Raw genomic sequence first — 144,179 nt, forward strand, 5'->3', positions numbered from 1 at the left:
CCTATAGTCTTGTCTTTGGTCTGGACTATCTATATAGTTTATAGTCGGAACTATAGTCTTGTCTATAGTCTGGACTATAGCCTAGTCTATAGTCTTGTCTATAGTCTTGTCTATAGTTTGTCATCTGAAAGTCCAATCGGTCGGCTTTAAAATAAAGTGTGTGTTAACCTTTGTTATATCTTTTCTCTTTGAGATATTCTAAAATTTGGATTCAGCCCAGAAATCTATTTACTCTGAGTACCAAAACGATTCTGATGTTCAAAATGTTTAGAAAAAGATTGACGAAACATTGACTGATCTGATCTGATTGATGAATTGACAATTTCCCAGTTTCATTTGTTTATTTTCTTCTCTTCTGTTAGAGACAGATGTAATTTGTACCCAATCAAATAATAGACGCCAATAATCAAGAATTTTCATTTTAGGGTCGGAAACTAACAGTGAAAGTATTGAATGCTGAACACGCGGTATGTAATCTAGGGTAGGAAATCTGAGTCAATCAAGGGTATCGATCTCCAATACCATTATTGAAGCTTCTGTCCTGTCAGGAAATTCGGAAAATATTATCAGGTATCTATAGATGATTTAGTATCGGTTAGAGTTCCAGTTCGAGAAATTACACCATCTTTTGAGGATGTCCGTCATTTTATGACCAGATTGGATGTCATATAAACATCCTTGATAGCTCATTAGACAGCATACATTCGAATATTAGTATCCATGGGTATGATAGACTCATTTCTTTTCCATTTGGAGATATAAATATGCATAAATCCTTTCTTATATATTAGATAGAATGGATACATTGTAAGTTATTCGAAAACACCGGACTTGCACGATCACATACCCCAAACAAAGACTTTCGGGAGAAATTGATAAAAGATAGTAGATCAGTGAGTAAACACCAGATGTGCACGATCACATACTTTAAACAAAAACTTTCGGGAACTGAGAGAGAGTTTGATCCAAGATAAGATCATTGTCAAGCGGAACAAATAAAACTGAAAAAATCTTTTATTACATGGATGTTTATAAACTGAGAGATAAAACTGGATTGGGGATCTTTATTGATCTTTATCACACGCTTGGTCTTTTTGGCACTAACAGCGATTCACACATTTTTCAACAGCCGAAAGGCAACTACGATGATGTCAGATATACGTAAGTACATAATTTCCTATACAATTATAACTTAATTTCATTTAGCATTTCAAGTAAAAACAGCTCAATAATATTTTCTTTAAGCCTCTAAAATTCTATACATACTCACTGTATTAATACATTAATCCTCATAACTATGTGGTTGATTATTATAATTTGTATAATTATTTACAAACAAATTTGTTTACAGCAAACAACGAAAAAAAAAACACACAACCAAACAAGAAAAATAAACAAATTCATCAATTTGTTCTACTACCTTCTTCCTTAACGACTTCCTTAAAGCTTTAAATTAAAAGAAAGAACTTAATGGTCTCAATGCCAGTGTTTTGTTTATTAATTGTGTTTTCACCAATACATGCAACTTTCTATTTCCTAACACTTCCTGCAAGAAACCTCACATACATACATGGAAAACTCCATAGATGATTGATTTCTATGTGAACATATTTCTTACATTCATAGTTTTTCTCATACGTTCTCTTTATCTCTTGGTGTCGTTTTGTTATACCCTCCACCACCATCAGTGGTGATAGAGGGTATATATAACTTTGTCATTCCGTGTGTAACACCAAGAAATATTCATCTGAGACCCAACAAAGTATATATATTCTGGGTCCTTATCAAATTCTGAGTCGATTTAGCTATGTCCGTCTGTCCGTCTGTCCGTCTGTCTGTGTAAAACACGCTCACGATAAAACGAAGCAATAGAGTTTAACCAAATTCACCCAAAATGTTCTTCATTTTCCTAAGTTGTTTGGTATTGCAAATGGGCAAAATCGGTTCACACCGGGAAAAGTTATGAATCAAAATTTAAAACAACCTCGGAAAAAAATAAGCATTTTTTACACATTATGATATTATTTTCTCGAAAACTATGCAAGATAATTTCATGGAAATCACCATATATTCGTTTCTGCACAAGATCTTGATCCCTGCTGAAAATTGCCAGAATCGGTCCACAATTTCATATACCTCCCATACAAAAGTACAAATTCCCGGAAAATGGGTTTTTTGTTAATAACTTCCGCTACAGTGTCGATATCTTCACAAAATTTCACAAATTAAAATCTTATGTCAATAGAATTCTTCGAGAGGAAAAATTTTATGGATCGGTCCATAATTGGACATAGGTCCCATACAAGGTCCCCTCCCGAAAATCACTTAAACGCGCATAACTCATTACTAAATTAAGATATCTATATAAAATTTGGTACAAGTATTGCCCACATGCATAGAAATATTACCGTGAAATTTTTTTCCGATCGGTCCATAATTGGTCATAGCTCCCATACAAGGTCCCCTCCCGAAAATCACTTAAACGCGCATAACTCATAACTAAATTAAGATATCCATATAAAATTTGGTATAAGTATTGCCCACATGCATAGAAATATTACCGTGAAATTTTTTTCCGATCGGTCCATAATTGGTCATAGCTCCCATACAAGGTCCCCTCCCGAAAATCACTTAAACGCGCATAACTCATAACTAAATTAAGATATCCATATAAAATTTGGTACAAGTTTTGCCCACATGCATAGAAATATTACCGTGAAATTTTTTTCCGATCGGTCCATAATTGGTCATAGCTCCCATACAAGGTCCCCTCCCGAAAATCACTTAAACGCGCATAACTCATAACTAAATTAAGATATCCATATAAAATTTAGTATAAGTATTGCCCATATGCATAGAAATATTGCTGTGAAATTTGTTTCCGATCGGTCCATAATTGGTCATAGCTCCCATACAAGGTGCCCTCCCGAAAATCACTTAAACGCTCATAACTCATTACTAAATTAAGATATCCATATAAAATTTGGTATAAGTATTGTCCATATGCACAGAAATATTACTGTGAAATTTTTTTCCGATCGGTCCATAATTGGTCATAGCTCCCATACAAGGTCCCCTCCCGAAAATCACTTAAACGCGCATAACTCATTACTAAATTAAGATATCCATATAAAGTTTGGCAGAAATATTGCTCATATACAGAGAAATATTACTGTGAAATTGTTTTCCTATCGATCCATAATTGATCATAGCTCCCATACAAGGTCCCTTTCAGAAAAACACTTAAAGGCACATCCTTAAATCTTTCACACACATGCAAATACTAGATATCGCTAAAGCATATCTTAGGGCGCTATAAAAATTTAAAAGGAAGTGGCGTTTCTAATGTTCAATAAATCTTGGAATTGTAGTAGATTTAAGATGTTTAAATCTTGGGTTTTTTCTATTTATGACATGAGAAAACTTATTTCTACAAATATTTTATTAATTAGAAATGTATTAATACAAAAGTTGCTGGTGGAGGGTATTTAAGATTCGGCTCAGCCGAATATAGCACTCTAACTTGTTTTTTTTTTTTTTTTTTTCTTCTTCAAGTTTTTCTTTATTATTTTAGTTGTTTTGTTATTGGTGTATGTGTGTGTGTGTGTGTATGAGTGTGTTCTCTATCATCTTGATTAATTGTTTTTGTTCTTTTCTTCGCAAAAAAAATATACATACATAAATATTAGGGTCGGGTTTTTGCTCTTCAAATATAAAGAGGTTAAGGACTCGGATAATACTCTTCTAAATTATAGTCTCGTCTATAAACTGGACTATATATGTACATAAGTCCAGACTATAGTCACGTCTACAGTCTGGACTTAAGACTCGTCTATAGTCTGGACTATAGCCTCGTCTATAGTCTGGACTATAGCCTCGTCTATAGTCTGGACTATAGTCTCGTATATAGTCTGGAATATAGTCTCGTCTACAGTCTGGACTATAGTCTCGTCTATAATCTGGACTTTAGTCGCAAGTATAGTCTGGACTACAGTCTCTAGTCTGGACTATAATCTCGTCTATAGTCTGGACTATAGTCTCGTCTATAGTCTGGACTATAGTCTCGTCTATAGTCTGGACTATAGTCTCGTCTATAATCTGGACTATAGTCTCGTGTACAGTTTGGACTATTGTGTCGTCAATAGTATGGACTATAGTTTGGACTATATTTTCATATATAGTCTGAACTATAGTCTCGCCTACAGTTTGGACTATAGTCTTGACTATATTCTCGTCTATATTCTGTACTATAGTCTCGTCTATAGTCTGGACTATATTCTCGTCTATAGTCTGGACTATAGTCTAGTCTATAGTCTGGACTATAGTCACGTCTAAAGTATGGACTATAGTCTCGTCTATATACTGTTCTATAGTCTGGACTACTTTCTTGTCTATAGTCTGGACTATAGTCTCGTCTATAGTCTGGACTATAGTCTCGTCTATAGTCTGGACTATTGCCTCGACTATAGTGTAGACTATAGTATCGTATATAGTCTGGACTATAGTCTCGTCTATAGTCTGGACTATAGTCTCGTCTATAGTATGGAATATACTCTCTCTAGTTTATAGTCAGGACTATAGTCTAGTTTATCGTCAGGATTATGGTCACGTCTATAGTATAGACTATAGTCTTGTCTAAGGTCCGGACTATAGTCTCGTCTATAATGAAGACTATAGTCTCGTCTATAGTCTGGACTTAAGTCTCGTCTATAGTCTGGACTATAGTCTCGTCTGTAGTCTGGACTATAGTCTCGTATATAGTCTGGACTATGTGGCCACCGGTGGGTTAGTGGTTAGTGTTCTAGTCTGGTAGACCGGAGGTGGTGGGCGGAGGTAGTCTCGTCTATAGTCTGGACTATATTCTCGTCTATAGTCTGGACTATAGTCTTGTTTATAGTTTGGACTATATTTTCATCTATAGTCTGAACTATAGTCTCGCCTACAGTTTGGACTATAGTCTTGACTATATTCTCGTCTATATTCTGTACAATAGTCTCGTCTATAGTCTGGACTATATAGTCCCGTCTATATACTGTTTTATAGTCTGGACTACTTTCTTGTCTATAGTCTGGACTATAGTCTCGTCTATAGTCTGGACTATAGTCTCGTCTATAGTCTGGACTATAGCCTCGTCTATAGTGTAGACTATAGTATCGTATATAGTCTGGACTATAGTCTCGTGTATAGTCTGGACTATAGTCTCGTCTATAGTATGGAATATACTCTCTCTAGTTTATAGTCAGGACTATAGTCTAGTTTATCGTCAGGATTATGGTCACGTCTATAGTATAGACTATAGTCTTGTCTAAGGTCTGGACTATAGTCTTGTCTATAGTCTGGACTATAGTCTCGTCTATAATGAAGACTATAGTCTCGTCTATAGTCTGGACTTAAGTATCGTCTATAGTCTGGACTATAGTCTCGTCTGTAGTCTGGACTATAGTCTCGTATATAGTCTGGACTATGTGGCCTCCGGTGGGTTAGTGGTTAGTGTTCTAGTCTGGTAGACCGGAGGTGGTGGGCGGAGGTAGTCTCGTCTATAGTCTCGTCTGTAGTCTGGACTAGAGTCTCGTCTATAGTCTGGACTATAGTCTCGTCTATAGTCTGGAGTATAGTCTCGTCTATAGTCTGGAATATATTTTCGTCTATAGTCTGGACTATAGTCTCGTCTATTGCCTGGACTATAGTCTCGTCTATTGTCTGGACTATAGTCTCGTCTATTGTCTGGACTATAGTCTCGTCTATAGTCTGGACTATAGTCTTTTCTATAGTCTTGTCTATAGTCTGGACTATAGTCTCGTCTATAGTCTGGACTATAGTCTCGTCTATAGTCTGGACTATAGTCTCGCCTATAGTCTGGACTATAGTCTCGCCTATAGTCTGGACTATAGTCTCGTCTATAGTCTGGACTATAGTCTCGTCTATAGTCTGGACTGTAGTCTCGTCTATAGCCCAGACTATAGTCTCGTCTATAGTCTGGGCTATAGTCTCGTATATAGTCTGGACTATAGTCTCGTCTATAGTCTGGACTATAGTCTCGTCTATAGTATGGAATATACTCTCTCTAGTTTATAGTCAGGACTATAGTCTAGTTTATCGTCAGGATTATGGTCACGTCTATAGTATAGACTATAGTCTTGTCTAAGGTCCGGACTATAGTCTCGTCTATAATGAAGACTATAGTCTCGTCTATAGTCTGGACTTAAGTCTCGTCTATAGTCTGGACTATAGTCTCGTCTGTAGTCTGGACTATAGTCTCGTATATAGTCTGGACTATGTGGCCACCGGTGGGTTAGTGGTTAGTGTTCTAGTCTGGTAGACCGGAGGTGGTGGGCGGAGGTAGTCTCGTCTATAGTCTGGACTATATTCTCGTCTATAGTCTGGACTATAGTCTTGTTTATAGTTTGGACTATATTTTCATCTATAGTCTGAACTATAGTCTCGCCTACAGTTTGGACTATAGTCTTGACTATATTCTCGTCTATATTCTGTACAATAGTCTCGTCTATAGTCTGGACTATATAGTCCCGTCTATATACTGTTTTATAGTCTGGACTACTTTCTTGTCTATAGTCTGGACTATAGTCTCGTCTATAGTCTGGACTATAGTCTCGTCTATAGTCTGGACTATAGCCTCGTCTATAGTGTAGACTATAGTATCGTATATAGTCTGGACTATAGTCTCGTGTATAGTCTGGACTATAGTCTCGTCTATAGTATGGAATATACTCTCTCTAGTTTATAGTCAGGACTATAGTCTAGTTTATCGTCAGGATTATGGTCACGTCTATAGTATAGACTATAGTCTTGTCTAAGGTCTGGACTATAGTCTTGTCTATAGTCTGGACTATAGTCTCGTCTATAATGAAGACTATAGTCTCGTCTATAGTCTGGACTTAAGTATCGTCTATAGTCTGGACTATAGTCTCGTCTGTAGTCTGGACTATAGTCTCGTATATAGTCTGGACTATGTGGCCTCCGGTGGGTTAGTGGTTAGTGTTCTAGTCTGGTAGACCGGAGGTGGTGGGCGGAGGTAGTCTCGTCTATAGTCTCGTCTGTAGTCTGGACTAGAGTCTCGTCTATAGTCTGGACTATAGTCTCGTCTATAGTCTGGAGTATAGTCTCGTCTATAGTCTGGAATATATTTTCGTCTATAGTCTGGACTATAGTCTCGTCTATTGCCTGGACTATAGTCTCGTCTATTGTCTGGACTATAGTCTCGTCTATTGTCTGGACTATAGTCTCGTCTATAGTCTGGACTATAGTCTTTTCTATAGTCTTGTCTATAGTCTGGACTATAGTCTCGTCTATAGTCTGGACTATAGTCTCGTCTATAGTCTGGACTATAGTCTCGCCTATAGTCTGGACTATAGTCTCGCCTATAGTCTGGACTATAGTCTCGTCTATAGTCTGGACTATAGTCTCGTCTATAGTCTGGACTGTAGTCTCGTCTATAGCCCAGACTATAGTCTCGTCTATAGTCTGGGCTATAGTCTCGTCTATAGTCTGGACTATAGTCTCGCCTATAGTCTGGACTATAGTCTCGTCTATAGCCTAGACTATGGTCTCGTCTATAGTCTAGACTATAGTCTCGTCTATTCTGGACTATAGTTCGGAGTATAATGTTGTCTATAGTCTGGACTATAGTCTCGTTTATAGTCTAGACTATAGGCTGGTCTATAGTCTAGACTATAGTCTCGTCTATTCTGGACTATATTCTCATCTATACTCTGTACTATAGCGTCTGCATTATAATCTGCCCATTAGTCTCGTCTTTAGTCTAGACTATTATCTCGTCAATATTCTGGAAAAAGCCAAAACCCCCTAATACATTTGTATATATCATCTATATATGTATTTAATAAACAATAGTGAATTACTAAACACATACATATTCATCCAAACCTATATATCCTTAAACAACTGGCAAGTTTGTTATGTCTTTTTTTGGTGGTTTCAAACGAAAATATGTTTTGTCTTAATTTTTCGCACTAAACTCATTAGTTTTTCAACGTCCTCTACTAACTAACTACATCTGCTCATTTTCAATTGTAGTTTCAGTTCAGTTCCACTACCGCTACTTTTTCGTTCAGGTCTTAAATTTTCCTTAATGCTGTATTCCTTGTAATTTGAAAGGAAATTTATTTTGTGGTAGTTGAACTTTTTTGTTTCAATTTTTTATTTTATCTTTTTTTTTCAGACTGTCATCTAATTAAATTTTAATGTGTAAAGTTGTTAGTTTTTTTTTAAGATTGTGTTGGCATGTGTTTGTATATGGTTTTCGCGTTTTTCGTTAGCTGTAAGTTGTAGAGATTTTTCTTGTTTGTGTGTGTATGTGTGCTAAACTTTTAAGTAGTTTTAAACCAGCAAAAGACAGCCTACAAATTATACCAAACTGTGAGTAGAAATTATTCTTAGAATAGGATAAAGAGTTAAGATTTTGCTTAAAATATGCTCAAACAATTTTTAAAGCATTTATTATGGGATTTTGTTTGCTGTAAATAGTCTCTAAATATGAGAAAGGGAAGTACTGCTGTTTGTATTATAGTGCAGACTAAAATCGTTACACGGTTCAACAAAAAAGTGTTTTCTAATGTCACCAGACTATAAGTTTGACAGTCAACACCATCGATTGGACTGTAGTTCATATTATAGAAGAGACTATAGTCCAAACTATAGAATATAGACTTGAAAATAAATCAGACGAACTCCCAGAATATAGATAAGATTATAGTCCTTACAATGGACTACACCAGATCAGAATATAGACAAGACTATAGTTTACACTATAGTTCACATAGACTAGACTATAGTTTACACTATAGTTCACATAGACTAGACTATAGTTCAGACTATAGACTATACTACTGTTCAGATTTTTTGGACTATAGACTATAATCATCTATATAGTCCGGACTATAGTTTGGACTGCAGTCTAGTCTATAGTCTGAGTTATATTATATATATACTATATTCTGGACCATAGTCCAGTCTATAGTCTGGAGTATAGTCTAGTCTATAGTCGGGAATATTGTCTAGTCCTTACGCTAGGTCAGTCTTAAATCTTGACTAGTTTAACTATTACCCTTTTTTGTTAAACTATGTACATTAATGGCTGCCGGTTGCCTTTTAAAAGAAACTCAATACAAAAAGCTAAACCGTAAAGTTTTGTAACATTATTTAAATGTTTATTCATAATATAATGTCGATATTGCGACATTATTCAAGTGTAAATTCCAGAGATACAAACATGCATATTATTACACCTTTTCAGTTTAGGCTTAAGTGTATGTAACTCATTAAAATTATCGATATGTTAATAATAATACCGTGGGTTACAAAAGAAGACGATCTAGTTATAAAAGATTTGAAAATTTTTTAAAAATCTAAAATATTAAATTTTCTATAGAAGGATGTATGTATGTATATAAGCTGGTCGATCATGTTCACACCACCTGCAAAACTTATAAGTTCAAAATCAATGGTTTCAGACACCATTTATTGCACACTGTTCTGTTTTATTATGTTATATGAAATCTAGTTAAATGTGTATAATGATTATACATTGTTTATACAATTTATGCATATTAGAAATATATACATACTTACGCATGCATGTTTACAATTTATAGTGTATGTCTCTATATAAACGAATAATAAATATGGGCGATAATTATGGATGGGCGATTTAGACTAGAGTATAGAATAGACCATAGATAGACTAGACTAGTCTATAGACTAGACTATAGACTAGACTATAGACTAGTCTATAGACTGGACTATAGACTATACTATAGAATAGACTATAGACTAGACTATACTAGACTATAGACTAGACTATAGACTAGACTATAGACTAGACTATAGACTAGACTATAGACTAGACTATAGACTAGACTATAGACTAGACTATTGACTAGACTATAGACTAGACTATAGACTAGACTATTGACTAGACTATAGACTAGACTATAGACTAGACTATAGACTAGACTATAGACTAGACTATAGACTAGACTATAGACTAGACTATAGACTAGACTATAGACTAGACTATAGACTAGACTATAGACTAGACTATAGACTAGACTATAGACTAGACTATAGACTAGACTATAGACTAGACTATAGACTAGACTATAGACTAGACTATAGACTAGACTATAGACTAGACTATAGACTAGACTATAGACTAGACTATAGACTAGACTATAGACTAGACTATAGACTAGACTATAGACTAGACTATAGACTAGACTATAGACTAGACTATAGACTAGACTATAGACTAGACTATAGACTAGACTATAGACTAGACTATAGACTAGACTATAGACTAGACTATAGACTAGACTATAGACTAGACTATAGACTAGACTATAGACTAGACTATAGACTAGACTATAGACTAGACTATAGACTAGACTATAGACTAGACTATAGACTAGACTATAGACTAGACTATAGACTAGACTATAGACTAGACTATAGACTAGACTATAGACTAGACGATAGACTACTAGACTATAGACTAGACTATAGACTAGACTATAGACTAGACTATAGACTAGACTATAGACTAGACTATAGACTAGACTATAGACTAGACTATAGACTAGACTATAGACTAGACTATAGACTAGACTATAGACTAGACTATAGACTAGACTATAGACTAGACTATAGACTAGACTATAGACTAGACTATAGACTAGACTATAGACTAGACTATAGACTAGACTATAGACTAGACTATAGACTAGACTATAGACTAGACTATAGACTAGACTATAGACTAGACTATAGACTAGACTATAGACTAGACTATAGACTAGACTATAGACTAGACTATAGACTAGACTATAGACTAGACTATAGACTAGACTATAGACTAGACTATAGACTAGACTATAGACTAGACTATAGACTAGACTATAGACTAGACTATAGACTAGACTATAGACTAGACTATAGACTAGACTATAGACTAGACTATAGACTAGACTATAGACTAGACTATAGACTAGACTATATAGACTAGACTATAGACTAGACTATAGACTAGAGATAGACTAGACTATAGACTAGACTAGATAGACTAGAGACTAGACTAAGACTAGACTATAGACTAGACTATAGACTAGACTATAGACTAGACTATAGACTAGACTATAGACTAGACTATAGACTAGACTATAGACTAGACTATAGACTAGACTATAGACTAGACTAGACTAGACTATAGACTAGACTATAGACTAGACTATAGACTAGACTATATACTAGACTATAGACTAGACTATAGACTAGACTATAGACTAGACTATAGACTAGACTATAGACTAGACTATAGACTAGACTATAGACTAGACTATAGACTAGACTATAGACTAGACTATAGACTAGACTATAGACTAGACTATAGACTAGACTATAGACTAGACTATAGACTAGACTAGACTAGACTATAGACTAGACTATAGACTAGACTATAGACTAGACTATAGACTAGACTATAGACTAGACTATAGACTAGACTATAGACTAGACTATAGACTAGACTATAGACTAGACTAGACTAGACTATAGACTAGACTATAGACTAGACTATAGACTAGACTATAGACTAGACTATAGACTAGACTATAGACTAGACTATAGACTAGACTACTAGACTAGACTATAGACTAGACTATAGACTAGACTATAGACTAGACTATAGACTAGACTACAGACTAGACTACAGACTAGACTATAGACTAGACTATAGACTAGACTACAGACTAGACTACAGACTAGACTATAGACTAGACTATAGACTAGACTATAGACTAGACTATAGACTAGACTATAGACTAGACTATAGACTAGACTATAGACTAGACTATAGACTGGACTATAGACTAGACTATAGACTAGACTATAGACTAGACTATAGACTAGACTGTAGACTAGACTATAGACTAGACTATAGACTAGACTATAGACTAGACTATAGACTAGACTATAGACTAGACTATAGACTAGACTATAGACTAGACTAGACTAGACTATAGACTATAGACTAGACTATAGACTAGACTAGACTAGACTATAGACTAGACTACTAGACTATAGACTAGACTATAGACTAGACTATAGACTAGACTAGAGACTAGACTATAGACTAGACTAGACTAGACTATAGACTAGACTATAGACTAGACTATAGACTAGACTATATACTAGGCTATAGACTAGACTATAGGTCAAAACGGAGTCTGTTCGGCTCCGTTTGACTTAGCCAAAAACCTTGGATAACTAAATTTTATAATAGTTAATTTACATTAAATTTGTCCTTATATACTTCATTATTTATGATATACAAACAAAAATCGAGGAAAAAATATGTTGTGGTGATTAAAGTCAATTAATACGATTTAATTAGAGATTAATACACAATTAAATTAATTATAAACAAACAAACGAATAAACCATCAAGCAGAAAAAAATGCAAATAAAGTTATAGAAAATTGGTAATAAAAAATAAAAATAAATTAATTAAAAAATTGTTCTACAATAAAATAAGTGAAATGTTTGAAATGCGAACAACTATATATTAACTGTTTTGTGCTTGGACAAAGAGTTATGAGCATTGGAGTGGTATATCAGCGGTAACCTCATATCTGCCAAAAGCAAAACAGATATAACAAAATTGTTATAATTATCAATACTTTTCCCAAAATCCATTCCTTTTGAGAAGTAAACGGGTAATAGACCTTCTTATCATAAAATAGTTGATCTTTAATTATATTATTGATCAATTTCCCAATATATTATAAATTTTATCACTGATCTGCTTAAACAATAGACCGCCAACTTAATCGAACTATCTCTTCCATAGATCAGCAATATATGTATTTGAGATTAAATTTTATGTCTGATATTTTAACCATAGATCAGTAATATAACTGATCCTCTACTTTTAAAGTAATCTATTTTTATTGATACCATTGACATTTTTTACAATTTCAATAAATGATCTTCAATGTTATCCCTAATCTATTTTCACAGCAGATCCTCGTGGTTATCGACCTTCAATTTTATAAATGACTAGCTATACCCAGTGTGCTTCGCTACCCTCATCGTAATGGAATAAAATAAATATCATTATTGTAAATGTATATATATCTGCAATATCAAAAATTCCTCTTTTAGAGAACTCTTTAAGTTTGGTTTTATGATTCTAGTCTCAATATTACAGAAAATTAAAAAAAAAAGTTGAAGAACGAAAAAGTACCAGACAGTGCCTTTTTATATGTTTAATGTTTAATTTTCAACCAGAAACTAAAAAATCGCATACAGATTTTTATACAATCAGGAAGCTGCATGTCCAATTTTATGTTTTTAGGTTCAATATTATAGAAAAGTATTAGTAAACGAACGAAAAAGTACCAAAGTATCCTTTTTCAATTTTCGTTCAATTAGGATACTGCGTGTTTAATTTTATGTTTATATATTCAATATTTTAGAAAGCTCTAAAAGTACCAGTACCAGTGAAGTACGAAAAAGTACCAAAAGACCTATTTTATTTAATTTCATGTTCCTGAGTTCAATATTATAGAAAATTCAAAAAGTACCAATTAAAGAACGAAAAAGTACCAGAAAATATTACAGTTTAAATTTTCATTCACTCAAGTCCCTGATTGATTAGTTTTATGTCTACCAAAGGGCCCACTTTTATAGATTCTAATTAACTCCACATGCTTAATTTCATGTTTCTAGGATCAATATTATAAAAAACACAAAAAGTACCTTTTGAAGAACGAAAAAGTACCAAAAAGTCCCCTTTTATAGATTCTCATTTACTAAGGGCTCTTCATGCTTAATTTCACGTTTCTTGGTTCCATATTATACAAAAATCCAAAAAGTACCTTTTGAAGAACGAAAAAGTACCAAAAAGTCCCCTTTTATAGGTTCTAACTTAATCCAGGCTCTACATACTTAATTTCATGTTTCTAGGTTCAATATTATAGGAAATTCAAAAAGTCCCTTTGAAGAACGAAAATTACCAAAAAGTCCCCTTTTATAGATTCTCATTTACTCCGGGCTCTACATGCCTAATTTCATGTTTCTAGGTTAAATTTTATAGAAAACTCAAAAAGTACCTTTTGTAGAACGAAACAGTACCAAAAAGTCCCCTTTTATAGATTCTCATTTACTCCGGGCTCTACATGCTTAATTTCATGTTTCTAGGTTCAATATTCTAGAAAATTCAAAAAGTACCAGTCGAAGTACGAAAATGTACCAAAAAGTCCCCTTTTATAGATTCTCATTTACTCCGGGCTCTACATGCTTAATTTCATGCTTCTAGGTTTAATTTTAAAGAAAACTCAAAAAATACCTGTGTAGAACGAAAAAGTACCGAAAAGTCCCTTTATTATTAATTTCATGTTTCGATTTCAATATCAAAGAAAACTCAAAAAGTACCAGATGAAGAATGAAAAAGTACCAAAAAATATCACTTGGTACCGGGGTTCCAAATAACACCTCATTAGCATATTTAGTGTTTCTAAATCTAAAAATTTTATCTAAATTGGATCATTGTGTTTGAATAAAATCAAATTTCCCGTTTTTACCCCGTTTGGTACTTTTTTTTCTACCCATTAACGAAATAAAAATTCTATTCCAAAATGTTGCAACATCGTAATGGGAGCCCGTTATTATGTATTTATATGTATAAGTTAATAAACCAAAATCAATGTTTTATGAAAAAAGTACCAAAAATAGGTGCAATTTTCACCCCTTAAACATCCGAATAACCAAAAAGTACTAAATTTATATTTTTATTTTTTCGTCAAGTTATGAAGGAGTCAAAAATATTGTTTGAATGTTCACTGGTTTAAAAGATACATGGGGTGCAAAAAAAGTACCAAAATACAGTTTTTACCCGTTTATTCCCTAAAGGGGCCGAAATTGAAAAAAGTACCAGACACCTGTCCGCTTATTTTTTAAATAAACGACGATAAGCTTTAAACTATTTTTGTATCTTTTCTAGTTTAGGAGATATGAGGTTACCGAATTTACCCGATTTTACCCTTTTTTACCCCCTAAACATTCGAATTTCCAAAAATCCCGTCTTAGTGGATCTATTTGGTGGGAGACCAACCCCCTGTCCAAATTTCAGCTCTTTAGCTTTAACCGTTTAGGCTGTGCGATGATGAATCAGTCAGTCAGTCAGTCAGTAACGTTAGAATTTTATATACATAATATAGATAAAAATAGTTTCCAAATAGATCAATTTAAAAATTAGATTTCAATTGCTCTTCAATTTTATAACTGATCTATTTCAATAAACGATCAACAGTACAATTGAACTAATTTCACAATACTTCAGAAATATAATTATATATATATAGACTAGACTATAGACTAGACTATAGACTAGACTATAGACTAGACTATAGACTAGACTATACTAGACTATAGACTAGACTATAGACTAGACTATATACTAGACTATACTAGACTATAGACTAGACTATAGACTAGACTATAGACTAGACTATAGACTAGACTATAGACTAGACTATAGACTAGACTATAGACTAGACTATAGACTAGACTATAGACTAGACTATAGACTAGACTATAGACTAGACATAGACTAGACTATAGACTAGAACTATAGACTAGACTATAGACTAGACTATAGACTAGACTATAGACTAGACTATAGACTAGACTATAGACTAGACTATAGACTATAGACTATAGACTAGACTATAGACTAGACTATAGACTAGACTATAGACTAGACTATAGACTAGACTATAGACTAGACTATAGACTAGACTATAGACTAGACTATAGACTAGACTATAGACTAGACTATAGACTAGACTATAGACTAGACTATAGACTAGACTATAGACTAGACTATAGACTAGACTATAGACTAGACTATAGACTAGACTATGACTAGACTATAGACTAGACTATAGACTAGACTATAGACTAGACTATAGACTAGACTATAGACTAGACTATAGACTAGACTATAGACTAGACTATAGACTAGACTATAGACTAGACTATAGACTAGACTATAGACTAGACTATAGACTAGACTATAGACTAGACTATAGACTAGACTATAGACTAGACTATAGACTAGACTATAGACTAGACTATAGACTAACATAGACTATACTAGACTATAGACTAGACTATAGACTAGACTATAGACTAGACTATAGACTAGACTATAGACTAGACTATATACTAGACTATAGACTAGACTATAGACTAGACTATAGACTAGACTAGACTAGACTATAGACTAGACTATAGACTATAGACTAGACTATAGACTAGACTATAGACTAGACTATAGACTAGACTATAGACTAGACTATAGACTAGACTATAGACTAGACTATAGACTAGACTATAGACTAGACTATAGACTAGACTATAGACTAGACTATAGACTAGACTATAGACTAGACTATAGACTAGGCTATAGACTAGACTATAGACTAGACTATAGACTAGACTATAGACTAGACTATAGACTAGACTATAGACTAGACTAGACTATAGACTAGACTATAGACTAGACTATAGACTAGACTAGACTAGACTATAGACTAGACTATAGACTAGACTATAGACTAGACTATAGACTAGACATAGACTAGACTATAGACTAGACTATAGACTAGACTATAGACTAGACTAATAGACTAGACTATAGACTAGACTATAGACTAGACTATAACTAGACTATAGACTAGACTATAGACTAGACTATAGACTAGACTATAGACTAGACTATACTATAGACTAGACTATAGACTAGACTAGACTATAGACTAGACTATAGACTAGACTATAGACTAGACTATAGACTAGACTAGACTATAGACTAGACTATAGACTAGACTATAGACTAGACTATAGACTAGACTATAGACTAGACTATAGACTAGACTATAGACTAGACTATAGACTAGACTATAGACTAGACTATAGACTAGACTATAGACTAGACTATAGACTAGACTATAGACTAGACTATAGACTATAGACTAGACTATAGACTAGACTATAGACTAGACTATAGACTAGACTAGACTATAGACTAGACTATAGACTAGACTAGACTATAGACTAGACTATAGACTAGACCAACGGTTCCCAAATGGGGGTCCGCGGACCCCTAGTGGTCCGTAGTAAAATCCTAGGGGGTCCGCGAAGACGAACGAAAAAAACCATGAATAAACAATATTCTGCTTTTATATGTATGTACAAATATCTCCAATTTTTGTGCAATAATCCCAAATTTTTTGGTGACTTTTTGAATTTTATTTTTTCGGTTGTTTATCAGGAAGAAGCTAGGCCCTACAAATTTATTTTATAACTTTTATAAATTAAAGTATTGCGTGATTTGTAATTTTTATTTCCTGTATATGTACTGAAATAATGGTTTTTATTTCAGACCAATAATACTCTGCCTTACAATTAAATTAGGGATACTGGTATTCCGGAGTATGAAGTTCAATTCAAAGACAAGCTTATTACAGATTTAAGTTTATCAAATTGTAAGCAAAAGTGTTCTTGTTTGAAATTATATATTATATTTGAAATTATTATTATATATTTCCAAAACAGAGGTGACTCTTTATGCATCTCTTAATAAATATTCCAATCCGACGTGATACACAGATTTTAACTTGATTTTGTCGACCAATACATATTATTAAATTAACATCAGAAAATCCATAGCGTTTCGCGTAAATATGTAGCCAAAAACCATGAAGTAAAATAATTTGTTGGTATTTTAAAATTCAAATTTAAGTTCCAAATTCACAGTACTTTAACAAAGAGTTCAAATCATATATTATGCGGATAACGCGTTCCGCAACAACATAGAAGAAGTCCAACTTTCTTATATTATTTTCCCGAAAACTTAACTCACTTACTCAGTTCACCCTTTGCAATCGCAACAAATTTTTGAAACGTGACTCCTTAAGCACATGTGACAATATTTGATAAAGAAACCTTTTCGCTACCTTGAAGCAAAATGAACATGAAAGATCTCACGATCACAAAATTAAACATCATGTTAACATATCAACAAAGAAGTCATTCTATCTTCAAAACATGCAATTGAAAACCTATCTGAAATATTATGTATTCTCAATGTACGGGAATATTTTATAGATATGACATCTCTACATTTATTAGACCTAGGAATTAATGAACTAGGTCAATTTTCGGATGGACAATTATTTAGAACAATAAGATATCAAAATATGTATGGGGGTCCGGGATATTAAATATGTTCTTCAAGGGGTCCGCGAAGTAAAAATCGGTGGGAACCGCTGGACTAGACTATAGACTAGACTAGACTATAGACTAGACTATAGACTAGACTATAGACTAGACTATAGACTAGACTAGACTAGACTAGACTAGACTAGACTAGACTAGACTAGACTAGACTAGACTATAGACTAGACTAGACTATAGACTAGACTAGACTATAGACTAGACTATAGACTAGACTATAGACTAGACTATAGACTAGACTATAGACTAGACTATAGACTAGACTATAGACTAGACTATAGACTAGACTATAGACTAGACTATAGACTAGACTATAGACTATAGACTAGACTATAGACTAGACTATAGACTAGACTATAGACTAGACTAGACTAGACTATAGACTAGACTATAGATAGACTATAGACTAGACTATAGACTAGACTATAGACTAGACTATAGACTAGACTATAGACTAGACTATAGACTAGACTATAGACTAGACATACTTCATAAAATGAAGTATTTATCAAAAGTTTGTATGTTAGAAAAAGTACCAAAAAGTACTAAAGTACTAAATTCTCCATGGCTGATATAAATTATTTTATAGAACATACAGATACCAACCAATTCTTATCAGTTTTTTTAAATAGTGAAGATAAAAAAACCAGCTGTAAAATGACTCATACACCATTAATAAAAGACATAAGGCACTCATATATAAACTAAAAACGCTAGATTTATAATTATTAGAGTAAAAACTTCTATAGAAACTAAATTAGAAACTATACTAAAGTTTCAAGTTCGTTACAAAAAAATCTCTAGCTTTTGAACAAAATTAAGAAAATCGTTTAAACTTTTAAACGCCCCAAATAGATCGTGCTATTGCAATCTCACCAATATGGCAACTTTCTATATAATATAACTGAACTTCTATCAAAGATAACAGTTAAACAAATAGATTCTATTTTTAGTTACAAATTGGTGGAAAAAAAGCTTTTTTTCACTCTTTCAAATCAAATTAACCAAAACTTTTGTTACGATTCATTCATATTGCTTATTCAACTGCTGTTCTTATCGTAACTTGTATGGCTTCGAATGTACCTGACTCGGGAACTCAAAAAACATTAGAATTTTGTTTCCTTTGGTATTCGAGCCAACAAGTTCGTGTCCGAATTTTAATTTTATCTATTTTTTGGAAATATTTTTTTATTGTTTTTCAAAAATTGTTTTTTTTATTATTTTTTTAAATCAATTGCAAGAGACACCGAAAAGCCACTATAAGTAGACTGCCAAATAAACATTTTTATAACAACAAACATTATTAGTGTAATCTTGTTGTTTGAACTGCTAATTATTCATTTGTCAAGTGGTTGGGATGATAAGAAAATATTGGCTAAAAATGTTTAATGGTTTGCTAACTTTAGCCATGATGCAGACTAAAATAAATTAGATAAATTTGGGGTAATAAATTGGACGTGAATAATCAGACAAACGCCGTAAATTGAAATAAAATTTTGAAATGGGGAGACCAACCAGATCTAAATGTATCTGTATCTATTAGCACGATTTACTCATTTATTACTTTTATTCAGTTACAATCATTCAAATAATCACATCATCCCTATTCTCCTTTAAATCGTACTTTTGAAAGACTAACGGAGATACAAACATGGCTTGATCGTTTTTGAATGTAAAATGACCCTTTTTGTAGGTCTGTTTGAGAACAAACCTAAATAGACGAAGCCATGGCAAACCTCACTCAAAGGAATCTGGAACCAGAATACAGCCAAGCTAGATATTGTTGAACACGTCGGTAAAATTAACCTCGAAGGAAAGGACAACTCAATGGAAAACCCAAAAATCAAGGACAAAAAATCTAGATCCACAGATCTAGAAAGCGTGTGCATCGAGTTCAGCATGGGTGTGATATTGATAAAACTAACTAACTAACTAACTAACTAACTAACTAACTAACTAACTAACTAACTAACTAACTAACTACTAACTAACTAACTAACTAACTAACTAACTAACTAACTAACTAACTAACTAACTAACTAACTAACTAACTAACTAACTAACTAACTAACTAACTAACTAACTAACTAACTAACTAACTAACTAACTAACTAACTAACTACTAACTAACTAACTAACTAACTAACTAACTAACTAACTAACTAACTAACTAACTAACTAACTAACTACTAACTAACTAACTAACTAACTAACTAACTAACTAACTAACTAACTAACTAACTAACTAACTAACTAACTAAACTAACTACTAACTAACTAACTAACTAACTAACTAACTAACTAACTAACTAACTAACTAACTAACTAACTAACTAACTAACTAACTAACTAACTAACTAACTAACTAACTAACTAACTAACTAACTAACTAACTAACTAACTAACTAACTAACTAACTAACTAACTAACTAACTAACTAACTAACTAACTAACTAACTAACTAACTAACTAACTAACTAACTACTAACTAACTAACTAACTAACTAACTAACTAACTAACTAACTAACTAACTAACTAACTAACTAACTAACTAACTAACTAACTAACTAACTAACTAACTAACTAACTAACTAACTAACTAACTAACTAACTAACTAACTAACTACTAACTAACTAACTAACTAACTAACTAACTAACTAACTAACTAACTAACTAACTAACTACTAACTAACTAACTACTAACTAACTAACTAACTAACTAACTAACTAACTAACTAACTAACTAACTAACTAACTAACTAACTAACTAACTAACTAACTAACTAACTAACTAACTAACTAACTAACTAACTAACTAACTAACTAACTAACTACTAACTAACTAACTAACTAACTAACTAACTAACTAACTAACTAACTACTAACTAACTAACTAACTACTAACTATAACTAACTAACTAACTAACTAACTAACTACTAACTAACTAACTAACTAACTAACTAACTAACTAACTAACTAACTAACTAACTAACTAACTACACTAACTAACTACTAACTAACTAACTAACTAACTACTAACTAACTAACTAACTAACTACTAACTAACTAACTACTAACCTAACTAACTAACTAACTAACTACTAACTAACTAACTAACTACTAACTAACTAACTAACTAACTAACTAACTTTTTTTTTTTTTTTTTTTTTTTAATATTTATTTTAAGATGAATTCATTTACAATTTTCTTAGATAATAATCCCGCGAAGCCATTAGGCTTATCTGCAGGATGTAGTAATTTATAATACATATATTTAATAGTAATTTTAATAATACATTCGCTTTCATTGCGAATTTAAAAAGTGAAGTTTTAATAACTTTTTTCTTCTGTGTTCGTTCTGCACATTTAATAAATTTGTAGGCAGTTTGTTTAATAGAGTTGGCAATACGACATCTAAGCTGTTTTTTCCATAGTTGTTTTGGAAACGTTCTACCATATATCTTCCTTCTGCTCGACTCCTGGTGTTATATGCATGGTTGATTGGAGTGAGGTATCTGTGATCGTTATAAAATTCGTTGATGATTGTGCTATGGTATATATTTTTCACATTCAAAACTTTCAGTTTTCCGGCTAGGCTTGTTGTGTTGACGTTTGAGTTGATGTTGTTGTTTGTTTGAGTTGAGTTGATGTTGTTGTTTGTTTGAGTTGAGTTGATGTTGTTGTTTGTAGTGTTGCGCAAGTTCGTGTTAATATTTGTAGGTATGGTGTTGGCATTTTGGTTTGATATGTTGACGTTTGATGTTGTAAGGTTGTTGTTTGTTGTACCATCATCTTCTACGTTAGTGTTATTGGAGATGTTGATATTTGTAGATGTGCTATTGTTTTCGTTGTAGTTATGTTCGAAGATAGAGTAGTGTGGTGTTGAATTGTTGTTAGTGGTATTGTCGTTTGGAATGACATTTGTTATCAGTGTTGCGTTGTTGTTGCGGTATATCATGGAGTATTGGAGTTGTTGTTTATGTAGCTGATTTTTATGTAGTATTCTTAGAATTTGGTTTTGGGTTTGTTGCAAACTTCTGCAATACGTAGAACTTCCCCAAGCAGTGATACCATGCCTTAGGTAGGATTCAGCTAAAGAAAAATAAGCCTGTTTCAGAACATTAAATGTAGCACAGTTGCTTAGGTGAAAAAGATTGTACGCAGATTTTCTAAGTTTTTTGCGAAGCTCTTGAGTATGCGATAGCCATTTAAAGTTGTCGTCTACAAGAACACCTAGATACTTATATGTTTTAACGACTTCGATAACCGTCTTACATGTATCTGATGTATCAGGGATTTGGTTGTGTAGACATTGGTTGCTGTGGAATTTTATTCGAATTTCGTGGTTAGAAAGATGGGGCGGTTTAATGTGCATCAACTTTGTTTTCGATGCGTTAATAACGAGACCATTATCATGGCTCCATTTTGTCACGATATCTAATTCTTCTTGCATTATCCTGTTTGCATCTTCTATCTTTTTATTTGACACAATGATGGCGGTGTCATCTGCATATGCAAAGGCAGTGCTATTCTTGAGTATGTTTATCATATCGTTAGCATACAACAAGTATAAAATTGGACCGAGTTTTGAGCCCTGTGGAACACCGTTTTCGTTTAAGGAAGTTTCATTGCTTAAACAGTTTGAAATTCTCACCTTGTATGTTCTCAGATTTAAGTAATTTTTAAACCAATTTAAACAATTGCCTCTTATGCCATTTTTTTCCAAAATATCTAGAAGATTACTGTGCGAGAGCGTGTCGAAGGCTTTACTAAAATCAATAAACATCGCTAAACAATGGAAATTTTCACTGAGATGTTTGTTTATATAATGTGCAAAATTTCCAAGTAATTTGTTTATATTTTTGCCTTTTTGAAAGCCATATTGGTTCCGATTGATAATTTTGTATTTCTTTAAAAAAATTGTTAAGTCTTTGAACAATTATCTCTTCAAGTATTTTTTCAATAACTGACAATATAGCAATTGGCCTGTAATTGTTGAAATCATTTTTTATGCCGCTTTTGAAAATGGGTCGAATTATTGACGTTTTCAATAAATCTGGTATGGTTGCACTATCAATACTCGAGTTTACAAATTTCGTAATAATTGGGGTTAAGGTGGAAGCATTAGCTTTTATATCTATCGGTCTAATACCATCTATACCTGCTCCTTTGTTTACGTTTATGTTATTTAATATATTAAATTAACTAACTAACTAACTAACTAACTAACTAACTAACTAACTAACTAACTAACTAACTAACTAACTAACTAACTAACTAACTAACTAACTAACTAACTAACTAACTAACTAACTAACTAACTACTAACTAACTACTAACTAACTAACTAACTACTAACTAACTAACTAACTAACTAACTAACTAACTAACTAACTAACTAACTACTAACTAACTAACTAACTAACTAACTAACTAACTAACTAACTAACTAACTAACTAACTAACTAACTAACTAACTAACTAACTAACTAACTAACTAACTAACTACTAACTAACTAACTAACTAACTAACTAACTAACTAACTACTAACTAACTAACTAACTAACTAACTAACTAACTAACTAACTAACTAACTAACTAACTAACTAACTAACTAACTAACTAACTAACTAACTAACTAACTAACTAACTAACTACTAACTAACTAACTAACTAACTAACTAACTAACTAACTAACTAACTAACTACTAACTAACTAACTAACTAACTAACTAACTAACTAACTAACTAACTAACTAACTAACTAACTAACTAACTAACTAACTAACTAACTAACTAACTAACTAACTAACTAACTAACTAACTAACTAACTAACTAACTAACTAACTAACTAACTAACTAACTAACTAACTAACTAACTAACTAACTAACTAACTAACTAACTAACTAACTACTAACTAACTAACTAACTACTAACTAACTAACTAACTAACTAACTAACTAACTAACTAACTAACTAACTAACTACTAACTAACTACTAACTAACTAACTAACTAACTAACTAACTAACTAACTAACTAACTAACTAACTAACTAACTAACTAACTAACTAACTAACTAACTAACTAACTAACTAACTAACTAACTAACTAACTAACTAACTACTAACTAACTAACTAACTAACTAACTAACTAACTAACTAACTAACTAACTAACTAACTAACTAACTAACTAACTAACTAATACTAACTAACTAACTAACTAACTAACTAACTAACTAACTAACTAACTAACTAACTAACTAACTAACTAACTAACTAACTAACTAACTAACTACTAACTAACTAACTAACTAACTAACTAACTAACTAACTAACTAACTACTACTACCTAACTAACTAACTAACTAACTAACTAACTAACTAACTAACTAACTACTACTAACTAACTAACTACTAACTAACCCGAACGTTATATACCCTTCATCATAGTACCAAAAAATTCACCTTCTATAGCTTTCAATGCTATATTTCTAGGTTTAATATTAAAATAGATTCAAAAAGTACCAATTGAAGAACGAAAAATTAAAATTTTTTATGAAATTTCCTGGGCTTGGCTCGGATTTTTGCTCATATCTCCGTTATTAATGGAATTATTGAAGATTAGTTTCTCGCAGATATCTGCCAGATATACACACATATGTATGTATGTGTAAGGGTATAAAAATTAAATCAACCCAACAAACATGCACAATTGCAACCAAAATCATAGAAAAGCGAAAAAATCAAATGACAAAAAACAATAACAACATCAAAAAACTTAGTAAGTGAAAAAGCAACAACTCACCTCAATACAAAATGCTGAAACAGTGACGTCACTATAACAAAACAAAAAACGCACAAATACATTTCATAAACAACAACAACAACACGCCTGCAGGCCTGTTTTGACAACCAACAATAAATTAAGATGGCCAGATGAAATGCAAAACCTTTCAAACAATAACAATGCTAAATATTACAACAAAAATAGTTGTAAATTGAGTTCAACAATAAATTATATTTAAGAAATAATCACATTTTATAATATTCATAACTTTCTTACTTGTTGTTTTGTCTATAATTGATTACTTCCGAGATATTGATTGGTGTTGGCGGCAGCATCTAGAAATTTCTTAAAAAATGCACTTTAACACTTTTTTTGTTATTTGCACTTGTTAATCACTTAATTAATACTTTAAATTACTTTAATTTTCAATAATTATTCTGAAAAACATAATTTTAATAAAGACGCGTTTTATAAATTTTAACAAAATTACAACCGCTTAGTTTAAGGATTAAAAGAGAACTAATAAAAAAGTAGAATATGCAAATGAAAGGAAATGGCTAAAATGTCAAAATGCTTACTTCTATTAGTTTTTTAAAAATCCTTAAGGTATGCTATGGATTTTGCGTGTTTAGTTTTTATACATATATTCATGGACATTTCTAAGCGATAAAACACATTATCTGCGCAATGTTATTATAGTTAGAAACAAAACTACATTTTATTTGCTGCCAATATTCGTACTAAATTTAAAGACGCCAGATTCTTAGCATAGTTTAAGGACGTTAATAAATGAATAGAAAGGTCCTATTCTATTTTAGTTTTTCTTTCTCATTCGTCTTCTTCTTTTTTTGTTAGTCCTTATTTAATCTTTAAACTAAGCGGATGCAAATTTGTTAATAGTTATGAAGACGAAAAAGTAAAAATTTTGTTTTGTTTTTAATAATTTATTGAAAACAGTGTTAATTAAGTGAAAATGTTAAAGTCATGTGTAATTAAGTGTTTTAGTGTTTTACACCATAAGAAATTAAGAAGTTTCCGATTGCTGCCGCCACCCACTATTACTTAGTATAGGCAACCTCATATACATACAAAAGTAAGTTTGTTTTTGTAAAACAACAAAACGAAATGTATCAGGCTTGCAAAATTCAGTACTTTAGTACTTTTTTCAGTACTTTTTGTTATCAACAAATACCGCTGTACCCTCACGACACTTTCAGTACTTTTTAGAATTTATAAACTTTTGATAAGTAGTCAATATATATAGTCTATACTCCAGTCCATAGTCTAGTCAATAATCTACCCTATAGTTTAGTCTATAGTCTAGTCTATAGTCTAGTCTATAGTTTAGTCTATAGTCTAGTCTATAGTCTAGTCTATAGTCTAGTCTATAGTCTAGTCTATAGTCTAGTCTATAGTCTAGTCTATAGTCTAGTCTATAGTCTAGTCTATAGTCTAGTCTATAGTCTATTCTATAGTCTAGTCTATATTCTAGTCTATATTCTAGTCTATATTCTAGTCTATATTCTAGTCTATAGTCTAGTCTATAGTTTAGTCTATAGTCTAGTCTATAGTCTAGTCTACAGTCTAGTCTATAGTCTAGTCTACAGTCTAGTCTATAGTCTAGTCTACAGTCTAGTCTACAGTCTAGTCCACAGTCTAGTCTATAGTCTAGTCATAGTCTAGTCTATAGTCTAGTCTATAGTCCTAGTCTATAGTCTAGTCTATAGTCTAGTCTATAGTCTAGTCTATAGTCTAGTCTATAGTCTAGTCTATAGTCTAGTCTATAGTCTAGTCTATAGTCCTAGTCTATAGTCTAGTCTATAGTCTAGTCTAATAGTCTAGTCGATAGTCCTAGTCTATAGTCTAGTCTATAGTCTAGTCTGTCTAGTCATAGTCTAGTCTATAGTCCTAGTCTATAGTCTAGTCTATAGTCTAGTCTATAGTCTAGGCTATAGTCTAGTCATAGTCTAGTCTATAGTCTAGTCTATAGTCTAGTCTATAGTCTAGTCTATAGTCTAGTCTATAGTCTAGTCTGATGTCATAGTCTAGTCTATAGTCTAGTCTATAGTCCTAGTCTATAGTCTAGTCTATAGTCTAGTCTATAGTCTAGTCTATAGTCTAGTCTATAGTCTAGTCTATAGTCTAGTCTATAGTCTAGTCTATAGTCTAGTCTATAGTCTAGTCTATAGTCTAGTCTATAGTCTAGTCTATAGTCTAGTCTATAGTCCTAGTCTATAGTCTAGTCTATAGTCTGTCTAGCTAGTCTATAGTCTAGTCTATAGTCTTTTTTTTTTTTTTTTTTTTTTTTTTTTTTATAGTGGAGGTGGAAACCTTCTATAGGTCCCATTGGGGTATGTCGGATTCCTACCGACTAAAACCACCTCCATCGTCAACACCACACTCCGCGGAACTGCCAGTAGGTATTACTTCGCGGGGCGGCCAGCTTGTTTCGCTGATCTACTTATTTCTACTGGCGTTGTGACAGTGCCGCTCTTACTTGCTTCCGAAGCTGTTCTTCTTTTCTTAGGGATTCGTTTACATAAGTAATAAAGGAATTTATACGGTCCCAATGCAGCTCAGATGTCAGCATGATATCCACAGTGTTATCTGGAGTTAATCTGTGCCCCAGCTGGGTTTCTAACCTAGTACGTTCTACTTCAAATCTGTGGCATACAAATATGAAATGTTCGATGTTTTCATCAACACCTGGGCATACTGGACACACCGGTGAGTCATCGTGACCAAAACGGTGCAGGTAGCTTCTATAGCCTCCATGTCCACTTAAAAACTGCGTTAAATTGTAGTTAACTTCTCCATGCCTGCGGTTTACCCATTTCTCTATTTTTGGAATCAATTTGTAAGTCCAGCGTCCTGCAGAAGAGTTCTCCCACCGTCTTTGCCATTTTTCCATTGAGGATCTTCTTTCGTCATTTCGAATGTTTCTGTGCTGCGCCTCTGTATTTTGTCTTTTAGTTTCGTATATTTTTGAAAATTCTTGTGCGGTAATGTCCAAGGGGACTATGCCCGCGATAACACAGGATGCCTCGAGAGATATAGTGCGGTATCCGCTGCAAATACGTAGGCATCCTCTGCGGAAGATGGACATCATGTCCTTTCTGGAAGTACATCTCAGGAAGCCCTCCCAGATGGGTGAGCCATAAAGCAGTATAGAGTTTGCCACTCTCGAGAGAAGAATTCTTCGACTTTGCCTCGGACCTCCTATGTTTGGCATCAATCTCGCCAGTGCATTCACGACGTTGGTAGCCTTAAGGCATGAATATTCGATATGCCTTTTAAAGTTTAAACGATTATCGATTATCACGCCCAGGTATTTTATTGCTTCCGTGGACACGATTTCACTTCTTCCAACTTGGACCGTTAACACTTCTTTCGCTCTCCTACTGCTTACTAGCACAGCTTCTGTTTTGTGTTCTGCTAGTTTCAGGTTTGATTTTTCCAGCCAAATCTTAATGGATCTAATTGCTTCGTTTGCATAAAGCTGCACTTCTTCCAGATTTCGAGCTTGGACTACTACTGCGACATCGTCTGCAAAGCCTACAATAGTCTAGTCTATAGTCTAGTCTATAGTCTAGTCTATAGTCTAGTCTATAGTCTAGTCTATAGTCTAGTCTATAGTCTAGTCTATAGTCTAGTCTATAGTCTAGTCTATAGTCTAGTCTATAGTCTAGTCTATAGTCTAGTCTATAGTCTAGTCTATAGTCTAGTCTAGTCTAGTCTATAGTCTAGTCTATAGTCTAGTCTATAGTCTAGTCTATAGTCTAGTCTATAGTCTAGTCTATAGTCTAGTCTATAGTCTAGTCTATAGTCTAGTCTATAGTCTAGTCTATAGTCTAGTCTATAGTCTAGTCTATAGTCTAGTCTATAGTCTAGTCTATAGTCTAGTCTATAGTCTAGTCTATAGTCTAGTCTATAGTCTAGTCTATAGTCTAGTCTATAGTCTAGTCTATAGTCTAGTCTATAGTCTAGTCTATAGTCTAGTCTATAGTCTAGTCTATAGTCTAGTCTATAGTCTAGTCTATAGTCTAGTCTATAGTCTAGTCTATAGTCTAGTCTATAGTCTAGTCTATAGTCTAGTCTAGTCTAGTCTATAGTCTAGTCTATAGTCTAGTCTATAGTCTAGTCTATAGTTTAGTCTATAGTCTAGTCTATAGTCTAGTCTATAGTCTAGTCTATAGTCTAGTCTATAGTCTAGTCTATAGTCTAGTCTATAGTCTAGTCTATAGTCTAGTCTATAGTCTAGTCTATAGTCTAGTCTATAGTCTAGTCTATAGTCTAGTCTATAGTCTAGTCTATAGTCTAGTCTATAGTCTAGTCTATAGTCTAGTCAATAGGCTAGTCTATAGTCTAGTCCATCGTCTAGTCTATAGTCTAGTCTATATTCTAGTCTATAATTTAGTCTATAGTCTAGTCTATAGTCTAGTCTGTAGTCTAGTCTGTAGTCTAGTCTATAGTCTAGTCTATAGTCTAGTCTATAGTCTAGTCTGCAGTCTAGTCTATAGTCTAGTCTATAGTCTAGTCTGCAGTCTAGTCTATAGTCTAGTCTATAGTCTAGTCTATAGTCTAGTCTATAGTCTAGTCTATAGTCTAGTCTATAGTCTAGTCTATAGTCTAGTTTATAGTCTAGTCTATAGTCTAGTCTATAGTCTAGTCTATTGTCTAGTCTATAGTCTAGTCTATAGTCTAGTCTGTAGTCTAGTCTTGTCTATAGTCTAGTCTATAGTCTAGTCTATAGTTTTGGCTATAGTCTAGTCTATAGTTTTGGCTATAGTCTAGTCTATAGTTGTAGTCTAGCGTAAAATTATTTTAGTACTTTAAAACTTAAGGAGTAATGTTATTGTTATAATTTTGTGCTATTTTGTGGGTTTTTGGATCAGGTCACACTGATTGAATTGTAAAAGCAGTTCTACCAAAAAAACCTTTTTTACAAAAACAAAGTGCAATTTGTTTTGATTGTTGCGTTTGTTGCCGTTGTTTTTGTTCTGCTTATGTTTGTTATAAGTATTTTTTTTTTTTTTTGTTGTTTTTGGTGATTTTTCTACCATTGCTGATATGATTGTTTAGAATGTAAAGGAGAAAGAGAATAGATGGATTTTTATTAGTTTTTCAAAACCCTTAAGTTATGTTAAGTATTTTGCGTGTTTAGATGTAAGTAATTGAACAAATAATTTACACAGTATTGTAATAGTTGAAAACAAAACTATATTTAGTTGTAGTAATTTCAATAATGTAGCCTATTTTAATGCTATTTTGTAACGTTTAACATTTTCTTATAGAAGATTCAAAAAGTAACTTAAAAGTCCTTTTTATAGGTTCTCGCTTACTCCGGATCCTACATGTTTAATTCCATGTTTATAGGTTCAAAATGTAATAGAAAACTCAAAACGTACCTTTTGAATAACGAAAAAGTACAAAAAGTTCCCTTTTATATGTAGGTTCTCACATTTTATGGCACTTTTCCAATCTTTAAATTGTACTTTCTAAATTTCCCATAATATTGACCCCAAAAAACTTAGTGGATGAGAATTTTAACATGGACTTTGAAACATAACGCAATAAAAGAATAAAACTTTCCATCGCTGATATTACAATTACTACTCAAAACCCCTCATGAATGAAGGGGCTAATAGTAATAGTGTTTTACAAAATAATTATAACTTATTAAAGCATTAGTTGTACTAAAAATAGAATAAGTCATATTTCTTATCTTACAATTCTATAATATACCATGTAATCAAAAGTGCATTTTGCAAAAATCAAGAAACGCATTCGCAAGGGGGCCATCGGAAAGGAGATAGTTATTTGTTGTTTTCAATTGATAATCATTATTAAGTCCATTTGTTATCGTGTTTGGAATGGTTTCGCTAGCTAATGAGTTGGAATTTATGCCATTTGAATTAATACTGAAAAAAATCACAAATATTGTTGCTAATTTTAATGGCATAAAGAGAATCTTAGTTTCGAGACCACTCTAATCCAATGCAAATTTTTTTGAGGTATGCAAATTTTTCGTGGCGTTTTTTAAAAGTTAGTTATATAAAGTTTTGAGTACTTTTTAAGAAAATGTTAATTTGTAAAGATTTTGCGGAATATTTAAACAATTTAAACAATACACTATAGCCTAGACTATAGACTTGACTATAGACTAGACTATAGACCAGACTATAGACTAGACTATAGACTAGACTATACACTAGACTATAGACTAGACTATAGACTAGACTATAGACTAGACGAGACGAGACTAGACTATAGACTAGACCATAAACTAGACTATAGACTAGACTATAGACTAGACCATAAACTAGACTATAGACTAGACTATCGACTAGACTACAGACTAGACTATAGACTAGGCTACAGACTAGACCATAGACTAGACTATAGTTTAGACTATAGACTAGACCATAGACTAGACTATAGACTAGACTATAGACTAGACTATAGACTAGACTATAGACTAGACTATAGACTAGGCTATAGACTAGACTATAGACTAGACTATAGACTAGACAGGTGAACAATTTAGCGAGTTATTACAAAACTCACTAAAAGGAGAAGTCGAAATCAAGACACGAAAAGAAGAAAAAATACTACTTTGTAAGGATCTGGACGATGTGACTACAAAGCAGGAAATATGTGAGGCTTTTAAAAGGGAACTAGATGTGCCCGAACTAACCGAAAATATGGTTCAATCTATGTGGACGACATATGGTGGTACTCAATCTGCCAGAATAAGTCTACCGGTTGTCATAGCAAGAAGAGCGATCGATCTCCGCAAAATAAAGATAGGATGGTCCATATGTCGCATTCGAGAAAAGTCGACACTCACAAAGTGCTTTCGGTGTCTGGAATTCGGCCATATTTCAAAGTTTTGTATGGCAGAAACTGACAGATCCAAAAAGTGCATAAAATGTGGACTTGATGGACACATCGCAAAAAACTGTAAAGGAGAACCTAACTGTATGTTATGCAATGCCAAAGGAGAAGGAGACCTTAAACACGTAGCAGGAAGCTATAGGTGTCCTGTCTTTCAGAAGGCTTTGAGTAAAGGAAACAAATGAATTTTATCCAACTCAACATAAACCACTGTGCCGCAGCCCAGGATCTCCTATCACAGATCATTTGCGAACAGAAGATTGATGTCGCAATTATATGCGAACAATACAAAAATCTAGAAAATATTATTTGGGAAAGTGACTCATCAATGAGATCAGCAGTATGGGCATGTGGAAACAAAGCCATAGAAGAAGGAATGAAACAGCCAAAAGAAGGCTTTGCTAGAGCTAAGATAGGAGGAATATACATTTACAGCTGCTACATGTCTCCAAACATATCACTGTCCAATTTTGAAAAACTGGTAGATAATCTAGTAAAAGACGCGGCCGAACACAACCCAGTTGTTATCGGAGGAGATTTCAATGCCTGGGCAAGAGACTGGGGAAGCCGAAGAACAAACGAAAGGGGAACAATACTGCTAGATGCCCTTTCAAGACTCGACGTGGTCCTGGCAAATAACGGGGAAACTTATACCTTCAGACGAGGTGGTATTGGATCAATAGTCGATTTAACATTTGTTAGTTCTAGCCTAGCCAGAGACATGGACTGGCAGGTAAGTGAACAATACACGCATAGCGACCACCAGGCGATTTTATTCGAAATAAAAACCAGGGGCCCTAAACGTGTACCAAGAGAGAAGTCAACATTCCATGGATGGGCAAAGGAAAAATTCGATCCGGATGTATTTGAAGAAACATTCGGTAGCCAGCAAATCGATGTAGGCACAGTAAATGGCATGACCGACCAAATCACTGCAGCACTAAAGTACGCATGCGATGCATCCATGCCATCAAAAAGATCGAACAATAGAAGGAGGGAAAACTATTGGTGGAATGACACCATAGCAGCTCTGAGAAGCGAGTGCTTGAGAACCAGAAGACACTACCAAAGAAGTAGATTGCGCCCAAACCAAGAAGCAATGAGAGATGCATACCATCAGGCAAGAAAAGACTTAAAGAAGGCCATTAACCAAAGCAAATCTGATAGCTTTAAGCAACTTTGTAATGAAGCAGACTCAAACCCTTGGGGAAACGCGTACCGGGTAGTTATGTCTCGGCTGAGGGGAAAAAAGTCTCAACAAATCACGTGTCCATGTCTCATAGACAAAATAGTGAACGTATTGTTTCCAGAAGGTGAGCCCTACATAGATGTGTCTCCCAATATCCTTCAAAGCGATATTAATATAGCAGAAGAAGAAATCCTAAGTCTATGCTCAATGATCGGAGATAAAAAAGCCCCCGGCTTAGACGGCGTGCCAAATAGAGCTCTAAAACATGCCATTAAACTAAAGCCGACATTGTTTACCAAACTATTTGAAAAATGCCTTATGGACGGTATATTCCCAAATATTTGGAAAAAACAGAGACTTATACTAATACCAAAGCCTGGAAAAGTCTTAGGAGATCCTGCATCTTATAGACCTATATGTCTGCTAGACACTATAGGAAAATGTCTCGAAAAAATTATATACACTCGACTACTGGAAGCTGTCGAGAATGTAAATGGCTTATCCGAAAGACAGTTCGGATTTCGTAAAGGTAGGTCTACCATAGACGCAATTAACTATGTAATTGAAATGGCCAAACAGGCAATAAACGGAAAAGGCAAAAACAGAAAATACTGTGCTGTCATAACGCTTGATATCAAGAATGCATTTAATTCAGCGGGTTGGAAGCACATACTGTCCGCTTTAAGACGCAAAAACGTTCCAGAGTATCTTATTAAAATAATTAAAGATTACTTCTCCAATAGATCTCTATTGGTAGAAACAGACGATGGCATAAAAAAATATAACATCACATCAGGTGTTCCCCAAGGATCCGTACTAGGACCCTTGTTGTGGAATATCATGTATAATGGTATATTTGAATTAAATCTACCAGAAGAAGCGACTGTAGTCGGATTCGCAGATGACATAGCTCTACTAATCCAGGCAAGATTCATAAATGAAGTGCAACTGTATGCGAACGAAGCTATTAGTACGATAAGAAAATGGTTAACTTCAATGAACCTTTATCTAGCGGAACATAAAACAGAACTGGTGCTTATAAGCGGAAAGAAAAAGAGAGAGTCCCTAACAATACAGGTAGGTGATAGCTCAATAACATCCGCAGAGGCAATAAAATATCTGGGAATCATGGTCGATGACCGACTCAACTTTAAAGAGCACATAAGCTATTCGTGCGAGAAAGCTGCAAGAGTAACAAATGCGCTATCGAGAATGATGCCAAACATTGGTGGACCACGCCAGAGTCGTAGACTACTCTTATCCAGAGTCACTAACTCAGTGCTTTTATATGGAGCTCCAATTTGGGAGTCGTCGATAAGAAACTGTTCGAAAAAACATATGTTCTCAGTATACCGAAGAAACTGTCTAAGGGTCTGTAGCGGCTATAGAACAATATCTGTAGAGGCGGCAAGCGTTGTTGCGGGAATTCCTCCCATTGACATTTCAGCTAAAGAACTTGCAAACGTTTACAAGCAACTTGCAAATAATGACGAAATTCCCAGGAACCATATTCGGGAAATCGAAAAGGAGCACACTATGGCAAGTTGGCAAAGAAGATGGGAAAATTCCCCAAAAGGCAGATGGACATACAGATTACTACCATGTATAAAAGTCTGGGTACATCGAAAACATGGTGAGGTAAACTACAACCTCACGCAATTTCTCACAGGACACGGGGGATACAGAAGTTATCTTCATAGATTCGGACACGACAACTCTTCAAGGTGTCCACAATGCCCTGAAGAAGATGAAACCGCAGAACACGTAACATTCAAGTGTCCACGGTTTGACGCACTCAGATCAAGGCTGATCCTCCACATTGGCGAAAATATAACGGTAGACAATATCATAAATAATATTATAAAAACCGAAGAAAACTGGAATGCTTTTAATAAATTTCTCACAGCAGTACATAGACAACTATGCGAATTAGAAAGACACCGAAAGGTCACTCAAGGCTGCGTGCAAGCCGAAAATTGATGAATAGCCGATAACAGGCAAACCGGCCCCGCGAAGTAATACCAATTGGCAGTCCCGCGGGGTTTTGGGACGGAAGGGGGTGTGGTTTAGTACGTAGACGCTTAGGCGAGTCGTGCATGTTTTTCAACACGGGTTGAATACATCTTTTGAAGATTCCACACCTCCTGCGCAACAAAAAAAAAAAAAAAAAAAAAAAAAAAAAAAAGACTAGACTATAGACTAGACTATAGACTAGACTATAGGCTAGACTATAGACTAGACTATAGACTAGACTATAGACTAGACTATAGACTAGACTATAGACTAGACTATAGACTAGACTAGACTATAGACTAGACTATAGACTAGACTATAGACTAGACTATAGACTAGACTAAAGACTAGACTAAAGACTAGACTAAAGACTAGACTATAGACTATACTATAGACTAGACAATAGACTAAGCTATATACTAGACTATAGACTAGACTATAGACTGGACTATATACTAGACTATAGACTGGACTATATACTAGACTATAGACTGGACTATATACTAGACTAAGCTATATACTAGACTATAGACTAGACTATAGACTAGACTATAGACTAGACTATAGACTAGACTATAGACTAGACTATAGACTAGACTATAGACTAGACTATAGACTAGACTATAGACTAGACTATAGAAATAGACTATAGACTGGACTATAGACTAGACTATAGACTAGACTATAGACTAGACTATAGACTAGACTTAGACTAGACTATAGACTAGACTATAGACTGGACTATAGACTAGACTATACTAGACTATAGACTAGACTATAGACTAGACTATAGACTAGACTATAGACTAGACTATAGACTAGACTATAGACTAGACTATACACTAGACTATAGACTAGACTACTAGACTAGACTACTAGACTAGACTAGACTAGACTATAGACTAGACTATAGACTAGACTATAGACTAGACTAGACTAGACTATAGACTAGACTATATACTAGACTATAGACTAGACTATAGACTAGACTATAGACTAGACTATAGACTAGACTATAGACTAGACTATAGACTAGACTATAGACTAGACTATAGACTAGACTATAGACTAGACTAGACTATAGACTAGACTATAGACTAGACTATAGACTAGACTATAGACTAGACTATAGACTAGACTATAGACTAGACTATAGACTAGACTATAGACTAGACTATAGACTAGACTATAGACTAGACTATAGACTAGACTATAGACTAGACTATAGACTAGACTATAGACTAGACTATAGACTAACTATAGACTGGACTATAGACTAGACTATAGACTAGACTATAGACTAGACTATAGACTAGACTATAGACTAGACTATAGACTAGACTATAGACTCTATAGACTAGACTATAGACTAGACTATAGACTAGACTATAGACTAGACTATAGACTAGACTATAGACTAGACTATAGACTAGACTATAGACTAGACTATAGACTAGACTATAGACTAGACTATAGACTAGACTACAGACTAGACTATAGACTAGACTATAGACTAGACTATAGACTAGACTATAGACTAGACTATAGACTAGACTATAGACTAGACTATAGACTAGACTATAGACTAGACTAAAGACTAGACTAAAGACCTAGACTATAGACTAGACTATAGACTAGACTATAGACTATACTATAGACTAGACAATAGACTAAGCTATATACTAGACTATAGACTAGACTATAGACTGGACTATATACTAGACTATAGACTGGACTATATACTAGACTATAGACTGGAATATATACTAGACTAAGCTATATACTAGACTATAGACTAGACTATAGACTAGACTATAGACTAGACTATAGACTAGACTATAGACTAGACTATAGACTAGACTATAGACTAGACTATAGACTAGACTATAGACTAGACTATAGACTAGACTATAGACTAGACTATAAGACTAGACTAAAGACTAGACTAAAGACTAGACTATAGACTAGACTATAGACTAGACTATAGACTAGACTATAGACTAGACTATAGACTAGACTATAGACTAGACTATAGACTAGACTATAGACTAGACTATAGACTAGACTATAGACTAGACTATAGACTAGACTATAGACTAGACTATAGACTAGACTATAGACTAGACTATAGACTAGACTATAGACTAGACTATAGACTATAGACTAGACTATAGACTAGACTATAGACTAGACTATAGACTAGACTATAGACTAGACTATAGACTAGACTATAGACTAGACTATAGACTAGACTATAGACTAGACTATAGACTAGACTATAGACTAGACTATAGACTAGACTATAGACTAGACTATAGACTAGACTATAGACTAGACTATAGACTAGACTATAGACTGGACTATAGACTAGACTATAGACTAGACTATAGACTAGACTATAGACTAGACTATAGACTAGACTATAGACTAGACTATAGACTAGACTATAGACTAGACTATAGACTAGACTAGACTAGACTATAGACTAGACTATAGACTAGACTATAGACTAGACTATAGACTAGACTATAGACTAGACTATAGACTAGACTATAGACTAGACTAAAGACTAGACTAAAGACTAGACTAAAGACTAGACTATAGACTAGACTATAGACTAGACTATAGACTATACTATAGACTAGACAATAGACTAAGCTATATACTAGACTATAGACTAGACTATAGACTGGACTATATACTAGACTATAGACTGGACTATATACTAGACTATAGACTGGACTATATACTAGACTAAGCTATATACTAGACTATAGACTAGACTATAGACTAGACTATAGACTAGACTATAGACTAGACTATAGACTAGACTATAGACTAGACTATAGACTAGACTATAGACTAGACTATAGACTAGACTATAGACTAGACTATAGAATAGACTATAGACTGGACTATAGACTAGACTATAGACTAGACTATAGACTAGACTATAGACTAGACTATAGACTAGCTAGACTAGACTATAGACTAGACTATAGACTAGACTATACTGGACTATAGCTAGACATAGACTAGACTATAGACTAGACTATAGACTAGACTATAGACTAGACTAATAGACTAGACTAATAGACTAGACATAGACTAGACTATAGACTAGACTATAGACTAGACTATAGACTAGACTATAGACTAGACTATAGACTAGACTATACACTAGACTATAGACTAGACTATAGACTAGACTAGACTATAGACTAGACTATAGACTAGACTATAGACTAGACTATAGACTAGACTATAGACTAGACTATAGACTAGACTATAGACTAGACTATAGACTAGACTATAGACTAGACTATAGACTAGACTATAGACTAGACTATAGACTAGACTATAGACTAGACTATAGACTAGACTATAGACTAGACTATAGACTAGACTATAGACTAGACTATAGACTAGACTATAGACTAGACTATAGACTAGACTATAGACTGGACTATAGACTAGACTATAGACTGGACTATAGACTAGACTATAGACTAGACTATAGACTAGACTATAGACTAGACTATAGACTAGACTATAGACTAGACTATAGACTAGACTATAGACTAGACTATAGACTAGACTATAGACTAGACTATAGACTAGACTATAGACTAGACTATAGACTAGACTATAGACTAGACTATAGACTAGACTATAGACTAGACTATAGACTAGACTATAGACTAGACTATAGACTAGACTATAGACTATAGACTAGACTATAGACTAGACTATAGACTAGACTATAGACTAGACTAGACTATAGACTAGACTATAGACTAGACTATAGACTAGACTAAAGACTAGACTAAAGACTAGACTAAAGACTAGACTATAGACTAGACTATAGACTAGACTATAGACTAGACTATAGACTAGACTATAGACTATACTATAGACTAGACAATAGACTAAGCTATATACTAGACTATAGACTAGACTATAGACTGGACTATACTAGACTATAGACTGGACTATATACTAGGCTATAGACTGGAATATATACTAGACTAAGCTATATACTAGACTATAGACTAGACTATAGACTAGACTATAGACTAGACTATAGACTAGACTATAGACTAGACTATAGACTAGACTATAGACTAGACTATAGACTAGACTATAGACTAGACTATAGACTAGACTAAAGACTAGACTAAAGACTAGACTAAAGACTAGACTATAGACTAGACTATAGACTAGACTATAGACTATACTATAGACTAGACTATACACTAGACTATAGACTAGACTATAGACTAGACTATAGACTAGACTATAGACTAGACTATAGACTAGACTATAGACTAGACTATAGACTAGACTATAGACTAGACTATAGACTAGACTATAGACTAGACTATAGACTAGACTATAGACTAGACTATAGACTAGACTATAGACTAGACTATAGACTACTATAGACTAGACTATAGACTAGACTATAGACTAGACTATAGACTAGACTATAGACTAGACTATAGACTAGACTATAGACTAGACTATAGACTAGACTATAGACTAGACTATAGACTAGACTATAGACTAGACTATAGACTAGACTATAGACTAGACTATAGACTAGACTATAGACTAGACTATAGACTAGACTATAGACTAGACTATAGACGACTATAGACTAGACTATAGACTAGACTATAGACTAGACTATAGACTAGACTATAGACTAGACTATAGACTAGACTATAGACTAGACTATAGACTAGACTATAGACTAGACTATAGACTAGACTATAGACTAGACTATAGACTAGACTATAGACTAGACTATAGACTAGACTATAGACTAGACTATAGACTAGACTATAGACTAGACTATAGACTAGACTATAGACTAGACTATAAACTAGACTATAGATTAGACTATAGACTAGACTATAGACTAGACTATAGACTAGACTATAGATTAGACTATAGACTAGACTATAGACTAGACTATAGACTAGACTATAGACTAGACTATAGACTAGACTATAGACTAGACTATAGACTAGACTATAGACTAGACTATAGACTAGACTATAGACTAGGACTATAGACTAGACTATAGACTAGACTATAGACTAGACTATAGACTAGACTATAAACTAGACTATAGACTAGACTATAGACTAGACTATAGACTAGACTATAGACTAGACTATAGACTAGACTATAGACTAGACTATAGACTAGACTATAGACTAGGACTAGACTAGACTAGACGACTATAGACTAGACTATAGACTAGACTATAGACTAGACTATAGACTAGACTATAGACTAGACTATAGACTAGACTATAGACTAGACTATAGACTAGACTAAAGACTAGACTAAAGACTAGACTAAAGACTAGACTATAGACTAGACTATAGACTAGACTATAGACTAGACTAGACTAGACTATAGACTAGACTATAGACTAGACTATAGACTAGACTATAGACTAGACTATAGACTAGACTATAGACTAGACTATAGACTAGACTATAGACTAGACTATAAACTAGACTATAGATTAGACTATAGACTAGACTATAGACTAGACTATACACTAGACTATAGACTAGACTATAGACTAGACTAGACTATAGACTAGACTATAGACTAGACTATAGACTAGACTATAGACTAGACTATAGACTAGACTATAGACTAGACTATAGACTAGACTATAGACTAGACTATAGACTAGACTATAGACTAGACTATAGACTAGACTATAGACTAGACTATAGACTAGACTATAGACTAGACTATAGACTAGACTATAGACTAGACTATAGACTAGACTATAGACTAGACTATAGACTAGACTATAGACTAGACTATAGACTGGACTATAGACTAGACTATAGACTGGACTATAGACTAGACTATAGACTAGACTATAGACTAGACTATAGACTAGACTATAGACTAGACTATAGACTAGACTATAGACTAGACTATAGACTAGACTATAGACTAGACTATAGACTAGACTATAGACTAGACTATAGACTAGACTATAGACTAGACTATAGACTAGACTATAGACTAGACTATAGACTAGACTATAGACTAGACTATAGACTAGACTATAGACTAGACTATACTATAGACTAGACTATAGACTAGACTATAGACTAGACTATAGACTAGACTATAGACTAGACTATAGACTAGACTATAGACTAGACTATAGACTAGACTAAAGACTAGACTAAAGACTAGACTAAAGACTAGACTATAGACTAGACTATAGACTAGACTATAGACTAGACTATAGACTAGACTATAGACTATACTATAGACTAGACAATAGACTAAGCTATATACTAGACTATAGACTAGACTATAGACTGGACTATATACTAGACTATAGACTGGACTATATACTAGGCTATAGACTGGAATATATACTAGACTAAGCTATATACTAGACTATAGACTAGACTATAGACTAGACTATAGACTAGACTATAGACTAGACTATAGACTAGACTATAGACTAGACTATAGACTAGACTATAGACTAGACTATAGACTAGACTATAGACTAGACTAAAGACTAGACTAAAGACTAGACTAAAGACTAGACTATAGACTAGACTATAGACTAGACTATAGACTATACTATACACTAGACTATAGACTAGACTATAGACTAGACTATAGACTAGACTATAGACTAGACTATAGACTAGACTATAGACTAGACTATAGACTAGACTATAGACTAGACTATAGACTAGACTATAGACTAGACTATAGACTAGACTATAGACTAGACTATAGACTAGACTATAGACTAGACTATAGACTAGACTATAGACTAGACTATAGACTAGACTATAGACTAGACTATAGACTAGACTATAGACTAGGACTATAGACTAGACTATAGACTAGACTATAGACTAGAACTATAGACTAGACTATAGACTAGACTATAGACTAGACTATAGACTAGACTATAGACTAGAAGACTAGACTATAGACTAGACTATAGACTAGACTATAGACTAGACTATAGACTAGACTATAGACTAGACTATAGACTAGACTATAGACTAGACTATAGACTAGACTATAGACTAGACTATAGACTAGACTATAGACTAGACTATAGACTAGACTATAGACTAGACTATAGACTAGACTATAGACTAGACGATAACTAGACTATAGACTAACTATAGACTAGACTATAGACTAGACTATAGACTAGACTATAGACTAGACTATAGACTAGACTATAACTAGACTATTAGACTTAGACTAGACTATAGACTAGACTATTAGACTAGACTATAGACCTAGACTATAGACTCGACTATAGACCTAGACTATAGACTAGACTATAGACTAGACCTATAGACTAGACTATAGACCTAGACTATAGACTAGACTATAGAACTAGACTATAGACTAGACTATAGACTAGACTATAGACTAGACTATAGACTAGACTATAGACTAGACTATAGACTAGACTATAGACCTAGACTATAGACTAGACTATAGACTAGACTATAGACTAGACTATAGACTAGACTATAGACTAGACTATAGACTAGGACTATAGACTAGACTATAGACTAGACTATAGACTAGACTATAGACTAGACTATAGACTAGACTTAGACTATAGACTAGACTATAGACTATTGACTAGACTATAGACTAGACTATAGACTAAACTATAGACTAGACTAGACTATAGACTAGACTATAGACTAAACCATAGACTAGACTATAGACTAGACTATAGACTAGATTATAGACTAGACTATAGACTAGACTATAGACTAGACTTTAGACTAGACTATAGACTAGACTATAGACTAGACTATAGACAAGACTATAGACTAGACTATAGACTAGAATATAGACCAGACTATAGACCAGACTATAGACTAGGCTATAGACTAGACTATAGAGCAGACGACATACTAGACTGTTGACTAGACTATAGACTATACTATAGACCAGACTCTAGACAGACCTTTGTCCAATTTATAGGGCACACAATAATTATATAATAATAAGTAGTTGTAGTATATTATGTCATACCTTAGTTTAATATCTTGTTAAGGTAGTTAAAAGTTAATAATCGTTGCTTCTTTTTGAAAAATTAAAAAATTTATTTCCGTACTTACACTTTTTAATAACAACAAAATTGAAAACAAACTGAGACGATGATGGCGTATAACAAAATCTTTAGCCCACTTTTGGCTTTAAAGAAAGTATTACTCGTAATACTAGAACATTTTAATGGGAATATTTGTATTCAACACAAGCACTTGTTCCAGCTCAAAATTTTGTCATATAAGGAGCATAACCTTATTTAATTAGTTATTAAATTAGTCAGTGTCTTAAATGTATGTTTACATCAGTCATGGAAAAACGAAATTTTAAATAGTACTAGTAACTTATAACAGAACTTCTAACAGAAATAGTGCATTCTAGGATTTAAAGCACTAACCAACTAGACTACAGACACTAGACTACATTTTATACTAAATATCATATTAAAAACTAGACTATAGACTACAGGCTAGAATATAGACTAGACTATAGACTAGACTATAGACTAGACTATAGACTAGACTATAGACTAGACTATAAACTAGACTATAGACTAGACTATAGACTAGACTATAGACTAAACTATAGACTAGACTATAGACTAGACTATAGACTAGACTATAGACTAGACTATAGACTAGACTATAGACGAGACTATAGACTAGACTATAGACTAGACTAGACTAGACTATAGACTAGACTATAGACTAGACTATAGACTAGACTATAGACTAGACTATAGACTAGACTATAGACTAGACTATAGACTAGACTATAGACTAGACTATAGACTAGACTATAGACTAGACTATAGACTAGACTATAGACTAGACTATAGACTAGACTATAGACTAGACTATAGACTAGACTATAGGCTAGACTATAGACCAGACTATAGACTAGACTATAGACTAGACTATAGACTAGACTAGAATATACTAAACTATAGACTAGACTATAGACTAGACCATAGGCTAGACTTTAGACCAGACTATAGACTAGACTATAGACTAGACTAGAATATACTAAACTATAGACTAGACTATAGACTAGACTATAGGCTAGACGATAGACTAGACTATAGACTAGACTATACACTAGATTATAGACTAGACTATAGACTAGTCCTATAAAATTTGGACTTTTTGGTACTTTTTCGTTCTTCAAAAGGTACTTCTGGAGTTTTCTATAAAACATAAAATTAAAAATGTAGAGCCCGGAGTAAATGAAAACCTATAAAAGGGGACTTTTGTTACCTTTTCGTTCTTCAAAAGGTACTTTTCGAGCTTACTATAAAACATAAAATTGGTAGTTTTTCGTTTATTCAACTGATACTTTTTGAATTTATAACATTGAACCTAAAAGCATGAAATTAAGATTGTGTGGACCAGAGTAAATAAGAACCTATAAAAATGATTATTTTGGTATTTTTTTCGTTCTTCAAAAGGTACTTTTTCAATTTTTTTTTAATAGAGCATGTAGAGCTCGGAGTAAATGAGAACCTATAAAATATTACTTTTCAAAGGTACTTTTTTGAGTTTTCTATAATATTGAACCAAGAAACATAAAATTAAACATTTACTCCTAAGGTAATGAAAATCTGTAGAAAAGGATTTTTTGGTACTTTTTCCTCATTCAAATTGTACTTTTATGAGTTTTCCGCAATATTGAATCTAGAACATATGTATGTATAATCAGACATATAGTATCGTGATATAATATCTATAATAGTGAATTTTTTGGTACTTTTTGTTCTTCAAAGTATTTTTTGATTCTTTTATAACATTGAACCAAGAAACTCAAAATTAAACATTCCGAGTCCTCAGTGAATGAAAATCTATAACAGGGAACTTTCTGGTACTTTTTCGTCTTTCAACTGGTACATTTTTGGTATTTCTGCAATATTTAAGAAACATAAAATTAGACATATCGAAACCTGATGTAATGAAATAGATTTTCATAGTAAATTTTTTGGCTCTTTTTGTTCTACAATTGGAATAAGGAAACTTTCTGGTACTTTTTCGTCATTCAATTGGTACTTTTTTGGGTTTTCTGCAATATGGAGTCTAGAAACATAAAATCAGATATAGATTTTTTCAATTTTAAACAAATAAAAGACCAACAAACAATGTGATAGTGAAAATTATAATCTCAATTTATTAAAACTGAATTTTAATAAGATAATTTACTGTTTGTAGAGATTTGTTCGGTTACCATAATTTAGTATATAATAAATATTGCTATAATTATAAAACTGTTTGGTATTTTGAAATAAATTTTGTCTACAATTTTGCGCATTTTCTAAAGAATGAATAAAATGAACTTTGTTTTAGTGAAAATTATTTAAAAGAAAAATAAAAATACATTTTATAAGATAAGTTTAACATAATATTTTATGAAATCATACAATTTGTTTGTTTGTTTGTTTAATTACATAAAGTAAATGTATATATATATAAATTAATAATAAAAAAAATAATTGTGCATTTGAAAATAACAACAACTACAAAAAGCAGCTAAATCTTATAAAATATTTAAAGAAATGTAAATAAATGTTTAATAAAATATAGAATTTTTTGAGTAATTGTGCAAAAGAGTTGTTGTGGTTGTTGTTGTTTTAAATAATTATAATTTGGAATGTTGTTATAATAAAGCTGTTAAATTTATACAAATAAAAATAATAGTTTTATAAAGAAATATAATACAAATTTTCATAAAATTTATATTATAATTATTAGCATTAGTATAATGATTTTTTTTTAGTTATTAACAATTCCTTGTAGTTTAATATTAATTGATTTGTATGTGTGTGTGTGTGTTGTTTAAAGCTTAAAGGCTTATTATAGTTGTTATTAGAATAATTATTATCCATGGTTCAGTTTTTATTGCTGTTGCAAATCCCTGTTATTGTGTGTTACCAATGTTGATGATTTTCTAAACAATTATTACTCCCATAACATGTTGAGGATCAAAATGTCAGTGACGTGGCATGTTACCCAAACGGAACCAATCGATTAATTCTTTGCGTAAATCATATTTACTTAAATCAATTTGAAAGCCTCCTAATAATTCATTTTCCTGCAGTGTATCATGTGACCAGACGGTAACATGTAAAACACGATTTTGTATGATTTGTAAAGGCATACGATACTCCAGCTATAAAGGAAAATAAACAACAACAATAAGTTAAAAAAAATAATGATAATTAGTTTTTTCCCGCCTACCGTTTCCATATAACTGGGTACACAGGTTTTGCGCACAACTTTGGTTTTACGTTTGGTGGCCTTTTTGTCATCGGGCTTCAGATAACATTTAACATAAGTATTGGGCTCTTGACCACCCTGCAGTAAAGGTAAACCTTTGGCATGATGTATCTAAAAAGAAAGTAACTCAATAAATAACTTTTTTATAATAATTTTTTAACAAATACAAACTCACCATTACTGTCAAAACATCTCTTCGATATTGCATTGATAATTTCAATTGTCCCACTTCATTGGTATGTTCTCTAGATGTTTGAGATTTTACTTCTGTTTGAAACACAAAAAATAAATCATTTTTCTTTCTCTATCAAATTTAAGCTTTCAAAACTAACCTTTAATTTTAGACAAACCTAATTTAGCCTCTTTTTGATCTCTTAGTAAAGGATGAAAGAATGTATAAACCAAATCGGAGTGTGCTATTTCATCGGCCGAATTGAAGAGTGATATAAGAAATTCTCGTATTTCTGGTAAACGTCTTTCGGCTACAGATTTAACATTGGAACGTCCTACATGTATACCACTGGGTAAACTAAAATGTAAAGAAAAACGAAAAAAATTTAAAATTTTATTTTATCAATTTTAATTTATGTTCATTATGAAATTGTTTAAAAAATTTCTTTACACCCTGTACTTTTTTTTAATATAATTAACAATTATTATGTAAATTAGCCAAGATTTTAGGTAAATACATTTTCGCCTAATTAATTTTGAAACCTGCATTGTGAGACGTTTTTGTTGTCGCTATAAAAATGTTTGTTGATATTTACTAAATAAAACAAATGAATTCATTAGTCAGCTGTTAAAATTTATATATATGTTTAAAATAACTATACATTTATTAAAATTTTATTAGTCATAGTGTTCTCTTGACTTGCTAAAATAAGAAAACCTGTCTGGACTTTAGATTGTTATATATTCTGGACTATAGATTGCCTATTGTCTGGACTATAGATTGACTATAGATTGTCTATAGTCTGGACTATAGATGGTCTATAGTCTGGACTATAGATGGACTTTAGTCTGGATCGTCAATATTCTAGTTCAGTTCTTGTTCAGTCTGGACTATAGATGGACTATAGTCTGGATCGTCAATATTCTAGTTCAGTTCTTGTTCAGTTCTAGTTCAGTTCTAGTTCAGTTCTAGTTCAGTTCTAGTTCAGTTCTAGTTCAGTTCTAGTTCAGTTCTAGTTCAGTTCTAGTTCAGTTCTAGTTCAGTTCTAGTTCAGTTCTAGTTCAGTTCTAGTTCAGTTCTAGTTCAGTTCTAGTTCAGTTCTAGTTCAGTTCTAGTTCAGTTCTAGTTCAGTTCTAGTTCAGTTCTAGTTCAGTCTAGTCTAGTTCAGTTCTAGTTCAGTAGTTCGTCTAGTTCAGTTCTAGTTCAGTTCTAGTTCAGTTCTAGTTCAGGTTCTAGTTCAGTTCTAGTTCAGTTCTAGTTCAGTTCTAGTTCAGTTCTAGTTCAGTTCTAGTTTAGTCTAGTTCAGTTCTAGTTCAGTTCTACTTCAGTTCTAGTACAGTTCTAGTTCAGTTCTAGTTCAGTTCTAGTTCAGTTCTAATTCATTCTAGTTCAGTTCTAGTTCAGTTCTAGTTCAGTTCTAGTTCAGTTCTAGTTCAGTTCTAGTTCAGTTCTAGTTCAGTTCTAGTTCAGTTCTAGTTCAGTTCTAGTTCAGTTCTAGTTCAGTTCTAGTTCAGTTCTAGTTCAGTTCTAGTTCAGTTCTAGTTCAGTTCTAGTTTCAGTTCTAGTTCAGTTCTAGTTCAGTTCTAGTTCAGTTCTAGTTCAGCTCTAGTTCAGTTCTAGTTCAGTTCTAGTTCAGTTCTAGTTCAGTTCTAGTTTAACTCTTATTGAGTTAGTTCTGTAGTTCTGTTCTGTTCTAGTTCTGTTCTAGTTCTGTTCTAGTTCAGTTCTAGTTCAGTTCTAGTTCAGTTCTAGTTCAGTTCTAGTTCAGTTCTAGTTCTTCTAGTTCAGTTCTAGTTCAGTTCTAGTTCAGTTCTAGTTCAGTTCTAGTTCAGTTCTAGTTCAGTTCTAGTTCAGTTCTAGTTCAGTTCTAGTTCAGTTCTAGTTCAGTTCTAGTTCATTCTAGTTCAGTTCTAGTTCAGTTCTAGTTCAGTTCTAGTTCAGTTCTAGTTCAGTTCTAGTTCAGTTCTAGTTCAGTTCTAGTTCAGTTCTAGTTCAGTTCTAGTTCAGTTCTAGTTCAGTTCTAGTTCAGTTCTAGTTCAGTTCTAGTTCAGTTCTAGTTCAGTTCAGTTCTAGTTCAGTTCTAGTTCAGTTCTAGTTCAGTTCTAGTTCAGTTCTAGTTCAGTTCTGTTCAGTTCTAGTTCAGTTTCTAGTTCAGTTCTAGTTCAGTTCTAGTTCAGTTCCTAGTTCAGTTCTAGTTCAGTTCTAGTTCAGTTCTAGTTCAGTTCTAGTTCAGTTCTAGTTCATGTTCTAGTTCAGGTCTAGTTCAGTTCTAGTTCAGTTCTAGTTCAGTTCTAGTTTCGTTCTAGTTCTGTTTCTAGTTCTGTTCTAGTTCTGTTCTAGTTCTGTTCTAGTTCTGTTCTAGTTCTGTTCTAGTTCTGTTCTAGTCGGTTCTAGTTCTGTTCTAGTTCTGTTCTAGTTCTGTTCTAGTTCTGTTCTAGTTCTGTTCTAGTTCTGTCTAGTTCTGTTCTAGTTCTGTTCTAGTTCTGTTCTAGTTCTTGTTCTAGTTCTGTTCTTCTGTCTAGTTCTGTTCTAGTTCTGTTCTAGTTCTGTTCAGTTCTGTTCTAGTTCTGTTCTATTCTGTTCTAGTTCTGTTCTAGTTCTGTTCTAGGTTCTAGTTCTGTCTAGTTCTGTTTCTAGTTATGTTCTAGTTCTGTTCTAGTTCTGTTCTAGTTCTGTTCTAGTTCTGTTCTAGTTCTGTTCTAGTTCGTTCTAGTTCTCTTCTAGTTCTGTTCTAGTTCTGTTCTAGTTCTGTTCTAGTTCTGTTCTAGTTCTGTTCTAGTTCTGTTCTAGTTCTGTTCTAGTTCTGTTCTAGTTCTGTTCTAGTTCTGTTCTAGTTCTGTTCTAGTTCTGTTCTAGTTCTGTTCTAGTTCTGTTCTAGTTCTGTCTAGTTCTGTTCTAGTTCTGTTCTAGTCTGTTCTAGTTCTGTTCTAGTTCTGTTCTAGTTCTGTTCTAGTTCTGTTCTAGTTCTGTTCTAGTTCTGTTCTAGTTCTGTTCTAGTTCTGTTCTAGTTCTGTTCTAGTTCTGTTCTAGTTCTGTTCTAGTTCTGTTCTAGTTCTGTTCTAGTTCTGTTCTAGTTCTGGTTCTAGTTCTGTTCTAGTTCTGTTCTAGTTCTGTTCTAGTTCTGTTCTAGTTCTGTTCTAGTTCTGTTCTAGTTCTGTTCTAGTTCTGTTCTAGTTCTGTTCTAGTTCTGTTCTAGTTCTGTTCTAGTTCTGTTCTAGTTCTGTTCGGTTCTTTCTAGTTCTGTTCTGGTTCTGTTGTAGTTCTGTTCTAGTTCTGTTCTAGTTCTGTCTAGTTCTGTTCTAGTTCTGTTCTAGTTCTGTTCTAGTTCTGTTTCTAGTTCTGTTTCTAGTTCTGTTCTAGTTCTGTCTAGTTCTGTTCTAGTTCTGTTCCAGTTCTGTTCTAGTTCTGTTCTAGTTCTGTTCTAGTTCTGTTCTAGTTCTGTTCTAGTGTTCTAGTTCTGTTCTAGTTCTGTTCTAGTTGTTCTGTTCTTAGTTCTGTTCTAGTTCTATTCTAGTTCTGTTCTAGTTCTGTTCTAGTTCTGTTTCTAGTTTTGTTCTAGTTCTGTTCTAGTTCTGTTTAGTTCTATTCTAGTTTTAGTTCTGTTCTAGTTTTTAGTTCTGTTCTAGTTCTGTTCTAGTTCTGTTCTAGTTCTGTTCTAGTTCTCTGTTCTAGTTCTGTTCTAGTTCTGTTCTAGTTCTGTTCTAGTTCTGTTCTAGTTCTGTTCTAGTTCTGTTCTAGTTCTGTTCTAGTTCTGGTTCTAGTTTTTCTGTTCGATTCTGTTCTAGTTCTGTTCTAGTTCTGTTCTAGTTTCTGTTCTAGTTCTGTTCTAGTTCTGTTCTAGTTCTGTTCTAGTTCTGTTCTAGTTCTGTTCTAGTTCTGTTCTAGTCTGTTCTAGTTCTGTTCTAGTTCTGTTCTAGTTCTGTTCTAGTTCGGTCTAGTTCTGTTCTAGTTCTGTTTCTAGTTCTGTTCTAGTTCTGTTCCTAGTTCTGTTCTAGTTCTGTTCTGTTCTGTTCTAGTTCTGTTTGTAGTTCTGTTCTAGTTGCCTGTTCTAGTTCTGGTTTCCAGTTCCTGTTCTAGTTCTGTTCTAGTTCTGTTCTAGTTCTGTTCTAGTTCTGTTCTAGTTCTGTTCTGTTCTAGTTCTGTTCTAGTTCTAGTTCTATTCTAGTTCTGTTCTAGTTCTGTTCTAGTTTTGTTCTAGTTCTGTTCTAGTTCTGTTCTAGTTCTATTCTAGTTTTAGTTCTGTTCTAGTTTTAGTTCTGTTCTAGTTTTAGTTCTGTTCTAGTTCTGTTCTAGTTCTGTTCTAGTTCTGTTCTAGTTCTGTTCTAGTTCTGTTCTAGTTCAGTTCTAGTTCTGTTCTAGTTCTGTTCTAGTTCTGTTCTAGTTCTGTTTTAGTTCTGTTCTTGTTATGGTCTAGTTCTGTTCTAGTTCTGTTCTAGTTCTACTCTAGTTCTGTTCTAGTTCTGTTCTAGTTCAGTTCTAGTTCAATTTTTGTTAAGTTCTAGTTCAGTTCTAGTTCAGTTCTAGTTCAGTTCTAGTTCAGTTCTAGTTCAGTTCTAGTTCAGTTCTAGTTCAGTTCTAGTTCAGTTCTAGTTCAGTTCTAGTTCAGTTCTAGTTCAGTTCTAGTTCAGTTCTAGTTCAGTTTTATAGATAGTCTATAGGCTGGACTACAGAGTGTCTATAGACTGGACTACAGATTGTCTATAGTCTGGACTACAGATTGTCTATAGTCTGGACTATAAATTGTGTATAGATTGCCAATAGTCTTGAATATTCATAATTTATAGTCTGGACTACAGATTGTCTATAGTCTGGACTTTAGATTGTCTATAGTTTGTCTACAGTCTGCACAACAGATTGTCTATAGATTTTATTTAGTTTGGAGTTTTATTAAATTACTTTGCATTTGGCCTAAAAGACAGCAACATCATAACTATTATCATCATCATCATTGAGTTAATAAACCATAAATATTAATCAGTAAAGTAGTTGTTCAAATAAGAAATACTGCAAATTTAAACAAGAACTGAAAAAAACAAACACAATGAGTGAAATAAGAGAACCCATAAATATTCGTTGTCGTACTTTATCAAAAGTTAAATAAAAAACGTTAAAAATATCTATACGTACATGTATGAACCTTAAAATATATATTTGTTTTTGCTTTTTTTTACTAACTTGGCCATATTAAGAGTCACATAACTTAAATAAAGAGAAATTTTAAATAAAAAATATATCAAAGTACATACGAAACAAAAACAAAAAAAAAAAAAAAAGATTGATAACAAACAGAAAAACACCTTTTTATTTGAAATGGTTAAAGAAAAAAAAAATACTACAATAATTGATAACAAACAAAATATTAAATATTTTATAGAGAAGTCATAACAATACTCCCGCCGTGGCGGTAACAACTAAATAAAAGTTATTTTTTGTTTTTGTATTATTAATTATAGTAAAAGTTTTACAAATCGACAAAAAAAAAATATAAATAAATTGACGTGCAAGCGTTGCAAACGGAATAATAAATTTATTTAAAACTATTGCAAAAAGTTCAACAACAAAAAAGTACAAACAAACAAAAACAAATCACTTTATAACAAAACTAAATAATGTTAAAGAAATTAAAAATAAAATTCTTAAGAAATGGCCAAAATTAATTTAACAAATCAACATAATCAAGGTTGGTTAACAGAATGATGATAATAGTACTTTGAGTCAGATAATGATGATAACGAAAACTTATGATGACGATAATTGTTGTTGTTTTTTTTTTTCTTTTGGCTCTTAAAGTTTTTAATTTTTTTTATTTTAAATTTTTCCCTTAAAAGAAAATCTGGGTGCAGTGGCCTCTTTGGGTGTTTTAATGTGCATGGTAGTTACCATAGTGGGCATTAAATTATGGTGGTTTAAACATCGTTTATCATTTGAACAGACCAGTACCCAGAATGGTGCTGCTGGTGGTGGTACGCCACCGGTTATAGTGCCGCGTCGGAGTAAAACACAAAAATATAAAAAGGAATAAAAGATATTCACAACAAGTAAGTGACTCCCATTGGGTTTATGGGGACAGATCCTAAGGAATTCTTGTTGAGTTCAAGTTAAGCTCTAGTTCAGTTTTAGTTCAGTTCTAGTTCAGTTCTAGTTCAGTTCTAGTTCAGTTCTAGTTCAGTTCTAGTTCAGTTCTAGTTCAGTTCTAGTTCAGTTCTAGTTCAGTTTTAGTTCAGTTCTAGTTCAGTTCTAGTTCAGTTCTAGTTCAGTTCTAGTTCAGTTCTAGTTCAGTTCTAGTTCAGTTCTAGTTCTAGTTCAGTTCTAGTTCAGTTCTAGTTCAGTTCTAGTTCAGTTCTAGTTCAGTTCTAGTTCAGTTCTAGTTCAGTTCTAGTTCAGTTCTAGTTCAGTTCTAGTTCAGTTCTAGTTCAGTTCTAGTTCAGTTCTAGTTCAGTTCTAGTTCAGTTCTAGTTCAGTTCTAGTTCAGTTCTAGTTCAGTTCTAGTTCAGTTCTAGTTCAGTTCTAGTTCAGTTCTAGTTCAGTTCTAGTTCAGTTCTAGTTCAGTTCTAGTTCAGTTCTAGTTCAGTTCTAGTTCAGTTCTAGTTCAGTTCTCGTTCAGTTCTAGTTCAGTTCTAGTTCAGTTCTAGTTCAGTTCTAGTTCAGTTCTAGTTCAGTTCTAGTTCTAGTTCAGTTCTAGTTCAGTTCTAGTTCAGTTCTCGTTCAGTTCTAGTTCAGTTCTAGTTCAGTTCTAGTTCAGTTCTAGTTCTAGTTCTAGTTCAGTTCTAGTTCAGTTCTAGTTCAGTTCTAGTTCAGTTCTCGTTCAGTTCTAGTTCAGTTCTAGTTCAGTTCTAGTTCAGTTCTAGTTCAGTTCTAGTTCAGTTCTAGTTCAGTTCTAGTTCAGTTCTAGTTCAGTTCTAGTTCAGTTCTAGTTCAGTTCTAGTTCAGTTCTAGTTCAGTTCTAGTTCAGTTCTAGTTCAGTTCTAGTTCAGTTCTAGTTCAGTTCTAGTTCAGTTCTAGTTCAGTTCTAGTTCAGTTCTAGTTCAGTTCTAGTTCAGTTCTAGTTCAGTTCTAGTTCAGTTCTAGTTCAGTTCTAGTTCAGTTCTAGTTCAGTTCTAGTTCAGTTCTAGTTCAGTTCTAGTTCAGTTCTAGTTCAGTTCAGTTCTAGTTCAGTTCTAGTTCAGTTCTAGTTCAGTTCTAGTTCAGTTCTAGTTCAGTTCTAGTTCGTTCTAGTTCAGTTCTAGTTCAGTTCTAGTTCAGTTCTAGTTCAGTTCTAGTTCAGTTCTAGTTCAGTTCTAGTTCAGTTTCTAGTCAGTTCTAGTTCAGTTCTAGTTCAGTTCTAGTTCAGTTCTAGTTCAGTTCTAGTTCAGTTCTAGTTCAGTTCTAGTTCAGTTCTAGTTCAGTTCTAGTTCAGTTCTAGTTCAGTTCTAGTTCAGTTCTAGTTAGTTCTAGTTCAGTTCTGAATTCAGTTCTAGTTCAGTTCTAGTTCAGTTCTAGTTCAGTTCTAGTTCAGTTCTAGTTCAGTTCTAGTTCAGTTCTAGTTCAGTTCTAGTTCAGTTCTAGTTCAGTTCTAGTTCAGTTCTAGTTCAGTTCTAGTTCAGTTCTAGTTCAGTTCGTTCAGTTCTAGTTCAGTTCTAGTTCAGTTCTAGTTCAGTTCTAGTTCAGTTCTAGTTCAGTTCTAGTTCAGTTCTAGTTCAGTTCTAGTTAGTTCAGTTCTAGTTCAGTTCTAGTTCAGTTCTAGTTCAGTTCTAGTTCAGTTCTAGTTCAGTTCTAGTTCAGTTCTAGTTCAGTTCTAGTTCAGTTCTAGTTCAGTTCTAGTTCAGTTCTAGTTCAGTTCTAGTTCAGTTCTAGTTCAGTTCTAGTTCAGTTCTAGTTCAGTTCTAGTTCAGTTCTAGTTCAGTTCTAGTTCAGTTCTAGTTCAGTTCTAGTTCAGTTCTAGTTCAGTTCACTTCAGTTCTTGTTTAGTTCTAGTTCAGTTCTAATTCAGTTCTAGTTCAGTTCTAGTTCAGTTCTAGTTCAGTTCTAGTTCAGTTCTAGTTCAGTTCTAGTTCAGTTCTAGTTCAGTTCTAGTTCAGTTCTAGTTCAGTTCTAGTTCAGTTCTAGTTCAGTTCTAGTTCAGTTCTAGTTCAGTTCTAGTTCAGTTCTAGTTCAGTTCTAGTTCAGTTCTAGTTCAGTTCTAGTTCAGTTCTAGTTCAGTTCTAGTTCTAGTTCAGTTCTAGTTCAGTTCTAGTTCAGTTCTAGTTCAGTTCTAGTTCAGTTCTAGTTCAGTTCTAGTTCAGTTCTAGTTCAGTTCTAGTTCAGTTCTAGTTCAGTTCTAGTTCAGTTCTAGTTCAGTTCTAGTTCAGTTCTAGTTCAGTTCTAGTTCAGTTCTAGTTCAGTTCTAGTTCAGTTCTAGTTCAGTTCTAGTTCAGTTCTAGTTCAGTTCTAGTTCAGTTCTAGTTCAGTTTTAGTTCAGTTCTAGTTCAGTTCTAGTTCAGTTCTAGTTCAGTTCTAGTTCAGTTCTAGTTCAGTTCTAGTTCAGTTCTAGTTCAGTTCAGTTCTGTTCAGTTCTAGTTCAGTTCTAGTTCAGTTCTAGTTCAGTTCTAGTTCAGTTCTAGTTCAGTTCTAGTTCAGTTCTAGTTCAGTTCTAGTTCAGTTCTAGTTCAGTTCTAGTTCAGTTCTAGTTCAGTTCTAGTTCAGTTCTAGTTCAGTTCTAGTTCAGTTCTAGTTCAGTTCTAGTTCAGTTCTAGTTCAGTTCTAGTTCAGTTCTAGTTCAGTTCTAGTTCAGTTCTAGTTCAGTTCTAGTTCAGTTCTAGTTCAGTTCTAGTTCAGTTCTAGTTCAGTTCTAGTTCAGTTCTAGTTCAGTTCTAGTTCAGTTCTAGTTCAGTTCTAGTTCAGTTCTAGTTCAGTTCTAGTTCAGTTCTAGTTCAGTTCTAGTTCAGTTCTAGTTCAGTTCTAGTTCAGTTCTAGTTCAGTTCTAGTTCAGTTCTAGTTCAGTTCTAGTTCAGTTCTAGTTTAGTTCTAGTTCAGTTCTATCATTTTCTCATACATACATACTTTCAAATTTAACTATTCATATCGGTGAGTTTTCACTAGTTATTTTGTTTTTTGACGTAAAAACTTTCATCCAATCCACTTCAGCCCGGTATATAGTCGAGTTTTATTTGTCAGTCTTTATGTTTTATAAAGTCTAGTCATCTACATTAATTGAGTTCTATTAAAAATATTGTATTTCATTTTCGAAAAGAACATATTTTTTCAATGAATGCATTAAAAAATATAAATAAATATATTCTTCCATCAGGTGCTTCCCTTGTTTCTTTTAAATAAAAAACGTATGTATGTAGATTATAAACATTAATTAAAGAAATCAAATTGTTGTTGATAGAATAAAATATTTAGAACAATCATAAAAATAAAATATGGCTAGTAAAAACAGAAAGAGTAACATTTATTTTCTAGATAAGATTTTCTGGTTACGTGGATGACACATTCAAAACATACTTAGTCAATCGCTATGTTTGTATTCTCTTAAAATATTTGAAATTAAAAAATAATTGCTCTATTTGTTTGATAACAAGTGAGAAAATATAGAAAAGTTATTTCGAATCTAAATTGTAAGAGAAAATGGGGGGAAATATATAAAGCGATAGTGTTAGAGCCACTATGTTTAGAGCATAGATCCCAGACCTCTAAACTGTAGTGATATCTACAATTTAAACACTAATTCTGATGTTATTTATTTAAACTCGAAATATATTCCTTAGATCAACTCCTGCCTAATTATTTCATCTCGTTCTTGAAATGTATACTAATACTTTGCCAATTTTAACCCCCCCCCCCCCATAGATCTATGACAGTGTTGAAGTTCATGGAGTTTTTAGGCAAAAACGTGAAGATGAATTGGAAATCCAGAGACCCCAACAACTGCCACGTAAGTGTCTTAAAAGTAAAACTTCTCGAAATCTTATTAAATTGTTCTATCTAAACTTTTTGCAGCGGTTCGTATACGCCAACTATCCGATAGTACTTCCTCACTTATATTACCGCCACCTCGCAATAAGAGAAGAGATCAAGTACATTCCACAGCATTTGAAGACTTGGAAATTGCCACACCTCCCCTAACAACAGCCTCTTCTTCAGATCTAACCGCCATACGAGAGAGTAATACAAAAATATCATTGACATTTGAAGAATTTGAAAAACAATTCAAATTAAAAGAAATAAAACCCGAAGTTCCTGAACCATCCACCACACATGAAGTTCTAGAAATACCCGTACCACCGTTACGTTTAAATCGCAGCAGTTCGGCCATGGTAAAGCCGGAGAAGACACCGCGCTATTTGAAATCATCACAATCTATAACTATACCAGAATTTCATAAAGTTATAGAACGTAGACCGACTGGTTTCTCAAGGCCTACCGAAGATTTAACCAAAATCGATGATTACGATGAACCCAAACTCTTTGAAACCTTTGGAGAGCGAAGACCTACGGGTTACATTAAGTATGAAGAGGTTGATGTTGATCTACAGGAACAATATGAAAAGGAACTTAATGCTGAGTTAGCTAAAGATGATCGAAATTGGGGAAATCCTCAGGAACTACCAGCACTAGATGCTTTAAGAAATGAACGTATTATTTATAATAATAATTTAAACGAAAGTCCCGATGTACAATATACTGAAAAGTATAATTTCGATGTTAAATCCTACAAATTTAGTGAACTAGAAGATGTAGAATATAAAGAAGAGGATTTCATGGATCAGAGAAAGAATAAAATGGCGGAAATTAAAGAAATTTCCTCTGTAACATTTGAGGAATTGGATACCGAAAGTTATCCAAATAATGAAGCAGTATTTGCTGCAGATTATAGATCTGTTAATGATAGAAGACCCACAGAGTTTGTGAAACAACCTCAAAGAGATGAAGTAGAATCAGTTACTGAATTTAAAACAGTTAAGGAAAGCAGATCCAGAGAGTTTGATAATGGACCTCCCAATGATGGAGATGTGTACAAAACTGATTTCGTTTCAGTTAAAGATCGCAATGCCACTGAGTTTGCCAAAGAATCTCCGAATGCTGGAGAGGAATTTGTAACTGAATTCCGTTCAGTTAAGGAACGAAGACCCACTGAGTTTAATAAAGGCACACAAAGTGAAGAATTTGTTACGGAATTCCATTTAGTGGGTAAACAAAGATCAACTGAGTATGTTAACGAACCACAATCTAATGAAGAAGAATGTGTTACTGAGTTACGTTCAGTTAAAGAACGAAGACCTACAGAGTTCGTTAAAGACACTCAAAGTGATGAAGAGGAAGAATTCCTTTCAGTTCAAGAACAAAAATCAATGGTTAATCATCCTAAAGCGACTCAAAAACAACTCATAACTGAGTATCGTTCAGTTAAGGAACACAGACCTACAGATTTTGCTAAAGACTATCAACAAGACTTCGAAGAAGAATTTGTTACGGAGTTCCGTTCAGTCAAGGAATGTAGATCAACTGAATACATTAAAGACGAATTTGCCAATGGAAATTCAGAATTTTTCGAATCTTCTAGTTTGCAAGAAGATTTCGATAGTCAATTCACTAGCTGGCCTCAGTTTGAAGAGAAAATTGAAACTCCAAAAGTTAATGTTAGAAGATTTAATAATCATCATTTGGAATCACAGAACAGTTTCGAGGAGGAACAAGATTTTCTTGACGAAAAACACAAGGAACAATCGTCGATTTCCTTTAATGTCAGCGAAACTAATGACAAATTTACTCTCAATCAAAGAAGACCTACAGGTTACGTAAGAAATTGGCCAGAATCACCTGACTTAAGTGAAACCGAAGAATGGCAAGAAACTTCTCATAGTCAAAAGAAAGTATATAGTCAAGTACGTTCGTTAATGACCACAGAATCCACTACATATTTACAACAACGTGAGGTAACGTTTGAATCCTCAACAGTTCAAAGTTCTAATCAAGAGTTTGATGATAATTCCGCAATAAAACAAAGACGTCCCACGGGATTTGTCAGAAATAATGATTACTATGTGACATTTAATGATGAATCTGATGAGGATCAAAATGAAAGCCCAAGACATACTAATGAGGAAATGGAGAACTTTCAACCACCAAAAGTCAAATTTAATGATGAAGAATTTCAGACATGGGCAGAGAGTGAAACAGAAAAGTTCACACTTAATCAAAGAAGACCTACAGGTTTTATAAGAACAACAAATACTGAAGATTTGTGGAATGAGATTAACTTACAACAGGATCCTGAAGATTTTCCTAAGGGCCAAGTGAAATTTGATAAATCTACTGATTTTAAAGATGAACAAGAAATTTGGAATTCCGATATCAAACAGAGAAGACCCACAGGTTTTATAAGGAAAATGGAAATGTTGGAGTTGTCGGATGATGAAAATTTCACAACTAAAGAACGAAGACCAACTTTAGAAGATGAGGAATATAGCAAACATGATTGGGAATATAAAGACATTCCCCTTAGTCCTAACGTTAGATTTAAAGAAATGGAGCATAGTTTTAGTGATTCTGAAAATAATAGTGAGTCTTTGATAAAGCAGCGCAGACCCACCGGTTTTGTGAGAAAAGAAGAGTTAGATAAAATGGAAAAGCAAGTTAATTTCCAAATAAACGAGGAAGACAGCGAAAATTTTTCTCAAGAAAATGAAGCCTTAAAGCAAAGAAGACCTACAGGATTTGTAAGAAAAGAAGAAGTTAATAAACAAGTAAATTTCCAATTACAACAAAACTCAGATGAAGAAGGCACAACTAAATTTGGAAATGAAGAATTAAGACAACGAAGACCTACTGGTTTTGCCAGAAAAAAGGACTTAAGCTTTTTGGAAAATCCTCCTCCCTTATATCAAGCACAAACTAACGACAGCCGACACGAGTTCGATGATCAATTATGGCAAGAAATGGAAAAAGATATAGAAAATGACTTTTCCCACAACATTGAAGAAGAATTCACTAAAATACGTCATTCCTATGAAGTACATGAAGCAGATTTTCTAGAAAAATCTCCTTTAAATAGTCCCCAACAACCTTTAGGCTTTGGCAAAAGTATTGAAGATGATTGGATTAATTTCGAACAGTTAAAGACACAACAAATTGCCAAGGCAAACTTACAATCACCACAAGAAATTAAAATAACCTTTAGTGATGCAGAATTAACAGCTGCTACTACCTCAATACTCAAAGAACCCAAAATAGATGAAGATATACAAGCTAAACCGCGTAAAAGTAAAGTAACATTTGATTTTAAAACCGAGGAACATGTTATACCAGGCAGAAATGCCCAAAGGGATTTAGAATTTGAGTCGGATTATGATGATGATGACGATGTATATAACAAACCTCCTCCCCCCATACCACCACAACCCATGCAACGTTTGTCAAATATAAATTATAACACTGAATCAACCCTGACACCTATTGTTACCATACCCAAAACTATATCATTATTTGGTTCTCAAATATCCCATGAAGATAATGATAATGAAGATAGTTGGTCTGCCATACGAAAACATCGCAACTTGACAGTGGAATTGCAAAATATAACAACAACCGCAGACTCCAAATTATCCTCACCACCACCTGATTTTAATACACCACCACCTAAACCTGCCTATCGCAATCCTATGGCTCAACTGGCTATACAACGGGCCAAGGAAGTACGTGCCGATATGGATGGTTTTAAGGCACGTTCTATAAATGATAAAAAACCTGAGGCTTCCAAGAGAAATAAGCAGAAATTTTTAGATTTAAATAATGATGACTATGAAGGTACTGAAGCTTAGTTTGTTGTTAAATTATTTGTTTAGCTAGTAGGAGTATTTGGGCTTAAATATACTACTTCACTTAATAATCAAATTTGTATGTTAAAACCATGAAAATATTTTGATTTTGCATTTGGAATATTAATATAGAAGAAGGTAAGATATAAGACAATAATATTAAGATCAGTTGAACCAGGTTTTGAGTTGGTCTTAAGGTTTACAACTACATTGAAAGTTATACATTGAATTATCTTACCTGTGTAATTTGGCTAATGGAAAATGTAAACATAACTTCTGATGAAATTCGGTGAATTCTTTATAGGAACGGAATAAATGTGTGGGATCTTTTTGACCATGGCGGGTGACAAGTAAAATATATGTATAAAATTTCTCCATTTCATAGTGTTTTTGACAGCGCACCACAGTAACACTTCTTAAGCGGCCATCTTGATGCATTCTGCAAAAAAAAATAGAACAGAAACAAATATAAAATCACTCCCAAACTAAAGCAACAACATCAAACTTACGTATATTTTCTAGGAACAAACGACAACAGTTCACCGCTGCCCTCATCATTGCTAAAACGCATTTGTGCTAAATTGTGCAAAAAGAAATTGAATTGTGTAAACCAACTCTTCAATGAGAATTGTATCATTTTAGCAAATGAGGCAGCTGCTTCCGGATTCGATTGTGATGGTAATAAAGCTTTGCGTACATAGGTAACAGCATCGGCTGTAACACCGGGTATACCAGCCGTTGCCATAAGAGCTAACATGTGTAACAAAAGATCACCATGTTTGCGTATAATATTAAAGGCACGACAGCATAAGTCAACAAAATAATGAAAATCAGTAGATGGTTTATCGCCACCATTAATAACGTACGCCATATCAGAGGTTAGTACGAAAGGAGTGCGATCTCTGTAAAAGAAAGGATTCTTTTTAGATTTTTTTGTTTTCAAAAATTTGTAGTTTGCTTCTTTTACCTTTTAAAGTTACCAAACATTTGAGCATCACCTAAAAATTTACCAAAATCTATGTGGAATAAATGTCCTGAGGTTTTTAACATAATATTGTCATTATGTCTATCACAAATGCCCAAAATATAAGTTGCCACACTATAGCCAGCGCAGGAGACTAAAAACAATAAAAAAGTGAAGTTAGTGAAAATTTTTGGCAGATTTACTAGAAAATAACTAGAACTGAACTAGAACTAGAACTTAACCAAAACAGAACTAGAACTGAATCAGAACTGAACTAGAACTGAACTAGAACTGAACTAGAACTGAACTAGAACTGAACTAGAACTGAACTAGAACTGAACTAGAACTGAACTAGAACTGAACTAGAACTGAACTAGAACTGAACTAGAACTGAACTAGAACTGAACTAGAACTGAACTAGAACTGAACTAGAACTGAACTAGAACTGAACTAGAACTGAACTAGAACTGAACTAGAACTGAACTAGAACTGAACTAGAACTGAACTAGAACTGAACTAGAACTGAACTAGAACTGAACTAGAACTGAACTAGAACTGACTAGAACTAGAACTGAACTAGAACTGAACTAGAACTGAACTAGAACTGAACTAGAACTGAACTAGAACTGAACTAGAACTGAACTAGAACTGAACTAGAACTGAACTAGAACTGAACTAGATCTGAACTAGAACTAGAACTAGAACTGAACTAGAACTGAACTAGAACTGAACTAGAACTGAACTAGAACTGAACTAGAACTGAACTAGAACTGAACTAGAACTGAACTAGAACTGAACTAGAACTGAACTAGAACTGAACTAGAACTGAACTAGAACTGAACTAGAACTGAACTAGAACTGAACTAGAACTGAACTAGAACTGAACTAGAACTGAACTAGAACTGAACTAGAACTGAACTAGAACTGAACTAGAACTGAACTAGAACTGAACTAGAACTGAACTAGAACTGAACTAGAACTGAACTAGAACTGAAACTAGAACTGAAAACGGAACTGAAACTAGAACTGAACTAGAACTGAACTAGAACTGACTAGAACTGAACTAGAACTGAACTAGAACTGAACTAGAACTGAACTAGAACTGAACTAGAACTGAACTAGAACTGAACTAGACTGAAACTAGAACTGAACTAGAACTGAACTAGAACTGAACTAGAACTGAACTAGAACTGAACTGAACTGAACTAGAAACTGAACTAACTGAACTAGAACTGGAAGAACTGAACTAGAACTGAACTAGAACTGAACTAGAACTGAACAGAACTGAACTAGAACTGAACTAGAACTGAACTAGAACTGAACTAGGAATGAACTAGAACTGAACTAGAACTGAATAGAACCTAGAACTGAAACTAGAACTGAACTAGAACTGAACTAGAACTGAACTATAATCTGAACTAGAACTGAACTAGAACTGAACTAGAACTGAACTAGAACTGAACTAGAACTGAACTAGAACTGAACTAGAACTGAACTAGAACTGAACTAGAACTGAACTAGAACTGAACTAGAACTGAACTAGAACTGAACTAGAACTGAACTAGAACTGAACTAGAACTGAACTAGAACTGAACTAGAACTGAACTAGAACTGAACTAGAACTGAACTAGAACTGAACTAGAACTGAAGTAGAACTGAACTAGAACTGAAGTAGAACTGAACTAGAACTGAAGTAGAACTGAACTAGAACTGAACTAGAACTGAACTAGAACTGAACTAGAACTGAACTAGAACTGAACTAGAACTGAACTAGAACTGAACTAGAACTGAACTAGAACTGAACTAGAACTGAACTAGAACTGAACTAGAACTGAACTAGAACTGAACTAGAACTGAACTAGAACTGAACTAGAACTGAACTAGAACTGAACTAGAACTGAACTAGAACTGAACTAGAACTGAACTAGAAATGAACTAGAAATGAACTAAAACTGAACTATATCTGAACTAATGTTCTTTCTGGTACTAAAACTTACCCGTAAAATTCTTTACCGCCCTTTGATACTCCAATTGACTGGGATTTTGTTTAGCCAACCACTCAGCAATGGGACGATCCTTAAACGAACCCGTCAAACCATATTCTACCTGGATTTTTCTTAAAGTTTCAGCATCCGAAACCAATTCAATCATGCCCTTCTTAAAACCGGTGGGAACACAATTAAAAGTGACCATTTTCAAGTCCAAACCCTCGGCCAGCCACATTTTATTCATAACACGAATAAGTTGTATGGTCAACATGTCTTGTTGTAAATCATCGCCAGACTAAAGGGAGAATAGAAATAAAAAACTAAATAAATTTAATATTTAGATAAACTATTATTTATACCTTAAATATGGCAGGCAGTATTTCTGCATCAGGACCAATAAAGGAAATTTTCAAGGGCAAAGTATTGGAATTGAAATAGCTGCAACTGCGTACATTAACACCAGTGACCTCCAGTTCTGGACCCAAAGGCAAAGAGGTGGGTTTGTCTAAAAGCTCTTGATTGACACTATCCATGCCGGCACACAAAGACTTTTGACGCAAGGACTCCTTGGCCACTTTAACGTTTTCAGCAATGTTAGCCAGATTCTGTTATTTAGAAAATTACAATAAAAATTAATTGAAATATTAATCTAGGAGCGGAAATCTTACCCTACACATAAGATTTTGCAGCAAGAATCTCTTGGATAGTTTCTCACCACATATGGCTAGCAAAGCCCTCAACATCATCTTATTCCTGCGATAATAACGTGCTTGAGTTATTAATGTATCATCCATTTCATCGGTATTACTCGATGAAGCATCTATCGAATTCTGTGGCCCATCACCAGGTAAACTATGTACTAAAAGCCAATACATATGATGAGCTATACGTGGAGATTCCAAGGATTTACTTAATAAAAATCTAGCCATTGAGGAAGCTTCATAGGTATCATGCTTCAAGGCCTGGATCAATTGTGGCAAATAGTCAACCAATTGATCATTTGGTAGTTGGGATATCCATTCTACTGCCTTTTCTCTTACTTTGGCATCAGGATAACGTGGCAGTAGCAGCTCTAAAGCCTGTAGCGGAGATAAGGCTGACCAGGAATACAGCAAAGAGTGTAAATCCATGAGACTAGCATAATCCCAACTATGGGCTGCGTGTAATACTTTGGGTAAGGCATGAGGAATATTTTGCAAATACAAACGTTTCTCCCAGAAAACTTCACGTTTATCGATGGCACCAGGATAGCCCTGTTCGGCAGTGTCCAATAATTCTTGCTGCAGATTAGTGTCAAGGGAGTTGAAGTCGTATCTGTTAAAAAAGAAAAATTTTAATAACTTCCTGGTTTTACTTGGCAATATACAAATGTCGTACCTTGGTGCTGGTGGTGGATTTTCTAAAGGTTCTGGAAATTGTATTTTACCACCGTAGGGTGGCACTTCTATACTCAAAACCGGACAAAAGTCCGGCTGAGGATGACAACCTCTAGCAGGAGCTGGGCCCAAAAACTTATCCGCCGTAGCCGGCCACATGGAGAGTAGATATGAACCACAAATCATTTCACGTTTATAGTCAAACAATTGTATAGCACACCAACCCAACTCGGTGGTAATTTGTTTCTTTTCACCATTATCCACATTATTTTGATCATTTTCCGCTGTCTGAGTGCCGTACAAGACAAATATCAAACGAGCTTCACGCGGCAAAGTACAAATTGGATTTTTCTCAAACGTAATCCAAGAAGAAAATTTCAGACGTGGAAATAAACCTCCTGTAGTATCATTTGAACATTTTGTTACCACGGGATCGGAGATAAAACGGGAACCATAGTTGATTTGTACACCCAAAGAGTAATTATCATAACGCCATAATGGAGGAGGGCGATGTAAACAATTGACGCTCACCACAATCGGTTTAGAGACGAAAGAAACATGTATGGGTGCTAAAAATAAAGAATTTTAATAAAGATTTAATTTTTTTAATTTTTCGAATTCTTTAGTTCTAGTTCAGTTCTAGTTCAGTTCTAGTTCAGTTCTAGTGCAGTTTTAGTTCAGTTCTAGTTCAGTTCTAGTTCAGTTCTAGTTCAGTTCTAGTTCAGTTCTAGTTCAGTTCTAGTTCAGTTCTAGTTCAGTTCTAGTTCAGTTCTAGTTCAGTTCTAGTTCAGTTCTAGTTCAGTTCTAGTTCAGTTCTAGTTCTAGTTCAGTTCTAGTTCAGTTCTAGTTCAGTTCTAGTTCAGTTCTAGTTCAGTTCTAGTTCAGTTCTAGTTCAGTTCTAGTTCAGTTCTAGTTCAGTTCTAGTTCAGTTCTAGTTCAGTTCTAGTTCAGTTCTAGTTCAGTTCTAGTTCAGTTCTAGTTCAGTTCTAGTTCAGTTCTAGTTCAGTTTTAGTTCAGTTCTAGTTCAGTTCTAGTTCAGTTCTAGTTCAGTTCTAGTTCAGTTCTAGTTCAGTTCTAGTTCAGTTCTAGTTCAGTTCTAGTTCAGTTCTAGTTCAGTTCTAGTTCAGTTCTAGTTCAGTTCTAGTTCAGTTCTAGTTCAGTTCTAGTTCAGTTCTAGTTCAGTTCTAGTTCAGTTCTAGTTCAGTTCTAGTTCAGTTCTAGTTCAGTTCTAGTTCAGTTCTAGTTCAGTTCTAGTTCAGTTCTAGTTCAGTTCTAGTTCAGTTCTAGTTCAGTTCTAGTTCAGTTCTAGTTCAGTTCTAGTTCAGTTCTAGTTCAGTTCTAGTTCAGTTCTAGTTCAGTTCTAGTTCAGTTCTAGTTCAGTTCTAGTTCAGTTCTAGTTCAGTTCTAGTTCAGTTCTAGTTCAGTTCTAGTTCAGTTCTAGTTCAGTTCTAGTTCAGTTCTAGTTCAGTTCTAGTTCAGTTCTAGTTCAGTTCTAGTTCAGTTCTAGTTCAGTTCTAGTTCAGTTCTAGTTCAGTTCTAGTTCAGTTTTAGTTCAGTTCTAGTTCAGTTCCAGTTCTGTTCTAGTTCAGTTCTAGTTCTGTTCTAGTTCAGTTCTAGTTCAGTTCTAGTTCAGTTCTAGTTCAGTTCTAGTTCAGTTCTAGTTCAGTTCTAGTTCAGTTCTAGTTCAGTTCTAGTTCAGTTCTAGTTCAGTTCTTGTTCAGTTCTTGTTCAGTTCTAGTTCAGTTCTAATTCAGTTCTGGTACAGTTCTAGCTTAGGTCAACCATAGCTCTGATTCGAGTACAATTTGGCTATAATATTTCGAATAGTTCTCGAGTTATCGGCCTATACTTACTTATTGAATAATCCAAAGTTTTAACCGAAAATCCTACTCTAAAGACATTCGAATACAATTCGATCAATTCCTGTACGGCATCTCTTAAATTATTGCATTTCACTTTTATTTGTTCCACAATCGAACGCGGTCGCAAACACACTTCGGCATAGTCGCCGCAATCGGTGATAATTTCGGGATTTGTAGAGGAACTTCCATATTTAGGTTGATTATCTTCACAAACTTGTTTTAGCTTGGCTACACAGTCGGCTAGTTCCAATGTATCAATGGAACCCAATAAGGCACAAATGGCTTTAACACCCTGCACCACACCGGAGCAGGATATAACAGTACGCGAGTTGCTGTCATTAGCCGCAGATTCTAGTTTATCTATTTCAGTTTCCAGAGTTTCTGAAATTGAAATTGATTTTATTAATTTTTGAGATTAAAAATGAGGAAAGCTATTCTTACTCACCTAATAAAATCATCATACTATCATAGGTTATGGTGGTGGCCGTTTCATTGGGCAACACTTCCTCGGGGCGCATGTCACATTCATTTTTATCATCTCTCTGGGTGCGTGCTATAACTTTCATATTTTCCTCGGTTTTCAAACACAAACCCAATTGTACATCTTTTTCCAGTTTCAAACTATTATGTACACATTCCAATTGACTTAGTTTCGAAGAATTTGAAAGCCATTCCGCCACACCTATGGGTCTAACGGCATAATCATTAACATGACCTCTGATTTGACCCTCTAAAGAATAGAAGGCTTGGCTAATAACCATTTCAACGGGAGTATTAACTAGAACAAAAAAGGACAGTTTAAAAACTTTTTTGCCAAAATTTTAGCTAAAAAACTTACTGTCACATGTAAATTGTATGGGTGCTCCATAGCCCTTAAACTGACCCTTATTGGGCGCCGCCGATTCACCATCCGGAAACAATGCATTCAATGCTGGATGTACTAAAATTTTAATACTTGTCTCCAAAGGATAATGATAATTAAATTCCGATGCTATAATATGACCCACATTGTTTACTTCATCATCGTAAGGATAACGTTGTCTCAGTTCTTTAACCATATAAAAGAAATCGAGTAATTCCAAATCCACAGTACGTTGATCTGTGACAATTTCATAAAGACGTGAAGATGTTTTTCGTCGATCCAATACATGGCTAGTATTCAATACTGGTGCATATTGCTCATAATCCCTGGCAAATGTATTAAACGATGAAGTGCTAGCTCCATTGCTATTACCACCACTATTGCGTGGTGGTAAGGGTGGCGGTGGTGATCGTGATCCTCCTGCCAAACGTGGTGGTAATTCTTCTTTTTGACTGATTTCAGGGGTATATTCAGTTCGCCAACTTGTGGAGGAAACTGTGGAGATGAAAAGAAAATTCAAAAAAAATTAGAAAATTTAAAGTGGGAATTTATTGGTCTAAAAATCATAACATGATCCCTCCCTTCTAACTTTAGTGTTTCAAATAAAAACACTTTCTTTAACAGGAAATTGTCTTCAATTACACATTTCCAAGAAATCCATTCGAATTCCATATATTTAACACTTTATTTATAATGAGTTTTAGAAGGACCCGAAATCTCTCTCTGGAGCACCACTGAGCACAAATGTTATAGCTGCTGTGGTTTGGAAGCTTTTTTATTCCAACCACTCAACTATTTTCATCCTCCTAATGGACGATTCATATTGAAGAGATTTATTTAGGTTTTCATTTGTACGTGCTGGAATGGGAACTAAAGGTCCTAAAGTACAACTTTTTCTACGATTTCAAAGACTTCAATTTCAAGATTGGCTTTTATAGTTGTGGTCTTCAGAGGAGTTGGAATATTTACAATAGAGATGGATGATAACTTTGGTAATGAGGATCTTAAGGTTAAGCAACAAAAGGGCCATTATTTCGCAAGTCTTTTGAGATCTGAATGTTTTTATGCTTAATCCATACCAGTGACCGGCTTCTATTAGGTAGCGGAACATTTGGAGAAGTAACAGAGTCTTAAGAGTCATTGAGATAGATGACACGAGAAATATCGCCCTATATGATTGTTTATCTTACGATAGATTGCTGTTAAATAGCGGGATATGGGGGCAGGAATCAGAATCTCAAGAGTCTTAGTGATAGTTGACAGTCAGGAGGAATATTGGCTTGTATCATTGTTTATCTCTCGCGTTCTTAACTGGTTAAATTACTAGGCTCTTTGTATTATTAGGATGCTCACGAAGATGTCTATTCAAATATGGTGGTCTTGATCGAGATGTCATATTATTATTCGTCTGATTGGAAAGAATTGAATAATACAATGAAAACCTTTGTGAATGCAGGCAATAATGTGACCTACAGACTTAATTGCATCCCTGTCATCATTATTAGTTTGGTTAAAGAGATCAAACCGTGGACCATAACTAGTGAACTCTTGAACCATTATTTTCATTTTACGTTACCTCTCTACGGATGTTCAATTGAAAACGCAGGAAAACACGCTCTTCAAACTGCAAACTTAATCACGACTCTTTCATCCTTCTGCGTATGATTGTAAAGACACAGAACTGACCTTATCGTTTATAGTTTGTTCCCATTTAGTTGATTGGTTATTGTTCGTCGAGGTTGATATTTCAGATCTCACCTCGATCATCTACAATACTCGCTGCTTTTTCTCAGAAATTCGACCAGATATTTGGATGATCCAAGCATCAATATTTACCAACCAACTGATGCTTCGGATGTTAATACTTCCAAGTTCGAAAGCATTGAAATCGAGCTGCAGATCTTCAGACTTATCTACCAACCTCTAACATGTGAACCATTTATGCAGCATTTCGTTCCACATTACCTCTGAAAGGCTGCCCAGTGAAAACCCTTCTGAACTTAGGCTAAATCCCGCTTGAGGTTGTATACGATTGTCTGGATGGAAAGAGATGGCACTCTCTTTTTCTTCATTGTTTGTTCTAATTGCAGATATCCCGAAGTAGCTGTATGCTTATGGTTTGTCGGGTCTCAATTCCACAATAATTGCTGCTATTTCTTGGAAATACCATCAGTTTTTCAGATGATCCAACTATCCTTTTCACTACCAATCTTCTGTTACTTCGAACATTTCGTTTCACATTATGAAAATACTTTTGAATTCAGACGAAATTCCGGTTGGGGTTGGATACGATTGTCTACGAACTTAATCTCAAGCCTCTCGAATCAGTTGCATACGGTACAGGTTCCCAGTGATGATCTGAACAGATCCGTATCAAAATCACCACTTCTGAGCCGCAAAAACCATCTCTCGCTCGTTAAAACACATTTACCATAAGCTTTAGTGAGCAATCGGTGCGTTTTTCAGACAATGATCGCTTAAAACGAATCAGTTGAATATAGTACATGTTTCCTGTGATTATCTGAACAGTTCACTGCCAAAATTATGATTTCTTAGACGTACAAATCATCTTTCGTTCGTTGAAACTGATGAAACACATTTAGCATAAGCTTTGTTGAGCAATCGGTGCATTTTTCGGTCGATGATCACTTCAAACGAATCAGTTGCATACGATACAGCTTCCTTGTGATGATCTGAACAGATCCGTATCAAAATCACCACTTCTGAGCCGCAAAAACCATCTTTCGCTCGTTAAAACTCATTTACCATAAGCTTTAGTGAGCAATCGGTGCATTTTTCGGACGATGATCGATTAAAACGAATCAGTTGAATATGGTACATGATTCCTGTGATGATCTGAACAGTTCCCTGCCAAAAATTATGATTTCTTAGATGTACAAATCATCTTTCGTTCGTTGAAACTGATGAAACACATTTAGCATAAACTTTGTTGAGCAATCTGTGCATTTTTCAGACAATGATAACTTCAAACGAATCAGTTACATACGGTACAGGTTCCCAGTGATGATCTGAACAGATCCGTATCAAAATCACCACTTCTGAGCCGCAAAAGCCATCTCTCGCTCGTTAAAACACATTTACCATAAGCTTTAGTGAGCAATTGGTGCGTTTTTCAGACAATGATCGCTTAAAACGAATCAGTTGCATATGGTACATGTTTCCTGTGATAATCTGAACAGTTCCGTTCCAAAATTATGATTTCTTAGACGTACAAATCATATTTCGTTAGTTGAAACTGATGAAACACATTTAGCATAAGCTTTGTTGAGCAATCGGTGCGTTTTTCAGACAATGATCGCTTAAAACAAATCAGTTACATTCGGTACATATTCCCTATGATGATCCGTATAGATCCGTGTCAAAATCACCTCTTCTGGGCCGCAAAAACCATCTCTCGCTCGTTAAAACACATTTACCATAAGCTTTAGTGAGCAATCGGTGCGTTTTTCGGGCAATGATCGCTTAAAACGAATCAGTTGCATATAGTACATGTTTCCTGTGATGATCTGAACAGTTCCCTGCCAAAAATTATGACTTCTTAGACGTACAAACCATCTTCCGTTCGTTGAAACTGATGAAACACATTTACCATAAGCTTTAGTGAGCAATCGGTGCGTTTTTCAGACAATGATCGCTTAAAACGAATCAGTTGCATACGGTGATGATCTGAACAGATCCGTGTCAAAATCACCACTTCTGGGCAGCAAAAACCATCTCTCGCTCGTTAAAACACATTTACCATAAGCCTTAGTAAGCAATGGGTGCGTTTTTCAGACAATGATCGCTTAAAACGAATCAGTTGCATATGGTACATGTTCCCTGTGATGATCTGAACAGTTCCCTGCCAAAATTATGATTTCTTAGACGTACAAATCATATTTCGTTAGTTGAAACTGATGAAACACATTTAGCATAAGCTTTGTTGAACAATCTGTGCATTTTTCGGACAATGATCACTTCAAACGAATCAGTTGCATACGGTATAGGTTCCCTGCAATGATCTGAACAGATCCGTATCAAAATCACCACTTCTGAGCCGTAAAAACCGTAAAAACCTCTCGCTCGTAAAAACATACATATTTACCATAAGTGAGCAATCGGTGGGTTTTTCAGACAATGATCGCTTAAAACGAATCAGTTGCATATGGTACATGTTCCTTCTGATTATCTGAATAGTTCCATGCCAAAAATTATGATTTCTTAGACGTACAAATCATATTTCGTTCGTTGAAACTGATGAAACACATTTAGCATAAACTTTGTTGAGCAATCTGTGCATTTTTCGAACAATGATCACTTCAGTTGCATACGGTACAGGTTCCCAGTGATGATCTGAACAGATCCGTGTCAAAATCACCACTTCTGCCGCAAAAACCATCTCTCGCTCGTTAAAACTCATTTACCATAAGCTTTAGTGAGCAATCGGTGCGTTTTTCAGACAATGATCGATTAAAACGAATCAGTTGAATATGGTACATGTTCCTTGTGATGATCTGAACAGTTTCGTTCCAAAATTATGATTTCTTAGACGTACAAATCATCTTTCATTCGTTGAAACTGATGAAACACATTTAGCATAAACTTTGTTGAGCAATTTGTGCATTTTTCGGACAATGATCACTTCAAACGAATCAGTTGCATCGGTACAGGTTCCCAGTGATGATCTGAACAGATCCGTATCAAAATCACCACTTCTGAGCCGCAAAAACCATCTCTCACTCGTTAAAACACATTTACCATAAGTTTTAGTGAGCAATCGGTGCATTTTTCGGACAATGATCGATTAAAACGAATCAGTTGAATATGGTACATGTTCCCTGTGATGATCTGAACTTAATTTCTTGGCTAAACTAGAAGTCATTATAAATATTAAAGTGTTTTAAATGGATTAACAGAAATTAATGCGTGAGCAAAATTTTGAGAATTTTCTAAACTTAAAAAAACACATTTCGCTAAAAACACACTTTTTTATATATAATTCAATATATATTTTTTGGATTTTCAAAATTGTTGTTTTTGTATTTTATAGCGAGAATAACAAATAAACTTACCATTTGGACTAACGGCTGATTTATCCAATTTATTGACAGCTTCATAGACAGGATCTGAATATTGTGTACTGCCACCACTGTATAAATAATCAAAGGGATCATACTCCGCATAAAATGAAGTACAATCCGAGGCATTATCGTTGTCTGAAAATATTGAATGTAACATTTAATATTTTTTAATTTATAAATATTAAAAAACGTTGCAAATTATATATAATTATTGTTGATATTTTTTAAAAAATTATTTTGTTATTGTTCTTTCTTGTTTCTAGTTATTTTTAATTGTTGTGATTAAAATTAGATGAAAAAAACACACACACACACACTGTTGGTACAAAATTATTGTTTAGATTTATTTTCTATGAATCAAAAAATACAAAACAAAAAAAACAGTTTTAAAAAAACTTTTATAAAAATAAAACGCGACACTATATAGAAAACACCAAAACACAACACAAAACCAAAAAATTAATAATAAATATAATAAAATAAAAAATATATAATTTTTTTTTAAATGGCCATGATTTTGGCTGCTTGGCTACAAGATGATTTCGTCATTTAGTAAAAATCGTTTGATAAATTTTCTGCTCTAGACGTTTTTTTTTTTTTTACTTTTAGCCCAAAGATCAGCAAGATCGCTACAACTGAGCTAAATGCACAAAATTTGTATAAACAACAACATCCCACGATTCTAGTTGCTGTTGTTTTAGTTACCCATAAATACAACAACACAGCACAACATGTTTTCGTTGAGAATTCAATAATTAATAAATAATTTTTTTTTTTTTATCAAAAACAAACAATAATTTTGAGAGATAAAATTGTTTTATTTTTATTATTAATTAAATTATTATAGTGATTTTGTGTTAATGGGTAACGAGCCACTGAGTCTGAGCGTTAAAAACACTAAATGTTTAAACTATTAGTAGAAAGCTGGAAAAACAAATTGAAAATACTATATGAGATAAATATACATATAAACGCGTGTTTAAATACAGTTATGTTTAAATAAATAGTAATATAGAAGAGGGAAAATGTTAAAAAAAAAATTTGATTTCAAATCACTAGTTATTTCACTAAACCAAAGTGATGCCTGAAGTAAGCAATTGATCTTACAAACAATTCCCCATCGTATTTAAACAGCCGAACCTTAACTTATCTTAAATGGTCTGAATGAGGAAGTTATGATAGGAACCCGGTACTTATCGAGTCCAGAATAAGGTTTCTATTTACACATCTGCTAACCGACCAATAGCGTCAATAGGGTCACTTTATAAATTTTGTGTCATCATGATTTTCTATAAAACAAAATTTGAGAAATAACTTCCAGCTAAATGTGCTATATTTATAATCAACACTACTCATTCATATATATTCACATCATTTAAAATAAGTAATACTCTACGCAAAGTAATAAAGTGTTCTATATAAACTAGAACTGAAGTAGACCTGAACTAAAACTGGGCTAAAACTGAACTCAAACTGAACAAGAGTAGAACTAGCACTGAACTAGAACCGCTCTCAAACTAGAACTGAACTAGAACTAAACTAGAACTGAATTAGAATTGAACTGAACTAGAACTGAACTAGGACTGAACTAGAACTGAACTAGGACTGAACTAGAACTGAACTAGAACTGAACTAGGACTGAACTAGAACTGAACTAGGACTGAACTAGAACTGAACTAGGACTGAACTAGGACTGAACTAGAACTGAACTAGAACTGAACTAGAACTGAACTAGAACTGAACTAGAACTGAACTAGAACTGAACTAGAACTGAACTAGAACTGAACTAGAACTGAACTAGAACTGAACTAGAACTGAACTGAACTAGAACTGAACTAGAACTGAACTAGAACTGAACTAGAACTGAACTAGAACTGAACTAGAACTGAACTAGAACTGAACTAGAACTGAACTAGAACTGAACTAGAACTGAACTAGAACTGAACTTGAACTGAACTAGAACTGAACTAGAACTGAACTAGAACTGAACTAGAACTGAACTAGAACTGAACCAGAACTGAACTAGAACTGAACTAGAACTGAACTAGAACTGAACTAGAACTGAACTAGAACTGAACTAGAACTGAACTAGAACTGAAATAGAATTGAACTAGAACTGAACTAGAACTGAACTAGAACTGAACTAGAACTGAACTAGAACTGAACTAGAACTGAACTAGAACTGAACTAGAACTGACCTAGAACTGAACTAGAACTAAACTAGAACTGAACTAGAACTAGAACTGAACTAGAACTGAACTAGAACTGAACTTGAATTGAACTAGAACTGAACTAGAACTAGAACTAAACTATAACAGAACTAAAACAGAACTTGAATAGAACTAGAACAAAACTAGAACAGAACTAGAACAGAACTAGAACAGAACTAGAACAGAACTAGAACAGAACTAAAACAGAACTAGAACAGAACTAGAACAGAACTAGAACAGAACTAGAACAGAACTAGAACTGAACTAGAACTGAACTAGAACTGAACTAGAACTGAACTAGAACTGAACTAGAACTGAACTAGAACTGAACTTGAACTGAACTAGAACTGAACTAGAACTGAACTAGAACTGAACTAGAACTGAACTAGAACTGAACTAGAACTGAACTAGAACTGAACTAGAACTGAACTAGAACTGAACTAGAACTGAACTAGAACTGAACTAGAACTGAACTAGAACTGAACTAGAACTGAACTAGAACTGAACTAGAACTGAACTAGAACTGAAGTAGAACTGAACTAGAACTGAACTAGAACTGAACTAGAACTGAACTAGAACAGAACTAGAACAGAACTAGAACTGAACTAGAACTGAACTAGAACTGAACTAGAACTGAACTAGAACTGAACTAGAACTGAACTAGAACTGAACTAGAACTGAACTAGAACTGAACTAGAACTGAACTAGAACTGAACTAGAACTGAACTGGAACTGAACTAGAACTGAACTAGAATTGAACTAGAACTGAACTATAAATGAACTAAAACTGATTTAGAACTGAACTAAAACTACAACTTAATTTCGTCTCTGAAATTTTAAATGCTCATTCGATCCAGAACCATGTAGTGCACTCCGAAGTCGACAACACCCTTCACATAGCTTAATATTAAATACAGAACATGTGTATTTTACTTTTCTAACATGTATATTTGGTTAATATACATATAATTTTTGTTTTCACATTGACTTGCCAATTGTTTGTCAAATTTTTAACTAAAATGCCACTATATGTCGTGTTTGTTGTTTATTCGTGTGGAAAATATATGAAAATTCTCGTATTAAGAGATTTACTATATGTTTGTTCACAATGATCTCAATTCATTTGTTATTTTTATATTTTCTTTTAAAATTTGTTTATACAGCACTAGATATACAATTCAAATTTTAAAGTATATTTTAAGGCATTCTAATAACAATTATTATCACAATTTTATAGAAATTTAACTTATCCTACCACTATCTTCATTTATTACACTAACAACGTTGGGATTTTCTTTTTCAACTAACTCTGCCATATTTAGCAATATGCCTAAACGAATATATACTAAATCCGTTATTCAGTTAATATTAAAAACTGTGGACTAAATAAACAAATAAATAATAAATACTTGTAAATGTTTATGCATCATCATATTAACCGCAACATTTTTCTACGGCATCATAATTTATTAAAAATACACTGCAAGAAAAAACTTAAGCATACAGCAAAAAGAAAAAGTGTTACACAAGTGGTTTTTAAAATAGTTGCGAAAATTATAACTTATATTATATAATAGTAATAGACCATGAATATGGTCTAGAAAAAAATTAGTCAGAGACTTGGAATTTCGATTCGACAGAGAATTTCGACCACTTCGAATGAATTCGTAGTTTTCAAATGAAGCCAAATACCTTGGATTCATTTTGGTCCCTACCTTCGGGAATATTACATTATGCACTGTGTTAACAAGACCAATTCTGACTTGCTCTTACCAGTGCTAAAAGCACAATGCATCAGAACAGCCAGAGAATCAGACGCACTGAAATATAAAGGCATTGGCCATGGCACCACACTACAAAAGGTATACAACAGCGAAAAACATACGAGAATTAAATATCCAGCATAAAATTAGTTTATGTCGAATTGCATTGCGGTATTGGTATTTTTCTCATTGTAGTCATTTTCTGAGGGCGAATTTATATGGGGTGGGGTTATAATGGACTGATCCGCATACAAATTGGTAGAGAGATTTCGCATTTTTAAGCCAGCAATGAGCGTTAAAGTAATTTTCTGATGGGGACCTTAAATGAAGGGTAGGGTCAATTATGGACCGAGCCCCACAAAATTTTGTAGAGAGATGTTAGCTCATACAAAACTATATTGAATTTCATAGCTTTACTCGTATTTAATTATGGACGATCAACATAAAATTTGTTGTAATGAGCGTTAAAGTAATTTTATGGAGGGGACCTTATATAGGGAGTAGGGTCAATTATTAGTATAAAACTTACTTATGTCAAATTTCATCGCTATACTCGTATTTTTACGCCAATGATGAGCGTTAAAGTCATATTCTGAAGGGGACCTTATATTGGGGGGTAGGGTCAATTATGGACCGATCCACATATGGTTTAATGCAGAGATATTGGCTTTCATGAAACCTACGTGTGTCAAATTTCATCGCTATATTCGTATGTTTAACCCAGAAACCAGCATTATAGTAATTTTCAAAAGGGGACCTTATATGGGAGGTAGGGCCAATTATGGACCGATCCACATAAAATTTGGCAGAGATTTTGGCTTATATAAATCTTACTTCTGTGAAATTTCATCGCTATACTCATATTTTTAAGCTAATAATGAGCGTTAAAGTAATTTTATGGAGGGGACCTTATATGGGGAGTAGGGTCAATTATGGACCGATCCACATAAAATTTGGTGGATAGATTTTCACTCGTATAAAACTTACTTGTGTTAAATTTCATCGTTATACTCGTATTTTTACGACAATAATGAGCGTTAAAGTCATTTTCTGAAGGGGACCTTATAGGGGGGTAGGGTCAATTATGGACTTATCCACATATAGTTTGCTGGAGAGATATTGGCTTGCATGAAACCTATGTGTGTCGAATTTCATCGCTATATTCGTATGTTTAAGCCAGTAATCAGCATTAGAGTCATTTTCAAAAGGGGACCTTATATGGGGGGTAGGTCCAATTGTGGTCCTATGTCCTCCATAAAAAAACTGACTTATGCGAAATTTTGTGCCATTTGCTTCATAAACAACGAATTTGTGAATGTTTTAGGCTTTTTACACAATATTCCTGGGTGTACATTTGTATGGGGGCTATGTGAAATCGTTGACCGATTTTGCCCATTTTCAATACCAAACATTTCTGATCAATAAAAAATATTTCATCTCAATATCTCTTTTTTTGTGGACGCTATCGTGCCAACAACAGACGGACGTACTTAGCTAGATCGTCTTAGAATCTTACGAGGTCCCTGAATATATATACTTTATGGGGTCTTTGAACAATATTTCGATGTGTTACACACGGAATGAAAAAATCAATATACCACCCCCCCTCTTTTTTGATGGTGGGTATAAAAAGAGCGGATGAGGTACTATTGGATATTCAAGAGAGATGGTAAACCATTCGAACTTAGAACTATTGAGGTACTATTGGATATTCAACACGAATATGCGAATCTATACTGACTGTAAACCCGCCATCAAATCTTTATCTGTAGTATTCACGACATCCAGACTAGTTCACGAATGTCGAGTTTCTCTTGACGAGATGGTAAACTAATCGAAATATTCTGGGTACCGGGACACACGAATGTTCCAGTGGACTTGAGCAGGCCGACGCTGCACGATACATTGGACTTATTCAGGATTGATATAAATAGGGTACTTCTGCAATTCAACAAGTTCTTAAAGATCGGTATTTTGAAGAGTACATCATCAACTGGTTAGTAACAATATTGAATTCTAGAATAGTTACGGCACCATTATTTTGGCTCATTATTATTAACTCGATTCGTATTGAACTAAAAAATAGAGGTATTAAAGTAGTTGCTTATGCGGACAATGTTGTGATACTGGGGTATTACTCTGTAACACGATTCGAAAATAAAAATGTTCGATTTTTGTATATTAAATACATTGTGCTTCGAAAGCCTTTTCTTTCGAATCGAAAGAACTGCAAAATTCCCTTATCAAACAATGCAAAATATCTAACCATTATGGAAACTGAACAACTAATACAGAGTCAAAAAAGCTACACTTGTCGTAAGATGCTCTTCCTATTCTTACATATGGATCTCTATAGTTCAACTATACAAAGTTCAATGAACAGCATACATTCGAATAACAGATGCTCTAAGAACAAGTCCTTCAGAAGCTCTGAACACTATAATGCAAATTCTTCCTATAGAAACTCATACAATGGCAATCATTGCCAGCAGCGTAGCAAGACTTAACTTCATCCGGATGTTGGAAAGCTAGAACATATAGACATGCTAGGATTTTAAGTCTACTGGACCCTATTTTGTGTCCACCATCCGACTATATTACCACACACTAGTCATAGTTTCTTTCAAGAATGTAACACTAGGATTTATAGACATGGTTCTAAAACGACCACGGTGTTCGCTGTGGTATTTGGGATATGTATCTCTTATCGTCTTCCCATCATCTGAAGTGTTTTTAGACTTATAGCAATAATCGCAGCCCTCCTTTCATTAAACTCTTATACTACCACACTTCCCTATTAGTCAGATCAATGCAAGAAAGATCTGTCAAGGTTGGATCGCTTGTTTGACATTACTGAAGTTTGGGGCCCGCGCATAGGGACTATTATGGAAATGAACTGGCAACTGAACTATTAGTCAGAACGATGCAAGAAAGATCTGTTAAGGCTGAATCACTTGTTTGACAATAACCAAGTTTGGGTACTTGCGCTTAGGAACTATTATAAAAATGAACAAGCAGATCAGCCAGCCAAAACCGCATCGGCTCTGGATAACTTCAACTACGTTTCAATTGCAAATCCGTTAGGATTCTTTCTTTTAAATGTTAAAAATAGATAGAATAACCTAGACACATGTAAAGGAGCCAAGTTAAGTGACCTTCTTTCAAAGAGAAGAAACGCATTAGTCGGGGTTATGTCGAGGTTGCTGGCAATAATAACTGAACACTGGCCTCCCCTATAATAAATACTGATGCAGTTGCAAAACATAGTGAAACCGGCGAAACGGTCTTCCATTTTCTCTTCTCCTTTATAAATTTTACAAAACCTTCTTTGACAGGCTAATACTTTTGAACAATAACTAAAAGCAAATATCTAAGACCCATGAAATAAACGATGACTGACTGACGTTAATGGATTAGTGATAACGATTAAATGAAATTAAAACAAGTAAGAAAGTATAGTCGGGCGAGGCCGACCATATGATACCCTACACCAGTTATGAATATTAAATGTGATTTATTTTTCATAATAAAGCATTTATCTTCAATATTCCCTTGTTCCGATACATTTAAGCAATTTATGGATGAAAAACTAATTTTCTAAAAGAGGCTTTATATGGGGGCTAGGGGCAAATATGGACCAAGCCCGATAAAATTTTGTGAATATATTTATATTTACATAATATTTTATTGTGCTGAATTTCATCGCGATATTTGTGTTTATAAGTTAATTTGGGACATTCAAGTAATTTTCTGAAGGGGACTTTGTATGGGAGCTAGGGTCAAATGGGGCCCGATCTTTATGAAATTTGGCAGGGTCATCAAGACTTCTATAAAACTTAGTTGTGCCGTATATTATCGATATATCTGTATATTTAACATAATTATGAGCTCAGAAGCCCTTTTCGGGGGGTTCTGTTCTATGGGGGCTAGGTGAAATAATGGACCGATTTTAACCATTTTCAATAGGCTTCGTCCTTGGGTCAAACAAAATGTGCATGCCAAATTTCATCAAATTATCTTGAAAATTGCGACCTGTAGCTTGCGCACAAGGTTTACATGGACAGCCAGCCAGCCAGACGGACGGACGGACGGACATAGCTTAATCGACTCAGAAAACGATTCTAAGCCGATTGGTATACTTTAAGGTGGGTCTAGGACGAATATTTTTGTATGTTACAAACATCAGCACAAATCCAATATACCCTCCCCACTAAAGTGGTGTAGGGTATAATTAAATTATTAAAATGTTAGTTTTTTTTTACATAAATTCCTAAATGTACATTAAAGGGTTAATAATGGTGTTAAAGCTTTTTATTTTAAATGATTCAATATGATTAAAGACAAAAGCTTATGGCACAAAGAATGAAAACGTTAAAGAAATTTTAAATAAAAACGTTTTTTTTATTACAAATGCAATTCATTAATCTAAAGACTGCTGATTAGTTAGGAGAATAAAAACGAAACAATATGAGCAAAAATGCAGCAATAGGCAAAGAAAGTAAAAAATAAATAAATGATAATTTGAAATAAAAAAAATTGGAATAATATAAAGACGAATGGGCTAATGACTGATAAAAATAACAATAAACTAATTGTACTAGCAATTAAAAAAGTTTATTTTTTTAAAAAAAGAAAACCTCCCCATTTTCCTTAAGGAATAAAACAACAGATTTTTGAGTTTTTTTTTTATTAACTTTTGTTTTATTCAAGAACATTTTTATCTGAAAACAAACAATCTACATATTTTTAGGTCTAAAATAAAAGCCAAGCAGAATGTTTTTTTAAATAGATAAAAATGTTCGAATATAAAGTAATTTGTTTTTATTAAATTTCTGGCATTTTTTTTATATAATTTTCTTTTGTTAACATTAAGGTTGGTTTTAATTTATAACTTTTTATGATATTACAAAAACAAAAAGAAAAAAAGAGAATTTTTTTTTACAAATTTGTTTACTGTATTAGAATTAGATTTTGACAAGTAATTAATTATAAAACTTTTGTATTTAATACATAACAGTTTTGTAAGTATTGTTCTTTTTCTTGTTGTTTTTTTACAATTTTTGTAATAAAAAAATATATATAAAAATGAATATTTTAGAAAATTAAATGAATTAAAATAAATATGAACTTTTTTTCAAATTTCTTAATTTGTATTTTTTTAAAACAACAACAACAAGACACAGAATAATTTAAATTATGGAGAAAAAAAACTTGAATGCAATAAAATAAATGTTTAATCAGTTTGGTTTCTAAAACAAAATAATACTTTTTTTTTAGTTTTTTTTATATTTTTATCAGACCTTAGCACTAACAGCTGCATCAGAACTCAAAACTTTTGTTTACGTTTCTATTTGAAATTTTCAATTTTAAACAGATTTTCAACTCGTAACTTTAATTATGAGAAAGGAAGTTAATAATAAAGAGAGCTTTTTTCACTTTTAGTTTAATTAAAACTGAGGTATTGTTATATATATTTTTTAAAAAAATTTTGTTCGTTTTAAGTTCGAATTTTAGTTTTTTTTTTTCTTTATAAAAACTCTTTTTTTTTTGGTTTCGTTATATTCGTTTAATTTTTTTTATTTGTTAAGTCTTTTGGTAACTGAAATATAAGAGAAAGTAAAAAAACATAAGAGTTTATTTAAAACAAAAATTATAATTATTTATTGTTAGTTGGGTTTGTTAAAAACAAAACAATAACGAAACATTTATTAAAAGAAATTAAAAGCAAACATTTCACGAATAACATGCTACTAAATATTGAACAATAATTTAGAAAAAACAAAGATATCACTGCAAATGGATATAAACTAAGAAAGATGCTAATGTTGAAGCTTAGCCACTAACAATTTAACTAATTGCGTCAAGTTAAATAGATAAGGAATTAACGTGCAATTCATTGGAATGAAATTTTATTCAAAACTAATTTTAATTTTTTTGGAATGTGACATAAAACATAATATTCCATCCCTGACTGCCGCTTCACATTTAGTATTTATAAACACGCAAGATAGATAGATAGATAGATAGATAGATAGATAGATAGATAGATAGATAGATAGATAGTAGATTAGATAGATAGATAGATAGATAGATAGATAGATAGATAGATAGATAGATAGATAGATAGATAGATAGATAGATGATCGTCGATAGATAGCTCGCTCGCTCGCTCGCTAGCTCGATCGCTCGCTCGCTCGCTCGCTCGCTCGCTCGCTCGCTCGCTCGCTCGCTCGCTCGCTCGCTCGCTCGCTCGCTGCTCGCTCGCTCGCTCGCTCGCTCTCTCGCTCGCTCGCTCGCTCGCTCGCTCGCTCTCTCGCTGCTCGCTCGCTCGCTCGCTCGCTCGCTCGCTCGCTCGCTCGCTCGCTCGCTCGCTCGCTCGCTCGCTCGCTCGCTCGCTCGCTCGCTCGCTCGCTCTCGCTCGCTCGCTCCTCGCTCGCTCGCTCGCTCGCTCGCTCGCTCGCTCGCTCGCTCGCTCGCTCGCTCGCTCGCTCGCTCGCTCGCTCGCTCGCTCGCTCGCTCGCTCGCTCGCTCGCTCGCTCGCTCGCTCGCTCGCTCGCTCTCGCTCGCTCGCTCGCTCGCTCGCTCGCTCGCTCGCTCGCTCGCTCGCTCGCTCGCTCGCTCGCTCGCTCGCTCGCTCGCTCGCGCTCGCTCGCTCTCGCTCGCTCGCTCGCTCGCTCGCTCGCTCGCTCGCTCGCTCGCTCGCTCGCTCGCTCGCTCGCTCGCTCGCTCGCTCGCTCGCTCGCTCGCTCGCTCGCTCGCTCGCTCGCTCGCTCGCTCGCTCGCTCTCTCGCTCGCTCGCTCGCTCGCTCGCTCGCTCGCTCCTCGCTCCTGTCTCGCTCGCTCGCTCGCTCTCTCGCTCGCTCGCTCGCTCCTCGCTCTCTCGCTCGCTCTCGCTCGCTCGCTCGCTCGCTCCTCGCTCGCTCGCTCGCTCGCTCGCTCGCTCTCTCGCTCGCTCGCTCGCTCGCTCGCTCGCTCGCTCTCGCTCTCGCTCGCTCGCTCGCTCGCTCCTCGCTCGCTCTCGCTCGCTCGCTCGCTCCTCGCTCGCTCGCTCGCTCGCTGCTCGCTCGCTCGCTCGCTCGCTCGCTCGCTCGCTCTCGCTCGCTCGCTCGCTCGCTCGCTCGCTCGCTCGCTCGCTCGCTCGCTCGCTCGCTCGCTCGCTCGCTCGCTCGCTCGCTCGCTCGCTCGCTCGCTCGCTCGCTCGCTCGCTCGCTCGCTCGCTCTCTCGCTCGCTCGCTCGCTCGCTCGCTCGCTCTCTCGCTCGCTCGCTCGCTCGCTCGCTCGCTCGCTCGCTCGCTCGCTCGCTCGCTCGCTCGCTCGCTCTCTCTCGCTCGCGCTCGCTCGCTCGCTCGCTCGCTCGCTCGCTCGCTTCGCTCGCTCGCTCGCTCGCTTCGCTCGCTCGCTCGCTCCTCGACTCCGCTCGGACTCGCTCGCTCGCTCGATCGCGTCGCTTGCCTCGCTTCGCTCGCTCAGCTCGATCGCTCGACGCTCGCTCGCTCGCTTCGCTCCTGATTCGCTCGCTCGCTCGCTCGCTCGCTCGCTCGCTCGCTCGCTCGCTCGCTCGCTCGCTCGCTCGCTATGTCGCTCGCTCGCTCGCTCGCTGCGCTCGCTCGCTCGCTCGCTCGCTCGCTTCGCTCGCTCGCTCGCTAGCTTCGCTCGCTCGCTCGCTCGCTCGCTCGCCTCGCTCGCTCGCTCGCTCGCTCCGCTCGCCGTCGCTTCGCTCGCTCCGCCTCGCTCGCTCCGCTCCTCGCATTCGCTTCGCTCCGCCTTCGCTCGCTCGACTCGCTCGCTCGCTCGCTCGCTCTGCTCTCCTCGCTCGCTCGCTCGCTCGCTTCGCTCGCTCGCTCGCTAGCTCGCTTCGCTCGCTAGCGCGCTCGCTCGCTCGCTCCTCGCTCGCTCCGCCGCTCGCTCGCTTCGGCTCGCCTCAGCTCGCTCGCTCGCTCGCCTCGCTCGCTCCCCTGCTCGCTAGTCGCTCGCTCGCTCGCTCGCTCGCTCGCTCGCTCGCTCGCTCTCTCGCTCGCTCGCTCGCTCGCTCGCTCGCTCGCTCGCTCGCTCGCTCGCTCGCTCGCTCGCTCGCTCGCTCGCTCGCTCGCTCGCTCGCTCGCGCCTCGCTCGCTCGCTCGCTCTCTCTCGCTCGCTCGCTCGCTCGCTCGCTCGCTCGCTCGCTCGCTCGCTCGCTCGCTCGCTCGCTCGCTCGCTCGCTCGCTCGCTCTCTCGCTCGCTCGCTCGCTCGCTCGCTCGCTCGCTCGCTCGCTCGCTCGCTCGCTCGCTCGCTCGCTCGCTCGCTCGCTCGCTGCTCGCTCGCTCGCTCGCTCGCTGCTCGCTCGCTCGCTCGCTCGCTCGCTCGCTCGCTCGCTCTCGCTCGCTCGCTCTCGCTCGCTCGCTCGCTCGCTCGCTCGCTCGCTCGCTCGCTCGCTCGCTCGCTCGCTCGCTCGCTCGCTCGCTCGTCGCTCGCTCGCTCGTCGCTCGCTCGCTCGCTCGCTCGCTCGCTCGCTCGCTCGCTCGCTCGCTCGCTCGCTCGCTCGCTCGCTCGCTCGCTCGCTCGCTCGCTCGCTCGCTCGCTCCTCGCTCGCTCGCTCGCTCGCTCGCTCGCTCCTCGCTCGCTGCTGCTCGCTCGCTCGCTCGCTCGCTCGCTCGCTCTCCTCGCTCTCTCGCTCGCTCGCTCGCTCGCTCGCTCGCTCGCTCGCTCGCTCGCTCTCGCTCGCTCTCTCGCTCGCTCGCTCGCTCGCTCGCTCTCTCGCTCGCTCGCTCGCTCGCTCGCTCGCTCGCTCGCTGCTCGCTCGCTCGCTCTCCGCTCGCTGATCGCTTCGCTCGCTCGCTCGCTAGATAGTCGATAGATCGCTCGCTCGCTAGCGGAGGACAGACAGACAGTCGCCATTGCTAACTCGATTTCGCTATTAAAGATTCAGAATATATTGTATACATTAGAGGATTGCACAATTATTCCACAAAAATTACAAACTAACTTATTAGAAAATGTTTCATATATATAAACAAACTTCAATAAAAAAATTTCAAAATTTAATTAAAGTAAAATGAATGAAAAAAGTTTCATACCAACGTTGTTTGGTTTAGATAATTTTGAACACAAATGCCTACAGTTTGCTGGCATCGTAATTATGTTATTGATTGAAACAAGCAATTACTTAAAACGCATTTAATTGTATGGCTTCATTCACAATGTGAAAAGGTCAGTAGCATAGTTAATAATAAAGGTCATATCTTGTATATATTCTTTTTTTTAACTTGTACAAAAAAAAAAAAAAAAAAAACTTTAAATTGCATAACTGAAAAATGTTATGCACTCTTGTATTATAACTATGAATAACTTTATTCCTTTCCTCCTAAATTGGTTAAACAACGAACAGCATATCTTCTTAAACTAACTTGTTCCAAACTAAGCAACATGCTCGCTATCATTACAGGACACTATAAGTTTGGGTATCCCAGAAACAAGTCATTTAAAACACCTATAATGACTACTCCAGAAGTTTTTACGATGAGGAAGAAGTGGAATAAATTGGAATAACAGTACCACATTAGGGGATATTCCGGGCGAGGATTTTCTTGAACTGAACTAGAACTGAACTAGATCTGAACTAGAACTGAACTAGAACTGAACTAGAACTGAACTAGAACTGAACTAGAACTGAACTAGAACTGAACTAGAACTGAACTAGAACTGAACTAGAACTGAACTAAAACTGAACTAGAATTGAACTAGAACTGAACTAGAACTGAACTAGAACTGAACTAGAACTGAACTAGAACTGAACTAGAACTGAACTAGAACTGAACTAGAACTGAACTAGAACTGAACTAGAACTGAACTAGAACTGAACTAGAACTGAACTAGAACTGAACTAGAACTGAACTAGAACTGAACTAGAACTGAACTAGAACTGAACTAGAACTGAACTAGAACTGAACTAGAACTGAACTAGAACTGAACTAGAACTGAACTAGAACTGAACTAGAACTGAACTAGAACTGAACTAGAACTGAACTAGAACTGAACTAGAGACTGAACTAGAACTGAACTAGAACTGAAACTAGAACTGAACTAGAACTGAACTAGAACGTGACTAGAACTGAACTATAACTGAACTAGAACTGACTAGAACTGAACTAGAACTGACTAGAAACTGAACTAGAACTGAACTAGAACTGAACTAGAACTGAACTAGAACTGAACTAGAACTGAACTAGAACTGAACTAGAACTGAACTAAGAACTGAACTAGAACTGAACTAGAACTGAACTAGAACTGACTAGAACTGAACTAGAATTGAACTAGAACTGAACTAGAACTGAACTAGAAACTGAACTAGAACTGAAACTAGAACTGAACTATAACTGAACTAAGAACTGAACTAGAACAGAACTAGAACTGAACTAGAACTGAACTAAACTTAACTAGAACTTAACTAGAACTGAACTAGAAACTGTACTAGAACTGAACTAGAACTGAACTAGAACTGAACTAGAACTGAACTAGAACTTGAACTAGAACTGAACTAGAACCTGAACTAGAACTGAACAGAACTGAACTAGAACTGAACTAGAACTGAACTAGAACGGACTAGAACTGAACTAGAACTGAACTAGAACTGAACTAGAACTGAACTAGAACTGAACTAGAACTGAACTAGAACTGAACTAGAACTGAACTAGAACTTAACTAGAACTTAACTAGAACTGAACTAGAACTGTACTAGAACTGAACTAGAACTGAACTAGAACTGAACTAGAACTGAACTAGAACTGAACTAGAACTGAACTAGAACTGAACTAGAACTGAACTAGAACTGGAACTGAACTAGAACTGAACTAGAACTGAACTAGAACTGAACTAGAACTGAACTAGAACTGAACTAGAACTGAACTAGAACTGAACTAGAACTGAACTAGAACTGAACTAGAACTGAACTAGAACTGAACTAGAACTGAACTAGAACTGAACTAGAACTGAACTAGAACTGAACTAGAACTGAACTAGAACAGAACTAGAACTGAACTAGAACTGAACTAGAACTTAACTAGAACTTAACTAGAACTGAACTAGAACTGTACTAGAACTGAACTAGAACTGAACTAGAACTGAACTAGAACTGAACTAGAACTGAACTAGAACTGAACTAGAACTGAACTAGAACTGAACTAGAACTGAACTAGAACTGAACTAAAACTGAACTAGAACTGAACTAGAACTGAACTAGAACTGAACTAGAACTGAACTAGAACTGAACTAGAACTGAACTAGAACTGAACTAGAACTGAACTAGAACTGAACTAGAACTGAACTAGAAACTGAACTAGAACTGAACTAGAACTGAACTAGAACTGAACTAGAACTGAACTAGAACTGAACTAGAACTGAACTAGAACTGAACTAGAACTGACTAGAACTTAACTAGAACTGAACTAGAACTGAACTAGAACTGAACTAGAACTGAACTAGAACTGAACTAGAACTGAACTAGAACTGAACTAGAACTGAACTAGAACTGAACTAGAACTGAACAGAACTGAACTAGAACTGAACTAGAACTGAACAAACTGAACTAGAACTGAACTAGAACTGAACTAGAACTGAACTAGAACTGAACTAGAACTGAACTAGAACTGAACTAGAACTGAACTAGAACTGAACTAGAACTGAAAGAACTGAACTAGAAACTGAACTAGAACTGAACTAGAACTGAACTAGAACTGAACTAGAACTGAACTGAACTGAACTGAACTAGAACTGAACTAGAACTGAACTAGAAATGAACTAGAACTGAACTAGAACTGAACTAGAACTGGACTAGAACTGAACTAGAACTGAACTAGAAGGGAACTAGAACTGAACTAGAACTGAACTAGAACTGAACTAGAACTGAACTAGAACTGAACTAGAACTGAACTAGAACTGAACTAGAACTGAACTAGAACTGAACTAGAACTGAACTAGAACTGAACTAGAACTGAACTAGAACTGAACTAGAACTGAACTAGAACTGAACTAGAACTGAACTAGAACTGAACTAGAACTGAACTAGAACTGAACTAGAACTGAACTAGAACTGAACGAACTGAACTAGAACTGAACTAGAACTGAACTAGAACTGAACTACAACTGAGCTAGAACTGAACTGAAAAGCTGAACTAGAATGAACTAGAACTGGAAACTAGAATGAACAGAACTGAAACTAGAACTGAACTAGGAAACTGAACTAGAACTGAACTAAGACTTGAACTAGAACTGACACTAGAAACTGACTAGAACTGAACTAGAACTGAACTAGAACTGAAACTAGAACTGAATCTAGAACTGAACTAGAACTGAATAGAAACTGAACTAGAACTGAACTAGAACTGAACCTAGAACTGAAACTAGAACTGAACTAGAAACTGAACTAGAACGGAACTAGAACTGAACTAGAACTGACTAGAACTGAACTCTAGACGTGGACTAGAAACTGACTAGAACTGAACTAGAACTGAACTAGAACTGAAACTAGAACTGAACTAGAACTGAACTAGCAACTGAAACTAGAACTGAACTAGAACTGAACTACTAGAACTGAACTAGACGGAACTAGAAACTGAACTAGAACTGAACTGACTAGAACTGAACTAGAACTGAACTAGAACTAACTGAACTGAACTAGATCTGACTAGAACTGAACTAGAACTGAACTAGAACTGAACTAGAACTGAACTAGAACTGAACTAGAACTGAACTAGAACTGAACTAGAATTGAACTAGAAACTGAAGTAGAACTGATCTAGAACTGAACTAGAAACTGAACAAGAACTGAATTAGAACTAAACTAGAACTGAACTAGAATGAACTAGAATTGAACTAGAACTGAACTAGAATTGAATTAGAACTGAACAGATTCGAAACTTTTTATATCACAGATTATAATTTACTGCAACTAAAAGATATAGCAAACTCTAAGTATGTAAATATGTTTGAAAAAATGACACGCATTATAAAAAGCAATGAGATTTGAAAACGCTTAATGATTTCGTTTAAATATGGCAATAAACATGAAAAATACAAACACATAATGCAGAAAAACTAATAAATCTAAACGATAATTAAGCAAACAAAGATTTAAATACAAAAAAAAAAAAATAGAAACAAAAAAGAAACTGCAAAATAAAATTGAGAAAAAAAAAGAATTCAAACTTACCATCATTATCTTCATTAAGTAAAGGATCGAAGGCTTCTAAAACACTAACACGGGAACTAAAATGAAAAGAAAATTATATAGATAATTACATTTTTATTATTATTGTTACTTGACTTACTCATCCTCATGCGATAAATCAATTAAATCCGAACCAGTAGCTTTGGGTTTACGAGCTGGAGGCGTTTGACGTCGAAACACATTTTGGCCGTTACTTTGCGATGAAGAAGTGGAAGATATGTTGGAGAGTTTGGAATGTGTATGATTAAAACTATTGCTGCTTGAGGGTAAATCAGATGCATTAAGCGATTGATTAGAATGATTGTTTAGGTTGTGAACACCAGATGCCAAGGAGGAAGTGGAAACTGAGGAGGAGTTTAAAGAGGCGGCAGAGGCCATATTAGTGGGATAATAATGTTGTTGAGTGGCCTGTGGTAGCACATTGTATTGGAAACCATAGGGATTTGGATATTGAACAGGGGCTGTATAAGGCACACCTGCTGCTCCTGCTAACATAACGGGAGGTGTTTGAGGATAGTAGGGGCCGGCGGCCGCTTGTAGCGGAGGCATAAAACCCATTGGACGGGCGCCAGCATAAACAGGAGCCGTATAAGGTGGTTGTGACATACTGTACAGTTTTTGCAGTTCATTATGGGTGAGTGGCACTTTTTGTTGCTGCGGCGGCGGTGTAAATGGAACTAACTGCATGCCTGCAGCTCCAGCTGCTGTTGTCACACCATACTGAGCCGGTGGCTGTATAGCAGCAGCACTTCCGGCATACAAAGCTGCGGCTGGTGTAGAGGTTGCTGGCGCATGATAACCCGGATATAGGGGAGCTGCTGCAGTAGGACCCAAAGGCACTAAGGCTGTTTGTGGATTTGTGGCTTGTAGCTTTTGTAAATCCTCTATCAATTGTTCAAACGAAGAATTCTCCGGTTTCTTAGCAGTAGGACTAGCAAAATTGATTAAATCATTTTCTGCTGTAGCCGCAGAAGCGGGAGGAGTTTTCGAACGTTCTACATCCGTTAGCAGGGTAGTTGGTGGTACATTATGTGTTATTTCCGAATGACGTCTTTGTGGCTGACTCGATTGTGGCGGTGGTAATGTTACACCATATTGTGAGGAAACTGAGGTTTCGGCCGAATCTCTACGTGCAAAATGCTGGCGTCTAATTTGAGCATAGTTTCGATTTTTGGCCTCCTGTTGCACAGATTGCGTATAGGCTGTGCCATATTTTTGGCAACGCTTAAATTCTTCTAGGGCCTGTTGCTCTAAACTTAAGGCGGTTGCTTTAGCCAAATCTTCTTGAAATTGTTTTTCATAATCAATTTCGGCTTGATTAGACATGTTTTGTTAAAGCTAACCAGCAATATTAAGGTCCCAATGGTGGCAAAACTAAGTTTCTATGAGAAAAGAAAGAGAAAAATATAAAAAAAAATTTAATTGAGAAAACTAGAATTAGTTACTACTTATTGTTGTTTAGTTTGTTTTACAAATGCTTATTTTTAATTAAACTTTTTCATTTTTCTATTCCCTTTCTTAGCCTTTATCTGCAGTGCGATTTATAGAGGTACCTTAATCAACTTTTCTGTGGGCTATTGTGTGTTGTTGTTTGATATAATATCGATAATAAAATGAAATTTTTATCTTTGTTTCTTTGTGTTAAATGATAATGAAATTGTTATTGTTTGTGTTTATTGTGTTTAAAAATGCATTGATTACACAAATGAAATTGTAGACAAAAAGAAATTCTTTATTCAGTTAATTCTTAAAATTTTAGCAGAACATATTTGTCGACTAGAACTGAAGTAGAACTAAACTAGAACTGAACTAGAACTGAACTAGAACTGAACTAGAACTGAACTAGAACTGAACTAGAACTGAACTAGAACTGAACTAGAACTGAACTAGAACTGAACTAGAACTGAACTAGAACTGAACTAGAACTGAACTAGAACTGAACTAGAACTGAACTAGAACTGAACTAGAACTGAACTAGAACTGAACTAGAACTGAACTAGAACTGAACTAGAACTGAACTAGAACTGAACTAGAACTGAACTAGAACTGAACTAGAACTGAACTAGAACTGAACTAGAACTGAACTAGAACTGAACTAGAACTGAACTAGAACTGAACTAGAACTGAACTAGAACTGAACTAGAACTGAACTAGAACTAACTAGAACTGAACTAGAACTGAACTAGAACTGAACTAGAACTGAACTAGAACTGAACTAGAACTGAACTAGAACTGAACTAGAACTGAACTAGAACTGAACTAGAACTGAACTAGAACTGAACTAGAACTGAACTAGAACTGAACTAGAACTGAACTAGAACTGAACTAGAACTGAAGAACTAGAACTGAACTTGAACTGAACTTGAACTGAACTAGAACTGAACTAGAACTGAACTAGAACTGAACTAGAACTGAACTAGAACTGAACTAGAACTGAACTAGAACTGAACTAGAACTGAACTAGAACTGAACTAGAACTGAACTAGAACTGAACTAGAACTGACTAGAACTGAACTAGAACTGAACTAGAACTGAACTAGAACTGAACTAGAACTGAACTAGAACTGAACTAGAACTGAACTAGAACTGAACTAGAACTGAACTAGAACTGAACTAGAACTGAACTAGAACTGAACTAGAACTGAACTAGAACTGAACTAGAACTGAATTAGAACTGAACTAGAACTAGAACTGAACTAGAACTAGAACTAGAACTGAACTAGAACTGAACTAGAACTGAACTAGAACTGAACTAGAACTGAACTAGAACTGAACTAGAACTGAACTAGAACTGAACTAGAACTGAACTAGAACTGATCTAGAACTGAACTAGAACTGAACTAGAACTGAACTAGAACTGAACTAGAACTGAACTAGAACTGAACTAGAACTGAACTAGAACTGAACTAGAACTGAACTAGAACTGAACTAGAACTGAACTGAAATTAGAACTGGAACTAGAAACTGAACTATAACTGACTAGAACTGAAACTAGAGACTGAACTAGGAAGACTAGAAACTAGAACTGAACTAGAACTGAATGAACTAGAACCTAGAAACTAGAACTGACTAGAACTAAGAACTGAACTAGAACTGAAGAACTGAACTAGAACTGAACTAGAACTGAAACTAGAAACTGAACTAGAACTGAACTAGAACTGACTAGAACTGAACTAGAACTGAACTAGAACTGAACTAGAACTGAACTAGAACTGAACTAGAACTGAACTAGAACTGAACTAGAACTGAACTAGAACTGAACTAGAACTGAACTAGAACTGAACTAGAACTGAACTAGAACTGAACTAGAACTGAACTAGAACTGAAACTAAACTGAACTAAAACTGAACTAGAACTGAACTAGAACTGAACTAGAACTGAACTAGAACTGAACTAGAACTGAACTAGAACTGAACTAGAACTGAACTAGAACTGAACTAGAACTGAACTAGAACTGAACTAGAACTGAACTAGAACTGAACTAGAACTGAACTAGAACTGAACTAGAACTGAACTAGAACTGAACTAGAACTGAACTAGAACTGAACTAGAACTGAACTAGAACTGAACTAGAACTGAACGAGAACTGAACTAGAACTGAACTAGAACTGAAACTAGAACTGAACTAGAACTGACCTAGAACTGAACTAGAACTGAACTAGAACTGAACTAGAACTGAAACTAGAACTGAACTAGACTGAACTAGGAACTGAAACTAGAACTGAACTAGAACTGAACTAGAACTGAACTAGAACTGAACTAGAAACTGAACTAGAACTGAACTAGAACTGAACTAGAACTGACTAGAACTGAAACTAGAACTGAACTAGCACTGAACTAGAACTGAACTAGAACTGAACTAGAACTGAAACTAGAACTGAACTAGAACTGAACTAGAACTGAACTAGAACTGACTAGAACTGAACTAGAACTGAACTAGAACTGAACTAGAACTGAACTAGAACTGAACTAGAACTGAACTAGAACTGAACTAGAACTGAACTAGACTGAACTAGACTGAACTAGAACTGAACTAGAACTGAACTAGAACTAAACTAGAACTGAACTAGAACTGAACTAGTAGAACTGATCTAGGAGAAAAACTACCCTAATGAAATTATAATTTTTTATATACATTTCTCCAAGCTTAAGAGATGATATAGCATAGTTGAACTGTTTCATATCAACCTAATACTGATTTTGAAGTACATGTTATTATTGCAATATAAGGTAAAAATCAAAGACAAAAAATACCTTCATCATTCATTATTGTTTTGCAACTCAAATCCAGTTTGATTGCCTCTTTCTTCTTAAAGAAACTCGAAAAAATATAAACTTAATATGTATAAAAACTTAACATTTTTGACAAATATGGTTACAAACACGAGATGTTATTTAGAGCTCAAAAAACGCACCCACATGCAATATTTTATGGTTACCATTCATTTTATTTTAGTTTCTTTCTTTTTTTTTTTTTTTTTTTTGTTTAAAATTTCAGCAGAGTTGTACCACAAAGAGTACAATGACACAGAAATTATTGAAGCCAAGCTTTAGTTAAAACTAGTTACTTAAAGATTTCATACAAAACAAAAGTAATTTAAATACTGAATTGGACAAAAGTTTAATATTGAGATGTTTTAAGTGATTTTTTAGACAAAAATATAAAACTTTTAAGTGTATACAAACAATTTTTACACTTTTTACTATTCTATTTCATTAAATTATCCAAGTTCTTTCCATCTCCTACGCTTATGTATCAATAAACAAAGGCCAAGCTATTAGAATTACTAATTGCTTACATATTTAATTGGCGGTCACAGTTAATAGAAAGCAAACATTAAAGTATGACTTTTTTTGATTTTTTCTTTCCAGGGCATACATATGTATGTATAGTTTTTAAAAGAAAACGGAAAACAATGAATATTTTTCTCGGCTTTTTATCGCCAGCCAACCAACCGATCAAAACAACCCACTAGCATTAAAGCCTCATTAAGCATAGATAAAATAAACAAGTGTTCACTACACATGACATAAAGTAGTCACTCAAACTCGTTAGATTATTGTAATCAACAAGAAGAAAACAGAAACAGTAATAACTACAAAATAATGATAAAAAAGTAAAATAAATAATACGTAAGAAAGAGAGTATAGTAAGTTATGGCCGACCTAATGATAACCAAACCCTTAAGAAATATTGTATGAACTGAACTAAATCTAAACAAGAACTCAACTAAAACCGAACTAGAACTGAACTGGTATTGAACTAGAACTGAAATAGAACAGAACTTGAACTACAACTGAACTGGAACTGAACTAGAACTGAACTAGAACTGAACTAGATGACTAGAACTAGAACTAGAACTGAACTAGAACTGAACTAGAACTGAACTAGAACTGAACTAGATCTGAACTAGAACTGAACTAGAACTGAACTAGAACTAGAACTGATCTAGAACTGAACTAGAACTGAACTAGAACTGAACTAGAACTGAACTAGAACTGAACTAGAACTGAACTAGAACTGAACTAGAACTGAACTAGAACTGAACTAGAACTGAACTAGAACTGAACTAGAACTGAACTAGAACTGAACTAGAACTGAACTAGAACTGAACTAGAACTGAACTAGAACTGAACTAGAACTGAACTAGAACTGAACTAGAACTGAACTAGAACTGAACTAGAACTGAACTAGAACTGAACTAGAACTGAACTAGAACTGAACTAGAACTGAACTAGAACTGAACTAGAACTGAACTAGAACTGAACTAGAACTGAACTAGAACTGAACTGAACTAGAACTGAACTAGAACTGAACTAGAACTGAACTAGAACTGAACTAGAACTGAACTAGAACTGAACTAGAACTGAACTAGAACTGAACTAGAACTGAACTAGAACTAGAACTGAACTAGAACTGAACTGAACTAGAACTGAACTAGAACTGAAGTAGGACTGAAGTAGGACTGAACTAGAACTGATCTAGAACTGAACTAGAATTGAACTAGAACTGAACTAGAACTGAAATAGAACTGAACTAGAACTGAACTAGAACTGAATTAGAACTGAACTAGAACTGAACTAGAACTGAACTAGAACTGAACGAGAACTGAACTAGAACTGAACTAGAACTGAACTAGAACTGAACTAGAACTGAACTAGAACGGAACTAGAACTGAACTAGAACTGAACTAGAACTGAACTAGAACTGAACTAGAACTGAACTAGAACTGAACTAGAACTGAACTAGAACTGAACTAGAACTGAACTAGAACTGAACTAGAACTGAACTAGAACTGAACTAGAACTGAACTAGAACTGAACTAGAACTGAACTAGAACTGAACTAGAACTGAACTAGAACTGAACAAGAACTGAACTAGAACTGAACTAGAACTGAACTAGAACTGAACTAGAACTGAACTAGAACTGAACTAGAACTGAACTAGAACTGAACTAGAACTGAACTAGAACTGAACTAGAACTGAACTAGAACTGAACTAGAACTGAACTAGAACTGAACTAGAACTGAACTAGAACTGAACTAGAACTGAACTAGAACTGAACTAGAACTGAACTAGAACTGAACTAGAACTGAACTAGAACTGAACTAGAACTGAACTAGAACTGAACTAGAACTGAACTAGAACTGAACTAGAACTGAACTAGAACTGAACTAGAACTGAACTAGAACTGAACTAGAACTGAACAAGAACTGAACTAGAACTGAACTAGAACTGAACTAGAACTGAACTAGAACTGAACTAGAACTGAACTAGAACTGAACTAGAACTGAACTAGAACTGAACTAGAACTGAACTAGAACTGAACTAGAACTGAACTAGAACTGAACTAGAACTGAACTAGAACTGAACTAGAACTGAACTAGAACTGAACTAGAACTGAGCAAGAACTGAACTAGAACTGAACTAGAATCGAACTAGAACTGAGCGAGACCTGAAATAGATATTATTTTTTGAATGACGTTTGGAATGGTGCAGTTTGTGTTTGCATTTGCGGCTGATATAGCAAATAGGTTTAGATCCACTATCCATTTTCTGGATAATAAATTCATGAATCGTGGGATATATTTAGTAAAATTTTATTAACAAATTCCAGCTACAACTTTATAACATAATACAGTCTTGACTTATCGAATCGCCGTAAGGGATAGGGAGATCAGACTACCAGACATACATATATATCATAGTCGTAACCCTATAGAATGTTTCAAACATTCGCACAAAATCCAATATACCCACCCAACTATAGTGGAATGCAAACAAGAAAAAATCTAACGATAAAAAATGCAAAATAAAAAGATAAACACACAGACGGTAAGAAAGAAGAAACAAAAGAAAGCATAAGTAGCATTAAAAATTAAAAACAAAATAGAAATGCCGACGAAAACACAAAGGCCGGGCCGGCTAAAGCGTAAAGTTCAATGAGTGACACTTAGATAAGACAATGACAAACGAAAAGGGGGGTTTGGGAGATATTAATGGCACACAAGCATATGGAATAGTTTTTCAAACTAAAATTGTTAACTGTAGTTAGCAATAACAACAAATTAAATAAAAAGACAATAATAGCAATAAAAAATTAAATAAGGAACAAAATAAAAGAAACATTGAAAACCTCAATGAAGAGGGGGTCTAATGACGTCGTAATGCCTCCACAGAAAACACTTGCAAAAACACACACACACCGGCCCTGAACGGAACTAGGCTTCTTTATAAGGAAAATAATAGAATATGAACAAAAGCAAAGATATTGCGTCAATGTTTTGATAAAAATCATTAAACAATTACAACAACTATTCATATACTAATATTTCAAAATTTTAATTATACAACTTAAATAGATAGTAGTTGCTAACAATTAGTTTATCATAATAACTTACTTAACACTTGAGTTATTTCCAAATTATAACTGTTGTAATTTAATCCAAATCCTACTTTTTAATAATGCAGATAATTTTCTTTTAATATTTTTATTTTCTTTTTCGTTTTAACTTGTATTTCTGGCAGACAAACAAAAAAATTTCACTCAACTCTTTTTGTTATTGTAAAAAATTATTCTTTTGTTTTCTTTTTTTACTTATGCCTTTTCTTTATTTGTTTGTTGTTGTTAAAAAACACAAACATACACATTCACTTGCAAACAACAAATACGTGTACTGACGTGACTCCACCAAATTTGTAACACCCAAAAAAAGAAAAACAAAGTTATCTTTCTTGAAACTTCTTTTTGTGTAAATTTTCGTTTTTTTATACAATTCACAATATTAGCTTATTTTTTCTTCTTTTAATTTCAATTATTTTTCTATTTGTTTAATCATTTTATTTTTTCTTAATATTATTAGTTTAATTAAAACTAAAGTAAAATATTTTAACAATTTCCCCGTCCAGTTCTTTTTGTTGGAATGAATAACAGAGCCCTGCAACGACAAACACTAACGGCGGCGGCGACTGACACTAAATATGTCGGCGGCGGCTTAAAATCGACTGTAAGCCGGCTAAGTTTTCAACTACGTTAAGTTTTTAAATTTTCAACGATTTTAAATAAAAACGGAATCCGAGAGATCAGAAAGTGGGATTTTGGAAGCAAATATATTGTTTATAACAACAAAACAGAGCAAGTTCAAAAGTTGTGTGAGAAATTATGCAGGGATGAATAACAAATTCTTAAAAACTCAAAAAGTACCAGTCGAAGTACGATAAAGTTCCCCTTTTATAGAGTCTCATTTACTCCAGGCTCTAAGTGCTTAATTTCATGTTTCGAGTTTCAAATTTTGTAGCAAGCTCAAAAAGTACCAGTCAAAGAACGAAAAAGTACCAAAAAGTGCCATTGTATAGATTCTCATTTACTCCGGGCTCTACGTGCATAATTTCATGTTTATATGTTCAATTTAATAGAAAACTCAAAAAGTACCAGTCAAAGAACGAAAAAGTACCAAAAAGTGCCATTTTATAGATTCTCATTTACTCCTGGCTCTACGTGCTTAATTTCACGTTTCTAGGTTCATTATTATACAAAAACTTAAAATGTAACTTTTGAAGAACCAAAAAGTAACCTTTTACAGGTTCTCACTTAATCGGGGTTCTACACGCTTTCATGTTTCTAGGTTTAATATTATAGAAAATTCAAAAAGTTCCTTTTGAAGAACGAAAAAGTACCAAAAAGTCCACTTTTATAGATTCTCAAGTGCTTAATTATATGTTTCTAAGTTCTAAGTCAAAAAAGTACCCGTCGAAATACGATAAAGTACCAATAAGTCCCATTTTATAGATTCTCATTTACTCCGGACTCTACTTGCTTAATTTCATGTTTCTAGGTTAAATTTTATAGAAAACTCAAAAAGTACCAGTCAAAGAACGAAAAAGTTCCGAAAAGTCCCTTAATTATTAATTTTATGTTTCGATTTCAATATCATAGAAAACTCAAAAAGTACCAGTTGGAGAATGAAAAAGTACCAAAAAATATCACTTGGTACCGGTGTTCCAAATAACACCCCATTAGCATATTTAGTGTTTCTTGAATAAAATCAAATTTCCCGTTTTTACCCCTTTTGGTACTTTTTTCCTCCCCATTAACGAAATAAAAATTCTGTTCCAAAAAGTTCAACATCGTATTGGGAGCCCGTTATTATGTATTCATATGTATAAGTTAAACAAAAACAATGTTTTATAAAAAAGTACCAAAAATAGTTACAATTTTCACCCCTTAAACGTCCGAATATCCAAAAAGTACTAAATTCATATTTTTATTTGTTCGTCAAGTTATGAAGGATTCAATAATACTTTTTTAATGTTCTCTGGTTTAAAAGATACATGGGGTGCAAAAGAAGTACCAAATTACAGTTTTTACCCGTTTATTCCCCAAAGGGGCCGTATTTGAAAAAATTACCGGGCACCTGTCCGCTTTTTTTAAATGAACGACGATAAGCTTTAACTGTTTTTGTAACTTTTCTAGTTTAGGAGATTTGAGGTTACCGAATTTACCTTTTTACCCTTTTTTAACCCCCAAAAAATTCGAATTTCCAAAAATTCTTTCTAAATATTCTTTGGTAATATGTTGTATTCTGTTTGTAAAGTACGGCCGAATATTTGCATTTAATATTATAAATTTGGTATTACATTTTACGTTATTTTCTTTTCAAACTTGGCAGCACTAACAGCTGTTGTTTGTTTTTATTATTTTTCTTCCTCTTTCAACAACAATACAGTTTGTGAATGTTTTCCTATTAGAAAATTTTATATTTTTGCAATTATCTGTAAAATGGCTTCAATAAACTTTGAAATTAAATTGAAACGAGAAAATAAAATATATTATGAAGGTGTAAGTATTAAAAATGTATCCATAATTAAGAAACCAAATAAAATATATTATATTTAAGGAACTTTTAACCGGTTGTGTACAATTCACTTGTCCCTCGGAGGCCAAACATGATGGTATCATTTTAACGCTAGAGGGTGTGGTAAATCTCCAATTAAGCAATAGCAAATCTGTGGGCTTACTAGATGCCTTCTATAATTCCGTTAAACCTATCACTCTCTTCAATTCGGTCTATGAGTTATCGGCTCCTGGTAAACTCTCTTCCGGTGTCTCAGAATTCCATTTTGAATTTCCTTTACAGTGTAAAAAAGAACCACGTATATTATATGAAACCTATCATGGCGTTTTTATTAGCATCAACTATCAACTTAAATGTGATGTGAAGCGTAGTTTTTTGGCCAAGTCTTTGCAAAAAACCCAACAGTTTTGCATACAATATAAACCACCAGCAGAGGACAGTGTTAAATTACCTTCGAAAGAGGTCAATTTCAGTATTAGTCCCGAAAGCTTACAGAAAAATACCAAGGAACGTATAACTATGCCTAGATTTTTAATTACGGGCAAATTGGAACGCACAGAATTTTGTATAACACAGCCTTTGAAGGGTCAACTGACAATACAACACACGGAGGCTGCCATTAAATCGATTGAATTACAATTGGTGCGTGTTGAAACCTGTGGTTGTAATGAAGGTTATTCCAAAGATGCTACCGAAATACAAACTATACAAATAGCTGATGGCAATATTTGTCCAAAATTGGAAATACCTATTTATATGATTTTACCAAGGCTCTTTACATGTCCCACTTTGATAACAAAGAATTTTAAAATTGGTTGGTATAAAATTGTTTAAAATTTATTCTGATTATGACCATTTAAATATGTTTTGCTTTTCTTTCAGAATTTGAATTGAATTTGGTAATTGTCTTCAAAGATGACTATATTATTAGTGAAAACTTTCCCATAGTTTTGAAACGTTTGCATGCACCTCCTGGTGTCAAGGTCTTAAATCGTGGAGCATAAATTTAAGCTATTTATTTTTAATATACTACTTCTATTGATAAGAATTAAGATAATAGATAATATTAATAACCAAATACTAAAAATAATGATTGTAATTTACCATGGGTATATAATGGACATACATATTTAATTAAATAAATTTATTATTTAGTCAAAAACAAAACCATGATATTTAAAATTAACTCCTGAATAGCATACACTAGCAGAAATATTTTCTTTTTTCTAATACCCTTTTCTCTATCACCACACTTGTTAAGGCAATAGGTAGCAGTGCTGAGTATCTGAATAGCCAGTTAGTGTTTGAAAAAAAACTAATCGTTAGAGGATCCTCTCAGATGCCAGGACAGGACTAGATTGTTAATGGGGGTTGTCATAGAATCCAATAATTGTCGGAATTGGATTTGAAAGCTTCAAAAAACATGATCAAAAGATTTAATAAAATATAATATTATCAGATTTATGTTCGATCTAGAAAGCAAATCATAATCGAGCAAAAAACCGAAAATATAAGTCTTAGACATGAAACCAACGTATTTTTTTTTTGGTAGTTTTTAAAACCAATTCCGACAATGATGGGACTATATGACAACCCTAAATATTATCCTAATTCATGTAAGTCCTCCCTGCAAGAATCGTTGATATACAACATCAAACAAATGCATAAAACCAAGTGGATAAAGTTAGTTAGTTAGTTAGTTAGTTAGTTAGTTAGTTAGTTATGTAGTTAGTTAGTTTAGTTAGTTAATTAGTTCGTTAGTTAGTTAATTAGTTAATTAGTTAGTTAGTTAGTTAGTTAGTTAGTTAGTTAGTTAGTTAGTTAGTTAGTTAGGTAGTTAGTTAGTAATAGTTAGTTAATTAGTTAATTAGTAGTTAGTTAGTTAGTAAGTTGGTTAGTTAGTTAGTTAGTTAGTTAGTTAGTTTAGTTAGTTAGTAGTAGTTAGTTAGTTAGTGTTAGTTAGTTAGTTAGTTAGTAGTTAGTTAGTTAGTTAGTTAGTTAGTTAGTTAGTTAGTTAGTTAGTTAGTTAGTTAGTTAGTTAGTTAGTTAGTTAGTTAGTTAGTTAGTTAGTAGTTAGTTAGTTAGTTATTAGTAGTTAGTTAGTTAGTTAGTTAGTTAGTTAGTAGTTAGTTAGTTAGTAGTTAGTTAGTTAGTTAGTTAGTTAGTTAGTTAGTTAGTTAGTTAGTTAGTTAGTTAGTTAGTTAGTTAGTTAGTTAGTTAGTAGTTAGTTAGTTAGTTAGTTAGTTAGTTAGTTAGTAGTTAGTTAGTTAGTTAGTTAGTAGTTAGTTAGTTAGTTAGTTAGTTAGTTAGTTAGTAGTAGTTAGTTAGTTAGTTAGTTAGTTAGTTAGTTAGTTAGTTAGTTAGTTAGTTAGTTAGTTAGTTAGTAGTTAGTTAGTTAGTTAGTTAGTTAGTAGTTAGTTAGTTAGTTAGTTAGTTAGTTAGTTAGTTAGTTAGTAGTTAGTTAGTTAGTTAGTTAGTTAGTTAGTTAGTTAGTTAGTTAGTTAGTTAGTTAGTTAGTTAGTTAGTTAGTTAGTTAGTTAGTTAGTTAGTAGTTAGTTAGTTAGTTAGTTAGTTAGTTAGTTAGTTAGTTAGTTAGTTAGTTAGTTAGTTAGTTAGTTAGTTAGTTAGTTAGTAGTTAGTTAGTTAGTTAGTTAGTTAGTTAGTTAGTTAGTTAGTTAGTTAGTTAGTTAGTTAGTTAGTTAGTTAGTTAGTTAGTTAGTTAGTTAGTTAGTTAGTTAGTTAGTTAGTTAGTTAGTTAGTTAGTTAGTTAGTTAGTTAGTTAGTTAGTAGTTAGTTAGTTAGTTAGTTAGTTAGTTAGTTAGTTAGTTAGTTAGTTAGTTAGTTAGTTAGTTAGTTAGTTAGTTAGTTAGTTAGTTAGTTAGTTAGTTAGTTAGTTAGTTAGTAGTTAGTTAGTTAGTTAGTTAGTTAGTTAGTTAGTTAGTTAGTTAGTTAGTTAGTTAGTTAGTTAGTTAGTTAGTTAGTTAGTTAGTTAGTTAGTTAGTTAGTTAGTTAGTTAGTTAGTTAGTTAGTTAGTTAGTTAGTTAGTTAGTTAGTTAGTTAGTTAGTTAGTTAGTTAGTTAGTTAGTTAGTTAGTTAGTTAGTTAGTAGTTAGTTAGTTAGTTAGTTAGTTAGTTAGTTAGTTAGTTAGTTAGTTAGTTAGTTAGTAGTTAGTTAGTTAGTTAGTTAGTTAGTTAGTTAGTTAGTTAGTTAGTAGTAGTTAGTTAGTAGTAGTTAGTTAGTTAGTTAGTTAGTTAGTTAGTTAGTTAGTTAGTTAGTTAGTTAGTTAGTTAGTTAGTTAGGTAGTTAGTTAGTTAGTTAGTTAGTTAGTTAGTTAGTTAGTTTTAGTTAGTTAGTTTCGTCGTAGTTAGTTTAGTTAGTTAGTCGTTAGTTAGTTTAGTTGATTGTTTAGTTTAGTTTAGTGTGTTTGTTTGTTGTTTGTTGTCTGTTTGTTTCTGTTTGTTGTTTGGTTGTATTGTTTTTGTTTGTTTGTTGTTTGTTGTTTGTTGTTTGTTTGTTTGTTTGTTTGTTTGGTTGTTTGTTTGTTTGTTTGTTGTGTTTGTTTGTTTGTTTGTTTGTTTGTTTGTTGTTTGGTTGTTTGTTGTTTGTTTGTTTGTTTGGTTGTTTGTTGTGTTTGTTTGTTTTGCTGTTGTTTGTTTGTTTGTTTGTTTGTTTGTTTGTTTGTTTGTTTGTTTGTGTTTGTTTGTTTGTTTGTTTGTTTGTTTGTTTTGTTGTTGTTTTTTGTTTGTTTGTTGTTTGTTTGTTTGTTGGTTTGTTTGTTGTTTGTTTGTTTGTTTGTTTGTTTGTTGTTTGTTTGTTGTTTGTATGTTGTTGTTTGTTTGTTTGTTTGTTTGTTTGTTTGTTTGTTGTTTGTTTGTTTGTTTGTTTGTTTGTTTGTTGTTTGTTTGTTTGTTTGTTTGTTGTTGTTTGTTGTTGTTTGTTTGTTTGTTTGTTTGTTTGTTTGTTGTTTTGTTTGTTTGTTTGTTTGTTTGTTTGTTTGTTGTTTGTTTGTTTGTTTGTTTGTTGTTGTTTTTTTGTTTGTTTGTTTGTTTGTTTGTTTGTTTGTTGTTTGTTTGTTTGTTTGTTTGTTTGTTGTTTGTTTGTTTGTTTGTTTGTTTGTTTGTTTGTTTGTTTGTTTGTTTGTTGTGTTGTTTGTTTGTTTGTTTGTTTGTTGTTTGTTTGTTTGTTTGTTTGTTTGTTTGTTTGTTTGTTTGTTTGTTGTTTGTTTGTTGTTTGTTTGTTTGTTTGTTTGTTTGTTTGTTAGTTAGTTAGTTAGTTTAGATCAGCCTTAAGGTATACTACATTATTTCTTTTTTTAAATAAAATATAGTTTTATTTCCACTTTGCGCATATAAGGAGGTTTTTCATTCAGAAATGTTATAGAATGTACAGCAGTATAAAAATGAAACACGCAAAATCCTTAGCATACCTTAAGGATTTTAGAAAACTAATGGACATAAGCATTTTGACATTTCAGCTATTCCCTTTCATTTGCATATTCACTCTACTTTTTATTAGTTTTCTTTTAATTCTTTAACTAAGCGGTTGCCAATTTGTAAAAATTTATAAAGACTCATTTTAAAATTATGTTTTTCATAATAATAATATTAAAAATTAAAGTAATTTAAAGCATTAATTAAGTGATTAACAAGTGCAAATAACAATAAAAAGTGTTAAAGTGTATTTTTTGATAAATAACTAGAATCTAGAAGCTGCCGCCAACACTAAAAAGTGTTAAAGTGTATTTTTAGTGAAATAACTAAAATGTAGATGCTGCCGCCAACACCCGACACTATGCGTGAAGTAATCAAATACTATAAAAAACAAGTAAGGAAGTTATGAATATTAAATGTAATTTTTTCTTAAGTATTATTATTATTATTGTTGTTGTACTTTCTTTCAAACTGTTTTTGTTGTTATATACAGCATTGTTATTGTTTCAAAGCCTGCAGGCAGGTGTTGTTGTTTATGAAATGTATTTGTGCGTTTTTTTGTTTTGTTATAGTGACGTCACTGTTTCAGCATTTTGTTTTGAGAGGAGTTGTTGCTTTTTCATTTACAGAGTTTTTGGTGTTGGCGTTTATTTTGTTATTGTGACTTCATGGATTTCATGTTGTTGTTGCATTTTGTCATTATATTGTTTTTTGACAGTTTCTATGATTTTTCTTGCAATTATGTATGTTTGTTAGATTGATTTGATTTCTATAACCTCTACTTTCCTGAGAAGGGTATATATCTTAATATTAGTATTAACATCTATAAAAGGGGACTTTCTGCTGCTATAGTGAAGTGTATATAAGATTAGGCTCAGTCGAATATAGAACTCTTACTTGTTAAAGTTTATATTTAAACAAAATCTAACCCCAAACAAAAAATTATGCAACTATACAAATTTATTAACATACAGAGAAAGAGAGAGAGAGAAACAACAAAACATAAAAGTCATAATAAACCTTTGACCTTAATTAGTAAACTAACGAACCATTTTAACATACTCGTGCAAACATCCTTGCATACATATCGCTTATTTACTGCAAAAGTGTACTAAAACAATATTCGTCATGTTTGATTTTGGAACTACAAAATAAACTGTACATTCAGATATGTTTAAATAATTTTTTTTTAATATTTAAAAAATGTTAATTTTTCTCGTTACTTTGTTTGCGATTTAGCACACTTTTTTGCTAAATAAGCGATATGTACATCATTTATAAAACACCTGTCCTTTTTGTCTCCCTACTACCATTAGTTTTATACACAAATTGACTTTATTTAGTATCCCTGTAAATAAAACAAAAAATTAATGCTAAAAACGAAAAAAAATCACAAAAAACAGAGTGACTAAAAATAAGTCATGCAGAGTTTGGCCAAAGAAGTTAAATGATAGCTTTAGTCTAGTCCATAGTCTAGTCTATGTTCTAGCCCATAGCTTAGTCTATAGTCCAGTCTAGTCTAGACTATAGCCGATATCTGTTTTAAATTTAAAAGTATTTAATAGTGACAGAAAATTTATTAGAAATTTCATAAACAGTGTTGAAATATTATCGATTCCATTGTTAAACGAATAAATAAAAACTTATGCAAAATCATGTTTACTACTAACAAGCATAACTAACAATGTCTAACATTTCCCTACTCCTCCCAACAATGATGACACTACAAGTATCGTCCCCAAATGACAGTCACTCTTTACCCGCATTCATATGACTAAAAAGCCAAGCAACCATTTCTCAGATTATTTAGTATATCTTCACACCATGTTTATGCTGAACAGGTAACATGACTATCACGTCACACATGACAATGTGGCACTCAACTAACTCTAGTCGAAAAACCATACACGTTTGAAAATTATGCGTCGCCAATGTATGCAACAAAAAAAATATGTTTTCAATGTTATAAATATTTAGTTTCAAAAATGGAGCATTTAGTTTGAGCTTTTGTTTGTAACATACATATGTATGCTACTCAAAGCACAAAGTTCATACTATACCATAGACTAGAAACTATAGACTAGACTGTAGACTAGACTATAGACTAGACCAGCGGTTCCCACAGATTTTTACTTCGCGGACCCCTTGAAGAGCTTATTTAATTTCGCGGACCCCCATACATATTTTTTTTCCCGTACATTGAGAATATATAATATTTCAGATAGGTTTTCAATTGCATGTTTTGAAGATAGAATGACTTCTTTGTTGATATGTTAACATGATGTTTAATTTTATGATCGTGAGATCTTTCATGTTCATTTTTCTTCAAGGTAGCGAAAAGGTTTCTTTATCAAATATTGTCACATGTGCTTAAGGAGTCACGTTTCAAAAATTTGTTGCGATTGCAAAGGGTGAACTGAGTAAGTGAGCTAAGTTTTCGGGAAAATAATATAAGAAAGTTGGACTTCTTCTATGTTGTTGCGGAATGCGTTATCCGCATAATATATGATTTGAACTCTTTGTTAAAGTAGTGTGAATTTGGAACTTAAATTTGAATTTTAAAATACCAACGAATTATTTTACTTCATGGTTTTTGGCTACATATTTACGCGAAACGCTATGGATTTTCTGATGTTAATTTAATAATATGTATTGGTCGACAAAATCAAGTTAAAATCTGTGTATCACGTCGGATTGTAATATTTATAAAGAGATGCATAAAGAGTCACCTCTGTTTTGGAAATATATAATTGTTGTCCTTTCAAACGAGAACATTTTTGCTTACAATTTGATAAACTTAAATCTGTAATAAGCTTGTATTTGAATTGAACTTCATACTCTGGAATACCAGTATCCCTAATTTAATTGTAAGGCAGAGTATTATTTGTCTGAAATAAAAACCATTATTTCAGTACATATACAGGAAATAAAAATTACAAATCACGCAGTACTTACTTTATAAAAGTTATACAATAAATTTGTAGGGACTAGCTTCTTCCTGATAAACAACCGAAAAAATAAAATTCAAAAAGTCACCAAAAAATTTGGGATTATTGCACAAAAATTGGATATATTTGTACATACATATAAAAGCAGAATATTGTTTATTCATGGTTTTTTTCGTTCGTCTTCGCGGACCCCCTAGGATTTTACTACGGACCACTAGGGGTCCGCGGACCCCCATTTGGGAACCGTTGGACTAGACTATAGACTAGACTGTAGACTAGACTATAGACTAGACTATAGACTATACTATAGACTAGAATAGACTATAGACTATACTATAGACTAGACTATAGACTAGACTATAGACTAGACTATAGACTAGACTATAGACTAGACTATAGACTAGACTATAGACTAGACTATAGACTAGACTATAGACTAGACTAGACTAGACTATAGACTAGACTATAGACTAGACTATAGACTAGACTATAGACTAGACTATAGACTAGACTATAGACTAGACTATAGACTAGACTATACTAGACTATAGACTAGACTATTGACTAGACTATAGACTAGACTATAGACTAGACTATAGACTAGACTATAGACTAGACTATAGACTAGACTATAGACTAGACTATAGACTAGACTAAAGACTAGACTATAGACTAGACTATAGACTAGACTATAGACTAGACTATAGACTAGACTATAGACTAGACTATAGACTAGACTATAGACTAGACTATAGACTAGACTATACACTATAGACTAGACTATAGACTAGACTATACACTATAGACTAGACTATAGACTAGACTATAGACTAGATTATAGACTAGATTATAGACTAGACTATAGACAAGACTATAGACTAGACTATAGACTAGACTATAAACTAGACTATAGTCTAAACTATAGACTAGACTATAGACAAGACTATAGACTAGACTATAGACAAGATTATAGACTAGACTATAGACTAGACTATAGACTAGACTATAGACTAGACTATAGACTAGACTATAGACTAGACTATAGACTAGACTATAGACTAGACTATAGACTAGACTATGGACTAGACTATAGACTAGACTATAGACTAGACTATAGACTAGACTATAAACTAGACTATAGACTAGACTATAACTAGACTATAGACTAGACTATAGACTAGACTATAGACTAGACTATAGACTAGACTATAGACTAGACTATAGACTAGACTATAGACTATACTATAGACTAGACTATAGACTAGACTATAGACATAGACTATAGACTAACTATAGCGAGACTATAGACTAGACTATAGACTAGACATAGACTAGACTATAGACTAGACTATAGAACTAGACTATAGACTAGACTATAGACTAGACTATAGACTAGACTATAGACTAGACTATAGAATAGACTATAGACTAGACTATAGACTAGACTATAGACTAGACTATAGACTAGACTATAGACTGACTATAGACTAGACTATAGACTAGACCTATAGACTAGACTATAGACTAGACTATAGACTAGACTATAGACTAGACTATAGACTAGGACTATAGACTAGACTATAGACTAGACTATAGACTAGACTATAGACTAGACTATAGACTAGACTATAGACTAGACTATAGACTAGACTATAGACTAGACTATAGACTAGACTATAGACTAGACTATAGACTAGACTATAGACTAGACTATAGACTTAGACTATAGACTAGACTATAGACTAGGACTATAGACTAGACTATACTAGACTATAGACTAGACTATAGACTAGACTATAGACTAGACATAGACTAGACTATAGACTAGACTATAGACTAGACTATAGACTAGACTATAGACTAGACTATAGACTAGACTATAGACTAGACTATAGACTAGACTATAGACTAGACTATAGACTAGACTATAGACTAGACTATAGACTAGACTATAGACTAGACTATAGACTAGACTATAGACTAGACTATAGACTAGACTATAGACTAGACTATAGACTAGACTATAGACTAGACTATAGACTAGACTATAGATTAGACTATAGACTAGACTATAGACAAGACTATAGACTAGACTATAGACAAGACTATAGACTGGACTATAGACTGGACTATAGACCAAACTATAGACTAGACTATAGGCTAGACTATAGACTAGACTATAGGCTAGACTATAGACTGGACTATAGACCAAACTATAGACTAGACTATAGGCTAGACTATAGACTAGACTATAGGCTAGACTATAGACTAGACTATAGACTAGACTACAGACTAGACTATAGACTATACTATAGACTATACTATAGACTATACTATAGACTAGACCATAGACTAGGCTATAGACCGGATTATAGACTGGACTATAGACTAGACTATAGACTAGACTATAGACTAGACTATAGACTAGACTATAGACTAGACTATAGACTAGACTATAGACTAGACTAGACTAGACTAGACTAGACTATGGACTAGACTATAGACTAGACTATAGACTATACTTTGAAGAGACAATGTACAAGGACCACCATCTTTCAATTGTACCAATTGGACACCAAAATCACATTGTTGAAGTGTAGCCTGCACGCAATTTGTTGTGTTGTGCAGGAGGAATGATTAAAACAAATAACATCCTGATTTTGATTACAAGCAAGGATAAGATTCATTAAAACGGCAGTCAGCACTACACATCAAATTAAATGTGTAAAAAATATAGAAAACCAGAGAGTGAATAAGAGGTGTTCATTATCAAAATAAACCACTCTCGCATTCATACACACACACGCTCTTATCTCTGGGTTTCACATGCCAAATAATAGAGTTCATCTGACACATGCTGCACACACAAATGACACTGAAGCGAGATAAATTTCCGGTTCCGTTTAAGTATAATCAATATTGCTTAAGTGTTGCCACATTTAAATATGAAAAAAAAAAAAAAAAATCCGCACACACACGTCAGCAGAAGAGAAAATTAAGTTGAATTGTATGTTGATGACCATTTATTTCCCTTTTTGAATAAAAATGAATTTAAATTCAACTTTTATTTGCTGCCAACAGCAAATACAAAAACAAAAAATTAAACACACATACTTACACGTATTTGTATGTGTGTGTTTGTAAATAAATACGCATTATCATTAAACATTATCAAGTACAAGTATCTGCTTGTCCGGCAGTTGTTCTATTTTTGGGTGAATTTTCTTGAATTTTTGTTTGTGTATTCCTGCCATTTTAATTAAAAATGTGCTTGCTCATGTAAAGGATTTACTATCCTTTTTTTCAGTATTACAATACTGAATAATACACTTTTAATGACCATAATCTTTGGCTTGTAATAAATGTTGTATGCGAGTGAGTTTTTTTTCTGATTTGTTCGTTCGTTCGTTTCCTTCTTTTTGGTCTGATGTCCTACATAACGAACGGAAATTGTACTCGTTCGTTACAATATATAAATGTTAAATATCTGAGGTTTGCACTTTTTTATTTACTATTTGGCGAACAAAAAAATGTGGGGTATTGGTTTAAATTGAAAAGGAAACTATTTAAATAGGCTGGAAGTGAAAGAGAAATGTTTAAATGAAAAGTTGAGATAAAACGATGATCAACAATATTTATTTTTTTTAATGTGATTTAAATTGAGTTTTAACCTCATTTGCAAATTGCATAAAATGTATGTGTGTGGATTTTTTTTCACTTTAATGTTTCAGTAAAAATTCTTGCGTAAATGTCGCAGGATTCACTTACAACCAGCTTAATCCTAAACGATAATGCTAAAAAACAATTCCGTTTTGATGAGTATCGCAACGAGTGCTCTTCAGACGCTCTTCAATCCTAAAGTTCGTTTAAAAGATCCTCTAAACATATTGTTATATCTAATACTTTTTTCGTGATCCTATTGATAGAGGTGGCTTTCGGTGAGTTAAAGCGTTTAGTGAACTACAAGTTGGGAAGTTGCATCACATTTTTTCTGAACGAAGATTTATTAATTCACAGGATCAATCCAGAAACGTTGTTTCGAATCGTCAATAGAATCGTCCTGGATTAAAGCTATATGTGCCTTACTTTTCTTCAGCTCACCTATCTGAGCGTTTTAAGCGGTCTTGCTTCGACGGAGGTTAAATTGTATTATTTCAATCATATCGATCCTCTATACAGTCTTCTTACGAGTAGTTTATGAATCTGTGGGCACTATCGTTGGTACTTCGGTTGTACTTGTCGGGTCTGGCACAAATTCCAATGAATATCTTCCCAATTTTGAAGAAGACAGCTAAACTGTTATCTTAAGAGTTAGTGTTCATCTACTCGTTCCAAGAATTTAACTCTTACATGTTACCTGTGATGCCATTGTGCTTATTGGGGCTACTGGTAAAAACAAAGTCCACTTTTCCAATCTTAACGATGAACGCTTTAGAGGTGAAATAGCCATACGTTTGTTCTAGATAAGGCTAGTCTTAGAGTCTAGGGAGATACCTACACACACCAACTAGTCGACGGACAATAAACTAATTTACTGAGCCATCCTCTTACGAGATCAAGTTCCTTTTTGGGTTAGCTGTTCATTAGTTAGTTAGTTAGTTAGTTAGTTAGTTAGTTAGTTAGTTAGTTAGTTAGTTAGTTAGTTAGTTAGTTAGTTAGTAGTTAGTTAGTTAGTTAGTTAGTTAGTTAGTTAGTTAGTTAGTTAGTTAGTTAGTTAGTTAGTTAGTTAGTTAGTTAGTTAGTTAGTTAGTAGTTAGTTAGTTAGTTAGTTAGTTAGTTAGTTAGTTAGTTAGTTAGTTAGTTAGTTAGTTAGTAGTTAGTTAGTTAGTTAGTTAGTTAGTTAGTTAGTTAGTTAGTTAGTAGTAGTTAGTAGTTAGTTAGTTAGTTAGTTAGTTAGTTAGTTAGTAGTTAGTTAGTTAGTTAGTTAGTTAGTTAGTTAGTTAGTTAGTTAGTTAGTTAGTAGTTAGTAGTTAGTTAGTTAGTTAGTTAGTAGTTAGTTAGTTAGTTAGTTAGTTAGTTAGTTAGTTAGTTAGTTAGTTAGTTAGTTAGTTAGTTAGTTAGTTAGTTAGTTAGTTAGTTAGTTAGTTAGTTAGTTAGTTAGTTAGTTAGTTAGTTAGTTAGTAGTTAGTTAGTTAGTTAGTTAGTTAGTTAGTTAGTTAGTTAGTTAGTTAGTTAGTTAGTTAGTTAGTTAGTAGTTAGTTAGTTAGTTAGTTAGTTAGTTAGTTAGTTAGTTAGTTAGTTAGTTAGGTTAGTTAGTTAGTTAGTTAGTTAGTTAGTTAGTTAGTTAGTTAGTTAGTTAGTTAGTTAGTTAGTTAGTAGTTAGTTAGTTAGTTAGTTAGTTAGTTAGTAGTTAGTTAGTTAGTTAGTTAGTTAGTTAGTAGTTAGTTAGTTAGTTAGTTAGTTAGTTAGTTAGTTAGTTAGTTAGTTAGTTAGTTAGTTAGTTAGTTAGTTAGTTAGTTAGTTAGTTAGTTAGTTAGTTAGTTAGTTAGTTAGTTAGTTAGTTAGTTAGTTAGTTAGTTAGTTAGTTAGTTAGTTAGTTAGTTAGTTAGTTAGTTAGTTAGTTAGTTAGTTAGTTAGTTAGTTAGTTAGTTAGTTAGTTAGTTAGTTAGTTAGTAGTTAGTAGTAGTTAGTTAGTTAGTTAGTTAGTTAGTTAGTTAGTTAGTTAGTTAGTTATTACATTAATAAATAAGTTACACGTGTATGAAAGGTATTAGTATGTGTGTATAATAATCATAAGCAATGAAATCCGTTTCCTGTTCTAAACTAAGGCAAAATTCCCTTGCGTTTTTAAACAAATAAAATTTTAAATAAATATAATAAACAGCAAAAGTACGCGTATAACAGCTTAAACTGTTTTGTTTGCCAAAGGGTATTTTCTCAGGAACGACATAAAATGAAAAGCAGTATATAAGAATCAAGAGGGAGAAACAAGAAAAAACTGAACAAAACATACTTCTACGTAAATATTAGGGAATCTATGATATTGGCCAAAACTGCCTTCTTGTACGTTTTTCACTAAATATCTGAAGATTCCAAAAATGGTACAATATAAATGATATGATAATGGACCGAAGCAACTTTTTTAAACTTCTTGCTTTTGTTAAATAACCCCCTAATGTTCGGAAGGCTTTAAGGCAGTCAACTACATATACATAGATATTTTTATAAAAAAGGAAAACCTATAGTAGTAGGTGAAATATAACGGATGCTTTGAAGCAACAAGGTGACACACTCAAACTGTAATTGTTACATGAACAACAAGCGAAAACGAAAAACGGGAAAAGGAAATATAAACGTAAAGAGGAAACAGCGCAACACAACAAGCATGCTTTAGTTGCTGTTCCCTTCTAGTTTTTTTATGAAATTGTAATAGTTAAACAATTGAACGAAAAAGAAATTATTTTAGAAATTCGTTTTTTAGAGTAAAAAAAAAATAATGAGAAAAAAATTACGTTTTAAAAATTGCGCAATAAAAGATATAAACTTAATATGCTGCTTAGATGTACAACTTATTGTATTGCAGTTGAGTGCAATAATTAATGGTTTAAGTTACGAGCACGTACAAGAACTTCCTACAACTACAGCCATATAAATAAACTCATGTACACATGTCTATAGCGGCAGCAAAAAAAAGTGGACTAGAAACATGCATGACTTTACTGGTACATAAGTATTGTAGGTTAAAAAGATTGCCACATTGTTCACCTTATAAACTATTGAAAAACTATTAAATCTGTCACTTTAGAACAAATTCCCTTATTAGTTTAGTTTCAGTTCTTTTCAATCCAGGTTTTTGGGAATTCAATTTTTTCTTACCTACCTCCTATCTGGCATCACTAACATACATACTTACATCTTCTCATGTGTGGAAGCCATATATAAAATAAAAACGCATTGTTTTTTAAGTCGAATTAGAAATAGCATTAGTTTGAAAAACACACACACATACTAATACATAGCTGTTAAACGTGTTTGTGCATGCATTAGAGTGGTAGTTAGAAAAAAAAGCACAATAGCAAAAAACAACTTCAACTTCAACAGCTTAAAGTTGTTGTTTTTATTTTTTTTTACAGTTTTATTCTGGTTATTGTTGTTGTTTTTTATATGTTTTCCATTTTTTTGCCTTCTTTAGTCTTGTGTTCATTGGGTCAATGGGTTACCATTGACTTAAATTGTTATGTACAAGTGGAAAACAAGCCAACAAATTTTCCACTTTTTTGTTAAAAGACTTCAAGCACGGAACTATAAAATAAAAGGAATAATATATGGGTGGCGGTTATAACGACTTGTAAATTATTTAAAAATGATTTAAAGTCTATAACATGACTTATAGTCGAGTCTAAAGACTGATTTATAGTCAAGACTATAGACTGATCTATAATCTATATTATAGACTGGTCTATGGTCCACACTTAAGACTTAGCTATAGTTCGGCAAATAGTTCCAACTATAAAGTGATCTATATTCCAGCCTATAGAAAATCTATAGTTCATATTTTAGAATGATATAAATGATCTATAGTCCAGACTATAGATTGTTCGATAGTCCACACTATAACTGTTCTATAGTCCAGACTATAGACTGTTCTATAGTCCAGACTATAGACTGTTCTAGAGTCCAGACTATAGACTGTTCTATAGTCCAGACTATAGACTGCTCTATAGTCCAGACTACAGACTGTTCTAGAGTCCAGACTATAGACTGTTCTAGAGTCCAGACTATAGACTGCTCTATAGTCCAGACTATAGACTGTTCCATAGTCCACATTATAGACTGTTCTATAGTCCACACTATAGACTGTTCTGTAGTCCAGACTATAGACTGTTCTGTAGTCCAGACTATGGACTGTTCTGTAGTCCAGACTATTGTCCAGACAATAGACTGTTCTATAGTCCAGACTATAGACTGTTCTATAGTCCAGACAATAGACTGTTCTAGAGCACAGACTATAGACTGCTTTATAGTCCAGACTATAGTCTGTTCTATAGTCCAGACTATAGACTGTTATATAGTCCAGACTATAGACTGTTCTATAGCCCAGACTATAGACTGTTCTACAGTCCAGACTATAGACTGTTCTATAGTCCAGACTATAGACTGTTCTACAGCGCAGACTATAGACTGTTCTAGAGCACAGACTATAGACTGCTCTATAGTCCAGACTATAGACTGTTCTATAGTCCAGACTATAGACTGTTATATAGTCCAGACTATAGACTGTTCTATAGCCCAGACTATAGGCTGTTCTACATTCCAGACTATAGACTGTTCTTCAGTCCAGACTATAGACTGTTCTATAGTCCAGACTATAGACTGTTCTACAGTCCAGACTATAGACTGTTCTACAGTCCAGACTGTTATATAGTCCAAATTATAGACTGTTCTATAGCCCAGACTATAGACTGTTCTATAGACCAGACTATAGACTGTTCTTTAGTCCAGACTATAGAATGTTCTGGAGTCCAGACTATAGGCTGTTCTAGAGTCCAGACTATAGACTGCTCTATAGTCCAGACTATACTCTGTTCTATATCTCCAGTCTATTGAACAGTCTATAGTCTGTTCTTTAGTACAGACTATAGACTGTTCAATAGTCCAGACTATAGACTGTTCAATAGTCCAGACTATAGACTGTTCTATAGTCCAGACTATTGACTGTTCTATAGTTCAGACTATAGACTATTCTATAGTCAAGACTATAGATTGTTATATAGTCCAGACTATAGACTGTTCTATAGTCCAGATTATAGACTGTTCTATAGTCCAGACTATAGACTGTTCTATAGTTCAGACTATAGACTGCTCTATAGTCCAGACTATAGACTTTTCTATAGTCCAGACTATAGACTGTTCTATAGTCCAGACTATAGACTGTTCTATAGTCCACACTATAGACTGTTCTAGAGTCCATACTATAGACTGTTCTAGAGTCCAGACTATAGACTGTTCTAGGGTCCAGACTATAGACTGTTCTATAGTCCAGACTATAGACTGTTATAGTGTCCAGACTATAGACTGTTCTATAGTCCAGACTATAGACTGTTCTATAGTCCAGACTATAGACTGTTCTATAGTCCAGACTATAGACTGTTCTATAGTCCAGACTATAGACTGTTCTATAGTCCAGTCTATATAGTATTCTATAATCCAGTCTGTAGGCTGTTCTATAGTTTAGACTGTAGATTGTAGAAGTCCAGACTGTGCCATATTTCTGACTATAGACTATTCTATAGTCCAGACTATACACTGTTCTATATTCCAGATTGTATTATTTGATATATAGACTTCAGATTGTTCTATAACCCAGACTACAGAATGTTCTATAGTCCGTGTGTAGGATCCATAAAGTTCATTGTAACCAATTGAAAACGACATACCAACTTTGCTCTCTTTAACACTTGTACATTCATGCTTTGTTCTTACCACTTTTTTCAGTTGTTATTTTATTATTTCGTTTTTTTTTACTCTCTCTTGAGAAATGGTAGAGTTGTTGTTGTTGTTGTTGCTGCTGTTGTCTTTAAAGTAATGCCATAGTTATTTAGTTGGTACTAAGTAGTCAGTACTCGTACTCGTTTTAACATTTAATTGGCATCTTTGCTGACAATGTTGTTTTTGCTGTTGTTCTCATTGTAGTTATTGTTGTTAGCAGTAGTTTTTTTCCATAAAAATAATCTTTTCTTTTTTCTAAAGTTGTTGTTAGATGTTTTGGTTCGGTTTACAATAATAGTTGTTGCTAAATTAAGTGCAATTGTATGTTGAAAGGTGGTTTAATTTAAAAACAAAAAACGGAAGTACTTACATTACACCTACTTGTGTTATTTAGAGTAAATGTATGTATGTGTGTATAGCATTTGCAGTTTTCTATGTGTTTGTTATGTAGGATACTTTTCTAGTTTTATATGTTTGGAAGTATAAATTTAGTTTGTTATTATAAGTTTATACGTATTTCAAGGAGCTCTCGTATGTGTAAAGAGCTTCTCTTCATTAAAAGGAAGTGCAAACCTACAAATATGTCTTTAAGTAAAACGAAAACTTTTAAAGGAGTTTAAATGTTAGAAGGCAATTAGTGCTGCAAGGAATAAATGACTCTTAAAAAAGGTAGAAAATTTGTTGAATTGAATCTTTATTTTAACTTTTAATAAAATTTGGTGTTTAGTGGACACTAAACGGTTAGAAGTTACACAGAAGTGACGAGATCTATATTACTAAGTTTCTGTAAAAATAGAGATCTGCTATTGCAATGAAGCGTATACGTAATTTATATTTATAGAAATTACGTATACGGCATAAAATTTAAGAACTTTGAATAGAATCAATAATTTGCTTAAAATTACAAAACTTTTATTTAAAAATTCTAAAATAAAAATTTTTCTGTAAAAAAAAGAGAAATTTGCTAAAATTTTCTACAAAAAGAAAAATTTTGCAAAAATTAAAAAAAAAAAATAGAAATTTTGCGAAAAACTTTAAAAACAAACATACATTTTGCAAAAATTTTCTATGAAAGAAAAATTTTACGAACATTTTTCATATAAAAATTTAGCAAAAATTTTCAACAGAAAGATAAATTTTTCAAAAAATTGTTCTGTAGTCCAGATTAAAGACTGTTATTTTTCAGACTATTGATCATTCTATGGTCTAGACTATTGTTCTTCAGTCCAGACTATAGATTGTTATATAGGCCAGGCTATAGACTGTTTAATAGTCCACAATATAGACTGTTCTATAATTCAGACTATAGACTGTTCAGACTATAGACTGTTCTATAGTCCAGACTATAGGCTGTTCTATAGTCTAGACTATAAAATCTTCTATAGTCCAGACTATAGACTGTTCTATAGTTTAGACTACAGACTGTTCTATATTTCAGACCAATTCCAGACCATGGATTATGCTATAGTCCAGACTATAGAATTTTCTATAGTCCAGACTATAGACTTTTCTATAGTCCAGACTATGGACTGCTCTATAGTCCAGACTATAGACTGTTCTATAGTCCAGACTATAGACTGTTCTGTAGTCCAGACTAAAGACTGTTCTATAGTCCAGACTATAGACCGTTCTATAGTCCAGACTATAGACCGTTCTATAGTCCAGACTATAGACTGTTCTATAGTCCAGACTATAGACTGTTCTATAGTCCAGACTATAGATTGGTCTATAGACAAGACTATAGACTGTTCTATGGTCCAGACTATAGACTGTTCTATAGTCCAGACTATAGATTGGTCTATAGACCAGACTCTAGACTGTTTCATAGTCCAGACTATAGACTGTTCTATAGTCCAGACTATAGGCTGTTCTATAGTCCAGACTATAGACTGTTCTATAGTCCAGACTATAGGCTGTTCTATATTCCAGACAATAGACTGTTCTATAGTCCAGACTATAGACTGTTCTATAGTCCAGACTATAGACTGCTCTATAGTCCAGACTATAGACTGTTCTATAGTCCAGACTATAGACTGTTCTATTGTCAATACTATAGACTGTTCTATAGACCAGACTATAGACTGTTCTATAGTCCAGACTATAGATTGTTCTATAGTAAGACTATAGACTGTTCTATAGTCCAGACTATAGACTGTTCTATAGTCCAGACTATACACTGTTCTATAGTCCAGACTATACACTGTTCTATAGCCCAGACGATAGACTGTTCTATAGTCCAGACTTTAGACTGTTCTATAGTCCAGACGATAGACTATTCTATAGTCCATACTTTAGACTGTTCTATAGTCCAGACTATAGACTGTTCTATAGTCCAGACTATTAACTGTGCAGACTGTTCTATAGTCTGGACAGACTATAGACTGTTGTATAGTCCAGACTATAGACTGTTCTATAGTCCAGACTATAGACCGTTCTATAGTCCAGACTATAGACTGTTTTATAGTCCAGACTATAGGCTGTTCTATAGTCCAGACTATAGATTGGTCTATAGGCCAGACTCTAGACTGTTTCATAGTCCAGACTATAGACTGTTCTATAGTCCAGACTATAGGCTGTTCTATAGTCCAGACTATAGACTGTTCTATAGTCCAGACTATAGACTGTTCTATAGTCCAGACTATAGACTGCTCTATAGTCCAGACTATAGACTGTTCTATAGTCCAGACTATAGACTGTTCTATAGTCAATACTATAGACTGTTCTATAGTCCAGACTATAGACTGTTCTATAGTCCAGACTATAGATTGTTCTATAGTCCAGACTATAGATTGTTCTATAGTAAAGACTATAGACTGTTCTATAGTCCAGACTATAGACTGTTCTATAGTCCAGACTATAGACTGTTCTATAGTCCAGACTATACACTGTTCTATAGTCCAGACGATAGACTGTTCTATAGTCCAGACGATAGACTGTTCTATAGTCCATACTTTAGACTGTTCTATAGTCCAGACTATAGACTGTTCTATAGTCCAGACTATAGACTGTTCTATAGTCCAGACTAGAGACTATTCTATAGTCCAGACTATAGACTGTTCTATAGTCCAGACTATAGAATGCTCTATAGTCTATCCTATAGACTGTTCTATAGTTCAGACTATAGACTGTCCAGACTATTGTTCTATAGTCCAGACTATAGACTGTTCTATAGTCCAGACTATAGACTGTTCTATTGTCTAGACTATAGACTGTTCTATAGTCCAGACTATAGACTGTTCTATAGTCCAGACTATAGACTGTTCTATAGTCCAGACTATAGACTGTTCTATAGTCCAGACTATAGACTGTTCTACAGTCTAGACTATATACTGGTCTACAGTCCAGACTATAGACTGTTATATAGTCTAGACTATAGACTATTCCATAGTCCAGACTATGGACTATTCTATAGTCCAGACTATAGACCGTTCTATAGTCCGGACTATAGAACGTTCTATAGTACAGACTATAGAACGTTCTATAGTACAGACTATATACTGTTCAATTATCCAGATTATATACTGTTCTATTATCCAGATTATAGACTGTTGTACAGTTCCAGACTTTTGACTTTGTTTTATAGGACGCACTATAGACTATTATAAATTGTTCTAAAGGTCATACCATAGACGATGTAGGATCCATAAAGTTAACTGTAATCATTTGAAGACGTCATACACAATTTACTCTCTTGATTACTTTTCCATAATTTACCATAAAATTTCTATAGAAAGTGAAATTTTGTGAAAGTTTCTTATAAAAATAGAAATTTTGCCAGAATTTTCTATAAAAAAGGAAATTTTCTAGTGTTCGGTTAGAACAGTGCGTATACTTAATTTTAGTTAAAAAATATTACGTATACGGCATACAATTTAATATGTAAGGAAAAGTTTTCACTAGAAACAAATATTTGTTTAAATTTTAAAAACTATTTATTTGAAAATCATGCATTTATGTTATTAATTCTAAAGGTTTATAATATTTGATGTTTTTTTTCACTATATTATATGAAATAGTAGGTCACGTTCTTTTCAATGAGTTAAAAAATTGTGTGTTTGCATGTGTATAAGTATTTGTATGTGTGTGTATGTTAGTATAGGTAAATAGTTTAGTTTTTTGTTTGTACTTTTTCCTCGAGGAATTTACACATGTGTTTAAATGTAAAAGTGTGCGAATGAGTGTATTTAATTGAAGGGGGGCTTAAAATCAAACATTTTAACTAAAGTATTTTGTTGGAGCATAAACACATTACGAGTGTACTTTATTATATATTCCTATATATACTACTTACAGCCACATGTTTGAAACTATTTATTACGTACAGACAAACACACAAGTGTAAATGAGTAACGTTATGTGGCACAGTGTAACAAAGGTATAAAATAGGAATATATGATCTAGCATTTATATCGCAAAACTTTTTGAACTATAACGTCTCACTGTGCTTTTGCTAATACACTGCTTGTGAACGTGTGTAAAAGTATTTCAAACCATTAAATGCTATTTTGTTTTTGCTCTGCAACTTTAAAAATATAATGAATGTATTTGAACCCATTAGGGCCAACCACTAAAGCTTAACGTCAATTAAATACCATAAACGTGTTTGTATGTTTTGGGTATTTCTAATAAAAGTACATTTTTCAAAAAATTCACTAATTGTGGTCTATGTGTATGTGTTCGTATGAGTTTACTAAGTATGTATAATAAAATAAATTTTCAAATTATAAAGGAAACATATTTATTTTCAAATGCGTTATACTAGTACGAGTATCATAATAATATACATATTTTAGCAGATAATTACGTGCTAGAGAATAAAGAAAATACTTATAAAACAATAAAGCTAATGAAGCATGACAGCGGTGGGCTTTGTTGATATTATACGCTACAAAAATGTATATAGTCTATAGTTTAAACCCCATATCAGTCTATAGTCTGGAATATAGAACAGTCTATCGTCTGGACTATAGAACAGTCTATAGTCTGGACTATAGAACAGTTTATAGTCTGAAATATAGTCCAGTCCAGGTTATAGATTGTTCTATAGAACAGTCTATAGTCTGGAATATAGTCCAGTCCAGATTATAGATTGTTCTATAGAACAGTCTATAGTCTGGAATATAGTCCAGTCCAGATTATAGATTGTTCTATAGAACAGTCTATAGTCTAAACTATAGCTCAGTCTCTAGTCTGGACTATAGAGCAGTCTGTAGTCTGAAATAGAGAATAGTCTATAGTCTGGACCATAGAATAGCCATAGTCTGTACTATAGAACAGTCTATAGTCTAGACTATAGATTATAGATTGTTCTATAGAACAGTCTATATTCAGGACTATAGAACAGTCTATAGTCTGGAATATAGAATAGTCTATAGTCTGGACTATAGAATAGTCTATAGTCTGGACTATAGAATAGTCTATAGTCTGGACTATATAACAGTCTATAGTCTAGAATATAGAACAGTCTATAGTCTGGATTATATAATAGTCCATAGACTGGACTATAGAACAGTTTATAGTCTGCACTATATAACAGTCTATAGTCTGGACTATATATAGAACAGTCTATTGTCTGGACTATAGAACAGTCTATAGTCTGGACTATAGAATAGTCTATAGTCTGGACTATAGAACAGTCTATAGTCTGGACTATAGAACAGTCTATAGTCTGGACTATAGAACAGACTGTTCTATTGTCCAGGCTAAAGACTGTTCTACAGTCCAGACTATAGACTCTTCTATATTCCATACTATAGACTTTTATATAGTCCAGACTATAGACTGTTCTAAAGTCCAGACTATAGACTATTCTATAGTCCAGACTATATACTGTTCTATAGTCCAGACTATAGACGGAGCTATAGTTTAGACTATAGACTAAGCTTATTTGTTTTATTAAATTGCCATGGGGTATGTTTCACATGTACATATTACCGCCTCAAATCCAAAGTTTTCAAGAACAAAATTCGACACGAACTTTACAGATTATTAATGTAATATATTTAAATTCTCATTACTTTACTAATTAGAGGAGAAAATATAAATGCCAACAAAAAACAAACTTTTGCATTTTTTCCAAGGTATTTGTACGAATAAATCAGAATTATAAATAAATAAATTTATGGCAAAACAAAGTACAAGAGAAACAAAATAGCTAATTTACGTGCTCCAACGTATACAATTCGTTGACTTAATTTATTAAAAATAAAATGAAAATATGAAAAAAGAGAAAATTTTAGAAACAAATTGTTTTATAACACAACAACGAAAAATTAAAAAAAAAAAAATAATAATACCGGTTCAAACGACATATTCGTAATTTCTATTTCCATTTAAGCTTCATTTCATATAATATAATGCTCTTAAATAACTTATGCGGATTAAACCCTGCAGCTCTATGGATTCAATTCCTAATTGATAACAACAATTTACTCTGAAATATAATATAAAAACTTCTTTATATACGGGATAAAATTATAAAAAAATACATATTTGAACTTAATGGTAATATTAAAATTTTGTATCATTAACGAAACTATTCATTACATTTACGCAAAAGGAGCATTTACGTACAGTACAATTATAAAATTTGGGCTTTTGAAAACTGTGTTGTCCAAAAGGGACGCAATGACACCTTGCAGAACTAGAGGGTAATATTTCATATACACACATAGACATTCATATAAATTTTCAAGAGGGTTGTACACACGAAATAAACAAATTATATGCGGAAACCCCTGAAAACCCAAAAAATCACGATAGAAATTAAACAAAGATTTTAAATTGCCACATTTTCTAGTCTTCCTCCTTTTTTTCTCCATTTTACTCATTACTGTTTTGTGGTAATATTTAACATGCATGAAATCAAAATAGAACGATGTAAACTAAACAGTGGGACCAATCACGACATTTCTAGTTCAGTTCTAGTTCAGTTCTAGTTCAGTTCTAGTTCAGTTCTAGTTCAGTTCTAGCTCAGTTCTAGTTCAGTTCTAGTTCAGTTCTAGTTCAGTTCTAGTTCAGTTCTAGTTCAGTTCTAGTTCAGTTCTAGTTCAGTTCTAGTTCAGTTCTAGTTTAGTTCTAGTTCAGTTCTAGTTCAGTTCTAGGGCAGTTCTAGTTCAGTTCTAGTTCAGTTCTAGTTCAGTTCTAGTTCAGTTCTAGTTCAGTTCTAGTTCAGTTCGTTCAGTTCTAGTTCAGTTCTAGTTCAGTTCTAGTTCAGTTCTAGTTCAGTTCTAGTTCAGTTCTAGTTCAGTTCTAGTTCAGTTCTAGTTCAGTTCTAGTTCAGTTCTAGTTCAGTTCTAGTTCTTCTAGTTCAGTTCTAGTTCAGTTCTAGTTCAGTTCTAGTTCAGTTCTAGTTCAGTTCTAGTTCAGTTCTAGTTCAGTTCTAGTTCAGTTCTAGTTCAGTTCTAGTTCAGTTCTAGTTCAGTTCTAGTTCAGTTCTAGTTTCAGTTCTAGTTCAGTTCTAGTTCAGTTCTAGTTCAGTTCTAGTTCAGTTCTAGTTCAGTTCTAGTTCAGTTCTAGTTCAGTTTCTAGTTCAGTTCTAGTTCAGTTCTAGTTCAGTTCTAGTTCAGTTCTAGTTCAGTTCTAGTTCAGTTCTAGTTCAGTTCTAGTTCTTCTAGTTCAGTTCTAGTTCAGTTCTAGTTCAGTTCTAGTTCAGTTCTAGTTCAGTTCTAGTTCAGTTCTAGTTCAGTTCTAGTTCAGTTCTAGTTCAGTTCTAGTTCAGTTCTAGTTCAGTTCTAGTTCAGTTCTAGTTCAGTCTAGTTCAGTTCTAGTTCAGTTCTAGTTCAGTTCTAGTTCAGTTCTAGTTCAGTTCTAGTTCAGTTCTAGTTCAGTTCTAGTTCAGTTCTAGTTCAGTTCTAGTTCAGTTCTAGTTCAGTCTAGTTCAGTTAGTTCAGTTCTAGTTCAGTTCTAGTTTTTTTTTCAGTTCTAGTTCAGTTCTAGTTCAGTTCTAGTTCAGTTCTAGTTCAGTTCTAGTTCAGTTCTAGTTCAGTTCTATTCGTTCAGTTCTGTTCTAGTTCTAGTTTCTAGTTCAGTTCTAGTTTCTAGTTCAGTTCTAGTTCAGTTCTAGTTCAGTTCTAGTTCAGTTCTAGTTCAGTTCTAGTTCAGTTCTAGTTCAGTTCTAGTTCAGTTCTAGTTCAGTTCTAGTTCAGTTCTAGTTCAGTTCTAGTTCAGTTCTAGTTCAGTTCTAGTTCAGTTCTAGTTCAGTTCTAGTTCAGTTCTAGTTCAGTTCTAGTTCAGTTCTAGTTCAGTTCTAGTTCAGTTCTAGTTCAGTTCTAGTTCAGTTCTAGTTCAGTTCTAGTTCAGTTCTAGTTCAGTTCTAGTTCTAGTTCAGTTCTAGTTCAGTTCTAGTTCAGTTCTAGTTCAGTTCTAGTTCAGTTCTAGTTCAGTTCTAGTTCAGTTCTAGTTTCAGTTCTAGTTCAGTTCTAGTTCAGTTCTAGTTCAGTTCTAGTTCAGTTCTAGTTCAGTTCTAGTTCAGTTCTAGTTCAGTTCTAGTTCAGTTCTAGTTCAGTTCTAGTTCAGTTCTAGTTCAGTTCTAGTTCAGTTCTAGTTCAGTTCTAGTTCAGTTCTAGTTCAGTTCTAGTTCAGTTCTAGTTCAGTTCTAGTTCAGTTCTAGTTCAGTTCTAGTTCAGTTCTAGTTCAGTTCTAGTTCAGTTCTAGTTCAGTTCTAGTTCAGTTCTAGTTCAGTTCTAGTTCAGTTCTAGTTCAGTTCTAGTTCAGTCTAGTTCAGTTCTAGTTCAGTTCTAGTTCAGTTCTAGTTCAGTTCTAGTTCAGTTCTAGTTCAGTTCTAGTTCAGTTCTAGTTCAGTTCTAGTTCAGTTCTAGTTCAGTTCTAGTTCAGTTCTAGTTCAGTTCTAGTTCAGTTCTAGTTCAGTTCTAGTTCAGTTCTAGTTCAGTTCTAGTTCAGTTCTAGTTCAGTTCTAGTTCAGTTTCTAGTTCAGTTCTAGTTCAGTTTCTTCTAGTTCAGTTCTAGTTTCAGTTCTAGTTCAGTTCTAGTTCAGTTCTAGTTCAGTTCTAGTTCAGTTCTAGTTCAGTTCTAGTTCAGTTCTAGTTCAGTTCTAGTTCAGTTCTAGTTCAGTTCTAGTTCAGTTCTAGTTCAGTTCTAGTTCAGTTCTAGTTCATTCTAGTTCAGTTCTGTTCAGTTCAGTTCTATTCAGTTCGAGTTCAGTTCTAGTTCAGTTCTAGTTCAGTTCTAGTTCAGTTCTAGTTCAGTTCTAGTTCAGTTCTAGTTCAGTTCTAGTTCAGTTCTAGTTCAGTTCTAGTTCAGTTCTAGTTCAGTTCTAGTTCAGTTCTAGTTCAGTTCTAGTTCAGTTCTAGTTCAGTTCTAGTTCAGTTCTAGTTCAGTTCTAGTTCAGTTCTAGTTCAGTTCTAGTTCAGTTCTAGTTCAGTTCTAGTTCAGTTTAGTTCAGTTCTAGTTCAGTTCTAGTTCAGTTCTAGTTCAGTTCTAGTTCAGTTCTAGTTCATTTCTAGTTCAGTTCTAGTTCAGTTCTAGTTCATTCTAGTTCAGTTCTAGTTCAGTTCTAGTTCATTTCTAGTTCAGTTTCTAGTTCAGTTCTAGTTCAGTTCTAGTTCAGTTCTAGTTCAGTTCTAGTTCAGTTCTAGTTCAGTTCTAGTTCAGTTCTAGTTCAGTTCTAGTCAGTTCTAGTCAGTTCTAGTTCCTAATAAAAAAGAAAATTTTCTAAAAAAAAAAATAAAAATTTCTTTAAAATTTTCTAAAAAAAAACATAAAATTTTATATAATTTTCCGTCATGTGGTTTCATATTCAAATCTGTCTCACTGTTTAAATTTTCTTCAAAAAAATAAAGCGTAAACAATCCACCATATAGAGGGAGAGTAGTAAAAATAGTGAGTGTTTGTTGTTATTTTTGTTAATTTTTTCGTATGTAATTATATTCACCAAAAAATATATGTATGTAAAATTGTGAAGTGTGTGAGTTCTACCCAACAGTTTGCAAAATATATTCATACTAACTTTCTATTATTTTATTATTTTTTTTGCCAACAGTTCAATGTTAATGTAACAAAAAAAGGTCAAATGTTAAGGCTTAATTACCATCCACACAAATAAATGGGAATTTTTTTCTTTTTATATGGCCAGAATAAAGATTATTGTGGGTAATAATTTTGTGTTTTTTTTTTCAAACATTTTTAATGAAAACATTTCATTTTTGTTAGGTTTTGTTTTATTTATTACACTTTTGCCTTAAATCAGGTTAAGTTCTTGTTAAATTTTTTGTTGAATTTTTAAATAAATTCCAAATAACTTAACAGACATTACACAAATAAAATCAAAGTAGTGTGCCAAAACATTTAGTATTCAAATCCCTCTTAATGCTTGACTAATGATTGACCCTATTTTTTACTTCTTATTTGGAGGGGTTTGGCTGTTTTTCTATAAACTATAACAACAAAACTAAAATATGAAAACATGAGCATTTCATTTCAATTGTTTAAAAATTTAAAAAATAATTCAAATGACGCTAACTATAACGGTTGGGGTATTAAGTTTATTATATAGTTCGGTTTCTAACAGGTTTAATAACTATCTATACATATATATCTAAACCTTTTTTAGACATTACATATAGAACAAGTTCATTACAACTTCAGAATTTTACGTTACTCAGATGAAGTTGACTGCAATTACCTTAAGTAGAGTGTACTACAGACAGGTGCAAAAATGTATACCTCATGAATATCCAGCTATAGTTCGCAGCTTAATTGTCTGGTTAATTTGAGCTTCTTTCAACTATACTAACTCCTATTAGTTAAAATAAATTCACTTTTAATGACCTTCAATGCAATTGAGTTGGCAACTTCAACTCAAACTTATTTTATTGCCAACCGCAAATACTATTTTGTTGGTTTGTAAATTTTTACCACACAGTATTCTATAATATTTAAATGCAAATCTATGTCGATATTGTGGTTATTATTATATTTTGTGTTGTTTTCGAAAAGTTTTGCTTTATTCAACAGTCGAGGGGTAATTAAATAAGGGATGAACTAGAACTGAACTAGAACTGAACTAGAATGAACGAGAATAACTAGAACTGACTAAACTGAACTAGGAACTGAACTAGAACTGACTAGAACTGAACTAGAACTGAACTAGAACTGAACTAGACTGAACTAGAACTGAACTAGAACTGAACTAGAACTGAACTAGACTGAACTAGAACTGACTAGAATGAACTAGAACTGAACTAGAACTGAACTAGAACTGAACTAGAACTGAACTAGAACTGAACTAGAACTGAACTAGAACTGAACTAGAACTGAACTAGAACTGAACTAGAACTGAACTAGAAGAACTAGAACTAAACTAGAACTGAACTAGAACTAACTAACTGCACTAGAACTGAACTTACTGAACTAGAACTGAACTAGAACTGAACTAGAACTGAACTAGAACTGAACTAGAACTGAAATAGAACTGAACTAGAACTGAACTAGAACTGAACTAGAACTGAACTAGAACTGACTAGAACTGAACTAGAACTGAACTAGAACTGAACTAGAACTGAACTAGAACTGAACTAGAACTGAACTAGAACTGAAAGACTGAACTAGAACTGAACTAGAACTGAACTAGAACTGAACTAGAACTGAACTAGACTGAACTAGAACTGAACTAGAACTGAACTAGAACTGAACTAGAACTGAACTAGAACTGAACTAGAACTAACTAGAACTGAACTAGAACTGAACTAGAACTGAACTAGAACTGAACTAGAACTGAACTAGAACTGACTAGAACTGAACTAGAACTGAACTAGAACTGAACTAGAACTGAACTAGAACTGAACTAGAACTGAACTAGAACTGAACTAGAACTGAACTAGAACTGAACTAGAACTAAACTAGAACTGAACTAGAACTGCACTAGAACTGAACTAGAACTGAACTAGAACTGAACTAGAACTGAACTAGAACTGAACTAGAACTGAACTAGACTGAACTAGAACTGAACTAGAACTGAACTAGAACTGAACTAGAACTGAACTAGAACACTAGAACTGAACTAGAACTGAACTAGAACTGAACTAGAACTGAACTAGAACTGAACTAGAACTGAACTAGAACTGACTAGAACTGAACTAGAACTGACTAGAACTGAACTAGAACTGAACTAGAACTGAACTAGAACTGAACTAGAACTGAACTAGAACTGAACTAGAACTGAACTAGAAACTGAACTAGAACTGAACTAGAACTGAACTAGAACTGAACTAGAATGAACTAGAACTGACTAGAACTGAACTAGAACTGAACTAGAACTGACAGAACTACTAGAACTGAACTAGAACTGAACTAGAACTGAACTAGAACTGAACTAGAACTGAACTAGAACTGAACTAGAACTGAACTAGAACTGAACTAGAACTGACTAGAACTGAACTAGAACTGAACTAGAACTGAACTAGAACTGAACTAGAACTGAACTAGAAAAAAAAAAGGTAGAACTGAACTAGAACTGAACTAGAACTGAACTAGAACTAGAACTGAACTAGAACTGAACTAGAAACTGGAACTAGAACTGAACTAGAACTGAACTAGAACTGAACTAGAACTGAACTAGAACTGAACTAGAACTGAACTAGAACTGAACTAGCTCTAACTACCTTTGAGAAAATTATGTTGACTATATTCCTAGACTATGATATTTTGGTGGCCTATAGTAAATTGAAAATGTGTGAAAACTTTAATCATACACGGCACCACTTCTGCCACAGCACTACTGCTAACAGCAACAGAAACAACTGCAGCACTGTTTCACAAACACACATTGCAACTACAGCTGTTGTTTATGGAATATAAATGTACATACATACATATGTATGCAAACAAGTGAGAGTGTATGTATGAGATAATGCTCCATGCAAACTCAGAAATTGTTATGGAAAAAGTAGAAGAATCATGAGTATTTTAACACGTTTGTAAGAGAAAGTTTTGCATTATTGCAATTTTGTTAGTGTTGCCATTTTTATTAACACTTTCAGATTCAACCCCAATATAAATGTTTATATGCATGTATGTGTGTCTGTACATAGTGTGTTTGTATAGTTGTTTGTTTATACAAAAAATTATTGTTGCTTTTAACAAAGAGTTTTGTACCACTAAAACTTCATATACACATACACACATTTTGAAACTAACTTTTTTTGTAGCATACTTTTTGGTCTTATTCTTTTGTGTTTTGTTGTTTCTGCTATTTTCAAGAGCCATTAAGCATTAAGGTGGTAACACTTTGCAATTATGCATAAATGCATATATGCATAACGGAAATTGAAACTATTTTGCCCAATGTTTAAGTATTTATGTGTATTTGTGAGAGTGTTGGTAAAAGCTATTAAGTTTTTATGGTTTTTCGTATGCTAATGATGACCTCCTCCCCCCAATATAAAGATAAAAGGCAAAAATAAGTGCACAGTTTTCAACTTCATAGAGGAAATATTTATACAGATATATTGCCAAAAAACAATTTAAAGGTTACCTTTGCTATTAAGCTTAATTTATAGTAGAATTTTAGGCAAATGTAAAAATGTAGAACATTTTGGTAAAGAAGTTTTTGAATAATTTTGAAGTATGCTTTACAGAGGCCTTGATTAGGCGATTAGTTGGTTAGTTAGTTAGTTAGTTAGTTAGTTAGTTATTAGTTAGTAGTTAGTTAGTTAGTTAGTTAGTAGTTAGTTAGTTAGTTAGTTAGTTAGTAGTTAGTTAGTTAGTTAGTTAGTTAGTTAGTTAGTTAGTTAGTTAGTTAGTTAGTTAGTAGTTAGTTAGTTAGTTAGTTAGTTAGTTAGTTAGTTAGTTAGTTAGTTAGTTAGTTAGTTAGTTTAGTTAGTTAGTTAGTTAGTCAGTCAGTCAGTCAGTTAGTTAGCTAGTTAGTCAGTCAGTTGTTAGTTAGTTTAGTTAGTTAGTTAGTTAGTTAGTAGTTAGTTAGTTAGTTAGTTAGTTAGTTAGTTAGTTAGTTAGTAGTTAGTTAGTTAGTTAGTTAGTTAGTTAGTAGTTAGTTAGTTAGGAGTTAGTTAGTTAGTTAGTTAGTTAGTTAGTTAGTTAGTTAGTAGTTAGTTAGTTAGTTAGTTAGTAGTTAGTTAGTAGTTAGTTAGTTAGTTAGTTAGTTAGTAGTCAGTTAGTTAGTTAGTTAGTTAGTTAGTAGTTCGTTAGTTAGTAGTTAGTTAGTTTAGTTAGTTGTTAGTTAGTTAGTTCGTTAGTTAGTTAGTTAGTTAGTTAGTGTTAGTAGTTAGTTAGTTAGTTAGTTAGTTAGTTAGTTAGTTCGTTAGTTAGTTTAGTCAGTTATAGTTGAGTTTAGATTAGTTAGTTAGTTAGTTAGTTAGTGTTAGTTAGTTCGTTCGTTAGTAGTTAGTTAGTTAGTTGAGTTAGGTTAGTTAGTTTAGTTAGGTAGTTAGTAGGTAGTTAGTATAGTTAGTTAGTTAAGTTAGTTAGTTTAGTTAGTTAGTAGTTAGTTAGTTAGTTAGTTAGTTAGTTAGTTACAGTTAGTTAGTTAGTTAGTTAGTTAGTTAGTTAGGTAGTTAGTTAGTTAGTTCTAGTTAGTTAGTTAGTTAGTTAGTTAGTTAGTTAGTTAGTAGTTAGTTAGTTAGTTAGTTAGTTAGTTAGTTAGTTAGTTAGTTAGTTCGTTAGTAGTTAGTTAGTAGTTAGTTAGTTAGTTAGTTAGTTAGTTAGTTAGTTAGCTTAGTTAGTTAGTTAGTAGTAGTTAGGTTAGTTAGTTAGTTAGTTAGTTAGTTAGTAGTAGTTAGTTAGTTAGTTAGTAGTTAGTAGTTAGTTAGTTAGTTAGTTAGTTAGTTAGTTAGTTAGGTTAGTTAGTTAGTTAGTAGTTAGTTAGTTAGTTAGTAGTTAGTAGTTAGTTAGTTAGTTAGTTAGTTAGTTAGTTAGTTAGTAGTTAGGTTAGTAGTTAGTTAGGTTAGTTAGTTAGTTAGTTAGTTAGTTAGTATTAGTTAGTTAGTTAGTTAGTTAGTTAGTTAGTTAGTTAGTTAGTTAGTTAGTTAGTTAGTTAGTTAGTAGTTAGTTAGTTAGTTAGTAGTAGTTAGTTAGTTAGTTAGTTAGTTAGTTAGTTAGTTAGTTAGTTAGTTAGTTAGTTAGTTAGTTAGTTAGTTAGTTAGTAGTTAGTAGTTAGTTAGTTAGTTAGTTAGTTAGTTAGTTAGTAGTTAGTTAGTTAGTTAGTAGTTAGTTAGTTAGTTAGTTAGTTAGTTAGTTAGTTAGTAGTTAGTTAGTTAGTTAGGTAGTTAGTAGTTAGTTAGTTAGTTAGTTAGTTAGTTAGTGTTAGTTAGTTAGTTAGTTAGTTAGTTAGTTAGTTAGTTAGTTAGTTAGTTAGTTAGTTAGTAGTTAGTTAGTTAGTTAGTTAGTAGTTAGTTAGTTAGTTAGAACATTGATCACAAATAGGTAATCAAGCTCAAAGTGCCAATATCGTGGCAATTCGTATAGGTGTGAGTAAATGACAAAGCGCAACTTTTGCGTGTCTAACAAACGTTTCTTTAATTCGCAAAATTTGTATTTTCTTTTTTCCATTCACCACGTTCAACCAAAGTCATCATTCTAAATAAAGTCACAAACATATTTATTATTTTTATGAGTCTAGAGTCGCATAATAAAATGTAATTTCATTCTATCAATGACCTGTTATATGAACATTTTTGGGGCATTAACTTTTGTTTTTCTGCTTTTTTCCAATTTCATACCTAGTACGACCAATATAAAAGCCCAGCAGCAGGGTTTTCTTTGAAATCTTGAAAATAACAACAACATACATATATAATAAATGAATTGTAATTTAATAACCTTTATTATGAGCATTATGATTGTTATTATTTTTTCATTATAAATATGAATTTAATATTGGATGCACATTTTTAACACATGTGACTTTATGTGATATGTTTTTCTCCTTTTGGTCATTTAAGGCTGTCATTCTGTAGGAGTTAATGTACTGAATACATGTTTGTGTAACGTTCTTTAACTCACGTGGCTAGAAATGGGATATTGGTCACATATTATTGGTTTTATGTGCACAGATTTATGCTGTCAATAAACTACATACATGAGAGATCCATATATGGATGTTTTCTTTAGTAAAAGTATTAATAGATTTAATTGGCTTTTAAACCAATACATACTTGATATTAATAACCACCGCACAGACATTAGTCTGTGATATTTGAGATATAGACAGAAATCAGTGATGATTGTCAGACCGCCATCAGTTCAAAGTTTTCTATAGAAAACTTTGATGCCTGCCAGACATCTGTTTTATTTGTCGTTCGTCCGTCTGATAGCCATTTATTTTCTATAGAAAACTTCTGTGTCCGTCTGGCAGACATCAGTTTTCTTTATAAAGTAAGAAAACGACAACATATTTTTAGGCTTTTTATTTGTTTTATTAACTACTAGTAAGCATAAATAAGCCAAATTTTGTTTTCATTCTCTTTACAACTTTCCTTTTAGCAAAATACAAACAATTAACCACTAAGATGTTGATTAATATTAATGGTTTAATTCACACACACACACACACATGTATTACAAGATTAAATGAATGAACTGGAAAATTGTTTACTATCATATTAAATAAAATGTATGTACTAAACATTTAAGCTTACACCTTCTTACAAGCACATACAAACCAATATAACTATCTACTACCATTTTCACTGATTTCCTGTTGCCCACATTAATATGCCAAAGGAAATATTGGACGTGGTGTAAGTGTCGACGTTTACGGTTTTGCTCCTATTATGATTTGTTAGTTCCCGTATGATATATTTTATGATTTATTTAAAGGCATTCAGCCAACTAAACACACACAGTTATTAGATTTGGTTTATTGATATTAAATAATTAATATTTATTAACCTGTAGCTCATCTTTGGCACAAAACCACACTGTGTTATTAGACAAATAGAATGTTAATAGATGTTTTTTGGCGTGTAGTCAATGTGTGTTGTTTATGGTATAAAGTTAATTAATAAATTGTTATCACATGAAATGGGTAATAAAGTAAAAGAGAAACAAATATTTTATAATAATAAAGGATATATTTATATTTATTTTTATAAATTTTGTTAAAGAATAATCATAAACAGAATAATAAAAATAAAAACAATATTATACACACAAGATTGTTACACTGTAAAATACTTTCTGGTTTTTATCAATTAATATTTAAAATAATCAAATTTAAATAAAGTAAAACAGTTCTTAATTTGGTTTTATACTCATACGTATGAGTGATATTTAATTAATTTGTAATTAATAGTACTCATACCTACAATTTTTAATATAACTTTTACTTCAGTTCTAGTTCAATTCTAGCTTAATTCTCGTTCAGTTCTAGTTCAGTTGTAGTTTAGTTCTAGTTCAGTTCTAGTTCAGTTCTATTTCAGTTCTATTTCAGTTCTAGTTCAGTTCTAGTTCAGTTCTAGTTCAGTTCTAGTTCAGTTCTAGTTCAGTTCTAGTTCAGTTCTAGTTCAGTTCTAGTTCAGTTCTAGTTCAGTTCTAGTTCAGTTCTAGTTCAGTTCTAGTTCAGTTCTAGTTCAGTTCTAGTTCAGATCTAGTTCAGTTCTAGTTCAGTTCTAGTTCAGTTCTAGTTCAGTTCTAGTTCAGTTCTAGTTCAGTTCTAGTTCAGTTCTAGTTCAGTTCTAGTTCAGTTCTAGTTCAGTTCTAGTTTAGTTCTAGTTCAGTTCTAGTTCAGTTCTAGTTCAGTTCTAGTTCAGTTCAGTTCTAGTTCAGTTCTAGTTCAGTTCTAGTTCAGATCTAGTTCAGTTCTAGTTCAGCTCTAGTTCAGTTCAAGTTCAGTTCTAGTTCAGTTCCAGTTCAGTTCTAGTTCAATTCTAGTTCAGAATTCTCTGGTGTATAATATCCTATGGTTTTTTATGTATTAGTTGGATTTGAAGGATATTTTTTTACCACCACTTTAACAAATACATATAAAATGCTATTCAAATCCTTATCACTTTAAATTATTTACAAATACTTCCTTTTAAGTACAAAATTAAAACCCATTTTTTTGCTAACCCTCTTGTGGTAGCTTGTTTATAAACTCTATAATGAGCTTAATACATTTCCTTTCATTTTCTTCCTTTAAGACTGCCATACATACGCTTTTTCTTGCAAATATTTTTCCCAACATAATCCAATCAACAAGCCGACAAAAGTTTTCTTTTATTATTAAAGCCTTAAGTCAAGTAAATGTCTAATAATGTCTAGATTTACAAGCTTAAACTATAAACAGCAGTAGCAAAAAATATAGTAAGAAAGAAAAAAAGGGAAGAAAAAAGTCCTAAATTACAAGCACTTTATAGATGATAGAAAAGTTTTTTTTTTTCTTTTTGGGAAAAATATTTACTTAACGTATTTTTCTATTATATGGATGATGTGGTTAGTGTAGTTATTTATATGTTTTTTTTTTGTTACTAAACTGATGCATAAAGTTTAGTTTATTTGAAACATCCGACACTTTCAACTCCTCTACTTACAACCGACAGCCCCAAAAGTTAAGAAAGTACATAACAGAAGAAAAAAAAAAAGGACATGATATCCAAATGTTGTAACAGAGCAAACATGAAATGAAAATATATTTAGTTAAATTCAAAAACCAATATGTTCTTCACATGTCTAAATAAACAAACGTTACTTTGGGCTCTTGTGCCAACAATTCTTTATTTTGTTTTTTTTTTCCTGTTTCTGGGAAATATGTGTGCCTGGGCACCATTTGTTTAGTTATTTACAATTTTTATACTTTTTTTTGCCCACAAAAAGAATGAAACATTGTATTTTATACGTAGATGTATATTTTATATTGTGGCTCAGTTTCATTTGACAAAAAAAGTTTTAAGCAGAAAAACAGAAACAGAAAAAAAGAGTTTGTTGACATGAATTTTACCAAAAATTTGAGGCTTCACACACAAACACACACACTTTCTCACACACATATCTGTGTGTGTGTATTTATATTTTTTGGAAATTTAAATTTTAAAATAAATTCTGTTTTGGACAATATCTATGGTTTTATATTTTTGTGGCATTTTGGGAAAATTTTTAAAATGAAAAATGTTTCTTTACAAAAATATATGAAAATTTAAGTTAAACACTTTTGTAAAAATGAAGAAATTGTTGAAATATGGACAAAAGTTTAAAATTAAAAAAAGTAAATATTTTTAAAATAAAGTAGATAGTAATCTCCTTAAAACTTTGAAGACATTTAAAAGAAGGACGGACATTTTGATCCACTAACTAACTAACTAAACTAACTACTAACTAACTAACTAACTAACTAACTAACGACTAACTAACTAACTAACTAACTAACTAACGAACTAACTAACTAACTAACTAACTAACTAACTAACTAACTAACTACTAACTAACTACTAACTAACTAACTAACTAACTAACTAACTAACTAACTACACTAACTAACTAACTAACTAACTAACTAACTAACTAACTAACTAACTAACTAACTAACTAACTAACTAACTAACTAACTAACTAACTAACTAACTAACTAACTAAACTAACTAACTAACTAACTAACTAACTAACTAACTACTAACTAACTACTAACTACTAACTAACTAACTAACTAACTAACTAACTACTAACTACTAACTACTAACTAACTAACTAACTAACTAACTAACTAACTAACTACTAACTAACTAACTAACTACTAACTAACTACTAACTAACTAACTAACTAACTACTAACTAACTAACTAACTAACTAACTAACTAACTAACTAACTACTAACTAACTAACTAACTAACTAACTAACTAACTAACTAACTAACTAACTAACTACTAACTAACTAACTAACTACTAACTAACTAACTAACTAACTAACTAACTAACTAACTAACTAACTAACTAACTAACTAACTAACTAACTAACTAACTAACTAACTACTACTAACTAACTAACTAACTAACTAACTAACTAACTAACTAACTAACTAACTAACTAACTAACTAACTAACTAACTAACTAACTAACTAACTAACTAACTAACTAACTAACTAACTAACTAACTAACTAACTAACTAACTAACTAACTAACTAACTAACTAACTAACTAACTAACTAACTAACTAACTAACTAACTAACTAACTAACTAACTACTAACTAACTAACTAACTAACTAACTAACTAACTAACTAACTAACTAACTACTAACTAACTAACTAACTAACTAACTAACTAACTAACTAACTAACTAACTAACTAACTAACTCTAACTAACTAACTAACTAACTAACTAACTAACTAACTAACTAACTAACTAACTAACTAACTAACTAACTAACTAACTACTAACTAACTAACTACTAACTAACTAACTAACTAACTACTAACTAACTAACTAACTACTAACTACTAACTAACTAACTAACTAACTAACTAACTAACTAACTAACTACTAACTAACTAACTACTACTAACTAACTAACTAACTACACTAACTAACTAACTAACTACTACTAACTAACTAACTAACTAACTACTAACTAACTAACTAACTAACTAACTAACTAACTAACTAACTAACTAACTACTACTAACTAACTAACTAACTACTAACTAACTAACTAACTAACTAACTAACTAACTACTAACTAACTAACTACTAACTAACTAACTAACTAACTAACTAACTAACTAACTAACTAACTAACTAACTAACTAACTACTAACTACTAAACTAACTAACTAACTAACTAACCTAACTACTACTAACTAACTAACTAACTAACTAACTAACTAACTAACTAACTAACTAACTAACTAACTAACTAATACTAACTACTAACTACTAACTAACTAACTAACTAACTAACTAACTAACTAACTAACTAACTAACTACCTAACTAACTAACTACTAACTAACTAACTAACTAACTAACTAACTACTAACTACTACTACTAACTAACTAACTACTAACTAACTAACTAACTAACTAACTAACTAACTAACTAACTAACTACTAACTACTAACTAACTAACTAACTACTAACTAACTAACTAACTACTAACTACTAACTAACTAACTAACTAACTAACTAACTAACTAACTAACTAACTAACTAACTAACTAACTAACTAACTAACTAACTAACTAACTACTAACTAACTAACTAACTACCTAACTAAGTGCAACAAGGCACAGCATCATACGGTAAATTTTCGTCTTGTTCCTGCTTGTTAATAAAGCAGAGCAACAGCAACACGTTACGATTGGCGCTGTTAGGGGAAAAAATAGAATGGACTTTTTCAATCTTTAAAAGGTACTTATAATTTTCAGTAATATTAATCCTAGCAACATACAATTATACATGTAGAGCCCGAAGTAAGTGAGAACCTTTAAATGAGGACTTTCTGATACTTTTTTGTTTTGAATTTTCTATAAAAGGGGACTTTTTGGTACTTTTTCGTTCTTCCAAAACCGCTTTTTTGAACTTTCTATAATATCAAACTTTTTGGTAATTTTACCATCTTCAAAAGGTACTTTTCGAATTTTCGATAATATTTAACCTAGAGACATAAAATTAAGCATGTAGATCCCGGAGTAAGTGAGAATCTATAAAAGAGGACTTTTTGGTACGTTTTCGTTCTTCAAAAAGTACCTTTTAAAATGAGAACATATTTGGTATATTATTTGGTATATTTTTCTTATTGTTGAAAGCGGCTTCTTTTTGTATCTGGAAAAGATATTTCTGTGAAACTGTTTGATTAAAGATTCGATCGATCAAAAAGTATGCTGTAAAAACGTTTAATGTGCTTTCCATTCTAACATAACACTTTACCATATGGAGGTTTTTAATTACTGCCACCTTTGAGTATGAGTTATAAACTCTCGCACATATTTTCATATAAATTAAAAAAATAAATTTAGGATATAAATAACACAAAAACACACATACACTTGCTACTCTCGACATCTTTAGTTTCTTCAATTGCATTCGTTGCCAACGTTGTAATTGCATAATTAAGGATTTTAATGTCCTCATACTCCAACACTAGTAAAACTAAGTAGTGCAGCAACTCACGCGTATGAGTGATATTTAATTACTTTTTAATTAATGTTACCCATACGTGTAAGTGAACATAAATATTTAACGGCTGCTGCTGTTGAAAACTGGCAAATTCAGGTTACAAAACGTCAGAGTTTAAGAAGGTACAAACAAGTGTAATTGAATTCTACATTTTCTAAGATTAGAAAACAATTTAATTAAAATCTTATTTAAGTTAAACATTGGGATATGATATGCATGATTATTTTTTTTTATCAAATTCCTTACTTTAACAAATGACCTCATTTTCACTAATGAAATTTACATTTTGCTAGTTTTTTTTTGTTTACACCAAAAATATCCCTTTTTTACACATTACACATAAGATTAAAAATCCAAAAAGTTTTATAAAGAAAAAAATATACATATAAAAAGAAAGGACTCAAGTAAAATTTTACAAAATTTTCTTTTCTAAATGTTATTGTTGCCAAGTTTTAAGTAAACGACACAAACGAAACTGTAACAAAAGAATTTTTATTTTCATCAAAAATACAGCAAAAAATAAACTAAAAATCTTTAAGAAAAACTAAACAATGTTAAGAAAACACCACAAACATTGATGGTTAAGAGTAAAAACTACAAGAAAAAGATACTGCAGTAAAGTATAAAGAGAAAAAAATTATGAAAAGCATTAAGCCAAAACAAGCAGAGAGTAGAAAAAAATATGATATCATGGTTAAACATGCCACCACTATTTATGCAAAAAGTAAAGAGAAAAAAATTATCTGGTTTGACGTAAACATACAAACAGTCAGTTGCAAAAGACAGGAAGATGATTAATAAAAAACCGTCTTGTGAATAGTGTTCTATCTGAACTACTAAGTGAGGACTATAGAACAGTCTATAGTCTGGAATATAGAACAATCTACTATAAAACAGCCTATAGTCTGGACTCTTGAACAGTCTATAGTCTGGTCTATAGAACAATCTATAGTATGGAGTATAGAATAGTCTATAGACTGGGCTATAGAACAGTCTATAATCTGGCTAATAGATCTTGACCATACAACAGTGTATAATCTGGACTATAGAATAGTCTATAATCAGGACTATAAAACAGTCTATAGCCTGAGATATAGAACAGTCTGTACTGTTGAAAAGTCTATTGTCTGGACTGCACAACAGTCTATCGTCTGGACTAAAGAACAGTCTATAGTTTGTACTAATGAACAGTCTATAGTCTGGACTATAGAACAGTTTATACTCTGGACTGTAGAACAGACTATAGTCTAGACTATAGAACATTCTATAGTCTGGACCGTAGAACAGTCTATAGTCTAGACTATAGAACATTCTATAGTCTGGACTATAGACTATAGAACATTCTATAGTCTGGACTATAGAACAGTCTATAGTCTGGACTAAAGAACAGTCTATAGTCTGGACTATAGAACAGTCTATAGTCTGGACTATAGAACAGTCTCTAGTCTGGACTATAGAATAGTCTATACTCTGGACTATAGAACAGTCTATAGTCTGGACTATAGAACAGTCTATAGTCTGGACTATAGAACAGTCTATAGTCTGGACTATGGAACAGTCTATAGTCTGGACTATAGAACAGTCTATAGTCTGGACTATAGAACAGTCTATAGTCTGGACTATAGAACAGTGTATTGTCTGGACTATAGAACAGTCTATAGTCTGGACTATAGAACAGTCTATAGTCTGGACTATAGAACAGTCTATAGTGTGGACTATAGAACAGTCTATAGTCTGGACTATAGAACAGTGTATGGTCTGGACTATAGAACAGTCTATAGTGTGGACTATAGAACAGTTTATAGTCTGGACTATAAAACAGTCTATTGTCTGGACTATAGAACAATCTATAGTCTGAACTATAGAACAGTCTATAGTCTGGACTATAGAACAGTATATAATCTGGACTATAGAACAGTCTATAGTCTGGACTATAGAACAGTCTATAGTCTGGACTATAGAACAGTCTATAGTCTGGACTATAGAACAGTCTATAGTCTGGACAATAGAACAGTCTATAGAACAGTCTATAGTTTGGACTATAGGACAATAGTCAAGACTATATAGTCTTGTCTAGACTATAGAACAATCTATATAGAATAATCTTTAGAATTGTCTATATTCTGGCCTGTAGAACAATCTGTAATCTGGACAGTCTATAGCCTGGGCTATAGAACTGTCTGTACTCTTGAAAGTTCTATAGCCTATAGAACAATCTATAGTCTGGACTATAGAACTGTCTATAGCCTGGACTATAGAGAAGTCTGTACTATTGAAAAGTCAATGGTGTGGACTGCATAAGGGTCTATAGTCTGGAATATAGAATAGTCTATAGTCTGGACTATATAACAATCTATATTCTGGATTATAGAACGGTTTTAGTCTGGTTTATAGAATAGCTTATAGTCTGAACTATAAAATAGTCTATAGTCTGGACTTACGATTTTTTTAAACTAATACCTACTTATCTTACTCACTGTATTGATATTTCTTAAGAAACAGATAACAAAAAAATTATAAACATAATATGCAAAATACATGAATATATAAAAATGCAAAAAAGAAAAAGTTTCGCATATCATTGCAAACAAAAGTGAAAATAAACAAAATAAACTTTTACACATAACTACAAGCTGATATAGTGCATACAAACATAAACAGTTAAGGCTCATAAAATTGGACAAGAATGTCCAGACGGTCCTATTTTAGGGTTTCTCACACACACAACCATCTAATTATGTCAAATTTTATATTTATGAAATTTTTATTCTGAGAACTTTTTCAAATTTTACATATTATAATATTCCGTTCTTAAAGCTACCACTGTTTTAAGTTTTTGGGGTAACATTATAATGTATGTATGATATGAAAAGAAACATGTAGCATAATAATAACAAAAAAGGACTTATCTTAAAAGTCTATTTGTATATGTATATCTATGTATGTGTGTGTTCTGTGTTAAGCATTTTGTAATAGTAGCATGTAATATCTTATAATATGGTTATGATTATATTTCCATCTTCTACTCTACATTGTATACATTTTAGGTTTGATGATGTGCCAAAAAATCTATACAATAAACTGTTATACAAAGGAAAACATGGTAGTTACAACAATAACAATCATAACAACAGCACAGAAGAAAAGAAAAATTTAATAAATTGAAAAGTTATATAAACTAACAAAAGAGCCTAAAAGTAGACAACAATTTGTTGGACACTTTCAAATGATATTAGAACATAATTTAATTTGAAATGGAATAATGAAATAGGTATTATAAGGAGAAAAAGGATAATAAAGTGCTTTTATTTCAGTTGTGTTATAATTTTATTCTTTTCAGATGATATTCATATAGTCCGGACTCTAGAATAGTCTATAGTTTGGACTATAGAATATTTTATGGTCTAGACTATCGACTATATTGGTGTAGACTGTAGAATACAGCCTGGCTTAGGCTATAGAACAGTCTATAGTCTGGAATATAGAGCAGTCTATGGTCAGGTTTATAGAACAGTCTATAGTCTGGACTATAGAACAGTCTATGATCTGGACTATAGAACAATCTATGGTCTGGAGTATAGAACAGTCTATAGTCTGGACTATAGAACAGTCTATAGTCTGGACTATAGAACAGTTTATAGTCTGGACTAGAGAACAGTCCATAGTCTGAACTATAGAACAGTCTATAATCTGCACTATAGAACAGTCTATAGTCTGGACTATAAAACAGTCTATTGTCTGGACTATACAACATTCTATAGTTTGGACTATAGAACAGTCTACAGCCTGAACTATAGAATAGTCTACAGTCTGGAATGTAGAACATTCTATAGTCTGGATGAAAAAACAGTCTGTAGTCTGGACAGTCTTTAGTCTGAACTATAGAACAGTCTGGACTATAGAACAATCTAGAGTCTAGACTGTAGAATAGTTTATAGTCTGGACTATAGAACAGTCTATAGTCTGAACTATAGTCTGGACTATAGAACAGTGTATAGTCTGGACTATAGAACAGTCTATAGTCTGGATTGTAGAACAGTCTATAGTCTGGATGAAAAAACAGTCTGTAGTCTGGACAGTCTTTAGTCTGAACTATAGAACAGTCTTTAGTCTGGACTATAGAACAATCTAGAGTCTAGACTGTAGAATAGTTTATAGTCTGGACTATAGAACAGTCCATAGTCTGGACTATAGAACAGTCTATAGTCTGGACTATAGAACAGTCTATAGTCTGGACTATAGAACGGTCTATAGTCTGGACTATAGAACAGTCTATAGTCTGGACTATAGAACAGTCTATAGTCTGGATTATAGAACAGTCTATAGTCTGGACTATAGAACATTGTATAGTCTGGACTATAGAACAGTCTATAGTCTGGACTATAGAACAGTCTATAGTCTGGACTATAGAACATTCTATAGTCTGGACTATAGAACATTCTATAGTCTGAACTATATAACAATCTAGAGTCTAGACTGTAGAACAGTTTACAGTATAGACTATAGAACAGTTTATATTCTAGACTAGAGAACAATCTATAGTCGAATGTTTGGACTAAAGAACAGAAAGTCTATAATCTCTTGTTTAGAATTTCTTAATTCCTTAATACTGTAATCTGTTTAAGATGCATAAATCCTATTTGTCAATAAAAACTTTAAATCGCAGTTTAGTTTTATATTTATACAAAAGCGAAATAATGTCAAATAATTGTTTATTACCGGAAAAATCTTTCATCAACACCTCCGGTCAACTGTGTTTGTATCTGTCTGTTTTTTTGCTTTGTTCTACTTAACATCCTGTAGTTGTCATACAGAAAACACCAACGGAAACTTGTATAAAAAACTACAACAGTTTTTATCACTTTAAATTTAAATTAAAAAAAAAACTGAATGTAAATGTAAACTCACACAATCATTTGAGAAAATAAAGACAAAGTTAAATGACTGCATTTTATCGGTGTAATTGTAAGAGCATTAAAATGTTAAATACTTGGGTAACTTAACTCTTCCCCTCATTTTTATATATTCACGCCAAAAACACTTACACATACTTACTCCTGCTACACCTGCTAACAAAAATGTTAAAATGCAGATGAGTAG

At 33.5% G+C, this 144,179-nt stretch overlaps 3 protein-coding genes across 4 annotated transcripts; 2 read left to right on the forward strand and 1 right to left on the reverse strand.

The window, feature by feature from the left end:
* Nucleotides 1-45,458: 45,458 nt before the first annotated feature.
* LOC119605619 (phosphatidylinositol 4-phosphate 3-kinase C2 domain-containing subunit beta) lies at nt 45,459-98,295 on the reverse strand. 2 transcript variants are annotated; one of them, XM_037958835.1, is made up of 18 exons: nt 97,752-98,295; nt 89,950-91,223; nt 89,832-89,887; nt 72,666-72,809; nt 67,570-68,088; nt 67,177-67,509; nt 66,723-67,112; nt 64,871-65,438; nt 64,162-64,807; nt 63,853-64,098; nt 63,503-63,788; nt 61,509-61,659; nt 61,051-61,443; nt 60,780-60,980; nt 46,924-47,120; nt 46,767-46,858; nt 46,553-46,702; nt 45,459-46,484 (listed from the first exon to the last, which is right to left on the reverse strand). In XM_037958835.1, exons 2-18 carry the CDS (start codon nt 91,173-91,175, stop codon nt 46,305-46,307), a joined length of 5,778 nt encoding a protein of 1,925 aa, XP_037814763.1. In that variant the 5' UTR covers nt 91,176-91,223; nt 97,752-98,295; the 3' UTR covers nt 45,459-46,304. The 2 variants fall into 2 exon arrangements, with proteins under 2 accessions (XP_037814763.1, XP_037814761.1); XM_037958833.1 differs by having other exon boundaries at nt 45,463-46,484; nt 89,950-91,231.
* LOC119605620 (trichohyalin-like) lies at nt 52,594-60,640 on the forward strand. Its single transcript, XM_037958836.1, is given in 4 exon segments — nt 52,594-52,773; nt 52,775-52,801; nt 56,574-56,658; nt 56,724-60,640. Coding segments are annotated over 4 exon segments (4,080 nt in total). The 5' UTR covers nt 52,594-52,626; the 3' UTR covers nt 60,545-60,640.
* Nucleotides 98,296-100,049: 1,754 nt separating the features above from the next.
* Nucleotides 100,050-101,367, forward strand: LOC119605621 (vacuolar protein sorting-associated protein 26C). The gene is made up of 3 exons (XM_037958837.1): nt 100,050-100,189; nt 100,248-101,019; nt 101,088-101,367. Exons 1-3 carry the CDS (start codon nt 100,130-100,132, stop codon nt 101,207-101,209), a joined length of 954 nt encoding a protein of 317 aa, XP_037814765.1. The 5' UTR covers nt 100,050-100,129; the 3' UTR covers nt 101,210-101,367.
* Nucleotides 101,368-144,179: the final 42,812 nt, after the last annotated feature.

The sequence above is a fragment of the Lucilia sericata genome, unplaced genomic scaffold (genome assembly GCF_015586225.1).
Source record: "Lucilia sericata isolate MDLA Ls3-8-SP2 unplaced genomic scaffold, ASM1558622v1 Contig000502F_arrow, whole genome shotgun sequence".
NCBI lineage: Eukaryota > Metazoa > Arthropoda > Insecta > Diptera > Calliphoridae > Lucilia > Lucilia sericata.

Coding starts and splice junctions, on each gene's coding strand:
- LOC119605619 (XM_037958835.1), bottom strand. CDS start 91,175: ATGTCTAATCAAGCCGAAATTGATTATGAAAAACAATTTCAAGAAGAT. Junction 63,789..63,852: donor TACTGCCTGCCATATTTAAG/GTATAAATAATA, acceptor TTCTCCCTTTAG/TCTGGCGATGATTTACAACA. Junction 60,981..61,050: donor TTTGTTCCTAGAAAATATAC/GTAAGTTTGATG, acceptor TTTTTTTTGCAG/AATGCATCAAGATGGCCGCT.
- LOC119605621 (XM_037958837.1), top strand. CDS start 100,130: ATGGCTTCAATAAACTTTGAAATTAAATTGAAACGAGAAAATAAAATA. Junction 100,190..100,247: donor ATAAAATATATTATGAAGGT/GTAAGTATTAAA, acceptor ATTATATTTAAG/GAACTTTTAACCGGTTGTGT. Junction 101,020..101,087: donor AACAAAGAATTTTAAAATTG/GTTGGTATAAAA, acceptor CTTTTCTTTCAG/AATTTGAATTGAATTTGGTA.